This window comes from Zalophus californianus, chromosome 2 (assembly GCF_009762305.2).
Source record: "Zalophus californianus isolate mZalCal1 chromosome 2, mZalCal1.pri.v2, whole genome shotgun sequence".
NCBI classification, from domain to species: Eukaryota; Metazoa; Chordata; class Mammalia; order Carnivora; family Otariidae; genus Zalophus; species Zalophus californianus.
Window position 1 is genome coordinate 182167220 of NC_045596.1, and position 116016 is coordinate 182283235.

At 39.1% G+C, this 116016-nt stretch overlaps 1 protein-coding gene across 2 annotated transcripts; it reads left to right on the forward strand.

Moving 5' to 3' along the window:
• Nucleotides 1-44285: 44285 nt before the first annotated feature.
• On the forward strand, nt 44286-108168 carry SLC7A2 (solute carrier family 7 member 2). 2 transcript variants are annotated; one of them, XM_027598727.2, is made up of 12 exons: nt 44286-44441; nt 86880-87270; nt 87746-87901; nt 91568-91733; nt 92890-93023; nt 94061-94283; nt 96396-96535; nt 99391-99493; nt 101633-101838; nt 102868-103034; nt 103804-103912; nt 106470-108168. In XM_027598727.2, the coding sequence occupies exons 2-12, from the start codon at nt 86895-86897 to the stop codon at nt 106664-106666; spliced, it is 1977 nt and encodes a 658-aa protein (XP_027454528.1). In that variant the 5' UTR covers nt 44286-44441; nt 86880-86894; the 3' UTR covers nt 106667-108168. The 2 variants fall into 2 exon arrangements, with proteins under 2 accessions (XP_027454528.1, XP_027454529.1); XM_027598728.2 differs by lacking the exon at nt 96396-96535 and adding an exon at nt 96787-96923 and having other exon boundaries at nt 44287-44441.
• Nucleotides 108169-116016: the final 7848 nt, after the last annotated feature.

Sequence of the window (116016 nt, forward strand, 5' to 3'; positions counted from 1 at the left end):
AACAGGAAAGTGACAGCAGATACACATGACTGTGCCTGTCAGCTTTCATTCACATTTGCCCTGGTAACCGTTGTAGGGTTATTTGGTTTTCTAAGTGCCTATCAATACTACCCAAACCCTTTCATCCCTGCCCCATCACACCAATGGAGAGGGAGTTTGGTTTAAGAACTTTCTCATCATCCAATCAGAACCAACAAAGTGAAATGAGATTTTTTGTGGGCACCACAGGGGGAAAGATGGCTCTTGTCGCCAGGACGGCTGGGAAGCGAGCACCATGTGAACCGCGAGGTTCCGTGTGGAGCCTGGGGGAGTCACCAACAAAAAGGAAGGCAGAACCAAGAAATGGAGAAAAACTGATAATGATAAAAAATGATAATGTGTGAACCCCAACATCCAGTCACAGATGAAGGCTCCCACGGAGATTTCTTTTAGTAACAGTTTTAATGAAGTAGAATTCATACATCATACAATTCACCTATTTAAAGTAACAATTCAGTGGTTTTTAGTATATGCACAGAGTTGTATGACCAACACCACGACCAATTTTAGAATATTTTTGTCCCCTGCCTGCCCCAGAGACCCATACCATTAGCTGTTACTCCGCTTTCTCTTCTCTCCCCAGCCCCTGGCAACTGCTAATCTACTTTCTGATCTTTATGAATTTGTCTCTTCTGGGTATTTCAGACAAATGGAATCATGCATACATACATTCAGCCTTTTGTGACTGTTTTTTTTCACTTAACATAATGTTTACAAGGTTCATCCAGATTGTAGCATGCATCAGTACCTCATTCTTTTTTTTATTTACAAATAGGTTTTTAAAAAACAGCCTTATTTTGGCATAATTTTAGATTTACAGAAAATCTGCAAAGATTGTAGATAGATGTTACTTACCCTTCTCCCAGTGTCTCCTAATGTTAACATATTATGTAACCATATACATTTTAAGAAATAAACTGTTAGCTAAACTACAGACTCTATTTTGATTTCACTTTTTTAACAAAATGTTAAATTTTTTTTTTTTCTGTTTCAGGAAACCAAATTGCATTTAATTGTCATATCTCCTTAGTTTCTTCTCTGGTCTATAACAATTTTTCCTTATCACAACTTTGACACTTTTGAAGACTTTACTTTTGAAGTTAGATATTTTGTAGACTTTACCTCATTTTGAGCTAGTCCCATGTTTGGGTTTGTTTTTGGTTTTGTTTGTTTTGTTTTATTTTTTCATGGTCACACGCAGGTTATAGGTTTTTGGTAAGAATACCACAGAGGTGAGGCACTGTTCTCGTCACATGATATCAGGGGATGGGTGATATCCACATGGTGAGGTTAACCTTGATCACTTAGTTAAGATGTCTAACAAGTTTCTCCTCCATAAAGTTACTATTTTTCCCTTTCCATTCTCTATTTTTTGGTAATAAGTCACTAAATCCAGCCCTCACTCAAAAGTAGGAGAATTAAACTCTACCTTCTAGAGACAGGAACGGCTACATATATTTTTTGGCATTCTTATGTAAGGAAGATTTATCCTTTCTCATTCATTCATTCATTTAATCATTTTTACCAGTATGGACTCATCAATACATATTACAACCCAATACTGACATTGTTTGTTTGTTCAAATTGTTCCAGCTTTGTCCAGAGGGAGGGATCTCTTTCAGGTTTGTTCCTATGTCCTTTAATATGCCCTTTCTCTTCCTCCTCTTTCTTCTTTTCCTCTTCCTCTTCATCCTTCTTCCTTAGCATTTCCTTACTTCCTGGCACTACAAGATGCTTCAGCCCTAGAATAAGCCATTTCTCCAAGGAGCCTGTTTTGTTTTATTGAAGAATGATAGTTAGAAATCAAAATCTGGGCACTGAGTATGCTTATGCTATTGGGGTGTTACTGCTGCTGAGCCAATATATGTATGTGTATATACACACATATCTAAAATTACTTTTAGTTCTATTTGCATATATATTAAAATAACAGGAATTCCTATTATTATCTCTGACTCTAATCCAGAACCACAGGGTTCATTCTAACTTCTCTTCTTGCTTATTTTTAACTTCTTATCTGACAGTGAGAAACCTGGCTCCCACTATCTGCAATTTATTTACTTCTTTATTCAACCCTAGAATGCATGTAAAGTAGTTTCAGAATTTCTAATTTCCACTCTGGTGATAAATAAATTTACCAGCTTGAGCATAGTGCTTAGTCTCAGTTCTTTTTGTTTCCAGCCTTTTAATACCAAATAAATAAATTCTTTGTTTGTTTGTTTGTTTGTACAGATTGGAATTGGCTGGTCTGATACTACAATCTCTTATACCATAATTTATAGGCATTTAAAAACTCTTATTTTTTTAAATATAGTAAATGCCCTCTGTTTTATAATGAGTTTTTTGCAGTATATTTTATGCTGTTTGAAATCAATTATAAGGAATGTAAGTCCATGATTAAATACTCACTACCTTACTTAAAATATGAGGAAATGAAGAGACAGAGCTCCCCTATGCACAACTTTAAAAAAGCATTCATCTAAAAGGGAACAAAAAATGATGTGGCAGTGTTGTCATTTAATTGCCATGATTAGTTGAGTTTCAGAATCCTAATATGTGTAACAGGAAAATACCTAATTACTGGCTCATGATATGAATTAATATTTGTTGAATGAATTGTGGAGGGTTGATGGGTCAACATGACATCTATAATCATAACCAAAAGTACTTTCACCTACACTTATCTCCTTTATTTTTTTATACCAACCCTGTGAAGACAGACATTTTAATTATTATCATAATTATCTGCAGTTTTCTAAGAACTGAAGCTGAGTAACTTCATAAAGCAATATAGCTAGATTCAAAAGCAGGTGATCTAACTCAAATTCCCATGTTCTGTCCTTTCTACTAGGTTATTGATTAGGTCATCATGTTATTGGGGATATCAGCATATTGACATCACATAAATCACCAGACTTTTTCAGACAGAGGTTCACATTTGGTTCATGTGAGCTGTGGGGAGTCCCTGAGCCCTGAGTTCAGAGCAGTAATGTGTATCCCTTTTGTCATCACACCATTAGCCATAAATCTATGACCTACTAGTAATGCTGTTAAAGAGATGGAAAAGAATATAAATTTAGATTTTTTAAGCCCTCTAAAACTTTCAATTTCTCCTCCTTTTTTTCTATTTGCTAAATAAAAATTCTCAAATTACTAACTTATAAAAATGGAAACTTATCTATAGAAGATGAAGATTTTTACATTTAATTGACTTTGGGTTTACTGTCAGCCTTTACAACAAACCTAGAAAAAGACACAGAGTCTAAGTTAGTTCATTTCATGGTAACTGCCTGGTAAATGTTTGTTAAATTAATCAATTATTCAAATCACCAAATATTTACAGAACTAAACTCTGCAAAGGCACCAAGAAGAAAAGGTCTCTGTCTTCAAGGAGCAATGACCTTGTCGAGGAGACTAGGCACAAACACCTGCTCATACTGAAAGTTAACAGTACAGGAGTTCCAGGATAATAAAAGAACATGGGACTTATTGTCAGTTAAATTATGGGTAATAAATGCTGAAGAATTTCTGAGCAGAAAGCAATTATTCAAGCAGACATGATCAAGTGGACATTTTACAGAGGGATGCTTTGAATTCAGTCGTAAAGGGTGGCTAAAACTTTGGGTGGATGAAGGTGTGGAAGTCTGCTGTGGAGAGCCAGGAAACGGAAATGCAAAGATTTCTGATCTGAGAGCTTATTTTTCCACTAAAGTTAGAGTGCAAGGGTGTTGGAGTGAAGTTGCTTATGTCAGAAGAATCAGTCAGTGGTCTTTATCCATCTCAAAGAAGCAAAATGTGTCAAGTTACTATTTAGGAGTTTGAGATTAAAATAAAAGAAATTAGCTAAGATCCAAGTTTCAAAAAATCAGATAACTACTTTGTTCTGATTTTCTTTAAGTACTTGTATAACTAGACTCTAAAGAAATATCATTTGAAAAAGTAGTTGTCTGTTTTTAGAGTTTAAACTTAAAGTTTAGCTACAATCTCTGTGGTTTTGAGTTAAAGTTTAATTATTTAAGTAACCAACAGACTCCTTCATTCCCCCATGAATGTGACTCACAGTAGATATCAGTATGATGTGTTAAAAAAAACTCAAGTGTTTTTGTCTTTCATAAGCCACTTTATTTTTTATTTTTCCAACTTCTACATTTTTAATTAAAAGTATGTGCTACGTGGGGAATATTTTCTGTCTTCTCTTTATTTTTCCTTCATTCATTAGCAGGATATCAGTTTTACATGTCATTCCACTCATCCCAATAACTTGAGGTTCAGTTTGGTTTCTGAAAAGAATCTCATTATGGGGCAGCTTCACCCAGAAGTTGGACTCTAATTTTCCTGCATATGTACCTATCTATAAAAGACAATAAATTGGTTCTTAGAGGCAGACTGCCTGGTTTTAAAATACACACTTGCTGTCCAACAAGGAGACCAGGAAAAAAATTTTCCTTTTGCTTAAGGAGTTCTAATTAAAAAAAAAAAAAAAAACTGAAAAGAAACATATCTAGTACTGGAGGAAAAATTGTCATTTTCCTTCCAAATAGTGCTAGAGGCACATGTCAAAACATACTAATAATAGAAAAAAAAAGTTCTCTGTTTTTTTTTATTTTTAGTGTTAATGTAGCTTGTGTGAGGCAGCTGCAAATCTTCATTTTCATGGAAACAATCCCACAGCCTTGTTCACCCCAAAGAGCTCTTTCCTTCCAACTAAGAACAGATTTTTTTTCCTTTCATAGGATTTTAGAGTTCTGAAACTTGGAGATCACTGAGTCTAATTTTATAAACTGAATGAACAGACAAGGATAAGGCAAGAAAATAATGGGAGAATCTACCCACCTATCCCATCTCCCAGCCAGTATTCACCTATAAGCTAACTACACTCCAGCAACATTAAACCCTTTTAAAAGATCTGGTGACTTTAGTGTTCCAAACATTGGCACAGGCAGTTCCCTTGCTGGAGGAGGACAAGCTCATCCTCCAAGTCTTAATTCAAAGGTTGCCTCAACTATGGAGCCTTTCCCAGTTCTCAGAGTGAAGAGCTCTCTTCTGACCCCTGTCCTCCTTGAGTACCCAGTTGATACCACTCTCGTGGCTCTTGTCATGGTGTATTACAATAATCTGTTGCATATTCAGACACTCACTGGATCATGAGTGACTCAGTTTCAATTCTTCATCTTTATAGATCCATTGCCTAGCACAGCACTTGGCACATAAATAGATAATTCATAACTGATGATTGAGTGATTGCATGCAGTTCTCCTCATGCCTCTAGTAGATTGGTTACACATTCTCAGATCTGTTTCTCATCTAAATTGAAATCATTACTTGAATAATAACTCTGAGCCCCACACCTTTTGGATAATGCACTAAGTTAGCATGGTTGCTCATTTTCAAAATTCTTTGATATGTGTTTGAGTAAATTCGTAACCACAATCTACCATTCATTAAATTCAAGGAGTAGAGGGTCACTCAGACTTCACCTTGGAAAAAATTAATCACTGGACTCAGCAAATTTAGAACAAAATAAAATTAGAGTTTGATTAATTTTGCCTTTTTTTAAATAAGACATGTCTTTGTCCTTTATTAACTAGATATGATTAGGCTTCATAATCAGGTTTTTGTACTTCTTAAAGTACATGGTTAGCCCTGGGGAGTTTTCCCTCACTGGTAAGATCTCCTGCACCCAAGTATTTTAGGCACTAGGAAGGATACAGTTTAAGATATATGTATTTCTAAAATATTCCCAAATATAAGATGTCAAAATTTCAAAACAATTTTGAAAGTCAGCTCTCTCCCAATCTTCCCATCCAGTGGTGAAATGGAAATTATTTACTCTGGGAACTCTGACTGACTTACTGATGAATCATGTGGGGGCTGTGGCACAGGCCCCAGAGCTGTGCTCCTGGGTAATTTCTCCATTGCCATCATCGGTTTTATATGTTTACTTAAAATGAGCCAAACTGCTGCAAACATTTCAGTCTCTATGCAAAGGCCACTAACCTGTCCGAAAGCGGAGCTCGTTAGGAGCGCTGGACAAAACTTTTGGACAAAAATCAAAGGCTACATAAAGCTCGGTATAATCAAACTCTGTAAGCACACACGGAGCCAAAAATAAATGTTGTGCATTGGCAAAGGCTCAGGGCTCAGAAGTTAGGCTTTGAAACTTTTGGTATAAGTTTTTCAGACTTTCCCTGTACACTGAAAATGTTAATATTTGCCATTCTTCATAGTCCTAAGTAGTTGCTCCCTGGAGAAAAATACAGACATTCTAAATGTTATTCTTATCTGTTCTTCCCTCTGTTAAGCCAGTTACTGTATTCATTTTTCAGAAATACGGAAAAAAGTCTTTAAAACATGTCTTATCATTTCCTATAGGGAGTTTGGCGAAAAGTAAAATCAGGTCTCTTCAAATACGCTACCACACTTTTTCTCCCTGAAACACGAAAAGACCATGTCATTTTTATGTCCATATCTCTGGACACCAGAATGTTTTGCCCTCATCTTAATTTTTCATAAATAAGCACACACATAAATATAAATAAATATGGGGGGGAGAATGAACTCTATTAAAATTACACTGTAAATAAATTACCAGATAGCTCTTATTGACTACTAAAGGTTTACAATAGGAGCTATGGAAATAATCGTCTAATAATAATATGTGAAATATATTGTCTCATTCTACATCCTAATCATACCTACACATTCCATTTCACCTGAAAGTGTAAGTGAAGACACATTGGTAAAAGATATTTATACATATATATCCTGATTAGAGCAAGAAGTAACTGAAAAATCTCAAGAGAGTCTTTCTTATGACAACATGGGTTTGGGGGATTCCAGATGTTTATGAGCTTATTATAAACTTTGAATTGCTATCTGCACCCTGACACTAAACATTGACTAGCCATTATTTCATCCCTTCCCCAATCCCACCAAGATTTGAGGTGATGTGTCTTTATACCTGGGGCTTAAAAATGGGGGGATCCCAAACCACCTGTTATCTTGGCAAAAACCCTAACCACAACCCTCCTATCTCCTCACCCTCTCTTTAAACCAACAAATAAATGCACCAGACCACTTTCTAAAGCTTCCCAAATGTAAATCCTGGTATTCAAATATTATGTATGCTCTTTTGGGAATCCCTTTTAATATTAGAGCACTATTTACTTTCTTTCCAAAAAAGAACACCTGGGCTGAGTAAAAACACCAGGAGCCATTCTCTGTGAAAGCCCATCCACTCCCCAGCCTTCTGCTGCTCGCCCACCCCCCAACCCCAGGAATCCAAGTGTAGATTAGCAATAAAATATTTTCCAAATTATTCTGAGTAAGTTACGGGATTTTATATTTTTTCTTTTTCTGGTCTTGCAAATAAAAGAGAAATTCTTTTTCAATCCAGTGTTCTCTCGACAGCTTTAAATACAATGAAAGACAAACAGACAGGAAAACAATGCTAGGAGACAGAAAAGCCTTTGGCAGTTTACCTGAGTCTGACACCTTCCTCTTCGTCTGTGAGTCTGACACCTTCCTCTTCCTCTGTGACGTTACTCCTTGAGCTGGTGTGTCCTTCTGGTCACGTGAGTCAGTCACTGAAGCAGGTAGAACCTTGACTAGTTTCAGGTGGTTCTGTTCCCGGGGAGACTCACTTTAAATCTAAGAGCTTGTTTTCACTCACTGATATCTGTACTCAAGGCCACTGAATGTGCATCAGTTAGTGAAATTTTAGGACACCTGTGTCACAAGATGTTTGACATTATTGAGTAGCGGTCGGCAAGGATGACTCAAGCCCAGTTAAGTTAGGTGGGATCATCGGTCATCTACCCATAACAGTTTTCTCAGGGCAAATTCAAGGGGGATAAATTGCTTTATGAGACGAAAACCTCATTTGGTATTATCGAAGAAAACAGTGCACCTCATTAATGACAAAATGTGTATCCTTTCCCTTTTAGAAATGGTCATTTTCTACTGATGATAGACCAATAACAAATCATAGCTGGCTCCTTGGGGCACCTGGGTGGCTCAGTTGGTTAAGCGACTGCCTTTGGCTCAGGTCATGATCCTGGAGTCCTGGGATCAAGTCACGCATCGGGCTCCCTGCTCAGCAGGAGTCTGCTTCTCCCTCTGACCCTCTTCCCTCTCGTGCTCTCTATCTCTCATTCTCTCTCTCTCTCAAATAAATAAATAAAATCTTTAAAAAATTTTTTTAAAAATTAAAAAAAAATCATAGCTGGCTCCAATCTCATGACAAGATAATAGATTTTAGAAAGAACCAATTGATTGCAGCTGTGTTTTTTGTCTCCCAACAAATGATTTTCCAAAACTGAGGTTCTTTTATCCCTTGGAAAGCTAGTTAAGAATATTATAAAACAAAATAAACAAACAAAACAAAATAGAAGCAGACTTATAGGTACAGAGAACAATCTGGTAGAGATTCTGCCAGAGGGGAAGGGGGTTGGGGATGGGCGGAAGAAGGGAAAGGGGATGAAAAGGTACAATCTTCCAGTTATAGAATAAATAAGACAGAAGATGTACAGCCTACATGTAGTTAATAAGATTGAATGTAGTTAATAAGATTGAACGACTTCGGGACTTTGCATGGTGAAAGATGGTAGCTAGATTTCTTGTGGTGATCACCTTGTAGTAGATATAAACATTGAATCACTATGTTGTACAGCTGAAACTGATATAATATTGTAGGTCAACTATACATCAATAAAAAATTTAAATAAAAATAAATAAAAAGATTAAAGATTATTTTTGATCTCCAGTGATGTTATTTACAGCTCTTGTTATATGAAGCTTAGCAAAACCACATTAAAGACCAATTGCTTTTGTAAGGGAAGTGTCTCCCTTTTCAGACATGTCTAATAGAATCATCTGAACTCTGGAACAGGAGGAGCCTGGTTACAACCTGCAGGAGCAACAATAGTAATGGATACAGAGAAGCAATCTGAGAATAGGAAAGCCATCCCTTGCTATGTCTCAAAGTAGATAGACTTACTAGCACTTATGGACATTCTCTGCTTTGGAAGACAGGTGTTGGAAGAAAAATTTAGATAAAGATTCAAAAGGAAATTCTAAGATTAGAAAATATTCTAAAAAAGAAGGAAGCAGAACTTTTTATTTTGGTGTAGTTGCAATAGTTTAATTTTGCTTTTGTTTCTCTTGTCTGAGGAGACACATCTAGAAAAATATCGCTATGGCCAACATCAAAGAAATAACTGCCCATGTTTTCTTCTAGGAGTTTTATGGTTTCAGGTCTCACATTTAGGTCTTTAATCCATTTTGACTTTATTTTTGTGTATGGTGTAAGAAAAGTGGTCCAGTTTCATTCTTTTGCATATACCTGTCTAGTTTTCCCAGCATCATTTGTAGAAGAGATGGTCTTTTTGCCATTGCATATTCTTGCCTCCTTTGTCATAGATTAATTGACCATATAAGCATGGGCTTATTTCTGGGCTCTCTATTCTGTTCTATTGACCTATGTGTCTGATTTTGTGCCAGTACCATACTGTTTTGATTACTACAGTTTTATAGAATATCTTGAAATCTGGGATTGTGATACCTCCAACTGTGTTCTTTTTCAAGATTGCTTTGATCATTTGGAGTCCTTTGTGGTTCCATACAAATTTTAGGATTTCTTTTTCTAGTTCTGGGAAAAATGCTGTTGGTATTTTGGTAAGGATTGCCCTAAATCTGTAGATTGCTTTGGGTGGTATGGGCATTTTAATATTAATTCTTCCAATCCATGAGCATGGAATATCTTGCCATTTGTTTGTGTCATCTTCAGTTTCTTTCATCAGTGTTTTATAGTTTTCAGAGAATGGGTCTTTCACCTCCTTGGTTAAATTTATTCCTAAGTATTTTATTCTTCGTGATGCATTTGTAAATGGGATTGTTTTCTTAATTTCTCTTTCTGCTACTTCATTATTAGTGTATAGAAATGCAACAGATTCCTTCATATTTTGTATCCAGAGAGCTTACTGAACTCATTTATCAGTTCTAATAGTTTTTTGGTGGAGCCTTTAGGATTTTCTATATATAGTATCATGTCATCGGCAGTGTTTAAAACACAATGTGTAGTTCCCAGGCAAATATGAAGTGCATTTGCTTAAGTTTTTTCAGTTTTATTGAGATAAAATTGACATATAACACTTAAGTTTAAGATGGACAGCATAATGATATATATGTATCATGAAATGATTACTACAGTAAGTTTGGTCAGTACGACCCATCAGCTCACATAGTTACAAAACTTTTATTTTGTTCATTATGATCATTAGGATGTCTCTTAGCAACTGTCAAGTATCCCATATAGCAGTGTTAACTGTAGATATACCTTGAGAGCATTATGCTAAGTGACACAAGTTAGACTGAGAAAGACAAATACTCTATTATCTCACTTCTATGTGGTAGTCAAAAAAAAAAAACACAGAAAAAGAGATCATTTTTATGGTTAGCAGAAGTGGGGGTTTAGGAGGTCGGGGAATTGGGTGAATGCAGTTAAAAGGTACAAACTTCTCATTATAAGATAAGTAAGTCCTGGGGAAGTTGCCTGTTTTTTTAAGTGTTTATTTAAATTCTAGTTAGTTAACAAACACTGTAATATTGGTTTCAGGAGTAAAATTTAGTGATTCATTACTTACTGGGTATCATAGAATACCCAGTGCTCATCACAAGTGTTTCGTGGTGACTCTCAATTTTGCTCTTTCTCCTGTGTCTCATTTCACTAGGCTTTAAATCAGACTGTCTCGTGAAATGCTTTGGATTCACATTACTGCAACAAGAGCCAAGTCACAGAACTAAATGAGAAGGTAAGTAAAAATCAGTTCTATAACATCTGCTCCCAGATATCTGAGCCTGAGGGTCCCCTGCATGGCTTCGTAGGTTGTGAGTATCCAAAGAAGCTGTTTGTTCTATCCCACAAAACAGAAACCAGCATGTCCTGAGGTAGCATCCCTACTGCCAAGGTTACATGAGGCTGAGCCCTGTGGCTGGATCACAGATAGTTGGGTGGTGAGAAGGGGGCGGGGTGAGGAGAAGGGGCCACAGAGAGAATCAGTGATTGGGAGGCAACATGGCAGGAATGAGCTGAACTGTCAGAGAAGGTTGGGTTCGGGGACCTTGCAAGATGTATAGAAAATAGAGACAAACTTCGAAATGAGTTGCAGTACAACTGGCATATGAGGATTAGAGTCTAGTAAAGTGTGGAAACTGAGAGGAAAATGAGGGAGATAGAGGTGCTGGGTTGATGCAGTAATGCAGGTGAGAATGGTGTAGGTTGAGGTCCAATATGAGTCACAATTTAGGTATGCAGTGTTTATTGTAACTAGGCTCCATATCCAAAGATATTAGGAATTGATAAAGTGCCTTTGGACTCAAGGACCAGAGGATCTATGAACTCTGGTTTTTCAAGTTGTGCTGTTAGCACACTAGAGTCCCAGAAACCTTTCTAATTTCTGTTCAGTGCCACCTGCAACTTCTGATGTTAGTCCTCAAAAATGAGAGATGAAAAGGATACAGAGCCACATCTATCAAAGAGATTACATTTGAAAGGTTGGTAGTTCTCCAAATTTTATACGTCTTAGAGTCACAGTGGTGGAAAGTGGGGGAGCTTTTTAAACTATAACCCACGAAAGACCATGGACTCAGAGAAACAAACTGAAAGTTTTAAAGGGGAGGGGGTGGGGGGTGAGTTAGCCCAGTAATGGGTATAAAGGAGGGCACATTCTGCATGGAGCACTGGGTGTTTATGAAAACAATTAATCATGGATCACCACATCAAAAACTAATGATGTATTGTATGGTGACTAACATAACATAATAAAATTAAATTTAAAAAAAAGACAAGACAAAAAAAAATAAAATACAACCCAACCTGGAGATCCTTTTCCAATAGACTTGGGGTAACAATCCAGAAATCTGTATATAAAACCAGCATTCTAGGTCATTCTTATCTGGCCCAGCTGCTAGCACATGTGTAATATGGTATCAATTAGAAAAAATTGCCTCCTTTGAGTAGACCAATTTAAAAAGATCTCCTTCTTTAGGTCCTGCACATTCCTACCAGTGAGCACATCTTAACCAGCAGGGCTGGTGAACTTCAGCCCCAGCCCCTGCCTACTTGGCTGGGCACAATACAACCCTAACAATCTCTTTCTCTCTCCTTTTTTTTTTTTTTTTTTTTTAGAGACAGAGAGTTTGGGGGAGAGAGGGAGAGAGAGATTCTCAAGCAGGCTCCACACCCAGCATGGAGCCTGAGGCTGGGCTCTGTCTCACGACCCTGAGATCATGACCTAAGCCAAAATTAAGAGTAGTCAGAGGTTTAACTGATTGAGCCACCCAGGTGCCCCCAACCTTCACAATCTCTTTCAGTGGTTCTGATTCTTAAAGGTGTTCTTGAAATACAATGTGAGACAACCTACTTTAATTCTGTCCTGACGATAACCATATCCTAGTAACTTATTAAAATGAAAAATGCCTGGGTCCCATGCTAAGCCTATTGAATTAGATTCTTCAAAGGCACAGATTGGGAATTAGTGTTTTTAACACGAGCCTTGGTCATTCTTTCCTGAAGAAGTTTGGGAAACACTGACTTATGGGATGATAAAACCCTGGTGCAACCTTTGTCCTTGGTGTGTTCTCCCATCTGGTGAAATCTGAAGCATCTTTTCACTCCAGATCTTATGACCTCTCAGAATGGAACAGAAAGGCAAAATAATATGGACAGAAGAGCAGACTTGAAAAACATTCAGGAAGTACAAAATGCAGGGAAGAATGATAACTTCAAGCAAGCTACATGTTTTCATAGAAGAAATTGGGAACATCCCCTTGCAATTTTAAGCATGAGCAGTTGTCATTATGGAGTTTCTGTCTACAATGCCTCCTTCCAGTGGTCATACTCTGCAGGATGATATATGAAGTAAATTCAGTTTTTCATCTCATCACTCCTACATATTGTGAATGCTTTAAGATGTTGTTGCAAGCTTACATGAGAATAAAATTTGTTCATAAAGTTAGAGGACATATGTTTCACTGTTTTCACTTCCATTGTATAAAACAACACCAAATAATCTGTCCAGGAAAGAACAAAAGATTGTCTGAATAAAAATGTTAGAAGTGGATCTCTGATTTAAGTATTTTTATTTCTTAATTATCTTAAAATGCAACAGCAGAAACATGAATAAAACACATGTTTTAGGAGTCTGATAACTTTCATATGGTGACCAAATCCTTATAATGTGCAATGTTATAGGATCAAATCCTATAATGTGTGTAGTTGTGTAGTTTGAAGTTACAGTACCATCAGTGTCTTATTCTTCTAAAACTAAACAACACAAAAAAAATCCCCATTACAGTGATGTATGAAATTTAGATTCTATTCTTAAAGGCATTCTGGCCAAGAACTGGATTAGTAATGGGTATATAGTTTTAATATGTGTCAGGATAAATTTTATATGTTCCTGGCTGGTATTTGTGACCAGCTGGGTCTTTGATTATTTGATGGTCTAATGACCACTCATACCCAGGCCTGGAGATTTGGTTGACATCTTCAAGTCTTGTGTTCTTCCAGCAGGCTTAACAAAATTGATTCCTCATGATGTTCAGATCCATTTCTGAAGAGGGGGTAACCATGAAGTGAATATTTGCTAAAAAGTGATAAAGATGAAAGCCCAACACAAAAATGCCATTCTAAGTCAACAGGTGTGCTTTTCAAAAACCAGAATTTTTTGTGAGCAGCCAATAGCAACCTTGCCAACTATCTGATTAAACAGCCAAAGGTTTGAGTGACTAAGCTCTGTTTATAGAATATGGATCCCGTAGAGGCTGGAGACATTGGAACAGCCTCCAACCATGGTTCCAAGGGCGTGGTGCTAAGAAACTCTTGGCCACGATGCTCAGCCACTGCTAAGAGGAAGAAATGGACGGGAACTTGCTGCTCCTGATAATCAACAACAGTTTTATTAACACTGAGATCAATTTCTCTGAGAAATAAATTTTAGTCTTTTTCTTTCTTTTTGCAATCAATATTCTCAAACTGAAATTAAAGAGCATATTTCCCAGAGTTGGTTTTTAAGGCATTTATTTGTTTCTAAGGCATGTGGGGTTGCTCCCACTTAGTTCATTGTGTGGCAGTTGCTTGGGTCTTCTGTCACCACCCAATGTCTGCACCTGACTAAGTTTATATGTACCTTGAAGTGGGTACTGCTACAAAACTGGTATTGAGCCTGTATCACCACACATTATAACTCTGAAAATAGGTACTGACTTCTGAACCACACATATAGACTAATAGCTATGCCACAGTGACCCACTCTAGTCATATGTCCTCTTGAAAAAAAGAAAATACCAAAAGTAGATCCTTTAGAAAATTGGAGTATGGGATCTCTGTTAGCGAGAAAAGTAACAAGTGTATCTATTAGGAAGTTAGCTTGGGCTGACTTCCAGGTATAGTTTGCTTAATTTAACACTGTGGTAATATTGCTTTTACCCAAATGCTTTTTTCCTTCCACCCTTTCCTGCACTCCACAACCTACCAAAATTCAGACAAGATTAAATAAATAACTGAATAGTTTTGTAAGTATTCAAAAAGTTAAATTTGTAATTTTAAAGCTCCTGAGAAAGAAGTATCCAGGCCCAGATGTTTTCACTGGAAAATTTTACCAAACATTCAAGTAATTAATGCCAGTTTTATACAAGGTCTTTCAGAAAGAGGAGGGAATACTTCCCAATTTCTTTTACAAGGCTATAATAACCCTGATACTAAAACCAGAAAACAACAACACAGAAAAAACTATAGACCTTTAGTTCTCATAAACTTAGATGCAAGAATCCCCAACAAAATTTTAGTAATCCAATAACGTAGAAGAAGAATAATATACCATGACTAAGTAGAATTAACTCTAGGTATAGAGAGTTGGTTCGGTATTCAAAAATCAATCAATGTAACCCACCAATTATATCAACAAACTAAAGAAGAAAATCATATGATCATATCATTTGTGTGAAAAAAGCACATGACAAAATTCAACATTGATTCACAATATAAAAAAGAAACCCTCAGAACAGTGAGAATCAAAGCAAACTTCCTCAACCTCATAAAGATCATCTGCAAAAATCCTACAGCTAACATCGTACTTAATAATGAAAGAATGAATGATTGCTTTCCCTATAAGATGAGGAACAAGGCAAGGAAGTATAATCTCACCACTGTTATTCAAAGTTATACTGGAAGTTGTAGCCATGGTAGCAAGGAAAATAAGAGAAATAAAAGGCATGCAGTTTAAAAAGGAAGAAATAAAACTATCTCGATTTGCAGACAATGAGATTAGCTACATAAAAATAAGTAATCTACAAAAACAAAAACAAAAAACCCTCCTAGATCTTAAAAGTGAGTTTGGTAAGGTCATATGACACAAATCAACACAGAAATTAAGTATCTATATACTGACAATGAACAGTGGAAATCAAACTAAAAAAAATGCAATACCTTTTATAAAGAAAATGAAATACTTAGGTATAAATCTAACAAAACAGATACTAGATCTAGTTAATGAAAATTACCACATGCTGATTAAAGAAATCCAAGAAGACTTTAATCATTGGAAAGACAGACCAGGTTCATGGATTGGAAGACACCACATAATAAAGATGTCAATTCTCTCTACACTGATCTAAGGTTTAACTCAATTCCTTTCAAAATCTCAGCAAGTTTTCTCGTTGACATAGACAAGCTTATTCCAAAAACTGTATAGAAAAGGAAAAATCATAGAATAACCAAAACAATTTTGAGAAAGAATACATTGGGAGGAAACACCCTTCTCAAGATTAAGTCTTACTAAATAGCTACAATAAACCAAGATTGTGGTACTGGCAGAGAGATAGACACATAGAGAAGTGGAACAAAGTAGAGACCCAGATATAGATCCACACAAATATGGATTCAATTTATTTTTTACAAGGGAGCAAAAGCAATTCAGTGAAGGAGGTATATAGCCCCTTCAATAAATGGTGCTAGAGCAATTGGACAACCACAGGCCAAACCAAAACAAAAATCTATAACCTAAACCTCACACGTTATGCAAAGTTTAATCTAATATGGATCATGGAGTTAAATAATATGTAAAAGTATAAAACTTCTAGAAAAAAATAGGGGAGTCTTTGGGAATGAGGACTAGACAGAGTTCTGGACCTGACAATAAATGTGCATTCAGAAAAGGAAAATTGATAAATTGGATCTCATCACAATTAAAAACTTTTCCTCTGTGAAAGACCCTGTTAAAAAGATGAAAAATAAAAGTTACTAATTGGAGTAAATATTTGGAAATCATTTGTCCAATAAAGGTCTTATATACAGAACAGATAAAAAGCTCTCAAAACTGAACTTATACATAACTGTTTACAGTAGCTTTATTCCTAACAGTCAAAAGCTAGCAATTAAACAAACGTGCTTTAGTGAGTACATGACTGAACAAACTATGGTACATGCATACCATGGGATGCTGCTCAGCCATCAAAGGTACAAACTGCTGATGTCTGCAGCAACTTGGATGAACTTCAAGGAAATTATGAAAAGTGAAAAGAATCTCAAAAGGATACATATTGTAAGATTCCATTTATGCGACATTAGTGAAACAATACAGTTATAGAGATGAAGAACAGATTAGTAGTCACCAGAGGTTAAGGATGAGAGGTGGGTGTGGCTATAAAAGGGTAATGGGGGGAGTCTTGCCAGGGTAGTAAGGTATCATGATTGTGGTGGTGGCTGTATGAGGCTACACATGTGATAAAATTGCATAGTTACAGGCACCTGTGTGGCTCAGTAGGTTAAGCAACTTTTTGGAAAATAACTTGGCACACATTTTTTTCCAAGCCTTTATCTAGAAGTCTTCCTTTGAGGATGTCTAAAGAGAGCATCCTTAATAAGAGAAAACTATATGCAGGAAGAAATTTTTCATGGTGTTATTTGCAGTAACAAAAAATTTGGAAGCAATCCAGCTTTCCAGCACAAGTGGGGGGATTAATGACATAAGACATACATCTATCCAGTGAAATACCAGCTGTCATTAAATGTGATGGTTAAAAATACAAAGTAGCAAAAGGAAAAATGCATACAAGTTAATAAAAAGGATGAAATGAGGATGCCGAATAGTTAGCATTACATTTATGCAAAAGGGAAGGGACAGAAATATGTAAGAACAGGTGTTTTGGTGGGATGAAAATTTAGATTTCTTGCTTTTCTGCACTTTCTATGCTTTTTAAATATAATCTCACTTTTTCATACTCAAAACAAACAAATAAAATCTCCCACCTACCAATTTGTACATTTATCACTTTGAACAGGCTCAAGTACTTAGCTCTTGGATAACACCATGGCTCTGGGTGTTTGGTGTGAGGAGTAGGAAGGACAAGCTAGAAACAGATCACACTTGCATGTTTTTAAATTTGGCTTGGGATCAGCCTTATACCAGGAAGAAGATATTCTCTGCGTTCTATTTTCTATATCACACGGCCCAGAACTCAGTTGAGCACTATTAACAATAATGATTTAGCTCTGCTATGGGTATTCTGAGGCATGTGAGCTGGGCTGGGCCCCTATTCATCACTCATTAACATTATTTCTGAATTCTCAATCACTGTCAACAAAATTGAAAAGAACCATTGTATACTGTTGGTGGGAAGTAAATTGCTGTAGCTACTATGGAAAATAGTACAGAGGTTCCTCAAGAAGTTAAAATAGAAATACCATACGATCCAGCAATCCCATTTCTGGATATGTATCCAAAGGAGATGAAATAACTCTCTTAAAGAGGGATCTACATCCCCATATTCATTGCAGCATTATTTACAATAGCCAAAATATGAAAACAACCCGAATGTCCATTGACAAATGGATGGGTAAAGAAAGTGTGGTATATACATACAATGCAATATCATTCAGCATTAAAAAAAAAAGAAATCCTACCATTTCCAACAACATGGAGGACATTAAGTTAAGTGAAATAAGTTAGTCACAGCAGGACAAATACAGTATAATGCCACTTACATGAGGTATCTAAAGAGTCAAACTCATAGAAGCAGAGAACAGAAGGATAAAATGGCGGTTGCCAGATGATTGGGGTGGGCTGGGCTGGGGCAGGAAGTCGTTCAATTGGTATAAAGTTTCAGTTATGTAAGATGAATAAATTCTAGAGATCTGCTGTACAACATAATGCCTACAGTTAACAGGGCAGTGTTGTGCACTTAAAAATGTGTTAAGTAGATAGATCTTATGTTAAATGTTCTTATCACACACACAAAAAAGGAAAGGGACACAAGACATCTTTTGGAGCTCATGGCTATGGTTATTACCTTAATTTTGATGATAGTATCACAAGTGTAGGCATATGTCCAAACTCATCAACATGCATACAGTAAATACTTGCAGTTTTTTACATATAGAGAAATCTCAATGAAACTGAAAAAAAAACAAAACAAAACACCTCCTTTCCTGGGAAATATGATGGCTACTCTTTGTTCAATTGACAGCAAAGATCTTGCCTATAGGATATCCTTAGGGCAAGCAGATGCATCTAACAGTCTTCTAGGTGCAAATCTGTTAGCAATTTGGCAGTTTATAATAAATAAACATTAATGATAGTCTCTCTTTATATTAATGCTTTAATATGGATCCCACATTCTTCTGTATGTGTTTATATATGTTGATAAACACAAGTATCTATCCCTCCCTACTTCATAAAAATCTAATATGATTTACAAGTGTCACATGTGACTGTGGCTAGGATGATGAAAATGCACTGGATGTTAGGAATCCTGATATTTGCCTGGAAACCAGCCAGCTGACCAGGAGATGCATCTGCTAATAACAGTGCTTACAAATCTCTACTTTTCCTTCACAATGTGGTGTAACTTGTAAATACATATTCATTTGTGTAGTGTTTTTTTTAATTTATTTATTTGTTTAATTTTATTAGTTTCAGAGGTAGAATCTAGTGATTCATCAGTTGCATATAACACCCAGTGCTCATTATGTCCCGTGCCTTCCTCAGTGTCCATCACCCAATTACCTCATCCCCCCACCCACCACCCCTCCAGCAACTCTCAGTTTATCAGAGTTCAGCGTCTCTTATGGTTTGCCTCCCTCTCAATTTTCATCTTATTTTATTTTTCCATCCTTTCTCCTATGTTCATCTGTTTTGTTTCTTAAATTCCACATATGAGTGAATCATTATATATGTTTTTAATGCTTCTCTCCCACTCAGTTTGAAACCCCAAAAGAACATGGTCATGTCCGTTACATGCACTCCAGGGTCCAAGTCATCGACAGACTGCCTAGCTCATAATTGGTACATGACAAGTATGCACTGAAATAATAAATATGAGGGTATAGGTGGATATGATGTTCTTCAGGGTATCGGAATACAGAGGAAATAAACCTAATATTTTGAAAGTCAATTGTGTGCTAGGCACTGTGTACATTTTCTTATTTAATTTGCATTACAGTCCTCAAGCTAGCTATTATAATTTCATTTGAAATAACCAAGTTGAAGTTCGGAGAGGTTGAACCATTGAAACGGTTACACTGTTTCTTTGGAAACCCAGGTCTAACTGACTGCAAATACTTTGTTTTTGTCTACAACTCACTGCCGCCGTAAGCCCTACTGAGAGGAGAGAATTTCATGATAAAATCTTGATTGCAAAAAATCGGGATTGCAAAATAATGGTGGGGTCATCTGTGGAATAAGCTTAATGGGGAAAAGGGACCAAATTGGGGCTGAACTTCAGCCACGAGCCCGTGGTGAGGAAGTGACAGAGAAACCCCTCACCCTAGAAGCATTGTCTTTGGAGAAGAACTTCTCTCACGGGGTCGCGTGGAATGTTACTGAGCCAGAGTAGAGCTATCCTATGGATTTTTTTTATTTGGAACTTTCCTCAATCTCATTTTGGTTATAATACTTCAGGTGTGAAAGGCTGCCTGAGGAATTTTTGATGATATAATGACCCGAGCAGTTATTTTAAATCTTCTGCAAAACCCAGTATCAGAATTACTGTTGTGTCTTTCTGTTATCTCCAAAGCGTGTCTACTATAAAGAACAAAAAGCGGATGCCAGTCACCTTGACAAAACCAGGCATTCCTTCAACCAATAGTTGTGCCCAATGTAGGAATGCAAGCCTGAAGAACATGGTCGCTGGCTTCATGGCTTCATGGAGCTAACCACCTTTAAGTTTATTATAAATCATAATCAAATTCTGACCAAAATTCCCCGGATAAAAGTCCAATGAAGAACTAGAAAATGAGAATTACTTGATTTCACAGCTGACATGCATTGTTGTTTATATGAAGAATTAGAGAGAAAAGCAACTGAATATATTATGTTCCTTGAGGAGAGAACAGATTTCTCTTTGCAGGCCAAATTCCTTCTGTTTCCCTTGAAAAACAATGCAAACAAAAAGGCAGCAGGCAGAAGGGACGGTGAGGATTTATTTGGCTAAATATTTTGTACTGCTCGCCTATTTCCAAAAGATAGCATAATAATATGTATTAAGCCACATGAGTTCAGTGAAATTCCTCAGATAGTTTAAAAATAAGTATATAGTTAAATACAACCCAATTCTGTCTTTGAGTTCTATTTCACAAGGATAAGTGTGGTTTAGAAGCTGCTCAGACTTCAAGAAGCTCCTACAACTACATTTTGATGAGTTGAGTGTAAGTGAATCAGAAACATATGGATTTCATTTGCTTTGAGATACATATAAGCCTAAAAATCAAGCAGAACAGTGGTTGTCAAAACATGTTCTGGGAAAAGCGTGTTATAGTGTTTTCCTCAACCAAACTCAGCAAAATTCTTTTTGTTTCTATCCTTTAATGAATTCTAGTAAAAACTTGGCAAAGTGTTGAATTTTAGTTTTCCCCATTTTAATGTCTCATTTGAGGATATGCCTTATTTTAAATTTCAGACTCTATGGATCACCACTGCATGGCATATGATCTATTGAATACATGAAACTAAAAAAGAAAAGAAAGTTCTGGGTTCACATTTACTAATTTAAGTAGAAGTGAAGTTGACTATCTCTTTCCTTTAGGAGTTAATGAGCAGATAGGAGAAAATAATGTTTATATAAAATCAACTATTGTGTTTGAAAGAAGGAGGTTCAGAAATGAACCTTGCTGTATTATCTTGCTGTATTATCCCTATTTAGCTGTAATGTTTCATATTTGAATTTTTTCATGACACATTGATTGATTATTATTTTCAACTGAAAACTCTTGGAAAGTAGACTATGGAAGTTTTCTCTGCTTGTATGATATTTTTTTTAAAAGCCCCATATTTCTTTGAGAACCAGATAATGACTAGTACAGCTGCCTTAAAGAATTTTCAAAGCATCGTAAGACCTCATGCTTATTGACAAAGAAACTCAAAACCCTAGTAACTCTTTATTCCTTTATTACAAAGTTTAATTTTTAAATGCTCATCCATATATCAGCTGCACTTCAGAATTACACAGCATTACCTTTTTTTTTTATTAAGCAAAACTTTATTTGTACCCCAAAGGAAAAAAATGTCTAGGTATGTATTCTCTATAATTTTTTACAAAGGTCTATTTTTTTCAGAGAAGTCTAAAAACACAAGATCCTTGAAATGATTTTTTATAGCTAACACTGCAGTCACAGCAGATTAAGCATAATTTTTATATTCAAATCCCTGCAGTGGTGTTATAGTATTCCTATTTACATTCACAAAATCAGGTGACCACTGTTATGTATTTCCCTAAAAACATTATTTCATGTTAGCCAACGTTTATTTTCATGATCACATGAAACCAGAGTGAGTGGTAGAAAGCAGGGAACTTGTCATTGGTGGGTCTCTGAACAAGAAAGCATATATCGCCTTGCACCCCCCCATCCTGACCATCAGCTGAGATTGACTGTATATTATGCATGGAGCAAAACCTGTTTAGTCTCCGGGTCTTCCAGGTGGTGGATATTTACAGTCTGTTTTTCACTTAGGTGTTTGCCCAAGAGCAGAAACTTGAACTAAGTTATCACAAGAATTGCCCAACATCAAGCTTGTCAGCTGGTTTTTGACACCTACGTCAACACCAGATAGAAAACAGTGATTGCAGCTCTCCACACACCCCCTCCACACACCCCTCCACACACCCCCTGATATCACTAATCACAGGGCTGCCAGAAGGGACAATAAAAGAATTTAGCCTTACTTTATTTTTTCCCTAAATTTTGTTTAAGGCTTTGCCTTTTGTATAATATTCTCTTCTAACTTCATCTAACCATAGAGACGTAGCCTAAACTCTCCTGACCATTAAAAAGACATAGTTTCAATCCTTCAGGAGAAAAACCAAGCAGTATATTAGAGATGAATAAAGCAACATTAGAAAATTTGCACTTTCTAATAATTTACCCCAGGTACTTTATTTTTTGTATTTTTGTACAGGCTTGTGGCACATTTCAACCAGTTGACAAATGGTTTTGACAAATGCCTTGTCATTGTCTTGCTGTCTCTCCACCTACATTTCCACTCACATCTCTGTTTGAAATCACAAGGTTAAAGGACAAGTTGTCCTAAGTATTGAAATCCCATATTTGTCTAGTGGTGAAGCATGTTTGAGGCAGGTACTCCTCTTCTGCCAACTGCTTCAACCTTGACCCATAGGACACTTACCACCTTCATTACAAGATGTACTGGAGGTACATGTCTCCTGACATTTACATTCTTATCTGGAGTCAAGACATCCATTTGACTGGAGAAATTCCAGAGACTTGCTTTGAGGAGTAAAATGATACTTTGAGGAGCAAAATGATAGTGGAAATTACATTACATATAGGCAATGTCATGGGACTTGCTTTGAGAAGTAAAATGATACTTTGAGGAGCAAAATGATAGTGGAAAACTCATAACATCCAGTTTAGGGTTTTTTTCCCTCTAGCTTCCACCACTAAATAGGGGTATGGGAAAGACATTTTAAATTGGGAAAGACAATTTAAATTACTCTGGTTTCTATTTCCTTCTATGACAAATGAGATAGCTACACTGGGTCATGCCAGAGACCCACTGAAACTCTAGCTTTCAATGATTCTATGGCAACAGCATGGTTTACCAATGGACAGGAAGAACATTGAACAGCAAGAATACAAATCCCAAGAGTCTACGGCCCTAAGACACATTGGGTGGCAACTTGCCTCATTTTCTTGGAGGTAATAGTGAACCATAGCATAAAAAGTAATCTTAAGAAGTTATCTAATCCAATCTTGAAAATATCCACTGACCTGTTCACATAGGCACATACTTGTCAGAATGTTGAAAATGTTGCAGATTTCATTTTTCTATCACCAGTAAAGTTCAGTGAAGAGTATGGCCCTGAGAAAAATGTGTGGATGGGTTTTTTTCTTTGATGATGTGATTTCTTTTTATAATCAGTCACGGGTAGTGAAGACAAACAGAGACAACATAGGTAATTCCTGACTTTGCTCTGTCTCATAAGAAGAACAACTAACAATTATTCAAGAATGAGTCACCACAGAGAGAATCCTAGAATGTAGGGGTGAGGCCAAACATTCCCTGGACCACAGGACCAAGACAGACTGCATTAAGAGAGGAGGAGAAGCAGCTAAATGTTGACCACCTTATCCCTCCCCTGGGCCAGCACAGCACCACATGGGAAGGTCTCTCCTGAGCCTCTGGTTCCTATAGTAGGAAAAGGAAACCCAAGTGACACAACCAGCCCTCTCCAGCGTTGTGGGTCACTGTGTAGGAGCCCCTCCTCTGATCTCACACCACAGGGATTGCAGAGGAATCTGGGAGTTCAACCACTAGAAATCTGATAATGACAGAGGAGGGAGGTGCTTCCAACAACCAGCACAAGGATCTTGGCAGATGGAGTTCATACATGCAGGGCCCAATGAGTAATCCTAAGCAGCAGCTTTGCTCATCAGCACAACTAAGTCAGAGGTTCATTCTGACCAGGGAACTTGGCAGAGTGCACATCTGTCAGCTTCAGATTTTCAAATAAGGAATTTTGCTGTCCTTCGAGCCTGGTTTTCCCATGCCCAGGCAAGAAGTAGAGTTACAACCCCACCCACTGTGGACGGTGTCTTCTGGTCCTATCTGACCAGAAGGGCTGGTAATAACTCTTGGAAACTGTGCAGCTCAGCAATGCTCAAGGCTAGAGGAAGGAAGGCAGAGCCAATAGTTTGCAAAGCAAAGTCAGTGACCTTGTTTGACGAGGGAACTTGGGGTGCAGGATGACTTGAGAAAAGACAACAAAGAGCTTTACTAGGTTTAGTGCTGCTTCCCCACCGTGTTTGGGCAGGGAATCTAATCCATAGACCTGCTAACCACTGAATATAGCCTTCAGCTGGTCCAAGAAGGGAAAATAACCAAAGCACAGGGGCAGCTGTGTAGCCAATTCAGCCCTACATACAGTGGCATTTAAACAGAGAGCCAGCCCAGCTCATGGCTCCCCCACCATCTGCAGAACAAAACCAGTGGCCTCACCTGACTAGGGAATTCAGTGTTTGCTCTGGCCTGATTCAGGCTCCCAAACAAGGAGGTTTATAGGCTCTGGGTCCTTTCCCTCTGCCCTACCATGATAGGGAAGTTAATTCATAGTCTCATCTAATACTGAATATAGTACCCAGTCCTGGCCGTCTAGTAAGCCTAACCAGAGAATCCAGCCAACCATAGAGCCCATCTTTCAGCCTCATTTGTGTAGGGAACTAAGATAGCAGTCTTAGACAACTATTCTCAGCCAGTGACACCCCCCCCACCATCAACCCATTCCTGTCCTCAGAGCTCAAACAGTTGCCTTACCCCAAAATAGACCATAATAGTAGGTCATAGGTCCCACCTGCCTAAGGACATTAACAGCAGACACACCCAGAAACCCAAACGGAGCTGCTGACCGATGAAGAACAGTCTCTGCTAAACTAAATCCATAAAGTATGGAAGAGGAGCCCCATTACCCAATTATGTAGATACCAATGTAAGGAATTAAGGACCACAAAAAATCAGATAAATATGACACCGTCAAAGGAAACTAATGAAGCTCCAATTACTGACCCTAAAAAATGAAGATTTACGAATTGTCGAAGAGTTCAGAATAATGCTCTTAAAGAAGTTTAGTGAACTACAAGAAAACACAGACAGGGCGCCTGGGTGGCTCAGTTGGTTAAGCGACTGCCTTCGGCTCAGGTCATGATCCTGGAGTCCTTGGATCCAGTCCCGCATTGGCTCCCTGCTCAGCGGGGAGTCTGCTTCTCCTCTGACCCTCCCCCCTCTCATGTGCTTTCTCTCTCATTCTCTCTCTCTCTCTCAAATAAAGGAATAAAATCTTAAAAAAAAAAGAAAACAGATAACAAAACAAAATTAGGAAAACAAACTAAGCAAAAGAAGAAGTTTGAAAAGGAAATAGCCACCATTAAAAAAAAAAAGGCAAAACATGGGGCATCTGGGTGGCACAGTTGGATAAGCATCTGACTCTTGGTTTCAGCTTGGGTTGTGATCTTGGGGATCTGAGATCGAGCCCCATGTGGGGCTCCAAGCTCAGAGCAGAGTCTGCTTGGGATTCTCTCTCTCCCTCTGCCCTCCCCCCATGCTTCCTCTCTCTCTCTTTCTCTCTCTCAAATAAATAAATCTTAAAAAAAAAGAAAAATAAGAAAAACAGAAATCCTGTAGTTGAAAAATACAGTAACTGAACTGAAGAATTCAATAGAATGTTTCAAAAGTAGACTCAGCCGTGCAGAAGAAAGAACCAGCAACTTGGAGTTTAGGATGTTAGATATTATCCAACAGAGGAGCAAAAAGAAAAAATAATGAAGAGTGAAGAAAGCCTATGGGACTTATGGGACACAATGAAAAGAAATAGTATTCACATCACGGGAATTCCAGTAGAAGAGAAGGGTGGAACTATATTTAAAGCAATAATGGTTGAAAACTTCTAAAACATGGGGGGGAGAAGTAGACATCCAGATCCATGAGGCCTAAGGATTTCAAATAGGTTGAACCCAAATAGAGCTACACTGAGACACATTATAATTAAATTATCAAAAATCAAAGACCAAAAAAAAAAAAAAAAGAATTGTAAGAGCAGCAAGAGAAAAGATAATTTAGATACAAGGGAACCCCATAAGACTACTGGCAGATTTCTCAACAGAAACTTTTCAGGCCAGGAGAGAATGAGACATCATACTCAAAATATTAAAGGAAAATAACTATCAGCCAAGAATCCTATACCCCGTGAAGCTGTCCTTCAGAAACAAAGGAGGGATACAGTCTTTCCTCAGCAAACAAAAGCTGAGGAAGTTCATTATCACCAGACATGCCTTCCAAGAAATGCTAAAGGAGATCTTTGAGTGGAAGTAAAAGAACACTAATTCACATCATAAAAACATAAAAAGTTAGTATAAATCTCACTGGTAATGGTAAATAAGTAAATACATAGTCGTAGTTAGATTCTGCAAAATAGTAATGGTGGTGCATAATTCACTTACAACTCTAGTTTAAAAGGTAAAAAAAAAGGAATATAGCAAAAACAATCATAACTACAATATTCTGTTACTATTTACATGATATAAAAAACATGTAAATTGTGACAGCAATAACCTCAAATGTGAGGGGGAGAAGGGTAAAAGTGTAGTTATGAATTCTATTGAAGTTATGTTGTTATCAGTTTAATCAATCAAAAATATATCACCCAAGAATGAGTTATTAAAAATAAATAATATTTTAAACATCTAATTCCAAGTAAAGTCATAACTGTAAATAGAGAATACAGCACACCAGTATGAATATAGAATACTAGTTGAATGAATTGGGACAAATGAACATGAAAGATGATCTTGTATAAGCAGCTACAAAAGAGAAGTAAATAAGAAGGATATTGAAGAATATCTGAAGTCTTTTTTGTTAGACTAACAACCCTGCCCATCATCCCCAGGTCACTGTTTGTTTTCAAACTTTATCAAGGAGTGGCAAAAAGCCATGGAAGCTCTCATATCATTAAAACAAAAAGTGCAATGACCCCTCTGGTGAACCCACAAAGGAACAAGTACAAAATAACACCTTCTACTATAAAATTTTATTTGTTTTACTCCTAAATATGGAGAAGAGAACAAAATACAGAGATATTCAAAATTGTACCTTGTAGAGAAATAAAAATAGGTAAGCCTTAGATATAAGTCAGTAAGCTTGCAAACCAGCTACAAAGTTGAAGGCCAATATTATGCTCTGAGAGAAAATAGATTTATCTCCTCTCCAAATCTCTTTACTAAATAACATCGGTGAATGGCAAATATTACAGAGGCATTATATCTTATCTAGGGGTTCAGGTAAATAGGTAACACAAAACCCCAAGAAAAATCATTCTTCTTGAGAATCTCTTAGGATGGTGGCGTTGGGATGCCTACAGTCACCACACAAGAGACAAATGATCTCTTTCTAATTACAAGATCAGTTTTTTTCCTCCAACACTGGAACAGATCGCTACTACTTTGGTTGGCACTGGGTGAGCTAGATGGATTGCATTTAGGGACCATGTTATACGAAAATATACGTACCATTAAACCGCAGAGTCACACCTAGTGTAGTGGGATGTGAGACACAGGGAATCTGAGAGCAGCTAAGGAGTGCAGAGCAGACTCACAACCCCCATCACATGCTTGATTGAGGGAATGAAGACTGAGCAGGACAGTACGTGAACTATGCTATTTGAATTGTTCCCCTCTCTAACATGTTCTCTTTGTGATAGAGTTGAATGTACCTAGATTAAATGAACAAATGATGCAACACTTTTGCATCTGTGTGTTTCAAAATGAAAAGAGCAAATTCTGTGCATCATATTTCAGTTTATACTTAAACAACTGATGTGGAATTCTTGACCTATATGCGAACAAAATGTATTAGACAACTTTGCTATGGAAGGAGATCCATTTCAGCTAGGCTATTTTGTAAACTAGGTATCCGCTGGGGAAAAAAAGTTGTACTGAGATTAGTGTTGATACTAGCGATGTGTGCAGCAAATTGAAAAAAAAAACCCATAGCAAAAACATTTAAAAAATTAAAAACCTCATAGCACCTGAATGCCAATCCACTTATTTATTTACAGAGGACAGTACTTGGTCAGCTTGATGCTTGTAATGACATTTAACTCTTTCTATAACTCCAAACATTTTCTCAAGTAGCTCCTCCCAGTGCCATATTAGTACCTGAACAGACAGAATCTTCCTCTCTTTCTCTGCACCTGCTTCTTTATGTGAATCTACTACAATTGTCTCAGCCTTGGCTGTAGGGAGGCATGGGGAGAAGAGCAAGGAAGAAATTCAGCTGTCCAGGTGCTGGTAAAATAAATTCAAATCATGGGATGCCTGGATGGCTCAGTCGGTTAAACATCAGGCTCTTGATTTGGGCTCAGGTCATGATCTCAGGGTCATGAGATGGAGCCTGCATTGAGCCCCATGCTCAGTGGGGAGTCTGCTTGATGTTCTCTCTCTCCCTCTTCCTTTTTGCCTCCCCACCACCCCTCTCTGTTTCTTTCTCCCTGTCTCCGTCTCTCTCTCCAAAAATAAATAATTTAATTAATTAATTAACTAATTCAAATCATAAGTGAAGGTGTAGAACCTTAGGTCCAAGCTAATTCGCCAATCCACTTGTAATAAATCAAAGATAACATTTTGACCACAATTTCTGTGTCTATTTCCTGATTGTCTCAGAACCCAGAGGGAAGAGAAATGAGATTAATTTTCAAGCTTGAGCACATGACTCATTGGCCAAGAGACCCTGAAAATGCACTAGCAGAACAAACACTGTGTTATCAAGATGGCATAGGATAATGAGGCTCTTGGGTTGGCTGTAGCATTTGGTGACTGCAAGTGAATGGCTGGTTTTGTAACTAATACACTGCCAAATTTCAACAAACCTGAATATAGAGGATAGCAGTCCCCCCCCACCCCCCGCTGTGTGTGTTCACCTACTCCATTTCTGCCTCAGGAAGGACTCATAGTCTCTCTTAGTCTGATTCCATAACTTTTCAGTGCCTTTGATTATTAGATCAGTCTCATTTTAGTTCCTATAGCCACCTTACAGCTCTTTACTTTTTATCAGCTTTATTGAGGATTTATTGGCATAGAATGAGCTGAACATGTTTCAAGTGTACAATTCAGTACATTCTGACACATAGAAGCATCCATGAAACTGTCATCATGGTCAAGATGGTGAAAACAACCATCAATCCTACCAACAGTTCATGTCTTTTTCTTGCTGCATTGTATTCAATTATATGGTTATACCATAATTTGTATATCCATTCACCTGTTGATGGACATTTGAGTTGATTCCAGTTTGGGGTTATTACCAATAAAACTGCTATGAAAATTTGTGTACAAGCTTTTATATGGGCATCCGTGCTTTTAAAAGTTCAGATAAATATCTAATCAAGGAACAGCTGGGTCATATGATAGGCATATGCTTACTATTTTTAAAAACTGCCAAATTGTTTTCCAAAGTAGTAGTACAATCCTATCAAAAGTGGTCGAGAGTTCCAGTTTCTCCAAGTCCTTGCCAACATGTGAAATAGTCAATCTTTTTAATTTTAGTCATTCTGATCTCTCATTTGGGTTTTAATTTGCACTTTCATAATGGCCAGCAATGTTGAGCACCTTTTCATGTGCTTAATTGCATGTCTTAAAAAGCATTGTTTCCTATATTTTGTCTGGGGTGTGTGTGTGTGTGTGTGTGCGTGTGTGTGTGTGTGTGTGTGTGTGTTTCAGTTTCAGGAGTGAGGGTAAGTCTGATCCCACTGACTCCATCTTGGCCAGAAGTCCCTATCCAGTTCATTTCAAACTTTAATCTCCTATGTATTTCAAAGCTAGCCGCCTCCCTTCACCTCAACACAGTAGCCAATCTAAGAAACAGAGAGGGAGGCATGAGATGGACTTCTGATTTTGGAGAATCAGAGACAGACATCTCATTACTATATCCTACAAGGTTAGAGTCCTTTCCTCTCGACAACCTTCCTGCTGTTCTACCTCCCTGTATTGGTGTGAATGACTGAAGAGAGGTCACTCTGGAGCAGCTTCCTTAGTCATCGGGAGCCCTTTCGAGAGCTGATAACTTCCAGCCAGCTGGTAACCTCATATCAAGTTGCTGTAATGTGTCCACCTCCTTGTCCCCCAATGCTGCCGTGCATTGTCTCCAGTCTACGCTGTGAGGCCGTTCTCTGGGCCGTGGGCACAAGTAGGTCAAGTGCTGTACTCTTCTTAAACGAAGAACTCAGCCAGGTTCTTAAACGAAGAACCCTGAACCCTGGTTCAGGGTTCCCCCTGAGCATCTCAGTCCCACACCAGTCTGACCTCTGTTAGGTCACCCAGTCTGTTGATCCAATATATGTTAAATGGCAAACGTCAATGCTCATCTCTCTTTCCAATCTTTAGAAACGATTTTCCTGGGGCATCCCCATCCTCAGCTCTAGAGGGAAGGAATGTGTATGTGTGTTTCCTTCCCACGAGTAGCACATCCTCTCAAAGCCCACATCCCTTACCCAGGCTCCCTGGTAGAGAGGTACAGGCCCCAAATGCTGGTGTCTCTGAACTTAGAATGTAGAATACTCACTCAGTCCCTGTTTCCCTCAGGCTTGGATCTTAACAGCAATTCTGAGACAAGAAAAATCCCATTTATTATCTGTTACTCTGACACAGCTGTAGCACCTGGGAATTCCGCACATAGGGCTGTTTTTAATAGAAGTGAGTCCTTGTACGCTCTGACATGTGAACATCTGTGGCTGAATTTAACCTCAGGTGAACTGGGGGGAACTCGCTGTTGTAGCTGAGGCAGGTATTAGATTTCAAGTAAAATAGTATTTTAGTTGTAAGGACTTTCGAGGTTCTTGTCTCTTGCTGCCTACGTATCAGCAAGGAATGTTAAGTTAGGACATTAAATTTCAAACACACTTAATTGTCCATGGGATAGACAACATTCATGTCTGAGGTTTGAACTAATATTTACCCAAAAAATGCCTTTTTCCTTTATATGGTTTTGATTTTCAGCCAGTTCTATTTCAAGAACTATATGGGTGATTAACCATTCAGTTTCTTGTGGCTCCCACAGGATCACCCTGACACAGGGTCACGTTGGCTCAGGTTTGTTAATTCTATAAGCTCAAATTATAGCAATAGATTTCAGGGGCTCGAAACTATGGGTTCAGCCACAGAGGAGTGACAGATTTTAACCACAACCAGATAAAGAATAAAAAATCTTTTCCATTTCTTTGGGCTGAAGAGACTCATCTCAATTAATTAAAACCCAAAAGCTGAAAAGAACTGTTAAAAAATAAATATAATACTGTGCCTGGGCCACTTGGCCTCTAGAAAGCTGGTTGGTTTATAATTGGGATTGGTTTAAAAATATGTCTTATCTTTAGTACAGAAGCTATGCCATAATTAAAAAAATGGCTATCAAGCTTGATTACACTACTTTTTCCCAATACTTATTCTGATTTTATTTTGCAAAAATGTGTTAATTATAAAAATTCAAGAAAAATCTAAAGAAAATTAAAAGTCACCAAATTCTTATCACCCAGAAATAAAATACCCAAAATTAAATAATCAAAGTATATTTATTAAAATACCCAAAATATAATAATCAAAATATAATTCCAGCCATCTATCTCTGCTGAAAGAACAAAGGAAGGAAGAGAGGAAAGAAAATGGAAAAAAACAAACTAGGATCGTGGTGTACATGTTACTTTTAAATTAATGATATTCAGGATAATTTTACTTTAATTCAACCAAAGAAAAAGTTAACAATGAAAAACCGATAGACTTGATAAATTTGAGATTAATATTTCTGTACTGAAAAATGTGTTTCTTAAAGATCTCTCCAAAATTAAGAAAATAATAAAAAATCTTTAACAGTATGGAATAATATTCAACATCACTTTATTTTTTAACTTTTTAAAAGATTTTATTTATTTATTTGAGAGCGAGAGAGAGCGAGCACGAGCGGGGCGGGGGACAGAGGTAGAGGGAGAAGTAGACTCCCTGCTGAGCAGGAAGCTGGATACAGGGCTCCAGCCCAGGAACCTCAAGATCATGACCTGACCCGAAGGCAGATGTTTAACTGACTGAGCCACCCAGGTGTCCCTATTCTTGGTACGTTTAGATACCTTATTATTCATCTATTATTACTTATTTATTAATATTGAATTCCTTTAGAGACCTACAGATAACGTTAGGATGTTACTATGAAAAGTTATAAAATTAGCGCTTCCACTTAGACATTTGCATTTTCTCAGCCCCACATCCTGGTTTGGATTCGTTATATTTTTATATTCTCAAGGTTTATATCATTCATGTTCTATTCTGTAACCATAATTTCCACACTGACTAGTATTAGTTTGTACATTCTTAGAATGGATACAAGACTCTATCAATTCAACACAGCAATTTCTCCACTGGAGTCTCTGGGTTCTCCAATTTGAGAAACAATGCTGTGTCTTTCTATGTGATACAATGTTTTTATTATGTTCCCATATGTTCTCTATGAGCATACAATGTTTTTATTACATATCCCTCCCAGAGTTTACATTTACATTTACCTTATACTAACACCTTAGTTGGGACTTAAGAATAAAAGAAAATGGCACTCAAGCCAAGTGAAGATAAATGATTTTACATTCACTGTATAAATGAAAGTCCTTTAGTAATTTTTTAAAAAAGAAAAACATGGTGGAAGATTTTGAGTCCTCACGTGAAATAAAGGAAGACTGACTCAAAAATCTCGGCAGTTGGTATCATAGTCATAGTGCACATGACATTTTAGTTTTAGCAGAATATCATCTCCTATACGGAATTAATGTTAATTTAAATTTTATTGGTTTGCAAATTTTCTCTCCTCTTAATTTGTAACTTGGGTAGGTTTTATAGTTTTGTAAGAGACATAAGCAAAGGAGTTAACAATTAGCTTTATGTTTGTGAGGTATTTAAGAAATACAATAAAAAATAAAGTCAAATAAATAAAAATAAAAAATTAATTAAAAATAGAAGGTAATGTCAGTGTCTCATGCTTACCCCTTTGGGCTATTTCTCTTTCAGTGGTGCACATAATCCTGACCTCCAACTGCCAATGTCTGCAACTGAGGGCTTTTCCTTGCCTTCATAGCCTGCTATACCTGAGCACATGGCAGGCCAGATAGGCTTGAGAATTACCCCTCCTAGAGTAGCCCTCATCCTATGATGGAGATCTTTGCAAGGGAATTGGTATGTACATACCTCAGCTCTCTCTTGATGTGGGTGAGATAACTCTGAGGCACATGTTGAACTATTTCCTACATTTCCTCAGCAGATTTAAGTTCATTTGTTAGATGCACTTGTTAGATCACTCATGTCAGTGGGTCTAAACCTACACCATGGCCACCAGTAGGGGGGCGGAGGGGCCTCGGCCTCTAGATGGTAGATGGAATCGGAGTCCAGGCCCAAGTTCATTTCACAGTAGAACCAAGTAGAACCAAGTAGAAATTTCTGTTGCCCCAGGGCATCATGGAAACGACTATAATTAGAGCTGGTAAAACCTTACCTCACGCTGGTTCATTGGCCTACACAGAGTAAGTCATATGTGAAGAAAGGCCAAATGGAAGTCCCTGAAAATGCCCCCATCAACCCTGATAATAAACCAAGAGCAATATCATATCTCTGGCAAAATGGTGGGATGCAGGAGCTGTGATCCACATCACAGTCCATTTTAATCTAACAAGTTCTCCTGCCACAGTGTCTGCATTTAAAATGCATGGATCAGGGAATGACTTGAGGAATTTGGGCTTCTTACCACCACAACTTTTGCCTAGGGTGGGCCAGAGGTCCTGGTTCCTGGAAGGCAGAGGGATCCTTCTACAAGGGGACAGAGTAAGGGCTCCACTGAATCTTAAGTTGTATCTTCTCCCATGTCATTTTCAGCTTCTTATTCCAGATGACCAAGAAGCACAGAAGGAAGCCCTGGCTGACATGAAGATATAGGTCTGCTACTACATAATAAAGACAGGGAAGGCTATGTTCCACATGCCTTTGTAGGGGCTTTCTCTGGCCATCAGAGCATGTTTGCCCATGTTCGGGGAGAGTTAGCAGCCCCCAGGAGAAGCTCTGGACCAAAGATGGTAGAAGTGGTACATAAATATCCCATTTCCTTCTCCCTCAGTGAGCTAAATCTGAGATACACCATCTATACTGTCCCCCAAAGGCTTACACTCCACTTGTGGTACTTCTCTTGATAGCACACTTTCTGTTTGACTCCTTTTCTTTCCCTGTCTTAATTCCCTATTCCCTATTCTTCCCATATACATTTCTTGCAGTCAAATCCCTGTCTCAGTGTTTGTTTCTGAGAAATCCCAAAGGTAGGATCCTGAAAATTATCTTTCCTTTAAAGCCATGTCAATGACATTCTTTAAAATGCTGTTGAAGATGTCCATTAACCATGCACGGGGATAATACATGTGATAAAACAGTACTCTATTTGCATGCTCATAAGCCTGACCAAAAGTACAAGACAATTTCTTCTGTAGTCTCTTTAAGGTTACAGGAAATTGTACATTAATTATAGGGGTGCCTGGGTGGCTCAGTCAGTTAAGTGGCTGCCTTCAGCTCAGGTCGTGATCCCAGGGTCCTGGGATTGAGCCCCGCATCAGGCTCCCTGCTCAGTGGGGAATCTGCTTCTCCCTCTCCCTCTGCATCTCCCCCTGCTTGTGCTCTCTTTCTGTCAAATAAATAAATAAAAATCATTAATATAGTATATTATATATTAAATATATGATATTAAATATATATATCTATATTATATATCATATCTAATTGTGTATGATATTAAATATACATTAAATATGATATATATATATATATACACATACACACACACCAAGAGACACAAAGGCACTTTAAATTTAGGTACTTAAAAGGACAGATTTCTGTCCTTTGAGAATTGTACCATGCAGAACAGCTTACTTAACTCTTGAATGCTCAATGAGGCTACTTTTAGGGCTGAGTAAATTGTACTCTGCATAGGGGGATGCCTTTTACCTTGTTGTCCGCATGAATGGCACCTCCAGCGGTTATGTAGGCCACAACCAACCAAACCTTATGGGTCTACCACATATAATTGTAAAATGAATGCTTACTTTCTTCGTTATTACTGCCAAATTTCTCAAATATAAAATGATGTGAAAGTCTATCAAATTGAAACACCCCCCTCCTGCAAAGTTAATGTTAAATTATTGGTGTCAAATTTCCCCTTATTCAATGCAGTTTTCATTGTCCTGAGTTGCTTTTTCTAATGCTGGAATGTCCTCGTTGAGTCATATTTTAAACCAGGATTCTCTATGATTCTATATGTGCTTCAAAGTATAATCACATTGAAACTAGATAAAGGGGCTCTGTCAAGTTCAATTTAGCCAAGATTACTTCCTCAACAATACTTCAAAGATTTTATTTACATAATTCGTACAGGCGGATTAGAATATGCACTCAGTTAAAAAAGATCACTGCTATTCTGATGATCATGCACAATCTTACTGCTAATAAACTCCATTGTATAGCTTCCCACATGAACGAGTGAAGTTTCTCATGGGAAGTGTTATGTAACTTTTTGAAAGAAATTTACACTAAAGTTTGCTAAAATTCAACAAATAAATCCGTACCTTCAAGCGAATACCACTAGAATATTACAGAAAATTAAATGTCCGCTCAGCCTGTAGTGGATGGGGTTTAAAAAATAATTTTGATAAATGATTTCAATTGACTTCTTGATTATATAAGTAAGCCTTAGAGCAGATGTTGAAAATTTGCAGCCCTAAAGTACACTTCAGCCTGTATTTTTGTATTGCTAGCTGGTTCGGTGTTTTTAAACTTTTGTATTGGAGTACTCCCTTAGTGCCATAGCCTCCCTCCCCCCACCCCCCATTATGGTCTGATGTCCGTCCGCATTCACATTTTGGTGTTAGCTGCCTGGCCTCACCAGAAGGCTGAGATTGCAGTCTCTGCTGTATAACTGAGGGCCCAGTAGATTTTTCTGAGAGCCATACTTAGATGCATTTATTAACAAAATACAGACATATGTTTGTGTACTTTCAAAAATTATCACGTGCCCGCAGAGGCTGTGACAAACCCGAGAGCTTACAATTAAAATGTTGTCATTTCAGGATGTTTTTCTCCACCCCTATTTCTCTCCTGCTAGCTCCTTTTTGCACTAAGGCTCTCTAAACTGTAAGACTGGAAAGAAGGTCTACACGGGGCCAGGAGGAAGGGGACGCGGGAGGGGGGATCAAGAGGTACAAACGTCCAGCTATAAAATAAATCAGTCATGGGGACGTAACGTACAGACGGTGAGAACAATCAATAAAACTGTATTGCAGACTTGAAAGATGCTAAGAAGGTAAATCTTAAAAGTTCCCATCACAAGAGAAAAAATTTTGTGACTGTACGGTGATGGGTGGTATCTAGACTTATTGTGGTGATCATTTGCAATGTAGACAAATGTTGAATCGTTATGTCATACACCTTAAACTAACATAATGTTGTCTGTCAGTTATACTTCAATTAAAAAAAAGAAAAAAAAGGGGGGGGGGGGAGAAGCGTGACCAGCATGCTGAAGTCCTTTTGGCCAACCCATGGGGTCACAGGTCACATTGTGGCAGTTATTGCTGCTGACAATGGAAGATGGTGCCAAAGATAGAGCTATTGTTGAAGGACTTACTTGGACGGATTCATCTGGCTTAGAAGGGTCAGTTTCTAAAACCCAATTTACGTGTTTCAGTATAATGTTGAAGATAATGCTTCATTGCCTGATTTACATGGATAACCTGAGAATTAAGAGTAAGATTTTTAACTTTAAATCGTATCTGGATCCAAAGTTTAAACTAAGGGGGTGTGAACTGATGCAAGAGTAAAACCTTGGCACACCTGGGTGGCTCAGTCGGTTAAGCGTCTGCCTTCGGCTCAGGTCACGATCCCAGGGTCCTGGGATGGAGCCCAGCATCCCGGACAGGGATTCTGCTTCTCCCCTTTCCCCACTTGTGCGTGTGCACACTCTCTCTCTCAAATAAATAAACAAAATCTTTAAGAAAGAGTAAAACCTTAGTGATTTAACTTGTTCACAGTATTTTCACTCACCTGTGTGTCTCCTCATAATGTTTTGAAGAAGTTAAAGTATTATTATCCCCATCGCACAGAAAAAAAGAAACAAAAAAAATGCAATTGAGAACTTTTTGCTCAAAATCATGCATTTAGTTGAGTCAGCAACCAGCAGGATTAATTTGTGCTTTTTACTGTACCTTTGTATGCAACTGTAATTTTTTATTTCATGATCTTTGCCACAAAATGAAATCTGGGGAAGGATCAAAATTAATCTAAACGGAACTGGAGTGCCTTCCAGATTAGGCCAGGATCCTACTCAGTTTCAGCCTGGCTATAAGAGTTCTCCCTTCGGTTCCATGCAAAAGCATAAAGGGCAGGTTTCCCCTTAAGCCTCTGGAGAAAATGCACAGTTGCCCTGAACAGTGTGGTCTGATTTGATAGTGGAGATTAGGGTACAAGCCACATGAGAGCCAGGAGTTCCGACTCTTCCATATAATTAAGGAAGAATGCCAGGTGTTCTCCCCCTGCCTGAGTAAGCCAGCATTGACTTGTTATGAAGAAGTGTGGTGGACCAGACGCTCATCATTAAAACAGACTCCACCTGCCTGTACAGGACACAAAAGGGGGAAAAAAAGACTACTTAATTAGCCAAGAGGCATCAATTCATGCCAATCCAAATATAAAAGTAAAACAGGTGGAAACTTTTAAAATTTCCTCTCTCAGACCTCCCTGAGGTCTTAGGACACATTACCAAAGCATGGAGCTTTTTAAGGAATGGATCTTGTGAATCTAAACCAGACGGTTAAAGACATCAAATCCAAGCTTTGCAAGGAACCAACTGTCCATCTTCCTTCCTTCCCTCCACCACCAGAGGTTCATTTACTTCTCATTGTTTGATCTCAAAGAATTAAAATTTGACGAGGCTACCAGGAAGCCCTGGAAGGTGCTAGACAGTAACATTTTCCACATGAATATTTTGAGACCCACGTTTTGCAACTTGGAATTCACAGCCCTGCGCAAGAAGTTGTTGCTAAGTGGAAATTGGAATTTAGATATTTTTTCAGACTGATGCTAGAACTTTGGGGATGGCGATTTTAATAGAGATAATTTTATGAACCGGTGACATGGGTAGTATGATCAGAAAGGTTTCAGCTTGGTACCTTAAAAGTTCAAACCTGCTGCCTATCCTTTCATCACTAGGGCTTCACTCCTTTGGGACTTGGAGACTTCTTAACCATGTAACCCTTTTGCTGCCACAACCTGGAATTGAACCTACTTCTCTGAATTTCTTATCTAGGGATTTTCACTTCATTTTGATGCCGCCCCTTAGCTAACAGCCCTTGAAAACAAGAATAGGACTTACTAGAGAAGCATGGCTTCAAAGGCACCAAGAAGAGATCCCAGGAGGACAGGAAACTTAGAGAGATGAGTCAGTTCCAGTGATGAGATAAGTCTATTTGCACGTAGGACTTCTGTTCCCGTTTTTTGGAACTGAGGTATCCCTCCTGTGTTTGACTGAGTGCATAACACCTTTCTTCCTTACAGTATGCAGTGACATGTTTTTAAAATGGAAGGTGAATTTAATATGAAGAATTGTGACACCCCCCCCCCGCCACAACTGGAAATCACAAAACCAAGGCTAAGAAAAGTGTCAAGTCAGCACTGCTGTGGCCAGAGAAAGCATATTAGCCAGAAGCCAGTGACTAGAAATGAGAAACAAAGTCAGAGACTGGAATATGGCGAGTAAGTGAGGTGAACCAACCATCTCCATTTCCCTGGAAGTGAAGAGTTTCCTGAGAATTGGGCTTTAGTGCTGAAACTGGGACAGTCCCAGGCAAATCAGAATGGTTGGTCAACCTAGGTAGGTGGCAATTTAAATAAACACTGAGTTCTGTTCTTTACGTGAGTTGGACTCTCCACTCAAAGGATTACCTGGTTGAGGAGAATGTTTCTTCAGTGAAAACACAGTGTTGTGCCATTGTCCAGGAGCATAAATTTGGAAGCACGTTTTCTGGAAGCTTGGTCAGAAGCAGGGCAAAGCTCTGGCTGGCAACATGCAAGTACCTTTATTTTCTAGCTTCAGATCTTGAGTATGGTAAAGTCTGGAAGAAAGGACAGAAATTCATGAAAAGCAAGCAGGAAGCCATTCTGGAGGTGATTGAGTGCATCGACTTACAGGAGATTGTGTGGACTTGAGTCCCTTTCAGGATACAACACTCATTCACGACAAATTGGTCTACACATCTTACCCAAGGCCCACTCCGTTTTTTCCTCCTCTTCTATTCCAGAATGCCATTCTTTTACTTCTTCAGCTGCGGAAAAGAAATACTGTTTATCCTGCAATGATCTTCTGAAATTCCACTTCTTCAGAAAAGGTATCTCTGACCACTTCTCTCCTTTAAACTCCCATAGGAGGAAACTTCTTCAGTCGTTTGGTGTTGGCCTTCTGGTTGAGTCAATCCATGACTCTCAATGTCTTGTCTCCTCAGCTGGGTTGTGAAGAGTGGGCTGTCCAGATTATTCTTACCTTTTATATTTTTATTTTTTTTAAAGATTTTATTTATTTATTCGGCAGAGAGAGAGACATCAAGAGAGGGAACACAAGCAGGGGGAGTGGGAGAGGGAGAAGCAGGCTTCCAGCTGAGCAGGGAGCCCGATGTGGGGCTCGATCCCAGGACCCTGGGATCATGACCTGAGCCGAAGGCAGACACTTAACTGACTGAGCCACCCAGGTGCCCCATTCTTACCTTTTTAAAAATTGCTTCTGATTTCTTGCATAGTGTCTTGTCCAGAACTGGCTTGTTGATTGTCTAAAGCAGTACCATCCAACAGAAATATAAGGTGAGCCACATTTGTAATTTAAAATTTTCTAGAGTCAGGGGCACCTGGGTGGCTCAGTCATTAAGCATCTGCCTTCAACTTGGGTCATGATCTCGGGGTCCTGGGATCGAGCCCCACGTCGGGCTCCCTGCTCCGTGGGAAGCCTGCTTCTCCCTCTCCCACTACCCCTGCTTGTGTTCCCTCTCTTGCTGTGTCTCTCACTCTCAAATAAATAAATAAAATCTTTAAAAGAAAAAATAAAATTTTCTAGAGTCATAGTGAAAAGAAGTCAAAAGAAACAGGTGAAAATCATTTTAAGAATATATATTACTTAGCCCCCTGTATCCCAAACATTATTTCAACATGTAATCAACATGAAAAAACTATTAATGAGACATTTTTACATGATTTTCATTGTACTAAGACTTTAAAATTCAGTGTGTTCTTTTACTCTTCAGCACATCTCAATTTGGTCTAGTCACAAGTCAAGGGCTCAAAAGCCATGCGTGGCTAGTGGCTACCATATTAGACAGCACAGGGCTAAGTGATAATTTGAGGAAATTTACTGAAGCTGTTGATGGAGACTTACATGATAGAAGGAGTTTAGTTTGATTTTACCGCCAATAAGTTTTTTTAATAAGACCGCAATCGCACATCTTAACATGATGAGAATAGAGATTAAGGATACAAATTCATAGAAATCAAGAGAAAGGATTGTTCTTGTGATAAAGAATAAATGGAAGAAGAGTAGCAGAACTCTATGAACAATGGAACATAAAAACTGAAGGAGAGAAGTAATCAAGACCAAAATGTATTAAGCCTGGAGGACCAGGAGAATAGTAAGAAGGAAGAAAGAGAGAGAAAGAAAGAGACAGACCAGTCTAAGAAAGAGAGGGACTTGTTTTTAACCATGTAATTTCAGGTGCTGGCAAGGCAAGTTCATCTCAGCAGAGACGTAGTTTGGAGCAAGGATGAAAGATGAAGCCTGGCAAAGTAGCTTTTGGGATCAATGCCATTTAGTTGGTTGAGCCTGAGGATCTTAAGATTGTGAAGGCAGATAGAGATAAGAATGACTCAAAAATTTAATCTTAAGAGTTCCATAATTAGCAAGCAGGACAAAAAAAAGTGATAAGGATGGTAGGAATAAAATGAAGAGATCACAGAAGTCAAGGTCGGGGAGACCATTTCAAAACAAAAAGGGCCAGCAAGCGGGAGAGAATTTGAGGCAGATGAGAACAGAGCAAAGTCCATTGGATGGGCTTCAGAAGCCATCTCTAAAGCAATTAGAATCTTTGTCAAGCCTGAAGGAAAAAGAGGATTTACATTAGCCGAGCTCTCTTCCAAACCCCTGGTTTTCAGTCCGTAGACCAACAGGCTGACCAAAGATGTTTGGATTGAGAAAGCTGACTTTTTCCAGCAGATACTGTCCCAGCAGGAATCCTGGCAGAAGGAAACAGAGACCAGCACAGAGGGGTGGAGCTCTGGGTGATTCTTGATTAATGGCCAATGTAAAGAAACCCCAGAAACAAGCCAAGCGACAGGACACAGGGAAATTCATAGGGAGAGCAGTGCAGGATGGAGAAACCATTGCGAAAACATTATTTGGTCTTTGTTAAAAAAGACAAGCAAAAAAATATGAATTTAAAATCTAATTTGTCATTTTAAGGACTTATTTTTTTCCAACCATTTTTTTTCAAAATTTTATTGCTTATCTTTAGGGATGGGCAAATATGGAATGTGCCCAGTGGAAAGTTGCCTTTAATTTTTTACACGTTTTCGAAAGGGGAATGGAGAACAATGGTGGATGGAAAGCCCTCGAAACTCTAATGGGCTGAACTCAGATCTAGTCCTTTTTCTCTGTCAAGCCAATTTAACTGTAACACAGTTTCCAGTATCCAAAGATTTAGGGGGGAAAAAATGGGGGATTTTAGCTTTGTTTTCACTGAAATAGCTTTGGGATAATGGAGTCAAATTAGAACTAGTAAGAATAAACTCAGGTCTTGGTAGTTAAAATAACTCGCTTATTCATGGACACAAGATTTACTTTGGATTGTATTTGGCAAGTGTAGGAATAAGGGGTGTGGAATTTATTCAGCTACAAAAGTCCCTTGAAATTCCCTGCAATTTCATAAAACTTAACAGTTCAAATGCACAAATATTTCTGAAATCTTTGGAAGACAACCACCCAGATCACTCCTGCTGCTGAAAATGACTAAGTTGGATTTTCTGTTTCATCCCTAAAGAGGAAGCGGGACAGATGAAAGTGACAAGCGTAGTACACCAGACAGGGTGAGGTAGACCGAGGTGGGTGAAAACATGACTCAACTGGGAAGAGAATGCAAATTCCATTCCGAAGAGCTTGAACAGAACAGTGCAAATGGAAATGCAGAGGAAGATGAAGTCAATATAGCTTAATCCATTTCAAATATTTTGTTTCTATCTATTCTAATTTCCTTGGCTCTCAGAGTCCATCTTAAAGACTCAGATCCATGCATGTTCCATTCTTTCTACATGTAAACACATTTTAAAAGTTGAGAAATAACCAAAAATAAGACGTGGGATTCACAGTTAATAACTTCCAACAGGAAAAGGAATACATAAGTCAACGTCTCTAGTGCGTCAAGATAGCTTTCAAACATTGTGCTTATTAGAAAGGACTTGCTCATTTTTTCTTAGAGATGAAATAGCTTTTATTATTCACACACACGTACACAATGTGTTCTTGATTCAGGAAGCACCAACATCAGATAGTCAGATTACCAGATAAACTCAAAGACTGGTATTCTGACTAAATTGGCAGTTTCTAAATGTCAGATAGATTAGTTTATCTCAAATCAATGTGGTGCAACCTTATCACAGACTGTCCCTTGAGGGTATTTAGATACAAATATATGGGGAAATAATTTCTTAAATTTAAAATAGCAACATTTGGTTTCTTTAAAAAAAAAGGTGGAAAATTTTATATCAGATCCCTCACTCTTAGAAATTAAACAAAGTATCTGAAGTCTTGAGTTTCCTTTACCTGTTGGTGTAATGCCTCCTAACCCTTATGGGACTGAGTAAATTTGGTGTCAGAATCAACATGTGTCATATCCCTCTATATCATTAATGATTCGTTGCACAAGGACTCTATTTTATACTGTAAAACTAAGTTTATATTGATAAAAACTCTATTACATAAGACATTTACTAGAACAGATAATAAATATCCTTGCAGTCCGGTGCTATTTAGACTTCTAGTTCTTCAATGAGGTCCATTGACGGCTTCAAGGAGATAGCTGAACTCTGGAAATAGTCATTGAGATTTTGTGCATGTAACATATTTTGGAATGAAGTCCCAAATCTTTAATCAGATTCTGTTAAAGAAGTTAAGAATGATTTAGAACACCATATTAAAAGTGTATGTGTAATGCAATATGAATCTGGCACTTTGCCAAAGTTAATAGTATTACTAGTAGATGAATAAAAAGATATTTAGCATAATATTAAACAAAATAAGGTAGATCTTTCTATCAAACAAAAATAATAATATACACTCACTGTTCAATTCAGGCAGGCCAATGTTTTGCCTCCTTTCAGATTAAAATTAACAGAGTTTCACATTGTGACTTCAATCTTATCAGAGACTCCTAAAGCAAACAATAGCGCAGTATGAGAAACCTTGATTGTGTAACTTTTGCTCTGGTTTGTTTTTTTTTTTTTTTTTGGAAATAGCAAATGTCATCTTCTTATTGCCCACCTTCAAACAGTCATGACAACCTATTTACATTACTGGAATTTTCAGAATAGCAACTGCACATTTTTATAAACTTTCATGGTTTTTAGTGAAGTAGTACTATTTGACAAAGCTTCTATTGATCATTATCATTGGTATGTTGTTATTATTCTTATTTACAAATTCTTCTCAGAATAGACAGTAAACGGGAGACAAAAACCCCACTTGGAAGAACTCCACTTAGAAATTTGGCAACGCCCCTGAGGCTGGGTCCTCCAAGGAAAGCAGGAATTCAGTTTTCCCTCCTGGGCAACCACGCTTCACAGGCCCGATGCCCCAGGAGCCGGCCTCGCGCCCAGCGCCCGCCGGCTCGGGCCCGGGGGAGCGCACGCCCGCGAGCGCCCGAGCTCCAGGCCGCGGACCGACCCCGAGGCGCGGCGGCCGGACGCCGCCTACCCGAAGGGTTGGCCCGCGCTGCGGGGACTGTCCGGACGCGCGGCGGCCAGCGCGGGGGAGGGAGGAGGCGGCCCCGCCCTGCCCCGCGCCCCGCCCCCGGCGCGGCTACACAGAGGGGCGCCCACGTGCCCAAGGCCGCCTTCTGCAGCGCAGCGGCCCGGGCGCTCCTCTCCGCGCGGACCAGCGAGGCGGCGGCAGCTCCTGCAGCCTCCCGGAGACGCGGGCCCCCGACACGCTCCAGCCGCTCGCCCACCACCGCCCCCTCGGCGCGGCCTTAGCACTGCCCCAGTAAGTTGCCTAGTGTCCGGCCACGCGGAGGGGCAGCCGGCGAGGGGCGGCCTGGGCGCGGGGGCCGGAGGGGAAAGGGCTGGGTTGGGGCGCGGAGGGCCGCGTTCGGCCGCGCGGCCGCGACTCGGGCACGGACACCCCGGGGCGGCGGGAGGGGGCTGCCGCCGCGGACCCCTGTCCCGAGGGCTGCGCCTCGCTCTGGCCAGCCCCGTGCGGCCGCGTGTGCCCCAAGGCGTCGGGGTCCGCGGCAGCTCCGCGGGTCGCGGCGGCTGGGAGACGGCGGGCACTTCCGCGGGAGCCCTTGAGGCACTCTTGGCCCCGGGGGCCGTGGGCACCCATCTCCGGGAGCGCAAGCCAGCCCTCCCCCGCCCCCGTTCTGCACACTGAGGGGTTCCTGAAGTCGCCTTCCAGAGATTCTTGGGTTAAATATAGAACAGCGCTTGGAGCTCTGGAAGCCTTTCGCGTCCTGGACATAGGACAGGTAAAATGTCGTGGTGTGTGTTTGGGGGTAACTTGAAAGTAAATGGGTGCAGTTTGAAACCCGTTTGAGATGGGCTATACTCTTTTAAGCCTCTTTCATGCCATCTTCAGCTTCGAACTCGAAATGCCATTCTGGTGTTTAGGCAGTCACCAAGCCCATGGCCTCAGAATATCCGTTCCTCCGGAGAACTTTCTGACATGCATTTACGCGTATACCCAGTCCAGGGAGTAAACGTCTTCGGAGATGGTATCTTAAGGATACTTAAAAATACGCTCACGCGTCCTACGAAACAGTGCCTAGATTTCAGGAGTAAAAAGGTTCAGCCCGTTCGGACTTTCATGCATTTATGCAGAACTGCCTCCAAAAGCGGTTAGTTGACTGTTAGTACTGGTAATAAGGTTTATCTAGTCGCCCATGTGCAGAAACATTCATCCTTTTAATGAGGGAATATCGTCAGATTTTATTCAGATAGAGCTCTCAGAGTGCTGGCGGGGGGCTAGCATGTCGAGTTAGTGTGTTTGTGGCCTCCGACTTGATACTGTTGCACTCTTGCCCCAGCCAGTCCTTAAAACTTCAGTCACCTCTTTTCCCCGTAAGCATTTATAATAATCATCTCCCCAGGAAATTGCAAGCGGTTGTGTTTGTGCGCTTTTTCTAAGGGATGTACGGGTTAAGAATAGTTTAAGTGTATACTTTCTGATAGCTGCTTTTTCCCTTTGTAAATTAAATCCTTTTTTCTTTTAGTTGCACTAAAGCTTGATATGAAATGTTTTGGTGCAGAAGAATATATGCATTTTCAATTTTTTTCCTTTACTAAAAAGTTCCTAGTTGGCTACTCTGGGTTAACGCTGGGAAGCCACAGTATTTATTAGGATTTTTTTCAGTTTTCTCCCTTGCCCTCACTTGGTTTCCACATTGTGACTGACTGGGAAACGTCGTTTACCTTAGGGCATTTTAATCTTTAAGGGTGTGCCTTGGCCTTGGAGGCAGAGTAAAACTCTGCCTGGTATCTCCTGGGATTCAGTTTGCAGAATCCTTGGCCTCTTTAGCACGTCATTGGCAAAACCCTTTTGATTCCAAAGTCTCTCATCATTATCACTGGACTTAGAGTCTGTTAAAGAGAATTAGAGGCTGGGAGGGGAGATGAAGGTAGCTGTTGGAATTTGAAAAGACTTGAGAATACCCTGGAGTTTTTCATCTTATATTCTCATATATTTCTTTTTGAATATATGTGCCTAAAGAATTTTCAGGGTCTTGCTTTCCGCTACATACCTGCTCATCTTTGCAGAGTGGGAGTGCCTGGTCTCCATTCTGCATGGCCCACCTCTTGTTGTCTTCCCATGTCTCCTTGCTGAAGTTCTCATCGCTTCTCTTGGCTCTTCTGGCCAGACCTGAGTCCTCATCTGTGGCTGTTGCTGCTCTTTTCAGCCCACTTTTTCAAAAGGGCTTTCTCTCATAGTTTTCCTTTGGTGACTTCTCTGTTTAGCCTAGTTTCTGTCTTCTGTTTTATTTGCTTGCTACTCCATTTATCCCTAGCTGTATACCTATATAAGTATTTTTTTTTTAAGTGTTCAGGGCCATCTGCTGGTTTTATTTCGATGCCCTTCAGTGACCGACTTTTAGACCAGAATATTGAAAACAGCTTATGTTGCTATTTATTATTTCCCCAAACATAATATGAATACGTTGATTTTTAAGGACTGGCTTCTTGTAGACCACTTACTGGATGTCAGGACAAAAGTGAAATTTTCATTTGGATATATTTCTAAATATTCACATATTTAGTACTGTGTGCCTCATTTGAATGTTTTGTCATCCAACTAAATATTGAAAAACTCAGTTAACTGTAGGATTTCCCTTATGTGATAAAACTCATCTAAATGGTTTGGAAAATCTGTGTGGTCAACTCATTTCTATACCTTTGATCTGAGTATAGAAACCATACTGATAAAGCCTTGATTAAAAAAAAAACCTAATGAAATAATTCTTTTCATTGTCTTCTGTTTTAATAACTTTTCATTCTATTGCCTAACACAATGTCTGCACATAACACATGCTCAGTATGTCTTATTGTTGAGTGAATGCCAACTGATTTCAATAATTTGAGAAAGGGTGTTATGTATGTCTTTGAATATATATTCCTTCATTGAAAATTACTGTGTCCCTACTCTGTACCAGGCACCGGACAACCAAAAGTAATGTGTAGCTCTGATTCCGGAAGGATTCTTCAATTAGTTTTACATTTGGGAAACCCTTCACTATGGATTTATGAGTAGTTTTTTGTTGTTGTTGTAATTTTATATAAAAACAGTACCTATAAACAGATGACTTGAGTACCATCTACACCAGAAAGCAAGTAAGGAACACACTTTCTCATATATGGAGATCATGCTGCTTACTATTCCATCATCAAAAGCACTTATGCTTGGCATTTTCGTTTTACCGGTAAAACGTATTTACTAGTAATAAATTTGTCCTGATTCTTCTTATATATTCTTTTATTTGCCTTTTTGGCTGTTGTTTTAGAAGTGATGTTTGTGTCTGTGGAAATGTTGTAGTTGCCATTGACAAAACCAAACCAACAGTTGGGGGTTCATTTCCCCCGGGCTCTAAGTAGCCAACCAGGTTCTCAGTAGCTCAATTAAGATAATCAGAGCATGACTTATCCATTAATTTTTCTTGTCCAACTTAATAAACATATATTGATCTGTGGAAGCATGCAGTGCACTACTGTTTTTCTTGTGCTTATGGACTCTTAAACTTTAAATGTTTCTGGGAATAGCCTCTATTGCTATTGAGTTAACCTTCTCATTGGTAAGTACCATCAGTATTGACTTTAAGATTTGAGTTAAAGTGGTTTTTATTTAAAAGGCTGGGTTTAAATATGTGGGTTGCATCTCTTGGTTCCTATTTAGACTTTTACTTTGGTTCTCTGTTCAGGGAAATCTGTGGTTCCATTTTTCTGGGTGTGTATGGACATACGTTGTTGAGACTCTTGGGGTTTCTTACATCCAAGATGGAATGATCAGGCTACAGTGTCCTATGTGATGATTTCATTCTGCAGATGTTATAAATTTTATTTTATGCCTCTCTCCATCCCCCTTTAAAAAATAAAATAAATAAAAAACAAAATCCATACTCATTTCTGGTGCCTCATATTAGTACCTTTATTCAGAACGTGAGCCAATCTGGGATTCGGCAGTGAAGCAGATGATATAAGAACATTCCTTAACCTTTCTTTCAGGAGTTTAAAAAAAAAAAAAAAGCCCTATGTTGTATTCATTTTTGGAATATTTTTGAACAATACACAGCAAAGAATTTTTATGTCCCTTGTTGATTCTTGCTATTTTTTCCCACAGTTCTGGGGAAAATTCTTTTCTTTCCTTAACCCAGTCTGGCTTCAGGAAGCCTCCCTAGGTCTTTATACAATTATATGTAATACAATCCTGTTTATGCCATCAAAGCCTCCTTCCTAGTGAGCCTAGTGATCATGGTGGATGGAGCTTCATATCACAGGGGATGCTGAATGATACTGTAATTAAGAGGCTCTCATTTTATTCTACTTTTTCCCCTCCCTTACTTTTTTTTTTTAGTTCAGATTTTAAGATAAGTGGATCTGTTCTACTTAAAAATGAATGATTGTCTCTTCAAAAAAATCAAGAAAGAAAGTACACCTTAAAGCTTATTTTTTATTCATTTTACTTCTGTGTAGACCAAAAAATGTTACAGGAGTTGGTACTTTGATCATTAGAGATAAAGATTGGTTGGTTAGGGTCTTTTCTTGCCTTGGCTCTGGGTATCTAGCTGTCATTTTGGTAAACAATGATAATGATGATAGTCACTATTGGAATAAGAGAGAGTGGAGTTAAGTGATATAGTGGAATTATGCAACTGTATATTGAAACTTGAGGAAAATAATGGGGTCTCTTTGCATGTTCAGCCTTATTTTTTTACACTCAATATGAGCTGAAGGCAGATTTTCAGAATGCAAGTCAATTTCTACTTTCAAAAATCACACTACAGTCTCTAGAACTTGAAATATATCTGAGTGGTGGAGTGGGAAGGCTTCTCTGTACCATATGCAGAGTTTATTTTCCCAAAGCGTGTGGGTCATAATCCTTCCTTCTCCCCATTACTGCTGTCTGGTTTCCAAAAGAAGGTATGCATTTGGTGGAAACAACTGGATTTCATTTTTGTGAAACTAATATGCAAAATTTACCACTACTCAATGCAGAATTTATAGTATTCAGCAGTTGTGTGTGCATCCAAGTTACTGAATACTGTTTTGATACATTAGGACTGCCTTGGAATAGGAAATACAATTTTGTAATTTTGATTCTAAGAATATCTTATGAGATACTCTATTTGGAGTCTTCCATGAACAGTGGTTAGTTAATCCATTTTGGATGAGTATGTGTTGTATATATTTACTGCCCAGATCTGGAGTCCGTAGAGAAGCAAAGAATAAATAACTTGGTTCCTATTCTCTGGGCATTGACAACTTAGTGAAGGAGTTAACAACTAATCCTACAATGGAAAGAGAATGATAAAGCTGCCATTTGAGTGACACAAAGAGCTGAAGGTATCAGGACAAGAGATAACAATCTATTCCTAACTTTACTTTTTAAAAAAAGTTTGTGTTGTGTTTCTGACATAGACTAAATGCCCATTCAGTGTAGGTATTATCATCATTATGGTTACTGTTATTGCTGTTAAAGCCAATCTTCCTTCTCCTCTAGTTTTGGTAAAACTTGAGTCACTTGGACTTGAGTTTGGCTGAGCAGTTATTCACCAAAATATGCATTTGGGAGGGCAATAATACTTATTATTAGTTTGGCAAAATTGTTTACCATTTATTACCCTGGACCTCTAGAAAACTATATTTAACTGTAAATTCAAACTATTCTGAAAGGTCTTAGAAGAAAAGTTAAAACACATTAGGAGATTATATTTTAGACGGAAATCTTGAAGAATAAAGCCATTCCAAAAGTGCAGTCAAATTAAGAAGCTGAGATTATTTTAATTTCTCGCTCTAACAGTTGCATTCTTACATTAGGCAAGCATGGCACATTTATGCAAATTTAATGAGTTTAAAACCCATAAAGAACTTTGTCAAGAATGGAAAGATTGCAGGAGGTCTTCATCCATCCTCCCATTATTAGTTCTCGCTCAAGACCAGGAAAGCAGTCCCTATCTCCACTTGAGTGATAGTCACAATCCTTGCTTTCAGCTTGGAATGGACAAAGGATGGACAAAAATTGCTGGTAGCTAAAGAGATGCTTGTCTACCCCACATTAGAGAGGAAAGAGCTGTTTTGTTAGAAGAAAGCACATTTAGTTTAGTGTCCTACCGTTTACCTAGTAGAAGAAAAAAAAATGTTTTAAAGAGATGATAGAACCCAAACTATATTTCAGTTCCTGTCAGACATAGTTCTTGGGTGGTGCACGGAAGGTCTCCATGAAGACACGGAGCTGAGTGCCACACCTTCACCTTCCAGGTTTCAAGGTTCTTGTGAATATACCGTTAAAAACAAGAACAAAAACACCTGATGATTGTTCCTGAGAGGGGGTGGGAGTGGGAAGGACAGGTAATTAATTTGCATCTTTAGTTTAGTAGACAGATCTTTCCATTTCTACTGAGTAAAAATCACTTCACAGGTTTTTGTTTACTGGATCTTAGGTGCTCAGACTTCCATTAATCCTAATTATTCATTTGTAGCATACTGCTGTCATGCCATTACTGACTGGTTCATGTATGACCAATAAATATTATTTCTATGTTCTTGGGTTGGATGGTGAGTGGATATTCATTGTATTATTATTTTAAAATACTATATGAATAAAAAACTTTAAATTATTCTCCTAAATAAATTAGCAAATAAAAGTCTTTACAAATGTCTTGTGTTTTTCCTTCAAGTACAGAACATTTGTATTAAATGAAATTTTCCCCTTTCATTCAGAAAGGCAGCTTTCTTTAGAGAGTGACTTTTTTTTTCCTCTTGAAATTGACTTTATGTTCACTTCTGTAATGTTCCTGGTCTCTTGAAGCAGAGGATACTTACTATTTTTGCATGGGGCTCATAGTCTACAAAGATGTTTGCAACTTCATAAAAATCTAAATGAAAACTTACTGATAGTTTGTATCAACTTAGTGTGGCTTCCTCTGGGAAAATCCTATGTCCAATAAATTCAGGCTCGTCTGTGTTGACTTTTTATCTGCTTTTGATGACCATATTAAACAACACAATCTTACATTTGTGTTTGAATCCAACAGCAAGTTTTAAGGGGTTTCTTTAATTCTGTTGTTATTTGAGCAGTTGTTTAGGAGACATTTCTGTGAGACTTAGAAGGATCTAGAGGTAAGCTCTTGACACTCCATCCTGAGGGCTCATTAACACTCTGGAGTGTCTTGGCCACGTTAGGAATCTAACTCTTTTTCCAGGGCAGTGTATACAAGAAAATGAAGTCTAATTGGTTGTGTCTAGCAAGCAAAGTGGGATTGCTATTTCACTCCTCAGGTTTGACATGTTGCCTTGACCTAGACTTATCTGAAGGAGTTGACAGAAGAATAAGAAACGTCATCCAAGTCCAAAACCTACTGAGAGTTCACTTTGTTCATCACCAAAAACAAACAGCACTGCTGAGTTTTTTAGTGAGTTTTAGCTTAGAGTGAAGATTGAGCACCTACTCTGTGGCATGTGAGGATATGCCGTGTGAATGAGATGCTCCAATGGATAACAGTTTAATCACTATGGAACTTGATGGTATTCAAGAGTTACTTCCCTACCAAAGCCTCTCCTCTTTGGCTGCTCAATCTATATTATAAATTTACATGAACATTTTTGGAAGGGAAGGTAGCAGAATCATTTAATGTATTAATGTAATCATAGTAGAATCATCTTAACATTTACAACTTGAGGTCCATGCTGTTTGAGCAGTGTCTGAAATTTAACTGTCCAAATCTTAAAAGATTGGACAAGTGAATCAAATGGGAGAAGTAAAGAGATTCAGGTTGAAAAGGAAAGATTGCATTGACTTACTGTCTTTTTTTTTTTTTAAGATTTTATTTATTTATTTGAGAGAGAGAGAATGAGAGATAGAGAGTACGAGAGGGAAGAGGGTCAGAGGGAGAAGCAGACTCCCTGCTGAGCAGGGAGCCCGATGCGGGACTCGATCCCGGGACTCCAGGATCATGACCTGAGCCGAAGGCAGTCGCTTAACCAACTGAGCCACCCAGGCGCCCCGACTTACTGTCTTTTTAGTGAAAGGTTTCATGACAAGTTTAGTACAATTTGGATCAACTGTATTTGAACGAATGGTACTTAAAGTTATTTGATAGAGAAGGAGCCCCTCCTTCTTCTGTCCTTTCTGATTATGTTTTGTTTTCATGGAAGGAAGAAGAACCACACATATACGTGAACAATACAAATGCCCCTGTAATTTTCTGTAATGTGTCTGGCAGTTCAAGCTGCCCTGAATTCATACCTAGGGTTTTAGGAACCCACGGGATGAGAACCCTGTGATCCAGAAGCCATTTCAGCTCCTGGGAAAAGTATCTTAGGAGAGGATATTTTGGGGCAGAATGGGACCTTCTTGGGTCATACATCCTTTCTTCTTACTGAAAGAAGGCTGCTCATGGCATCCATGGGGGAGCTGAGAAAAGACTCAGAGGTAAGTGTTGCCGTGGGGAGCTCCACTTAAAAGCTATGACCGGAGCACAATGATGACCATTCTCATTTGTGCCATGTTGGAAGCAGTTGCCTGGCATCAAAGGAACACTTTGGACATCAGTTATCTCCAGCATCACCATCTTTCTTTCCTCCAAATTCTCAGAGCCACAGATTTCTATGTCCGCCTATGGGCCAGGAAATAGATTCAATTCTAAACTTAGCTGAGATCACTTTAATTGAATATTTGTAAATATATACATAAAAGGGAAGGGAAAAAATAATGGATAGCAATAGTCAGTGCCCTCTTATCTAAAATTGGAGCATCTTTAGAGAGACATTTGAAATCCAACCTTATGGCTCAGTGTCAGTCTGATATGGATCTTCTTATAGAAAGCTCTGGAAGTTAATAAAGGTACAGTTAAATGGAACTGAAGAGGTCATGCAGACCTAAAGAGTGACTAACGAAGAACAGAATTTTAAAGTGGATTTCTCTGCTGAAATTCTTGTCTTTTGCAAAACTTGCTTGATGAGTGGTTACAATTTGTAATGTTTTGTTGCAAAGAGCCCTCTTTAAATGCATTATGTTGGTGCCATCGTGGTTGTGTAGGTGGAGTAGGATTTGTGTATGCAGTATTCATCAAGAAAAGAGCACAAAGCACATTTGCATGCCATTGAGAAGCAGCAGTGGGTGTTGATAAAATTTGTAGTACTAGAGCTTTGAAAACATATCTTGGGCAGGTGCCTGTTTTAAACTTCTGAGAAACAATTTCACCTTTAAAACAAAAATCACTTTTTCGCTAGATGGTAAGACATGCATAAGGCTCAGTATCCCAGAAATTTGGTTCTGCCGCTGGAAAAATGGTGAGGCACTGTTGTGATAGCTGGTTTTGTATTCCAAATCCTAAACTCAGCAATACATTGAAAAACTGTCCTGTAGGCAATTTGTGAAACTTTGGAAGTGTTCGTCTCCAGCCTCCCTGGCCACGGACGGTTTCTGAGCTCCTGGCACTATGCATATGTCAGCCAGACACGGTGCTAGACAAGTTTGGAAGACAAAGAGGTAAGCTCTTGAGAAGGATATTTTAGACCTCTCTTTTTATAGGTTAAGAAATTGAGATCTTAACAGGTGTAACTTATCTGAGGTCGGAGAGCTAGGCCCAGAGTCAAGACTTGATTTCAAGATTTTGATGTAGCAAAAGCACTGATTTATATCAGACTGTTCTGCTTCTGTGAAAGCAAATCATAATCATAGTATACCACTTATGTGGTAGGAATTTTATAAACAGGAATCAAAGTACAATTTTAACTGTAACTTTTAGTTTTTAAAATTTCTTGAAAATTAACATTTGAATAAGATGTTTTCATGTAGTGGCATTCTTACAATGTGAACAATTTTTTTTAAATGGCTTGCTTTTCAAAAAAAGAAAAGTATAATCTTAACCTGAAAATAAAATGACTTTAAATGTGGGTTCTAAGCTATCTAAAGTCATTAGGATTTCAACCTCCTAAGTGGTGCTTTTAAGCGAGTAAGTTCTGTTTGGAGTGCTATTGTGCTATCTGAAAAAAAAAAGTTTGATTTTTTTTACTTTTTCTGATTATCATAGGTAACAGATGGTTTGCACTTAGTTCAGTGAACCAAACAAAGAGCAGACTTTGCATAAAATTTCTGTTGATATTGCATTTTATCTCACTGAAATGGGTTGTGTGAACCTTCTGAATAATGAATAGCATATTTACATTACTCTGATCTTTTTTTGCTATGGAGTTCAGAATAAATATGAAGGACAAACCTAGCATTGTCACTTTAAAAGTTACACAATATTTAAAGTATTTTTTTATTCTTACTACAATGCCAACTCTAAGCATGTTGCAGGCCCCCACTACTTCCAAAACTGATAAATTGCTCCAGTGACTTTGAAAACTGCAGGGACTTTGATCTCATTGAAGTACATTGGAATAATAGTAACTTAGTTTTTGTAAAGATTTGAAACAGTAAAGCCTCGAGGACCCCATTGTTTCTCTAATCCCCCAATTTTGAAATTATTTAGTACAGTTGCTAGTGTTTGACTTTTTGTTGATCGACCAGCCTGTTCATAGCTGTTGCTTAACTCTTGTGTGACGTCAAAAAGTGGAGGTGATGGGGCGCCTGGGTGGCTCAGATGGTTAAGCGTCTGCCTTCAGCTCAGGTCATGATCCCAGGGTCCTGGGATCGAGTCTCGCGTCGGGCTTCCTGCTCCTTGGGAGCCTGCTTCTCCCTCTGCCTCTCTCTCTCTTTCATGAATAAATAAATAAAATCTTTAAAAAAAAAAGGTGGAGGTGGTGGTGGGAGGCAGGCGGGGTGGTGTGGCTGCCGTGGGGGTGACTTGGTGAGTGGGGAGCACAGACAGCAGCTGCAACTGGTACCAATGGTAATTGAAAGCCCATTTGAAAACTTGACTTCATCACACACAATTTTAATGCATTACCTGTTAGACCAGGGGAACCGGTTAACTTAAACCATATAATTTCACTTCTAACTTCGTATGTGTGAATCAGAATTCAGGCTGTTTTCAAGAAGTGGAAGAAAAGTGCTCATCTTATTGAACCACGTGTAATTTCTATTGAGTGAAATAAAAGGTGAAAAAAGAATGCAAGAGTCCTTCTTTATTCTTTTTTGCCCCCAACAAAATGATGTATGTAGAATGGTGTTTTAAGGCAAAGAAAGCAATTTTTTTCAGTGTTCACTTTAACAGAACTTAGGCTGAAATTATTTCCTGAATTGAATTTTCCACATCTTTGAAAGCATCAAAGACAGCATTGCTAGTTCTAATAAATCATGAGATTTTAGGCTCAGGAGACACCTATCCATTTCATTCCAAGCAGAATCATGCCTAACTATTCCTCATAGGTGTGTGTATCATGGAAGAGTGAACTGGAGATTGTGTGCAGACATCTGCAGAGAAGTCAAAATTTCCTAACTGGTAACATAAATGATGATGTTTTCATATTTAAAAACAATAAAATGCTGAGAATAGCTATAGCTGTAGGAAAAAAAAATCTATTTTCTCTTTCTTAATTCCCAGGAAATGCTGATTTTTTTCCAACTCTATTTCAGTGCTTAGGAAAAGAGGAGCTTAGAGCATCAGAAGATCCCTTAAGCTCCTTTCCTGCTCTAGAAGAAAAATAGCAAGTAGACCGTTCCTATTTATTATCCCCTGGGTTTTCCCACCGAGAGTTTCTTGAGGTCTTTTCAAACCACATCAGGTACGATGCCACTCAGAGGTTAGAGACCCTGATATGTAGCTGGGATGTACTGGGGGGCGGGGGCCGCCTGCTGTAGCTGCTTAAGATAATTCAGCTTGTAATCAAGGAAGCATTTACAGCAGCCTCCAGGTTTTCTCCTCTCCCCCACTCCTTAGTCTCCTTGTCCTCTTTTCTTTCCCCTCCTGCCCCCTCCCCCTCCTCCCCCTCCCCCTCCCCCCCTCCCCCCCTCCCCCCCTCCTCCCTGCTCCCCTATCATTCTTCTTCTAGTTGGAAGTGAATGGGCAAACTATATAGTTAAACCTGAGCCTAGTGCTCACCAGAGCCTCCGCTGTCAAGGCTGAGCTCCTCTGTAGACCATGTTCTGGGAGTCATCCTTAACTGTCTCCTGTCCTTGGCACATGGGTTGTATTTTCTCCTTTGGATGAGATCAACCTTGAAGAACACTGTTACGTGCACTTGGCAGAGGCTTTGGGGAGTACGCTAGTGTGTGGGGAAACCATCGTCAGCATCTGCCTTCCCTCCTCTCCCTCATTCTCTTCCTCTACTCACTTTCCCTCAAGCCTGACTCTAAATGCTGACTTCAGGATAATGGGCAACCTTTTCAGAACATAAAAATGAACAGTGACTATAGGGAGGGCAATTCTGTAACTTTTTAAGAGAAATCCGCATCTTCATTTATAGCATCCCTTTAACTTTGTGTGGAAGAGCACCTTGTAGTTACTCTCAAAAAAAAAAAAAAAAAAAGCCGATCTGTTTTCTCAAGAAGTCTGCTTGTGAGTCATCACTTTTAGTTATTGCTTTTCCAAATAACTTAAATGGAGCTAGTTTACGACTTGAATTAGAGCAACATAGTTACTGCTTTTGGAAATCCTGTTATTACCAGTTACTACATTTGTTATTGTACAAATTATTCAGGAGATAGAATTCAGTGAATTAGCTTTGTATTCAAGTAATATCTGTCTCTCAAGCCTTAATCAGTATATGTTTTAAAAATTATTACATTTAAAAGACATCTCCTGGCAGAACACATTCTAGATCAGCTTTTTTAAGACTAATGACCATTTTATATGAACTTGCTGCTACAGGGTACTAATTGGGGATTTTACAAAGCCCAAACCGCAACCCGTCATTGAAAAAATTTCCCGTTTACAACTTAGACTGTGAAAACTAGAATTTAGAGAGTTGGAACCCCGACTAGGGCCACCTCTTGACAAACTGGGACATAAAGAACCAACAATTGTGCAGCATTATTTGGCATTCCTTAAGCAAATGAAATCTTTGGCTCAAAGAAAACTTTAAGCTTTATACTTTCATTTTTTTTTCCTCTTTAAAACATGGCCACTCAGTAGTTACAAATGCCCACCAAGTACAGAACTTTTCCATGTACTTAGACATAGACACAAATTTGAAAAGGGACATGTTCTTTGAGCTCTTAGAACTTACACTCTAGGTCAAACTTATTGGTATGTCTATACCCAAAACAGAGTAACAAATGACATGGCTTTTTTTCTAAGCCCTATAGACATACACTCCAATATCTTACCATTAAAAAAAATAGAACCCAAGGTGCCAGGGTGGCTCAGTTGGTTGAGCATCTGACTCTTGGTTTTGGCTCAGGTCATGATCCTCAGCGTCGTGAGATCAGCCTGCATCGGGCTCCACACTCAGCAAGAAGTCTGCTTGGGATTCTCTCTCCCTCCCTCTCTGCCCCCCCTCCACTTGCATTCGCTCTTCTCCCTCTCTGTCTCTCTTTCTCTCTCTCAAATAAAAAAAAAAAAATAGACCCCAAGTTCTGGAATAAGCTATATATAGCCTTTCTCAACACTCTTTTTTTTTTTTTTTTTTTTGAAGATTTAATTTATTTGAGAGAGCACAAGCAGGGGAAGTGGCAGGCGCAAGATGGAGAAGCAGGCTTCCTGCCGAGCGGGGAGCCCGATGCGGGGCTCCATCCCAGGACCCGGGGATCATGACCTGAGCCGAAGGCAGACGCTTAACCGACTGAGCCACCTAGACGCCCCTTTTCTCAACACTCAGTCTTTTTTTCTTCAAAAAATTTTTAATTATGTTGAAATACACATAGCATAATATTGACTGCCTTAACCATTTTTAAGTGTACATTTAAGTAGTGTTAATTCACATTGTTGTATAACCAATCTCTCTTTTTCATTTTTTTAAAAACTAAACTCTATACCCATTGAACAACTTATTTTTCCCTCTCCGCTCAATCCCAGATAATCATCATTCTGTGGGTTTGACCACTGTAGATACCTCATATAAGTGGAATCAAACAGTGTTTGTTTTTTTGTGACTGGCTTATTTTACTTTGCATAATGTCCTCAAGGTTCAGCCATGTTGTAATATGTGTTAGAACATCCTGTTTTTAAGGCTGAATAATATTCCGTTGCATATTTAGACCACATTTTTGTTTATTCATTTATTTGTCAAAGGGTACTTAGATTGCTTCCACCTTTTGGCTCTTGTGAATAATGTTGCAATGAACATGGGTGTGCAAATACCTTTTTCAGCCCCTGTTTTCAATTCTTTTGAGTATAGACTCAGAAATGGAATTGCTGGGTCATACGGTTATTTTATTTTTAATTTTTTTTGAAGAATCGCTATATGTTTTCCATATTGGCTGTACTATTTTACATTCCCACCAATAGTGCCCAAGGTTTACAATTTCTGCATATCTGGGCCAACACTTATTATTTTCTGGTTTTTCTTAGTGGCCATCCTAATAGGTGTTAAAGTACCTTCAAGAGTTATAAATTGTCTCTTAACTGAACAAAAATAAAATCAGGTGTTTTACCTTCATTCACACAAATAGAAGTTTAAAATATTGTCTGGACATTTCTCTAAGATTTAAAAAGTTTCCATTTGTTCTCAGGACCAGTTGCTTTTTGTATACATCTATGTAATAGCATCGGTCAATAAAGAAAGTCCTGAGCTTATCTCAACCCACAAGTAGCATATAAATATCAAGGATGTACATGCTTCACTCTGAGAGGATTGCTTGGGAGCAAAAGCCCCTCTGCACATTCATGAAGCTTCCTTGACATTAAAGAGGCTCCCACTGATTTGGTTCCAATTCCCTGGGTCCAGGCATGTAATGCAAATGAATGAAACCGGTTAGTGCAAAATAGTAAGGTATGTGGTGAGCCAGAGAGCAATCTTTTAAAAATACCATGTACACTAAAACATAGGTTGGGAGTTGGGAGGAGTGGCTGATAAGGAACCCAGCAGAGTCCCTGACATTATGAAAAGAGTCAATGTGGCATGAGAATGCAGCCCAGGAAAAAAAAAACCTTATTTTTATTCTAGCTCTCTTTAAATATGCCCGAACACACTGTGAATAAAGCAGTTCCAAATATCTTTTCCCCTCTTAAAAATGCACATAGAAAGGAAGAAGCTGGGAAATATGTAGCAGCAGCTTGATGGCAGTTGACTCTTTGCATCTAATTCTGGAAGAACTTAAACTTTTACGTTTTCCAGATTTCTCTCTCCTCTTAAAGCTATTCTGAGTGGGAACAAAACTCAGTCTTGCCTGGGGAGAATGTCTTTTCCCTGCTTCTATGTTCATCTCTTCGGCCAACTTCATTATCTTCTCATTCAGCCAAAAGTGCGGTCTTGTGAAGATGATCAGTTAAAGCCTCATCTTCCAGCAGATGCTACTTTTTCAAATTCATGAATCACAACTACCTTAAGTCTTGGAAGCATAACAGTAATGAGGATAAAGGCAGTGGAGACTGATAAATTTTGCTGAAAGGAGAATGATAAAATCTTTTGGTGTGTGATCTTTATGTTCCCGGTGTTTAGCATTGTCATTATCTGGGCCAAAAGGGTAAATGATAGAGCTTTTCTTTCCTGGTCTTGTAGGACACCGGTTTTTGCAGATACATGGTGGAGTTGCTATTAAAGACAGGATGTACTGTTGTGAATTAAATATTCTCTACAGGGAAACAGAGAAAGAAAGAGGAATCAGAGTTGCTAGCCCGAAAATAGACTTGTTGCATCAGGTGAACCTTTAAACTTGAGAAAGGTTTACCAAATCAATGTTTATTTGATCTGAATAGCAGATATGTAATGGTGTAATACCCCTTGACGCTTTTCCAAAGTCATCACTATTATGAGGACATACCTTAACGGTTTTGTTTTTTTGTTTTTGTTTTCTAGTCACTGTGCACTTACATGATTGCCACGTTTTTGAGGAGGGTGAAGACAAAGATGTTGATTGGGATGGCAGATTTTTTGGCAATATGGACTTTGGTGTAAATTGTCTACTTGTAATCTGACTGCTGGTTTATACATGTGCAGAGAATCATGAAAAATGTAGTTTTTCAGCCATAAAAAAGAAATCATATAATTAAATCAGAGAATCTGAGTTGGCAGATACCTTAGCTAAATACCCTTTTAATGAAACCTGGTTCTGCAGATTTCGGAATCATTCTGAATCACCTGTCCTCTGTTTAAAATAATGACAGAAAGCTGACACCTTTATTGGTAGGCAGCTTCTTATGGGTGGAAACACTATTAGGGAGGTCTGCATTTTATTGGGTCACTATTTTAGTCTTTTTTGTATTATATCCTTTACTTGGAGTTTTGTGTCCTAGTATAGTATGGATAGTGTTATTGTCTTCTTACACATTGCCATTCACATATCTGAAGAAAGTTATTGTTTCTAAGTCTTTTTCTTCCCCTAAGAGTGAAAAGAAGTGAAATGTAGAAATAGTACGAATTTATTTTTCGTAAGTTCTTTGCTTTTTGCCAGATACCTTTCTTGGTGTATTTAATCCTTGTAGCTTTTCATTTTCAAAGATGGAAAGATGGAGACTCCAGTGACTTGCCCAGACACATGGCTGGTAACTCTTAGGCTTATAGGCTGGGCTTAGATCAGGGTTCTCTGTGGGCCCCAGCTCTATCCCTGCTTTTTGTACCCAAGCCCCTGCTGCTGCTTTCATTGCTCAAGTAGTGACATGGTTTCCAGACCCCTCACCATATCCTAGTCACTCTTTACTGGATGTACTTGGTCAACATTTATGAAAAAGATGGTGGCAGTCATCTATTCAGGAATTACTTAAGTATCTATTATGTGCTAGGCAGTCCCTAGGTATTTGGAATACACCAGTGAACAAAGCAGTCAAGTGAAATCTCTGCCCTCGTGAAGTTTCTATGTTGTGAGGGTTTACACTGAGGCTGAGGCCCCTGGCCCCATAACCAGCACCCAAGAGGAGTCTGAAACAGGGGAACAGAGAGTTAGAGCAGACACTCTGTGCCACTAAGGAGTTAAGTGGGAATTCTATGTATAAAATGTCAAATGGTATATCAAATACGTATCTAACATCTCTGCTCATTTCCCCCTTTTCATCCCTTCAGACAGATTTCTTCTGTGGATTAAAAAAATAATGTTGACTCCTACTGAATTACATCAGTTAATTCCCAGGCGCAAAACGAGGCCACAGAAAAGCTTTTGGTAATAGAAGGGAAAGGTGCTTGATATTATCAGAGGCCATTTGGAATAAAATCTAAACAAAATGAAAACATGAAAGATGTGATTTGTAGAAACAAAAGACTTCATTTGTTTTGAAATAATGTTTTGAATTTAGAAATATGGGGAGAATGGAGAATATTAGCTATTTGAGAACCCAAGACACAGGTGAAGAATGAACTAGATAAATTATAAAATTAATATGGTGTTTCAGAAAATGTTGTATGCTTTAATGAAAGCAGTAAAAGTCCCCAGATTTTTATGGCAGGAAGCCTTCTTATATTAGATCACTGGAGGTTTTTGTAGCAAGAAGAAATGAGTTTTAATATATGTTAAAAATTTTAATGTAGACATAAGTTATGATGTTTATTTATTCTTCCTGTTTCTTAAAATTTTTCCTCCATTGCTGATATTTTAATAATTATTACACTTTCAGTCTTAAGGTGGTAGTGTTCATGAGCTCGAAGAGTGAAACTTTTTAATTTTTTAAATTTTATTTTATTGTTATGTTAGTCACCATACAATACATCATTAGCTTTTGATGTAGTGATCCACAATTCATTGTTTTTATATAACACCCAGTGCTCCATGCAGTACGTGCCCTCCTTAGTACCCATCACCAGGCTAACCCATCCCCCCACCTCCCTCCCCTCTAGAACCCTCAGTTTGTTTCTCAGAGTCCATCGTCTCTCATGGTTCATCTCCCCCTCCGATTACCCCCCCTTCATTTTCCCCTTCCTTCTCCTAATGTCCCTCATGCTCTTCCTTATGTTCCACAAATAAGTGAAACCATATATTAATTGACTTTCTCTGCTTGACTTATTTCACTTAGCATAATCTCCTCCAGTCCTCCAACATCCATGCCCCTTCCTCTAAGTCAAAGAAAAGTGCAGAAACTCGGTGAAACTCTTTTGGAGATAAGGTTTTAAAATCCCCAAGTGTTCCACGTATATTTTTGATAACATCTTAATGATGACCTTCAAGTTGTCTTCTTTCATCAGTTGGGTGTCAGATGGACTGCCGAGAGCCTGGGAACAGCTAGAATTCTGCACTTTTCTTTGACTTAGAGAAAAGGGCATGGATGTTGGAGCTATACAAACTTAGATTCAAATCTAGCTCTGAGAGATCTTAGGCAAGTCTCTGAACTTCTCTGAGCAGCAGTTGTCCCATCTGAATATGAGACAGTGCTTGCCCTGAGGTGGTTGTGAGGGATTAATAAAGGAACATACATCAGGCACCCAGAACCCAATAGGAGAGCCGTGCATGACCGCAACTATTCCTTTTTATTTTCATATCTCAAAGCCTGTGGTAAAATGGAACCCCTTTTGAATTTTTTTTCTTCCTAGTGGATAGTCTCAAATATTTATTCCTTTATCTTCCTTTTTGCTTGCCACAGAACCTCCAAAACTAAAAGGAAGAGTATCCTGCAACTCCATTGATTCTGAGTTCCTCCTGTTCATGCTATATTGAGCTCGATGATGTAACCATTAGCTAACATTGGCTTTTACCCAGGCTGTGGGGACAAGTTTCTTTCCTTAAGGCACACTCTGGATAGTGTTTCAGCTCAGTTTAGAATGTGTACTTCATAACTGGACTATTTATTGGCAGAGAACCACCTCTGCTTCACTTTCTGGGATGTGCTGGTTAACGCTTTGCTCCTCAGACCACTGTTTCCTCAACCCGGCCCTCATCCTGGGAAACTGTCAGTTCTGACAGAAATGTAAACTTTGTGCTTGTCTCTTTAGATGATGCAAACCAACCAAAAACTTCAGGGGCTGCAATGAAAGAGAAACATGAGCAAAAAAGAGGAAAAAAAGAAGTAGTGGTTCGTTTTTGTTGTTGTTTTTAAATTGTGAGACTTTATGACATTGCTTCTAAAAAGCTAATGTTCCTATTATATTTTGTTATGGAGAGTCAGGCAGACTTGATTTTGTGTCCTGACTTTGATAGGTACTGGCTAGTATTTACCTCTCTATGCTTTGGTTTTCTCATCTATAAAGTAAGGATAGTGATAGTACCTACCTCATAGGGGTTTTGGGCAATTTTGTTGGGCTAATATATGTAACGCACTTAGCCCAGTTCCTGAAACCTAGAATGCCTTTGATAAATGTGAGCATCAGTACTAGCAGCAAAAGTGAAAGTCATAGAGGTGATCTATTTGTATACACTTTATGAACGTGTCTCATTCCAGGAACTTATGAGGACCTTTCTTAAATTTTATTTTTGTAGTTGTTTTTTGTTTTTTAGAGAGAAAGAGAGAGTGCTAGAGTGGGGTGGGGGAGGGGCAGAGGGAGAGAGAGAACCTTAAGCAGGCTCCACACTCAGCACAGAGCCCACCGTAGAGTTCAGTCTCATAACCCTGAGATCATGACCTGAGCTGAAATCAGAGTCAGACGCTTAACTGACTGAGCCACTCAGGTGCCCCAAGACCCTTCTTAAATTTTAAATTGATGATTGAGTTCTCTTTGAGCAGTATCAATATTCTTGCTGCCATTTTCTTTTCCCATAGTAATTGCAAGTTGCTTGCTCTGCATCCTGTTCCTTCTCTGTGCCCCCAGGTCAGCCTCCACTATGCATGTGGAGTTACCGGGCTCTTCTTTTGCCTCCGACCCTGCCTTATACGTAGGTGCTTGTTGCCGATTGCTTTGTGGTTCCCTCATCTTTGCCTCAAACCCTTCAGACTCTCTCTTTTTCCCCTGCTACTGCATCTTGTCCCCCTCATTCACTTTAAGTTCACTCATATAGAGAGAATGAGAGTTTCTCCAGATCTTCTGAGTAAGAGTGGCCACGTTCCTTAAACAAATATTCACATTCAGCTTGCCAAACTGATTCTTTCCGATTGTTTAAAATATTCTCTACTTTGTCTTCTCCATAAAGCCTTCCAGACTGGCCCAAGAAGAGTACTCGCTTCTTCTTTTATGAACGCTGGTAATGGATCCAGTCTACCATGACTGTCTACCAGTAGCACATTTCATAGAATGAAACATCTTATTCCTCAACAATGAATTGGGGAAAACAAGAGTTTTCTATAAGAAGGAATTATTAGTGGTTACCATACTGAAACATATATTCAAGCTATATTTAGTTTTGAATACTATTTGGTGTTGATTTTAGAATTGAGGCCATTTTGAAACTTTGATAAGTGACAAATGAATTTTAAATCTTAAAACAGGTTATGAGTAACAAATAGCAAATGTGTTTTAGGGAAGAATCACCAAAGGTAGACAATTTCTTACTATGGCATACGTTTCAAAGCAGAGTCCTATCAAGTTCAGAGATAGATGGAAAATGTGTTTTTGGCTATCATAAATAATACATAAGTATATGTAAAATCTTTAATTCTTTCAATTAAAAAATGTTAGCACTTCAACACAGAAATTGTTAAAATTAAAAAAAAATTGTTAAACAATTAAAAATATTTCAGTATCTTTTTCAACTCAGGGGATGTGTGCTATGTTCCAAAGGGGTCATATGAAGATACATAGAACACAGTTTCTGCCCAGCAGGTTTATCAAATGTGTATGTGCTAGGGACAAGGGTGATAAGCCAAATACGTATGGCGCTCTAGTCTAGGTCACAGGGATGAATGCCATATCCAGAGAACTGTCAACAGGATATTAGGAACTTTTCAAAGAGAGATCACTTCCACTTGAGGGGATTAAGAGGAAGTTTCATGAAGAAGGTAGGATTTGAAAAAGACCTAGAAAGAGGATATCTGGAAGGGATATCCAGTAGCAGAGATGAGGTTAAGAAGACAATCTTATTCTTGGCAGGGAAACAGCATAAGCAAAGGACTCTGAAAAGTCTAGGACCTATGGGCAAAATAGCACATAATTCGCCTTGACTGAAATAAGGTGGGATGGAAGGGGGGAGAGGGAGGGGAAAGGAAGAAGGAAAGGAGGAATATTAATAACGTATAACATAAAAACGTAATAGCTCACGTTTACTGAGGACATACTATATGCTAGGCACTGTTTAAGCACTTCACTTGTATTCACTGATTTAATCATAAAGAGGATTAGGCTAGAAATATAGATTGGGTTCACAGTTTGGACTTTGGGGAGAAAAGGTGTATTTTGATGGGCAGTGAGGTGTCTGAATTGCAGCAAGGAGTAACCGCTCCTGGGATGTGAGGACCATGGGATGAGCTGAGGCTACAGCAATGAGAACCATGCTCACTGACACTTTAAATTGAGGTAATTGGGCATAATTGGGAAGTCCCATGAGCAGTAGTGTTAGTATTTTCATATTTACAAATTTCCAAGTCTTCAAAGAAACAGATCTTTTTAAATAGAGTAGCATGTTTATTTTATATTCCAGTATTGATGTGTGACCACAGAGCTGCTATATAAAACAAGTTTTTAAGTATCTTAAAAGCAAATACATTCTGTTACGGGCTTTAAAGTCACTTAAAATTTTAACCTCAAGCTAAAACATGTGTTCTGAAATGACCTTTGTGAACCTACTTCAGGCTTAGATACGACATGATTTTGAAGGAAAACATAGTACCATAATGATAATGTCACCCATTTGCTGATGTTATTATTTAGGCTAATATATATGTAAGGTAACTACTTTTTTTCCTGTTAGTCTTTTTTGGCATCCTTAAGCCTTTTTAGGGTACTTGCCCTTGAGGAAAAAATATATTTAAATATGATACTGTATATTTTGATAGAGGGAGGTCCAAAGACATGTTTATATTTCAGAAAAATGGAGGGAAAGCCTCATAGAATTTAGGCAATGTTTGGTATACTTCTAGATGTGTTTTTCCCACACGCGCGCACACACACACACACACACACACACAAGTACCTGTACATGGCCTGTGTTTGTTCTTCGTGACTGGGGTGGGGGGGGGGGACGGGACAGTGTAGAACTGGAAGAATTTACATCAGGTTCACTTGGCAGTGTTCTGATAGGTCCTTGATAGTTAATTCTAGGCACACTGTTTCTGTCCTGTTAGTGTGTGTGAACTTCTTGGCTAAGGAATGACACTGGGAGAATTCTGCTGTCTTATCCTTAGCAGATTGCCATCTCTTAAGGGCCTTGGGACTCCTGCTTCTGGGCCAGACCTGGCTGTGTGGACAGCCATGGCAGGACCCAGCCCAGAGGTGGTGCCAGGAGCCCCAGAGACGGGCTCTTCCCTGGAAGAAGTGGTGCTGGGCTGTGGCCTGTTTTTGGCTTTCTGGCAGCAAGTCCCTCATTAGCATGGGTGCCAGGATATGCTTGGCTAAGGAGGAAAACCCAAAGCAAAGCCTTGAAGAAAGCCCAACTCCTTTCTTGTGTCCATGCCCAGAATGATACATTGTTAGCCTGCAGCCGGTTGTAAAATGAAGAAATCAAACCCAAATGTGAAGGCAAGTTGCTTCATGCTTTCATTTCCCACTTTAAAGTTTTCTGTCAAGCAGCTTCCTTCTTAGGGAGATAGGACCCAGTGGTCTGTGCCCAGGAAATTGTATTTGGAATTTCTTTTAACTGAAGTTCTCTTAACGGAAGCTACAGAATATCAGGCTGTGCTTTAAAGGCAGGTGGCTTCAGCAACATAACCTCTTCAAGTCAAGAGGACAAGAATGATCCAGACTATACTTGAGGCCCTAGAGACTGAAAACCCTACTGGACCCAGCAAAGCAAGGCTGAGTATGCGTACAGGGACCTGAGCGTGCCACACACTCATTTGTACCACCTGGTAAACCACTCAGAAGAGAGACTGGACAGAATTCTTAACTATATTTTATCACATTTTCTCAGATGACCTAATAGAGTGCTGTTTTTCTCCACATCTTCCCAGTTTTCACTTGGAGATATATATATATATATATATATATATATATATATATATATATGAACACCCAAAATAGAGACTATGTTCTTAGCCTCCCTTGATGCATTGGATTAATCCTAGCTAATATCAAGTAAAGAAAAGTGTCTTTTGTGACTTTTGCAAAGTATCTTTTAAAAGAAGAGTGAGTTGGGGCGCCTGAGTGGCTCAATCAGTGAAGCGTCTGACTCTTGATTTTGGCTCAGGTCTTGATCTCAGGGTTGTGAGTCTGAACCCCATGTTGGGGCTCCACATTGGGTGTGGAGCCTACATTAAAGAAAGGGGGTCTTCTCCTCATCCCTTCTGTTATAGATTGAATGTGTCCCCTTTAATTCATATTTTGAAAACCTAACCCCCAGAGTGATGGCATTGGGAAGTGGGGTCTTTGGGAGGTGATTAGGTCATGAGGGTGGGTCCCTCATAAATGAGATTAGTGTCCTTATAAAAGAGACCCCTGAGAGCTCCATTGTCCCTTGTGCCACATGAAGACACGGCAAGAAGGCCATTTATGAACTAGGAAGCGGGCTCTCACCAGACACTGAGTCTGCTGGTGCCTTGATCTTGTACTTCCAAGTCTCCAGACTGTGGGAAATAAGTGTTTGTTGCTTATGTCTATGGTATTTTTGTTTTAGCAGCCCAAACTGAGACACCTTCCTGCTTCCTATTTCTCACTGATTGGAAGGCAAGAATGGGGCTGAAGTGTGAAGATCTTCTTTAGACATGAAGTGAATGCTGTATAGTGAGGATGGTAGGAGAACAAGCTAGAAGATGTCTTGATGTGCCCTTGATCCAGTGGAGCTTGGTCATATGGCCTCTAGACTTTATATGTCAGTGAAATAAGCCCCTGGTATAAACCACTGTTATTTGGGGTTTTCTGTCACTGGTAGCTGAACCTAAATCCTAATGAATACAGAGAATGTGGTAATGAAGTTGAAATGAAGATATGCAAAAGAGGTTTAAATTTTCATCATTTTTAAATGGTGAACAGTGTTTAAAAAAAACATTGGAAGGAACTGGTAGGTTCTGGGATAAACATATTAAAAAATTCAGCCCAACTCTACTAGAGTAGCTTATATGTAGTTCTTTTCATACAAGTGGGACATTTAAAACTTGGAAGACTTTTCTTTTTTTTCTTTTTCTTTTATTTTTTTACTTATTTATTTTTTATTATGTTAATCATCATACATTACATCATTAGTTTTTGATGTAGTGTTTGGAAGACTTTTCTAAACGTGCAGCTCTATGAAACCTATCAAGTTACTCTGAATTTCTTCAGTATATTCATAGATTTCCAAAACTTTGGGTTTTAAAATGGATTTGTGATTGATCTAACTGACCACCCTGCATTGTGGTCAGATTTGTAAGATTTGGTTTCCTTTGAAATTTGTTGAGATTTACTTTAAATGGTCTAAAGTTATATCAGTTTTTGTGTATGTTTCTCGTGGGCTTTCAGAGTATGGATTGTCTAATTGCTAGATGCAAGGTTCTGTGCATATCTGTGCTCTGCATTTATTTCCATAATGTTTATTGTCTCCTCATCTGGTATGTGATTTCCATGAGGGTAAGGACTGTGTTTTGTTCATTGCTTCATCTCCACTAGACTGACACATAGCATTTTCTAGTTACTGATTGTAAGTGAACTAAATCCAACCAACTGTGACCTTTAAATCACCTGCGGCATTGATAATTTTTTTCTTTAACATCAACAATTGATGGAGGGAAGTTGAAATCTCCCACTATGGACATGCATTTGTCAGTTTCTTTCTATAGTTCTCTCAATTTTTGCTTCATGTATTTTGATGTTATAATTTCCCAACAAGTTTAATCTATTTACATTATGTAGTGGCCCTAATAAGGTTTTTGTCTGTAATGCCTATTGTAGCTTATGTTAATATATCTACCTTGGGCTTTGTTTTTTATTAGTACTTATTTACTCATTTTTTCTGTCTCCGTTCATTTAGTACTCGCATTTGCCTGGTTGTTTTTTCTGTACTTCCAGCATTTCCAGGTTCTTTTGATTTGATATTTCTCTGTAATAACACATAGAACTATAATTTTTAAAAAATTCAATCTATACTCTTGACTTTTAACTAGAAAATGTGTCAATCATATTTAGTATAATTCTTGATCTTTTAGATATGTCTCAGGTCATTTTAATTTGTGTTTTATATGTGTTCTACATTTTTTCTCATGTTTTGCCCTTAACGCTACTTGGGTAGAATGGGGAGACCCGCATTCTGAGCCAGTCCCGTTAGCTGTCTATCCCTGGACTTAGTTTTCTCCTTGAAAACTTGAGTACTAGACTAGCAGTCTGTTTCATTCTAAATCTCAATATCTATCTACAAATCTTTTAAAATAAAAATTAGTGGCTTTTATAAATGGATTATATTGGGCGTTCCAAGATGTGAATGTCAAACACCTGTCCTTGGTTTGTATTATAATAAATAAATTAACAACAGCTACTACCTTCCCTTGAGTACCTGCTCTGTAGTAAGGACTTCACATGTCTTATCTCATTTGACCCTCAGAACTACCTTATGAGAATCATATCTTCATTTTACCAGGGAGAAGATAAGGACTGAGAGTTAAACACCCACTTGCCTGCCTCTAAAGTCCTCTACAGCTTTTCCTATACTGGGTTGCTTTTAGGAATCTGCTTAACTATAGGATCAAATGAGTGTGGATGGTAATATAACTACACCTGATTCTCTTTGAATTTTCTAGAGGTGTTTAACTTTGCATGAGGGCCCTCTTAAATTTCTGTTGGATGCCTGGAAGGATGGCAATAATGGCTGTTTTGTTGTTATTACCATTGCAAAGGGATGAGAAAAAGAAATTTGTACACCCCTTCCCCCTTCACTCTCAACCTCCAGAATAAATAAAATAATTGGCTGAAATGTGTATGCATTTATGCACATAGTTGTAACTTTCACATTTTTTTTCTATGCTGTTTGTATTAAGGGAAAATACAGAGTCACAATATGCTCTTAGGAACAAGTTCTTGGCATAGGTGACCAGTTTCTCTTCACTTACTTGCTATGTAGTGATAGCACTTTAACTATTGGAAGTGGAGAAATTACCAAAAATAATTGATTGGGGCAAGAATCAAGAATGTTTCAGAGCTAGACTCTCTATCACTGTGTCTAGATGAAGTTGTAATCTAACATGGAGCCATTTTCCACATATTTCCCTGTATTTTTGCCATATTTGTGTTAAAGTTAGCCTTTCAGCCCACCAGGGAGGTTGCCTTGACTTTTTAAGTTGAAAAATATCTTCATTGAGTATCTTAGATGTGCTAAGCTCTTTGTATGTATGCCCCATTAGAAAGGATATTTTGGGTATGAGTATTCAAAGAAAAAGGAAGTGTATAGAAGTCTTAAGGGAAAAAAAATAAGCTCTAGAGTATGAAACAAAAAAGTAGCCAACAATCATAGTTATAATTATTAGTATTGCATTTTTTTCTTACTCCTCAATAAATCATCTTTACACCAACAGAAAAATGTCCTATTTGAAGGACTTTACACAGATAGGGGTTTGGATGCATAAACAGTAGGACTGGCAAGACCTGAGGAAGGCATAAGTGATAATCTGGAAGGATTTGTTTGCCTGGGTTTAAATCTGACAATGAGCTGTTTACCTTCAGATTATCACAGTAGGATTCTGTGTGCTTCACTGGCGATGATTGCGTGCATGTGAGCTCATGCTCAGAGTACATTAAACAACGCGATGGTGCTAGAGCCATAGATGATGAAACTTTGTTTTGTTGCTTGCAAACAAGGACATTCCCGCAAGCAGGATTTGTTGAAAGCTTCCAGTGAAAGATTCTTAAACAAACCTGGTCTTTGTTGGCATAAGATAAACCAAATAGAGAGGGCGAGGAGTGAGAGTTTAGAAGGTTCAAAGAATTTGTACAAACTACACTTTTTGGTAATATTCATAAAATGTTTGTCTTTTGGTGACAAGGAAATCCATTTGCTTGTTACCTTAGAACATTCCCTAAATGACCAGCTATCCCTATTTTGCTTTTTTCTTTACCAGAAAGGTGGTTGTCTAAATAGAAAGATAGAACAAATAACTGAAAGGGAGCCCATAAACCAAATTGGTGAGAGAGATCCCAGCTGCTTTCAGCTAGTTCTCAATTGTAGGCCTGGATGAACTATACCGCATGATATTAAAATCATTGGTAGATATGAGTGTGGAATGACTGTCTTTATTTGAAGGTGCCCTGAAGGACAAGAAAGGGGGCAGAAGAAAGGAAAGAAGCCGTTACCCTTACTTTCAAAACAGATGCCAGTGTAGATCCTGGAAACCACAGATGAGGGTGCTGGACACAGTTCCCCAGCAAACTCTTTAGCAGCTTGTGGTTTGCAGGTGGAAAGTGACTGATTTCCAAAAGGCACGAATTCACCAAAGACAAGTTATGCCTTATAAACTCCATGCTCTGTTTTTACATGGTTATTAGGCTGGTGGATTTGGGAAGATTAAACATAATGCATTAGGATTTCCGAAAGCATTTCCCATTATGTGTTGTGATAACCTTTGGATGAGCTGGAGAGAAATGTGGATTTCTAGTTGGTTGCATGATATACCCATAGTGTTGATTAATGGGTCGATACCAGTTTGGATGTTCTTGGTGGCATGCCATGGTACTCTGCCCTTGGCCCTGTCAGGTTTAACAGTTTTAATCATTTATCATTGGATTAAGATAGAAGACATGCTTATTAAATTTGCAGATATGAAGATAGGTAGGGTGCTTAGTATGTTCATTGATGGATTTGTAATACAACATAATCCCAAATAATATAAAACTTAGAATTCTGAATTTGGGTTTTAAAGTTATCAGTGAAACAAAATGGACTCTAAATGACCCATCTTTGATATCTTTGAGAAGAGAAACCTAGGGTTTTAGTTGACTACAAACCAAGTCTGGTTCATTCGTTCACTGAACAAATATTTATTGTGCTCCTATCCATATCACTAAGTACACGGGGAATACACCAAGGGAACAAAATAGAGACCTTTCTTTCAAGAAGCTTCCAGTCTAAAGGAACATATTAGTTTCCCAGCTGCCATAAAAAAGTACCACATACTAGGCAACTTAAATTAACAGAAATTTATTGTCTCAAGAGTTCTAGAAACTAGGAGTCTAAAACCAAGGTGGCAGGAGGGCCATGCTCCTTCTGAAACCTGCAGGGAAGATTCCCTCCTTAGTGCTCTAGCTTCCGGTGGTGGCCATGAATCTTTGGTGCTCCTCAGCTGGCATCACTGTGATGTCTGCCTCTGTCATCACATGACATTCTCCCCGTGTGTGTCATCCACATGGCGTTGTCCTCTTCTTATAAGCACACCAATCATATTGGATTAGGGCTCACCCTATTGACCTCATCTTCACTTGGTAACACCTGCAAAGGCCCTGTTTCCAAATAAGGTCACCAAATAAGGTACCAGGGTTTAGGACTTCAGCATATCTTTTGGGGGAGCACTGTTCAACCCATAACAAGGATTAAAAGCTACTCATCCAAGTGGTTGACTATAATTATGGTAAAGAAAAAGTACCATAAAAATACAGTGCCATGAAAACGAGTAATAGGGTGACCGCAGTTAGCTTGGGGGAGGGCATCAAGGATGATTGGGAGCTGCCCAGGTAAAGAGAAGGAGTCACCTTCCAGGAAGAAGAAACACCTGTGCCAAAAGCCTGGCGGCAGGAAGAGGCTTGGAGCTCTGAGAAAGTTAAGAGGAAACCCAGTGTAGTTCAAGGGTATGAAGGAAAGGCAGAAGATGAGCTAGGAGATAGTGAGGAGCCAGATCCAGCAGAGCTTTGGACACAGTGTTGAGGTGGCATGGGGTGGCTATAAAAAACAAAACAAAACAAAGAATTAATAAAAGTTTATAGGATGGAATAAGATAATAAGCAAATGAGACTGTACCTGTTTGACCACATCTGGAATGCTTCGGTCTTGTTTGGAGTGTCATTTTTTAAGTCCGTGTTTTTCAAAAGTGTAGTAGTTGTACTTTGAATTCACGTATTTCCCTGAGAGGAGAGAAGTCTTGGGATGGTAGCCATTTGGAATTGAGTGAGAAGACTTTTCTGTGGTGGTTCTTGGGGCAGAATAAGACCGGTGGGCCGGAGTTACAGGAGGGCTCCATGAAAGAGATCTCCTAGCAGGGGGAGCTACTCAGGAGAGAACCGGATACCTGGAGAACAAGGCCTTTCTGTGCCTCGCCCTCCGTCAGGAATGAAAGGGGCCCTGCACTGAAGGTGAGGTGCGGAATGATTTCCTCCAAGGTCCCCTGTGAGAAATATCCGTTAGGATTTCAAATGTGATGTTAAGGTTTCTAAAATACATTTACCATACTTTATAATTAAAATTTAAGAGCATTAAAAAGGCTTTAAGATTAAATGTCACTGGGGATTATTAAACAACTGAATTCTTTAAAAAAATCTTTGTAATACCATGTGATAGGTCAATTAAATCTCAATTTAAAAAAAACACCTTTGGGGTGACTGGGTGGCTCAGTTGGTTAAGCGTCTGCCTTCGGCTCAGGTCATGATCCGGGGGTCCCGGGGTGGAGCCCCACATTGGGCTGCCTGCTCAGTGGGGAGTCTGCTTCTCCCTCTCCCTCTGCACCCCCGTCCCCCCCCCCCGCTCTTGCTCTCTCTTGCTCTCTCTCAAATAAATCAATAAAACCTTAAAAAAAATCTTTGCAGAGTTACTTAGATGCATTTGTCTTTCCCGACACTCTGCAGCGATCACAGGAGGTGTCCTTCACCTCACATCTTTGGTTCAACTACCTCTTTCCTTTTCCTGATGTTCTCTCAGTTGTCCTGACTCGGCTTGTTCTATCCGATTGGTTCCTAGAGATTGATTGCCAGTCATTCATGTTAAGCCAAAGAAATCCTATTTAGAAATGATGGTATGTAAATGAGTGCAATCTTTTTTACACCCAACAAGCAGTTTTACCTTCACTGGGGGAGGAGGGAGCGGGAGGGTGCATTGTATAAGTGAAAGTTAATAGCACTATCCAAGTGTCATAGGACCCAGTCCCATTGCTGGGGGGGGTGGTGGTCATATTCAAAGAAACACTTACCAGAGACACTGACCAGCTGCCAACAGTGTACCTAAACGGAATTTCAACTTTCCCTTGTGTCTCTTGAAGGACATCAGCTCTTCTCCACACCATCCCTTCTTTGTGCCAGTGGACCTGCTCTAGGCTGTAGTGTTCTCCTGCCTGCCCCCACCCCACTGCCAGCCCTTCATTAGATACATCAGCTTCTTGGCTTTAATTTCTCTAAGCGTGTGGTGTGTGTGTTACCTCTTTGAGTCAAAAGGAAACTCAGGAGCTGACAGAGAAGGCAAGAAAGAACCTTCCTGCTGTCTCTGCAGTGACTCAGAGGGCCTGAGAATGAACCCTCCATAGAGGACAAGGGGGTGACACGGGCCAATAAATCTGTCACCTGTATGTGGGCGAGAAGACAAACGTGCAAGGGGTCGTCGGTGGGCAAACTGGACTATAGCGTTCATGTGGAGAATAGCAAAATAGGCTAGGAAGAGCACAGGCTGAACCCCGGGGCAGATGGGGTGCTTGTGAAGCCCAGGCTCAGGTGTTGGGGGTTGCTGGAGAGATGGCAGGAAGCACATTAGATACAAGAGTACCTAAATAGATCCCTAGGATTAAAGTGCGGCTTGCTCCCAGTATTCATAATCCTCTGTTATTTTGGAGTACACTGATATTCATAAGCATTTCCAAACGTATTTTAAAGTGATAGACATTAAAGTCTCTTTGACCAAAATCATTCTTTTCAAATCTCTGCACAGCATGGTTTCAAAGTGTTGCTTCCTCTTGCAGGCATGATCCTGTAAAGTCAGGATTAGGACGTAATGGTGCTGGTTTCCTGGACGGAGCTGGAATTCCCAGCCCCACATGTGATATTTCTTTCTCTGCATGCTGGTGCCAAACTCTGAAGGTCAGATGGAACAGCTCTTCACAAAGCAGCAGGGGTATGAGGCTGAAGGGAGTTTATTTATCTTTTTGTTACATTCCAGGTGGACCGTTGCCACATTGTAATACAGAACCCTTCTAGAGGTTTTTAGAGGCGAAAAGGCAAACATAATAGTTTTTAATTGGGGCTAACAAAAAGATGAAAAATGAGTGTTTTTAAAAAGTTTGAGAAACTCTGTGAGTAGTGCGTACATGTGTACATATTTTTTAAATTTCTGCTTAATTGGCAGGTCTTCTAATGCTCTATACTTTTTGTTTTTATAAATCATATTCCTTATGGAGCCCACTCTTCACACATTATTTATTTTTTTTTAAAGATTTTATTTATTTATTTGAGAGAGAGAGAGAATGAGAGAGAAAGCACATGAGAGGGGGGAGGGTCAGAGGGAGAAGCAGACTCCCTGCTGAGCAGGGAGCCCGATGTGGGACTCGATCCCGGGACTCCAGGATCATGACCTGAGCCGAAGGCAGTTGCTTAACCAACTGAGCCACCCAGGCGCCCTCTTCACACATTATTTAAATAATTTACTTGTTTAGGGAACTCTCATTGATCAGCCATTACCAAGTAGAGTTTTTAGCAGATTATGAGATAATTTGAATTTTAAATTGTAGAGTAACTTAAGCCATTGCTATTAGAAATTAAAAATCAAAATAGATGTTTCCAGGAATTTCTGATTAAGAGTTTGCAGATTAATATTATTTTAAGGATTTGTTACTATTTATTAAGGAAAAGACTTGAGTAGTTATTAAGTCTTTATACAAAATTCAGGGTCCTCTTCCAAAAAAGGAAATTTTCAAATAAAGTAAAGGAAAGGTCAAACTTTGAAGTAATTGATTTTTAAAAATGGCTGATTATAAAAATTGTCAGAATTTCCAAAATTAGTTTTTAAAGATTATGGATGCTGTTTTGTTCTGAGGACTAGTTAAGCAGTGTTCAGCTTTTTTCTTTTTCTTTCTTTTTTTTTTTTGCAATGACTTCCAGAGTGGAAGAATGGATAAGAAATCAGATTAGTCATGGCTCCTGCCCAGAAGTCCCCAAGCCCAGCCTAAGTCCCAATAGGGCGCCCCCTCTTGTCTGTCCCCATAGGACCCTGGACTTCCCTTACCCACAAGCATACTATATGGTAATGGCCAGTTGTATTTGTCTTTCTCCCTCTGCCTGTATCCCCAGGTCCCTTGGAATTTTCTTTAGAAATTGCATTTATTTTTTAAGGTTTTATTTAAATTCCACTTAGCATACAATTTCAGGTGTACAATATAGTGATTCAACACTTCCGTACAACACCCAGTACTCATCACAACAAGTGTCCTCCCTAATCCCCATCACCTATTTAACCAACCCCCCCACCTCCCCTCTGGTAACCATCAGTTTGTTCTCTATAGTTAAGTGTCTGTTTCTTGATTTGTTTCTCTCTCTCTCTCTTTCTCTCCCCGTGCTCATTTGTTTTTTTTCTTAAATTCCACTTATGAGGGAAATCATATGGTATTTGTCTTTCTCTGACTGACTTATTTTGCTTAGCATAATACTCTCTAGCTCCATCCATGTTATTGCAAATGGCAAGAGTTCATTCTTTTTTATGGCTGAGTAGTATTTCATTGTAAGTGTCCATCAGTTGAAGAATGGATAAAGAAGATGTGGTATACTTATATATGTAAATTGCATTTAAACCATTTCCTTTTTCCTTTTTGGAATTGTAAGACTTAAACTTTTAGAGAAATTTGAAGTTCATTCAGCAATTGATAGGTCGAATTCAGTCTGTGCAATATTACAAGAGTTAAGAAAAAGTTTGGTGAAAACTTAAGTTGGGGAAATTGTTTGCAGTTATGGCATATTAATAAGTAGAACATAAATATGACAAGAATGTCAGACCTTAGTGGTAAAGACCTCAGTATTTCAAATTATTTTAGTTTTAAAAATTCTTCTTAGTTTTCATCTTCTAAACTTAAATCTTTGAGGTTCTGAATCATGGTGATGAACTGGCACTGTTTTAATTACTTTCTCTGAGCACAGAATAGAAATGTTTTATTCAGATTTGTCTGAAGCCAACATGAACTTCCAAACCCCTCTCAGCCAATAGCAGTATTTCAACAATCTGCCAAGATGCTAATGATACAAATCTCTGGTGACACACTGTTTCTGTATTTTAAGAAGTATCAAATCAGCACATGCTTTGCAAAGTTGAAAATATAGTTTCAAAAATGACAATTTTCAAGAAGTGACTTTCCAGCAAAACCATAAACCATGGGTATACTCAGCATAGTATCCATCTAAATTTTGTGAACTTGAACTAAAAACGAATCTGAATTCTGCTTGAATTCCTTTTCTGCCACAGTTTGATGGAAGGAATTTTGCTTAGCATTGAAACAAAAGTTGTTGAATTCTAACAATTAAATTGAAGTTGCTTTTGGGGGAGGGTGCAGGGTGGTGGGTGACTTGCGAGGGATGCTTTGACTCTGTTTGGAAAGAGAATGATTAGAGGAAATCCGAGTGTAAGAACACCAAGTGTTCTAAAGTACTTCTTCAGACAAAAAGAGCTTTCTTGTATTTTTAACACCCCTCCTAGTCCATGAACATACTGCTAGATTATTCAATCTGAAATTGAACTACTGATCTAGAAATAAGTAAAAATAACCTTCCTGAGCAATGGCTCTTAGTTAGTAGGAACCTGAGTTTGTCCAGTTCATCTGGATTTTTTGACATCCTTGAGCTGGCTCTAATTTGTGTGGATAGTGGAGTAAAATTAGAATTCGGGTAATAGTATTCATTTGTTTTTAAACAGTTCCTTGAGAAGGAGTACTGAATGCATCGCTGCTTGTGAAGATGAGCAGCTTCAGCACATGTTAGCCCAGCAGATAGCCACAATAGAATTCAGGAGCATTTAGGAGGATCACTGAATTGTGGCAAGTTTGGAGCAACACTAGTCAATGATTTTAGAGATTTAAACGTTAGTTAGCTAGAAAGCTCATTTATTTAGAATGCCTTGTTCCACGAAGTCACCATGACACATATTACTGTGTCTGTTTTTGGGTATGCAAAGAGCCAGACATGGAAGTTTTAATCTATATTCTAGAAGCATATATTTAAAGTTAATATGCATTTATTTTTTTCATGTTTAAAGCGGAGTACAAGTTTTCCAAGATCAAAACAAAACAAACAACCATCCAAAGGCAGTTTTGTTAAAATAATTCTGACATTAATTGTTTGTTACCTTTTATTGTCATCTATAAACTACAGTTGCCCCCAACATGGGGGTCGGGGCACCAATCTTCCTCATAGTCAGAAATCCAGAAATCCTTTGACTCCCCCAAAACTTAGCTATTAATAGCCCACTGTTGACCAGAAGCCTTACAGATAATATAAACACATATTTTGTATTTTATAATTATTCTATACAGTAGTCTTACATTAAAGTAAACTAGGGAAAGGAAAATGTTAGGAAGAAAATCTTATGGAAGAGAAAACACATTTATAAAGCTGTACTGTATTTGTTGACAAAATGTGTGCATAAGTGGGCCTGTGTAGTTCAAACCTGTGTTTGTTCAAGGGTCAACTGTATATGCCATATAAAATTAGAATTTTAGGAGTTCTCAATAAAATGAGAGCTCAGCAGTCTACCCCCTAGCCTACAAACTTGTCTGGCCCTGTCCTCCCCTGTCCTCCTTCTTGACTCTTAGGGCAGAGTTGCCATTTCTCCGTCTACCTGACTCTTCATCTCAGCTCTGGATCCCAGTCTTCCACATCTCAAGGACCTTCTTGATCCATTCTCACTTCTCTATGTTCTACCTCTCTGTCTCTCTCTACAGGCACTTTCCCTTCAGGGTCTAAACACAGTAAATTCCTTCTTTATACAAAGTTTCCCTTTGACTCCTTGGGCGCCTCATGTCATTCGCTTGAAAACAACCATCTGAGCTTTTCTTTGTTTCCCCACCTCTCATTTCTCAGCCAATGCACCTGGCTTACCCCCTCACAAAGCCACATAAATTTCTTCTGTCAAGGTCCCCAAAGACTTCCTTGTCACTAAATCCCCAGATCATACTTTGTTCCTTCTTTTCAAGCACTGCCTGGCCCCACTGACCACTCTTTCCTTCCTCAAAGGCTCTCTCCCCTTTTGGGTCAGAACTTCCGGTTCCTTCTACCACTCTTGGCTTCTCAGCCCCTCTATGGGTTCTTTTTCTTCTTCCCATTCCCTAAACATGTGGATCTTTGGTGTTTTGTTCCCTTCCCTTCTCATATACAACCTGTCACTGGGTGATATTGTCCATTTAATTTCCTCTCTGTGCTGGTAATTCTCCTATCTCCTGTCTTCTGTCTTGAGCTTTGTTGACCATGTGACAGTCCCATACAGATCTTAAAACCAGGGTGGTCAGAAAGAACCTTTCTCTCTTATTCCTTAAGTAAAGGACACACAAACCATCTAGAAGCCATGGGCCCAAATTCCACAGTCACTAACTTCTGTATCCTTCACCTCCTGAACAGCTCAGAGATCGTTCATTTCCCTTCACCCCACTGCCTTCACTCTAGAGCAGGTCAGAGTCCCTTGTGCCTTGATCATTTCAGGAGCCTGGTTTCCTTTCTTCCTGACTCTAGTCTGTCTTGATCTTTCTCATCCCTTCCCTATAATGCAATCAGAACGATCGTTGTCAAGTTGTATATCTGGCCTAAAGTCCTTCAGTGATCCCCCCACTGCCCTCAGGATAAAGTTCAAGCTCCTTGCATGGCCTAGGGACCCCTCTGCTTACCCCATTTTCCTCTAGCTTCTCCTCAAGCCCCTAAGCTCTATGGCATATTGAACCAAGATTTTTTTTCCGCCTTGTAAAAAGCTGTGTCTTTCAGGTAGGTGGGTATAAAGGGTAGGCCTAATGCATGTTCCACTCAATGAGTACGTTATTGGAAAAATACCTGAACAAATTAAGTTATTCCGTCAGACTACCTGCTCTTGGAAAGAAGTGGGATTATCAGGAAATTCACCAGAAATGGTAAGAAGTAGCAGAAGTCTTGAAGGGTTGAAATTGGGAGTAGAGCCCCATAGAGTAGGACCTACTGACACCTCCTAAATTTTCTTTAGTAGCTTCCGGTTTCAAGGAACAGAGACCACTCAAAATAGCTTATGTGAACAGCGAGTTTGTTGAAATGACTCCGGGGACTCTCACACACCCAACATCGGGAAGGAACAGCAAGGCCTCGGGGAAGAGAGAAGTTGACCAGCGCGTTCCCTTCTGTGTCTCCCTGCTGGGGTGGCGGGCCTCTCTGCTCTCGTAAATCGCTACCATCTGGCTTCTGCTCTCAGCTACTTGGTTTCCACACAGTGTCAGCCTGGCTCCCAGTCGGCACGACTTCAGCCTGAGCACTGGACCATCTGACCGTTTTAGTTGTGATATTCAGGTTTTCAAGAAGATTGACTGAGCGTACCCGGCCTTTGGATATTTAACCCTGAGTCAGGGGCCTGTCTCTGGTCTGGTTATCTGTGGTTTGGGGCGGGGGGCACGAGATGGACAGTGCTGTGGGAACAGATCCTCTTCCTTCTTTAAAGGAGGTGTGGGTAGATGGGTCATGACAGCTCCCTGGCAAGGCGGTGGGACAGCCTAGTTAGTGGCTGTGAATGAAAGCTTCAGAGTCACACCTGCTGGGTCATCCCTCGTTCCACCTGCTAACTGTAATATTGCCCAGCCTTTCTCGGTCTCTGTTTCCTCATCTATGCTATGAGATTCACAAGAGTCCTGATCTTATGTGGATACTGTGAAGATTCTTGAAGGAATAAACTAAAAGGACTTAGATCAATACCTGGCACATGGGAAATGCTGAATGAATGTTAGTTTTATTAGGATAGCACTTACAGACTTGTGATGGGTGTGAAATTGCTTTGGAAAGGACCTCTCCTGATGTTGGAAATGGTACGTAGAAGATGACAGGGCCCAGCAGAGGACAAGCTTCCTTCCTTAGCTGCCAGGGGAGAGGGAACAGGTGGTACCCTCTGGCATTCAGCATGATTTATTAGCCAGAGATTGCTAATACCTAACGGGGACGGGCGTCTGCCTGGTGCCAAAGCGTGCCACCAAGATCCTTGACGGTGGAAGTGGGATGCTGACTGGGCAGATACTCTGGTTACCAAGGTGCTGAGGGCTCTGGTTTCTTTTCTTTTCTTTTTCTTTTTTTTTCTTTTTTTTTTTACTTCCCCTCTTTTCCAACCCTAAAAACTGAAGCTGGAAAACTTAATGTTTTAGGTTTTTTTTAAAGATTGTCATTTATTTGAGAGAAAGAGAGTGAGTATGGGGGGAGGAGGGTGTAGGAAGAGGGGGAAGCAGGCTCCCCGATGAGCAGGAAGCCCAATGCCGAGCTGATCCCAGGACACTGAGATCATGACCTGAGCAGAAGGCAGACGTTTAACCAACTGAGCCACCCAGGCGCCCCTGGAAAACTTAATGTTTTTTTAGTTGCTCTGCATCTATCTCAGTGAAACAGCTCGGGATACCTTATTCCTGGATTTCTGCCTTTGCTAAATAAAGATAAATGAGTTCACATTGTAAAGTACCAGCTACCATTGCAAACGCTATCAGTTGTTCATTTATTTGTTGGATGTCCTTAGGAAAGATGCTTGTCTCTGTCTGGACTTTGTATCAGAAATTTTGAAACAGTTTAACTTCCTTATAGTACTGATTTGATATAAAAGGGAAGAAAATATAAATGTCATTTCTACGTTGATTATTGGCCTGAATTGGGTGATTAATTTTTACTTATTTCTACATTTGTGTTCACCTATCTGGAGAAAATTCTGGAAAAAGATATTGTTCAGAAAATTTGATTTGGAGAAAAGATAAGCTTTGGACCAAATATGAGTGAAATGTATATGAAAAAGTACTTTTGTTTCTCAAAAAAAGAAAGGTTTTATGTTTGAATGCAAAGGTTTGTTGTTGTTTGTTTTTGTTTTTATTAACCAAAGTGAACAGTTAACCATTTTCGATGATCTCTTATCCTGCATTATATTTTCAATATATTTTTTGAGAAATTAATCTCTTAAACGTCCATAAAAAGAATGAAAGTCAATAATTTCATGGTATTATGTCCGTATTCCTCTTCTGCTTTTCACTAAATAATTTCACCTACAATATAATTTGAAAATATGTTTTTGAGCTTTAAACTTGTAGAAATATAATTGATACTGAGCTCGGAGATTGCGAACCCCAAAGCTCTAGTTCAGAAGAGAGAAAATCACAAGGGGGCAGAGATCCCAGTTCTTTATAAGATTTAATTCCTTTCCCCCTGTCAGTCCAGAGGCTGAAAGTGCAGATTGTCTCATCATGAAACTAGCAACTCAAATGAGGCAAGAAAAATTGGTTAGGTTTCTGAGCAGCTAATTTGTTGAGGGTTTGTTGGAAAGCCCACCCCACTGTCTTGCTGCAGCTGTTTTTTCCTGTAAGATTTATTGTCAGGGCCTGTGATACTGATACAGAGGATTAAGTGTGAGATTTCACTTTACTTAGGGGAGGAGAGGAAAGATTCATGTCTATGAGACTAAATACTACATCAAACGTTTGAACACGAGTGAAAATCCAGGATTGACTTTTAACTGTATTTAGCAGATTCTAAAAGACTTCTGTGGTTAGTTGAAGGGAAGTCTGCTCTTGGGCATCATCATATCCTCAGAGCTAGGAATTTACTTGACCTAAAATTCTCTACTGTCAAGTTTGTAGCCTGGGTTGGAGAAGTTTGAGAAGGAGGTGATTTCAAATTGCTGAGGAAGTAATTTAGCTTTCTGGCAAGAATTAACAGGGCTCCATCAGGGAGGTAGGTGTCTTGAAACAATTATACTTAGGGTTAGGGGCGAGGGAGGGGCTGAGGAAGATCTAACTGTATCATCGAGTTCATTAAATTCATTCAGAGATTTTTCTGCTAGAAGGTATATCGAAGATCTCTCCTAACCCTCCCTTGGTTAATAGCATTTTAACTTTAAAAAGCTTTCTTTCAAAAGTCTTTTCCAAAAGCTTAGATGATTGTCCTTTACTATATATTTCTGTAGGAAATAATAATCCTTGGTCACAATAGCAATAGCTCACAGTGGATATGATGGTGCGGATCATTGTCTGCTCTTGGAAAAACTGTGCCCTCCAGACCAACGGAATTACCTTCAAAATTCCTGCATATTCTCCCTGCATCATTATTTGTTGATGAGACAACCCACCAAAGCCCAGGCAAAGACAGTGGATACAGACCTGGGTCAAAGGATATGTATGAGTGGATTTTTTTTGTCAGCAATGAAAATAACATGGAGAAGTGTGATAAAGTTATCATAACCATCTCCCATAAGGAGCCTATCTTTTTAAAACATTTTAAAGGAAAAGTTATAAATATTTGTAAATATCAAATTCTATCACTGATAGTAAGCACAAATATCTTTTGTTCCCTCATTCCCTTGTTGCCCATTCTACCTTCCTAAATCAGTGTCTCTACAAAAACGTATTTTACAAAAGCACAGGGTTCTTTTTCTTTATTGACTAAACGCTGCGTGATATACCTGCCAGGATTTAATATATGTTTCTTTAATAATGATTCATTAAGTGGACCCAGGATGTTTTTACGTTGCTTTTCTCTCATCCCATTATATTTCTGCAAAATTGGTTTTGTGTCATAGCTTTTGCAATCAGTATTTTATCAGATAGGTGTGTGTAGTTGAGGCTGTTTGCAAGGGACATTGTGTAACCTGTTCGTTCTGAGAAGAGTTTCTGACGTATGCATTTCTGTTACTCAAAGCAAATGAATGCCTGACAAATGGCAGCTTTGTTGTATTTCCTCAGGGCAATGGAGAAAAACTGAACATAGAATACTTTCCATTTTTAATACAAAAGAGGCAGTAGCTACCAGATCTCATCTGATTAAAGCTATACATTTCTGTAAACCATTCTGTTTCCTATGTAAACAGGAAGCAAATTCATTTTTCTGTTGACAAGATGAAGGTCACTCATGTATCGATTTTGGGTAATTGTTCATAAAATTTTCACTATTTTTCACATTTCAAAGAGGTATGTAGTATTGGTTGGCTGGCTTATTCCCTTTCATTTTTATGGCGGATTTTGTGTGCGTTTTGTTTTGTTTTGTTTTGTTTTTTGGAAATTTCACAAACAACATTGTGGCCATATTACCAGAAAAAAAGAATTAAAAAAAGTAAATAAAAGCTCCCCCACAATGCTGCCACTCACCTTTCTTCTTAGTTTTCCTTGCTTCCTTCCAGATTCTTTACCCTTCAGTATGTAGTAGCTGCAGAATTGGCATCTTTTATTCGTAAAATCTGGGGTTGATCAAGTACTTTATCAAGAGTGTTTCATTTAGGGCGCCTGGGTGGCTCAGTTGGTTAAACTACTGCCTTCAGCTCAGGTCATGATCCTGGAATCGCGGGATCGAGTCCCACATCGGGCTCCCTGCTCAGCAGGGAGTCTGCTTCTCCCTCTGACCCTCTCCCTTCTCATGTGCTCTCTCTCTCTCTCTCTCTCTCTCAAATAAATAAAATCTTTAAAAAAAAAAAAGTGTTTCATTTAGTTAAGTGACAAACAGGGATGCCTCATTTTGCCTATCACTTGTTTCCTGAAGTTGTAGATGACATGTCCCCATTCTCACGTGATCCTAAATCATTACTAAAATTTAGTGGTTCTTCATTTCTGAGCACTTTTCAGTTGGCAGGGTTCCTTACTTCATCTCTGCACACCTCTGTGTAAAAACACTTGAATGTTCCGGAAGGTCAGAATTTAGTAAACACCTTCACTTCCCCTGTCCCCATCTCTTCTGGTCTTTCTATAACTTCACCTTTTCACTTCCTGATTCGTTCTCAAGCAGATCACTTTCTCCCTTCTAGTTGTGTTATCTGAGATATAGCTCTTTAAGGGCTAGGTAGGGGTAGAAATTGACACACATTTGATTTAGAGAAGTATTAGGTTTTGACTTTGGAAGCTAGAATATTGGCAAAATTGGAGATGTCATGTGTATTTGCAAATTTTTCAGCAAGTATTTGTGAAGTGCCTGGCTCGGCACTCTGTCGGGTGGTGTGGACGACACCAATGTGCAAAACTTTTATTTGTACCGTCAAGGAACCTTTCACTTATTTTCCTATATCTGTGGGATTTTTCTCTACATTCTTTGAACTAGCTGCTTTTGAAGTCAAGGACTTGCATTTACATTGATATGTGAATCATGTTCAGGGAGCTAGCTTTCTCTACGAGGTTTAGTGTGAAACTGGATTATTCCTAGTCCAGAAATGTCTGTGTCTCGTATCAGCATCAAGTCATTTAGACTTAACATAGAAAATTCGTCTTATTTATTATTTTTCAAATACAATAATTTTAATGATAGTTGTCTTTTATAGATAGGAAGGATGAGAAATATTCAAGGGTTTATTTTATAGGATAAAAAGCTCTAAGTTCTTCAGAGAAAATGCAAAACTGTGACCTCCTGAGGTCAGGTTATTGATAATGACTGTAACATCTCTGTACATCATTGTGCAACAGAAGTGGCAAACATAACTCTGAACTTCTGAAAGTTAAATACATTTAATTTTATTGACTGATAAGCTGCATATACTATTATATTCCCTATTCTTCAGTTATTTCCCTGTCTCCTGAGTTATACATTTCTATAGACAGGGCCATGTTGGGTTTTTTTAATTTTTATAGGTCTTTTGCATGTAAGGTGTACATGTTTACTAGAGATAATTTAGAAATATATATTAGCAATACAATACATATTCTATGAAATACATAGAAGTAAAAATTAGCTCCCTACCCAAAGATCCCCATCATGGTTAATATTTCGGCATTTTTAATTCAGACTTTTTACTATAATACATGTATATATTTTTTCCTTACTAGGATCCATGCTTTGTTTTATAACCTGATAGTTTTTTTCAGTGTTAGGTGTTTGGGCCTGTAGGGTATGGGGAGAATGTCTTTCTATCTTATTCATTGCATTTAAAAAAGAACACATCATATTTTGCATGGACTTGGGGCTTATTTATCTATTTAGAAATCTCAAGTAAATGTAAATAAGCATGTGTGTTTTACCACAAATTCATACCCAAAGCATCGCCGACTAGCAGTTTTATTTAGAAAAATCCAAGTATGTTTTGGGGGGAATTTTTTTTTATTCTAAAATGTTCACATGGTTTCACATTAAAATGAAAGAGACTGAAATGAAAACAACATAATGATGGCGTCTTTTACCTGCTAGTAGACAATAGCTAGACTGCAAGCCCCTTAAGCTGGAGACCGTAAACACGCAGCACACCATTCTAGACATATTTCTTAGCACAATCCCTGGCACGTAATAAGGCGTAAAAAATAGGAGTCAGATGAATGATTGACGAAAAAATGAGGTAATTCATCCCCTTGTTTGTGGCGAGGACAAATGAGCCGTGTCCTGGAAGAGATTTCTATCAGCCAGTGTTTAAAAATTGTAGCAGCACAAATGAACCACAATGGCAAATCTTTTGAATCACCCAAAGCTTCCACTCCTTTGTTCCCCAAATAAGCCATTCTTTGCAGTCCCTTTTAAAAGGCCATGTATGATTAGTGAACTCTAAGAAATTCACAGCTTTGACTTTTTCCACCCTCTCTCGGATTGCTCTAGGCTGCCTTTCTAGGAACAAGTAGAACAAAAACAGAATGGTGCCGGTGCCGTACCTTTGTTGAGAAGCTGGGTCAATCCTTGGAGGGATGATGATTCCCGAAGTGCTTCTAACCTCCACCCTTCTCTTCCCCAGGCTACTCTCTCCAGAATGATTCCCTGCAGAGCTGCGCTCTCTTTTGCCCGATGTCTGATCCGGAGAAAAATCGTCACTCTGGATAGTCTAGAAGATTCCAAATTATGCCGCTGCTTATCCACCATGGACCTCATTGCTCTGGGGGTTGGAAGCACTCTTGGTGCTGGGGTCTATGTCCTTGCTGGAGAGGTGGCCAAAGCAGATTCTGGTCCCAGTATCGTGGTGTCCTTCCTCATTGCTGCCCTTGCTTCCGTGATGGCAGGCCTTTGCTATGCTGAATTTGGGGCCCGAGTTCCCAAGACTGGGTCTGCGTATTTGTACACTTATGTCACTGTTGGAGAGCTGTGGGCATTCATCACCGGCTGGAATCTCATTTTATCTTACGTGATAGGTATGTTGCAAAAAAAAAAAAAAAAATCAATCTGTGTGGAATGGTGGAGCTAGCGTGCTCCTGAGGCAGAGATCCTTGTAGGTCTGCATTAGTTAGTGATGGTGTGATCATGAGTGGATTACTCGATCCCTGTGTGTCCCATTTATCTCATCTCTAAAGTGTCTCCTAATTGCAAAATGCAGTGATTCTGCTTCATCTCTGAATATGCTTCTGAGTGAGTTTGGAAACCTGCTTCTAAAAAAAACAAAAACCATAGTTCTTTAATGCACATAAAATTAGCTGATTCCACACTTATGGACGTGATTGGTTACTAATGTAGAATTGGAAAATTATCAAGATAATTTTATATGTGATTCAAATTTTCAATTCTGTCTGAGCTAAACCTTGTTCATCCTGGAACAGAGTAGCAAAGGATGTTATGTTCATCTTCTCCCAATGACCTGTATATTCTCTGAATGCTCTGTGTTTTGGGAAGGTACATCAAGTGTTGCAAGAGCATGGAGTGGCACCTTTGATGAACTTCTTAGCAAACAGATTGGCCAGTTTTTCAGGACATACTTCAAAATGAATTATACCGGCCTTGCAGAGTATCCTGACTTTTTTGCTGTGTGCCTTATATTACTTCTAGCAGGTAAGGAAGCCAATTGCACTCCACCCTGAGATGAGCCAGACTAACTATCCCAGGAAAATAAGTTACCACTGGATTTGGGGACTGAGTTCCCAAGACAAGGTGGCATATTTATATGTTTAGGTTACTATTGGGTATCTGTGGGCCTCGTCACTGGCTGGAATCACATTTTTTGTTATGTGATTGACCTGTTTTAAAAATAAATCTAAATTTTATGGAACAGTAAAAATAACACTTTTAAGTAAATGGTACTTGGAATGCACTAAAGAATAAAATAAGGCACATCATTATAATACCAATTGGAGATTTGCAGGAATGGCAGTGAAGTTTCAATAAGGAAGAATGTATAATTTTTGGCCTTATTTTATCTTGTTAGCCTCAACTAAGGATATTTGCAAGCATACTAGTTCTAGAAGGATTTCTGTCTATTCATGCCTTCATCTATGTGATGTAGTTATTTAGCTGAAAAGGAAGCATATTCAAACCACCTGTCATTTTTTAATGTAGACATTATGTAGACAAACATACTTGTTGCTAGAATTTTCCCATATTTTATAGTCATATAGCATTGTAGTTTATTTTTTTTAATTTTTTTTAAAGATTTTATTTATTTATTTGACAGAGAGAGACACAGCGAGAGAAGGAACACAAGCAGGGGGGGGTGGGAGAGGGAGAAGCAGGCTTCCCGCCGAGCAGGGAGCCTGATGTGGGGCTCGATCCCAGGATCCTGGGATCATGACCTGAGCCGAAGGCAGACACTTAACGACTGAACCACCCAAGCACCCCAGCATAGTAGTTTAGAAAGAAAGGCACAGGAATTAGAATCAGAACAACCAGGTTTTCAGTCCTACTTTGCCACTCACTATTTTTGGAACATTGAGTGGCATAATCTTTCTGTGACTCGGTTTGCTCATCCATAAAATGGGGATATCAGTGTGTATCTTGTAAAGACTTCTTGCCCAGTATATAGGAAGCACTTAGATGGCAGACAGTTTTATTTTGTAGGCATAGTTAATCCTTGCTGCCACCTTATATTTATTTTAATTATGTAAACATTTTCTATTGTGATTGCCATTCTCACCTGCACTCCTGCTTCAACCAATCAAGGATTTCACTAAGAATTAATACTGTATTCTCACTTCCTATCTGATATCCCCTGGATAATCTGCCCCTTGTTTTCCTGTCCAGCCTTATCTCCAGCTACTTTCTCCCTTGCTTACAAAGGTGTGACAAAAATACCTTTCTATCATGAACTTTTTACTTGTAAAATTCTATGATTTAAAAAGTAGCTTTATCCTTTAAAAAGTTAGTCATTTATTGTAGGGTTAGGAACATGAACAAAATTTATAGCTCTGAAATATTTGGCATTATACCTGTAATGTCAAGGAAAATTACAACAATTGTTTCTCAACAGGTGATAGATTTCATTTGTTTTGCTTTCTAAACAGCCTAGCTAACATTGAATTAGTTACGTCATATTTTATTCAGGGATAGTTTCAATGATCTTAATATATTCAGCTTTAATCTCTAAGTGATGAGAAGCATGTAGCTGTGACACAGTTAGAATCATGAAAGCCTGTGGCAGGACTCAGGCCTTGGCCTACATCATTGCCCCATGTCATTGACCAGTGTGTTTTTAAGTGTAGGCTAAGCTCATGTGATAACTTTGTCCCTAGAATCTCTGAAGATCAAAACCTTTGATTATAAATTTTGATTCATATTGTAATACCAAATGTCTTGTCAGTTGAAGCTTTTGCTTTATGAAAGACACAGGGAAGTGGCTGCAATATTTAGTTGAGATATTCATTGGTCGTTAATCCCAGAATAGAGAGTGCACATGGGGTATTGGGAAATTCTCATAAAACATGACAATGGCTTTGTTATTTTCTAAGCAGATAGCGGTATAGTGTACAGAGTGTATTTCCAAAGTGTGTAGGTGTATAGTGGTTTCTAGTGCTACGGAACCAGTAATTATACCGTTGATGCAGTGTCCTTTCTCTCATTATAGTTACATTATTGTAAAATTCTACAAAAATTACATTATTGTAAAATTATACATGTAGAAGAATGAAATTCAGTTTTCCTCATCTCTACTTGGGTAATTTTGCTTATTTGATCCTGGGTGATAGGGATTTGTGGAAGAAGCAAGTAGAGATATATGGCATAATCTCTTCATCACAAGTAACAAGTAAACTTTCTTTGGTCCATAAATTCGTATCCTATATAAGATGGATTAAAGGTAAAAATGTGATAGGGGTGCCTGGGTGGCTCAGTCTGTTAAGTGACTGACTCTTGATTTCGGCTCAGGTCATGATCTCAGGGTCGTGAGATCGATCTTCACGTCAGGCTCTGTGCTGGGCATAGAGCCTGCTTAAGATTCTCTCTCTCCCTCTGCCCCTCCCCCACCACTTGCAACTGCTCTTTCCCTCTCTTCTCTCTCTCTAAAAAATACACACACACACACACACACACACACACACATGATAAATGCAGTCATGAAAGTACTAGAAGGAAACAAAGATAAACGTTTTGGAGTTAATATTGGGGAAAATCTTTCTAAAGGTAAAAACTAAAGAGGAAAAATTTATGTTCTAAAACTTTCATATATATATATATAGATATATATATATAGTCAATCCTAAGAGTAAAAGTAAATGATAAACTGGGAAAAACATACGCAATACATGACAGAGAGCTTATAGCATTATTATATAAATAAATCTTACAAATTGATATAAATAGAATAACCTAATAGAAAAAAATGTGCAGCTTCAATTGGGCCAAACTTTTTGGAGAATATTTCTGACAATGTGAACCAAAAACCTTGTATGAAAGGACATATCCTTGATATGGTATTACCTTATAGAACGTTATTTTAAAGCAATAATTAGAAAGTGTACAAAGCTATTTATATAAAGGATGATGATGTCAGTACTATTTATAGTTGTAAGAAACTAAGAGTTACCTGACAGTCTATAAATAAGGGATTATAGTGTTTTCATATTGTAGAAGAGTATGTGGTTGTTAAAAATGAGGTTATCTATTTGTCAGCATGAAAATATGTATGTATGTCTGCGTGTGTGTCCATGCCCGAAATTCTGGAGAAGAGATTATATTTGATCTTTATTCCCTTCATATTTTTGCTGTGTCTTCAAATAAGTTGAAAAGGAAATTGATTACTTTTACAATCAGAATATAAAATAAAGCTATTAAAATGGGAATCAATTAAAAAATATCTTTTTGGGTGAGACAGTTGAAGAATTATTTTATGTATTCTGTACATAGGAAGCAGACATATGATTGAGCTTTTATTTTCAAAATTTTGCAGCCACTAACCTTGGCTTTTTTAGAACAGCATTGCATTAAAATTCAGTTACTTTATCTCTACCTACGCATTGATAATAAGAGCCAAAGTTACTAGATTTATTGATCTCTTGGAGTGTGGTGTCTCCAGGCTATGAGCACCATCTGCCTTCGGCAACCAAGTTGGTTGTATTCAGGAGATCTTGTGACAGGTGAGTCAGAACTTGCAAGAGAAAGGGATAAATGTAAGTTAAATACATGGATGCTGGTAAAATAATATCCTAAAGCCTGTAACTGCCCCAAAATGCCATTGCTTTTACTAAAAGTTGGGTAAAAAAATTACAATACCCATTCTTTTTTCCATAGGTCTTTTATCTTTTGGAGTAAAAGAATCTGCTTGGGTGAATAAAATCTTCACAGCTATTAATATCCTGGTCCTTCTCTTTGTTATGGTTGCTGGGTTTGTGAAAGGAAATGTGGCAAACTGGAAGATTAGTGAAGAGTTTCTCAAAAATATATCAGCGAGTGCCAGGTATAATATTTGGGCTTTTCCCTTCTTATTTAAATGTGTTTTTGTCTTTGTTTTTAATTTGCCCGCTCTTGTCTTACATTTTCCTCTATAACAGTGGTTCTCAATTTTTTTTTTTTTTGCTGTGGAGACATTTCTGAGGGTCTGGTCTATTCCAAGACTCTTCTTCCAGTCTCCCCCCAAACATAAATACGTAAGTGTGCTCACTGTTGAGCAGCTATTTGAAGCCAAGCAGTGGCTTGTTCTTGGCTTCAAGCTGTGTAGGAGGTATAGGAGAAGAGCAAAGTGAGATCCTAACCATTGGAAGGATGCCTCTTCCCCCCCACCAAAGCTTTGCCACCTTTGTAAAACAATGGATCTCTTTGAGTCATGCATCCCTTAGTTCTTCCTTTGGGAGGACCCTTTGGTTTCATTGCATTCTTTCAGCCTTTTAGTAATTTTCAGGCCTTGATTTTTGGAGAACGTTATTGATTGCATAAGCAGAATTGTCCCTGCATTTTGCTTTTAACCTGGTAGTCTCAAAAATTAAATTAGTAATAATTATATATAAAAGGTTTTATCATAAGATTTATATTAATATTCTGATAGGCAAATAAAGTAAGGTTACAGAAATGTCTTTTACATGAAGCATAACTACATGTTCTTCTTTATATACGTTGTTTGAAGCCATTCTTTTGAAGCAAAGAATTAGGAACTTCTGGTTTTATACAATTTTTAACATGTAATAAAATATCCAACTTCAACATTATTAACCAAGCCTAGGGAATTCAATTTCATCTTTTCAAATGTCTTATTTGTAAAATTTTTAAATGTGCAGCCTGCCCAACTGTCCATGAGAAGAGGTTTTATGTCTTTATTTCAGAGCAGGGCCCATATATGGTGTCTCTGCTCTCACAATCCTGCCTGGCTGTGAGTTCTAGCCAGAGTGAAAATGGGCCTTGTGCTTATGCTATTATTGATCGACCTCTAGTTGTTGTTGACAACCCAGAGGGTGCCATTGTTGGGAACACCACTACATTCCCTAGGACAGGGTGAGAAAAATCAGGATTTACATTTAATTTTATATATGTTAGCTTCAAAGAGCTGGTGAACACAATAGCCTTCCAAGAAATGGTTTTCTATGAAAATGACTTTGCATTGTGCTTGCTCTCTTCCTTAGAGATCTGCCTTCTGAAAATGGAACGAGTATCTATGGGGCTGGTGGCTTTATGCCTTATGGCTTTGCGGGAACTTTGGCTGGGGCTGCCACCTGCTTTTATGCCTTTGTGGGATTTGACTGCATTGCAACAACTGGTAAGGGCAGAATCTTGGGTCTATGTGGAAGGAAAGGTGTTCCTTGTTCTACAGGAGTACCCACGGGTGGCAGTAGAGGGTCAAGGAAAGAGTGGGATTTGGGATAATATGGGCTGGTTCCAGCCCCAGCTGTGACACCTTCTGTATATGATAAAAAGAAACTTCATGAAACTCTCTGAGCCTTGGTTTCCATTAATTGGTAAAGTGGGGAGAACCAGGACCTACCCCTCATGCTCACGGTATGAAGGTTACTTAAGATACGATACACATAAAAGATTCTTTGCAAGCTGTCAAGTATTTTATAAATGTTAGTCGTAATTACTGTCCTTAACCTTTAGTCTGGAAGTAATCTCCAGTACTATCACAATGAGTAACAAATGATGATCACGCTTGTAAATTGTCTCTTCTTTAGTAGGACAAAATAGATTGTGGCATTTCTTTTCTCTTTATCCTGTACAACAAAGTAATCATACCAGAATCATTCTCTAAATGCTTCTTCTGGGTTCATATTACTGTATGGTCTTGTAATTGGCCATCTTGGGACACTTCAAATGCCAAATCTTATTAGAAAGATTCAAGGACTATTTTTGTGTTGAAACCAGAGTTTAATATAAATTCATGCATTGGGTAGAAAACGTCTTATTTTCATATTTATGGAAGCATTCCTATTTAAGGGCCCACAGAATGCTGTGATAGTCATTAATTTCTGTGGATGAATCATTTTCCAAATAGATTAAGACTGCCATACTATCCTGAAATATTTAATAGCACTGGTATATCATGTCTTTTCTTTCTAGAAGTGGGAAACCGACCTGCATGATGTCTTGCTTTCTCTTTTTGCCTCTAGAAATTGGAATTTTGTATAATAGCATAGTACTCTCAAGAAGAGAGAAAATTTCATGTAGAATACATGGAACAAGCTAAGAAAACAGAAGGCACAAAAGCAGAGTGAAATGACTATGAAGGAGAAGAAGAATCCATGTTGTATCTATTAATGTTTCATTAAGGATGCAAATCTTTTGTTTATATCTCCTTAGGTGAAGAAGTCCGGAATCCTCAGAAAGCTATTCCTATTGGAATCGTGACTTCTTTGCTTGTTTGCTTTATGGCCTACTTTGGGGTCTCTGCAGCTTTAACACTTATGATGCCATACTACCTCCTGGATGAGAAAAGCCCGCTTCCGGTAGCATTTGAATATGTTGGATGGGGTCCCGCCAAATATGTTGTTGCGGCGGGTTCTCTCTGTGCTTTGTCAACAAGGTACATCGATCACATTGCCTTTGATGCTGGGGCTGTTGGCAATACCGCCAAATAGTCTGTGTTTAAAGAATTGCTTTTATAGGTTTTAAAAGTAATCTTTATATAAGGAATATATTATGCAACTATGTCTTCTCTGAATAGTTTGACCAGAATTGCCACATACAAATCTTAAGTGATAAAAACTTTTTGACCCATCAGTTAAAAGTCAGTTTTTCGGGTGCCTGGGTGGCTCAGTTGGTTAAGCGACTGCCTTTGGCTCAGGTCATGATCCTGGAGTCTCTGGATCGAGTCCCGCATCGGGCTCCCTGCTCGGCGGGGAGTCTGCTTCTCCCTCTGACCCTCCCCCCCTCTCATGTGCTTTCTCTCTCATTCTCTCTCTCAAATAAAGGAATAAAATCTTAAAAAAAAAAAAAGTCAGTTTTTCAAGATAATGATGGTCCAAGCTTCAGTAGAAATGTATAAGGCATCGATACACATGAACACATACACATACATGTATGTCACGCATATTCATATATACATGTATTATAAAACGGTAGGATGCTTATACTAGCTTGTTTCTGGGCTGGCTGTGGAATTACTTATAGTGCTACAGACAACCAAGACCTTAGATGCAGACTTGACATTTTCTGCTGCCTTTTAAAATAATATCGTGTCTATGTGACTGCGGGCTATATGCTGTGACATTGTTAAGTATAATGTCTTTTTATTGTGAAATACTGAGACTTTTTCTCTTGGCACTCATCAGAGTGAATTTGGTCTAGAAATAGAAATTACTATTCTGAAATTAATAGTGGAAGTTCATATGATATCTGTGTGGAAAGCAAAGAGTAGTTGCATCTCAAGTACTCAGATTTGCAGTAGCGACTTGTTTTAATACTTGAGAATTCATTTCTCAGGTTCCCTGAGCTACTCACATTTCAAATTAACATGTGACCATAAGATAATTTCATTCTAGTTTATATCATGGTATCCCGTAGGACATTCTTACAAAGAGAAAATTAATCTCTTTGCCTAACTGCTAATTTTTTAAAGGGAAAATAATTTTTTGAAAGTCTAAAGTTGGAAAAAGCAGTCTTTTTATATAATTCATCAGCCTAGCTTTTATTCTCTCTCAAAGTCTTGTTTATTTTCCATTCAAGATAATATTTAGCAGCAATTAGAAATTTACCCCCATCGGTTTCTCAGCCATCTGCTATTCTGAGGTTTGAGGTTTATTCTGAATAATTTCAAGTACTTTCAAGGATCTGAACTATGAAGACATCATGCCATCATGGTCTTAAGAAGATAGAAGGGCAAAGATTTATCCAGGGCCAAGCTCAACCCAGCTTTATCAAAAGAGAAAGAAAATGAATTTTTAAAATAAAATATTTTACGTATTTTCTCTTAATGGTTATTTTTTATAACTAAGTCATGTATGGAATGGTGCAGCCAGTAAACACACAAGAAATTCGAAACATCTAAAGCAAAGAGCGTTTTCTTAAATTCACTGTTCCTGACTTTTAATCGTGGCTACTTCTATGTACTAAATTTACAGTGAGTTGTGTTTTTTTGTTTTTTTTTTTACCCTTTCTCTCCTGATTATCTTATGCTGCTGGGTATTATTACTGATTTGATGAAATATCGGGCTATATGAGGAAAAATAATGATAAAATAAATATAAGAAGTTTGTAATTATCCAATAAATGAAGTGACGATACCATGCAATTAAATAACCTAATCCCTTCTTTAATTTCATATCAGTTTAGGAATTTTAATTTCTGAGTTATGGCCACTAAAAATGCCTCAATGAGACGATTGGGTTTGGTTTTCTTAAGTCTTAATTACTTAGTTTTAATTCAGTAATAATTTGTGGGCATGCATAAATTGCTCGCAGTATTGCTTAGTCTGGTAAGTGTGCTGGGCAAAATGTCCGCAAGAGAATAATAAGTAGCACAATGGTAAATATTGGCAAATATTTTTAAATGCCCAATCATAACACGTTTTAAAAATAACAAGACTTTGTAATCAGAGCTGTGACGCTGAGTTTTATCCAAATACTTAATTTCTGTTCTGAGATGTAATCTTGCATGAATGTGTTTGCCATACTGCATGTGTTTGCTTTTTATTCAGTCTTCTTGGATCCATTTTCCCAATGCCTCGTGTAATCTATGCTATGGCGGAGGATGGGTTGCTTTTCAAATGTCTAGCTCAAATCAATTCCAAAACGAAGACACCAATAATTGCTACTTTATCATCGGGTGCAGTGGCAGGTGAGAGTTGACTTTTTTTAAGAAAAGGGGGATCTTTTCTCCATCAAGGATTCTGAAGAGTAATGTAAAGTTAGGCAGTTTTCTGTCTTTATTTACGTAAAGGTCAATAACTTGTTTGTGAATATTTTCCTATTCTGAATTATGTTGGCATAGGTTCTGCATTTTAGTGTGTCCGGTCTTTACCTGTGTATACCTGTCTAGAATAATGCTTGCAATAACTCACGTGTGGATTATGAATTTTTCTGTTCTAGTCTTCTGGGCTCTATGTTTCCTTTACCCCGAATTCTATTTGCCATGGCCCGGGACGGTTTACTGTTTAGATTTCTTGGCAGAGTGAGTAAGAGGCAGTCACCAGTTGCTGCCACGTTGACGGCAGGGGTCATTTCTGGTAAGCTTTACAAACACAGGAGTCTTCAACATTGGCCTTGAACATTTTATGCGCATGCATGGACTTATAAAGAGGGTCTGCTTGCTGTGCATGGAAGTTAAGAAAAAGAATCACTGATAAATGAGGTTATGAGCATTGGGATCTGGTAATTGTGGTGGTGGTGGTGGTCTACTGAAATTCATTCTTAACTGACCCGTGGGGACTTTTGTTACTATTTTGTTATTTTAACCTTTTGGGTTTCTAACAAATGTGCAGAGGGTTGTAATGGTTCTTCACTGTATTTTTACTCATTTTTAATTAAGCATAAGAAATGTCAGGGTAACTGATACTTGACTGTAGTAATCACTGTCCTTGGTGTGGGGTTATCTAGATGCACATCCGGGACCACCGCTGTTCTCTAAGACTTACTAACAACTATTTCCCGTTAGACCCCATTAGGAATCTATTTTTGCTTTCAACAGTTTTGATACTTAACTCATGTTAAAACAAACAAACAAACAAACAAAAAACTCCCAGATGCCCACCTTTGGGGATGTCAGAACGTCTTTGTAAAATGCCATTGGCCAGATTCTTATTCCATGCAGAAATTTTCAAAGAGATTCTACAGACTGAGAGAATGGCCTTAAAGGTCCTGTTAGAGAAAGCAAGAGAGAGACTTCATCAAGCTTTTTAAAGCTATTTTGGTAGTAGAAATTCAATCCAAAACTGATAACTTGGTTGAGACTCAATTTAGGGGAAATTACGAATGAGAATGCTTAATTATGTATGAAATGGTATTTTTTCAGAGTCGGAAAGTATTTGCCTCAGCACCTTCACTTTGTCAATGTTTTCTAATAAATCTGGCACTTTATTAGACATACATTAGAAGGTCAAGTCCCTTATTTTCTTACTGCTTAGATTTCTGCCCCCATGAAATGAAGGTTGCACTAGATGATCTAAAGCCCATTTTATTATTAAACAGTGGATTATGCTATTAAAAAGAGTTTATAAATCCTGACAAAGGATCACATACTTTATTTATTCCATAAAAATGTTTACTTTTTTCCCCAGTGAAATCTTGCCCAGTAATACTCTATTTTGTATTCAGAGCTTTAAAAAATGTATCCTTCTTTCTTCAGGAAGAATTTAATTTGGCAGCCTAATATATTGACATTAATAACTAACAGAAGATAATTGTAGCAGAAGGCTTTTTTTTTAACATTCTGAAATATTATATTTTTGTTATTTGTACTCCCTCGCCTTACTTTGCTTGTTTTTAGCTTAGATCAGAGAGCTTGTCTGGACAATTAATCATTTTCTTCTGTCTTGGCTACTTATTTTGCTACTTGTGGTTCTTACAAAATGTATTGTAATTTTAATCTAATGTATAACTATATTAGCAACAGAAGGTTTTCAAAGTAAGGCATGAGATGTATTTAAAGAAACCATGTGATACTGTAGAAGGAGCATGGGGAAGTAGGGTACAGCTAGACTTTACCTGGAACTCTACTGCCCCCTCATAGTTGTCACTATGCTAACTTAGCCTGTCTATAAAATGAGGAGCATAATCTTATCAGGTCAGACCATGTGAAATTGCTGGTCTCAGGGTCAAAACCAGTCAAATTCTGGCCACTGCATTTGGTTAAACCTATATCATTTCCTCTGTCTCAGAGGATTATTGGATCAAAGATAAATTGAGGTCACAGAGATATAAAGCTTGCTAAGAGATGTCTGGAACAGCATGTGAATGGAATGTGGTGTTTCTACTGAGGATGATAGGGGACAACTATGTGGGCAAGTCAAGTCATCACTATTTGATGTTTCAATGGAGAAAAAATTGCTCGGTGCAAGTTCACTCTTCAAATGGAAAAGTATATTTTGCGTCAGAACATTACTGAGATTTGAGTGTGAGACATCGATTCATCTCTCAAATCTAGTCAGTCTTCTCGGAGTGTGGAGTTTTACCCAACATAGAATTTTGCCTCTATGGGAAACATAATTCAACTGGAAATTACTTTGATTTGTATGTGGCATAATTCAAAATACGGATGGAAGTTGAAATGATTATGTAACATCTGTAATGAAAGATCTTCCATTTGAATTTTTTAATGGTTGTTTTAAAAAGAGTTAGCCAGTATTTCTGAGCCATGTTTTTCTTTTGAAACATCAAAGGAGAGTATTCTGTCATAGAATGTTTTCACTTTGTCAGGCCAATATTTTTTAAATAACCAAAGTAGAATGTGTTTTATACTTGATAGATGGCTGAGGGTTTTTGAAGTTTTACTAGCAGTTTATATGACCCTAGGATCATCTTTTTAGCTGTGAGAAATATATTTCCTATAGTTTGTTTGATTTATCATGGATACTGGAACCATAAAAATGCCGGTTGTCCCTGACTTGGAAATTATCAACTGTATGGAGTTTTGTCATAGGTCTTTTTTTTTTTTTTTTTTTTTTTTTTTTTACCATTCTGTTCTTTTCCCAATAGCTGTGATGGCATTTCTCTTTGACCTGAAGGCACTTGTGGACATGATGTCCATTGGCACCCTTCTGGCCTACTCTCTGGTTGCTGCGTGTGTTCTCATCCTCAGGTGAGCGTCCTCATTGGTTCTCAAGGGTGTGTGTCATGTGGGGCCCAGGGAATAAAGAAAATTAGGACTCACCATCCTTGTTTTCAAGGAGCGAGTGGTCTCACAGAGGTGAGAGGCCATGGACAGAAACATCAGTATAAAGTATAGTAAACGTACTTAGTCCTTAGCCAAGAATTAAATACAATTGATAATTAGTAATAAGTTGGCTTAATCTATATGAACAGCAAGTTCTTGTAACGTATGAAAACACTTAAAAATATTATAGTTTTTGTCCCAGTATCTCAGCTGCTAAGATTTTTTTCCTTTAAATTTTTTATTGTTACGTTAATCACCATACATTACATCATTGGTTTTTGATGTAGTGTTCCATGATGCATTGTTTCTGCATAACACCCAGTGCTCCATGCAGAACGTGCCCTCTTTAATACCCATCACCAGGCTAACCCATCCCCCCACCCCCTCCCCTCTAGAACCCTCAGTTTGTTTCTCAGAGTCCACAGTCTCTCATGGTTCGTCTCCCTCTCCGATTTACTCCCCTTCATTCTTCCCCTCCTGCTATCTTCTTTTTTTTTTCTTAACATATCTTGCATTATTTGTTTCAGAAGTACAGATCTGTAATTCAACAGTCTTGCACAATTCACAGCGCTCACCATAGCACATACCCTCCCCAATGTCTATCACCCAGCCACCCCATCCCTCCCACCCCCCACCACTCCAGCAACCCACAGTTTGTTTCCTGAGATTAAGAATGCCTCATATCAGTGAGGTCATATGATACATGTCTTTCTCTGATTGACTTATTTCATTTAGCATAACACCCTCCAGTTCCATCCACATCGTTGCAAATGGCAAGATCTCATTCCTTTTGATGGCTGCATAATATTCCGGGGTGTGTGTGTGTGTGTGTGTGTGTGTGTGTGTGTGTGTGTGTGTGTGTGTGTGTGTGTACATACCACATCTTCTTTATCCATTCATCTGTCGATGGACATCTTGGCTCTTTCCACAGTTTGGCTATTGTGGACATTTCAGCTGCTAAGATTTTATAATAAAGATTTTACTCGGTGAGGCACACACAGATCTATATAAAGGATGTTTATGAAAAAGTAATTTACCAGAGTGAAAAAATTGAACGGAACCTGAATATCAATAGCAGAGTAGTTAAACACAAAAGGGGACATTTATTCAGTGGACTCTTTTTCTTAGTTATACTTAATTATATGGAGAAATGTATCCGATTCAGCAAAGCTGTATGCAGTGTCTGCATTTATTTAAATTATAACATAACTTAACATGAAGAAGTCATTTTGCATCGATATACACATATATGCACTTACACCTGGTTGAAATTGTGCCAAAATGTTGGCAGTGATTAACGCTGGGTTTGTAGTATTGTGGGGGGGGGTTTGATTTTCTTCTGTATGTTTTGTGTATTTTTTTTTTTTTTCTCAGTGAGCCCTATTTCTTCTTTAGACCGAGGACAAATGTTACTTTTAAATTTAAGTAAAGGCTGCTCAGAGGGAGAGAGACCACAGTGAACGGGGACTGGGGCAGGTCCTCGGTGGGGCAGAGCCTAGGAGGTGAAGTGGGCCGATATCCTGACAGAGGCTGTAGAGGAAAAGGATTCGTCGAGAAAGGGGCATGGCAGGGGCGGAACGGAGTTCATCAGGGTTACACGGGAGGACTGAGAGAGGAAGTTGAGGGACGTGAGGCCAGAGAGGCAGACTGCCAGAGGCAGCAGATGCCAACCTGAAGACTAGGTGTCATTCTGAGGCTGCTGCTTAGCCAGACTTTCTTGTGCTGTTTTCTGGAACTGCATTTCCTTTGGGCACAGATATTTCCAGGCTAATCCCCCTGTAGTCCCAGTTGCCTCGGGTGAAAATGTCCCTCCCTTCTGCATCTAATATGTAACTCTGCCAGTAAATGACTGTGGAGGGAATTCAGGGGTGCTGCAGCTTTCCCATGGAGCAGGTTTGTGGCCTGGCTCAGCCCGCTCTGGGGCGCGAGTCACGAGAAGGGTCAATTCACTGCCCCAGCGGGGACCCTGTCAGGTGTCTCACCGCGAGCGTTCGGTGTTTGCTTCCTTTGGGCCAAGTGTCTGTCTGAGAATAAAGACACAGACTTTCGTTTATTTGGGGCCAGGTACCAGCCCGGCTTATCTTATGAGCAGCCCAAATGCTGTCCTGAGAAAGCAGCTCTGGGGTCATGCGGCAATGCTGCCTCGAAGAGCGAGTCGCAGGTCGCCGTGCTGCAGGGGCAGGGCCTCAGCCTGCGCATCCTCGTGAGTCCCTCGGCTCTGCCTACACAGCAGTCGTCTTCTCTCGTGAGCTTTCTGGTAGGATTTCTTGGTGAGTCCTCTGCGCGGTGTCCACTAGGAAGGGCCCCGGGTGTGCGTCGGTGGAGCAGGTATGATGTGAGAGAGGACAAAAGTTCTTACGTGGCCTTAGCCTATGCTTGCCACTTCCCCAAGCCCTGAAATCTCCACCTAACCGGTCGCTAGGAGCTGAGACCATATAGTAGCAGGAGACATGGGTCCTGTCATCGAAGAAGAAAGGAAGAAGTTCCCCGAGGTGTGAGTGGCCCCTGTACAGAGCTGGTCCCTCTCAGTGGCTCTTAGGGGGCTCCCTGTGTGCAAGCTTCCGGCCCGGAAGACCTGCCAGGAAGGAGACTGGGAGACAATACAGAACGTCTTGTTTGCTCCCTCACAGTTACATAATCAGTCATATTTTCAGCAACATTCATTGAGCACCATCAACGTGTCAAGAACTCTGCGGAGCCCTTGGGATAGCAAGAAAGATGGTCCTTGCTCTCACTGGGCTTTGAGGAACAGGATTATTGGTGGCAAGCGAAGGGAAGTAGAGGCTTCTCTAGAGCACAGAGGAGGGACCCCGAATGCAGACATGATGGTCAGGAATAGGGTGAACGGGTGGTGACATCACCTTCTGAAAGAGGGCGAAAAGACACAGATCATTGATTATTTGTTTGCGTGAACGGTGTTCACAAGAGCAGAACACGGACAGACTTGCCATTTCCCATTTGAAAAAAGGAAAATCTCCACCCCTGACAGTATCGCGTTCAATCCATGCGATATAGTGTGAGCATGTAGCAAAGGAGGAGCCTGATGACATGTAGAAAGGGAAAGCAGGCTGTGGTAGTGCCGAGGGGGGCGGAGGAGACAGTCATGAGTAAGCGAGCAGTGGTTCTGAAATTCGTGCAAACAGCCGTTTTCTCCCGTAATGAAAACGAAGAATCGTAGCATTTGACAAAGACGCTATGGGAAGACCTTGATATCTTATCCCAAGAGACTGCTCGAGCTGGGGGAAGCTGAGTGAAATGTGTGTGCTGATTTTGTGTCACCCTGCATATCACCTTTGCAGCATTTCTCGTTTTGGGCCTGAGTATCTTGACCACTTACGGAGTCCAAGCGATTGCCCGGCTAGAAGCATGGAGTGTTGCTCTTCTGGTCCTGTTTCTTGTCCTCTGCATTGCTGTTGTGCTCACCATTTGGAGGCAGCCCCAGAATCAGCAAAAAGTAGCCTTCATGGTATGAACACTGAACATTAGAGATCCTCAATATTATCTGGCGCGTTAGCCTTGTAAGTTGTTTTTAAAAAGAAAAAGAGAAAAAGACAACGTCTGATGACGTTAACCAGTAAAGAACAAGAGTGTCGCGGTTCTTTGAGATGTCCTTTTTGTCATAAGGATTCTCCCTACATGGCCTTTCAAAACCTCGAATATGCTCCTATCACGTTATTATCTATAATGGTAAACAAATTTCTTGTCAAGTAATCTATAGTATCAAAGAATAAGTAGAATATTTTATTTCAGAAATTCAGTCCTCTTGCAAGAAGATTATTCCCACCAAAAGCCCTTCTGCTCTAATTATCCTGTCAGATTTGAATGAGGAGCAGGTTTGGACTTGAAGAGAGCTTCCTGGAAGGGACCCCTCTCAGATGCCATGTGTATCCAGACTTCCAGAGGCATGCCCTATTGACATCCGAATGAAACCAGTGAACCCTAAACTAAACCGAACCCTACTGCCATTTGCATCTTGGTGACGATCCGGATGTTAGCGGGCCGGAGAAGTCCCCTGTTGCTTTGGGCCGCACTTAAGTACTGTAGACTGTGATGCTCCCTTTAGTGGACTCTACAAGAATGATTTTTTTCTTCAGGTTGTCCTTTGTGTAAGAATATAAACTTACTGACACAGTGTGAAAGAATATATGTCAAATTAGTTGTCACCATGTTGAAACAGTTTGAGGAATGTACTTTCCAAATTTGAGTACATTGAAGAAGATATTTTCCCCCCTTAGGTTCCTTTCTTACCATTCTTGCCAGCCTTCAGCATCCTGGTGAACATCTACCTGATGGTCCAGTTGAGCGCAGACACTTGGATAAGATTTAGCATTTGGATGGCACTCGGTAGGTTTTTCAGTGTTTTAGCTTTCTGAGCCGTGGTTCTGTCTTCCCAATTTCATGCTGATTAGAGAAATGCATCCCCTCCCCCTTCTTGGAAATAAAGGGTTTTTGTCAGTTTCTTCGTTTCCCAAATTTTAGATCATCTGAGTCCTTACCTCTCCAAATGTTTTCGGATACCTTTTTTTTTTTTTTTTTAAATTAAATTCTCCCAGGAACCCTGTAGAACCCTGTAGATTCTGTTTCTCCAACTTAATGGGTGAGGAAAAAAAGCCCCCACAAGTCAAGCGATTGAATTTGTGGATGGCAGTGCAAGACTCTGATTCCAAAGCCAGTTCTTTCCAGTGTCCCAGTGGATTTCTGAAGACATTTTGAATGAGCTCAGAGCAAAAAATTTCTTTTGTTATCCAAATTTCTTATTATTTGAACCTTGGGATTTAGCATTAAATAAGATGAGTGAGCTTATTTATATCTCTACCACATGGTTTTTTATTATGATTCCTTTCCCATGTGAAAATTGAGTTAGAAAATGAGAGTTTACATTTGGTGTAACTAAAGCACTAAGCAGTTGTCTTTTTTTTTTTTTAAGATTTTATTTTTTTATTTATTTGACAGAGAGAGACACAGCACATAGAGAGCGACACAGAGAGAGAGGGAACACAAGCAGGGGGGGTGGGAGAGGGAGAGGGAGAAGCAGGCTTCCCACCGAGCAGGGAGCCCGATGCGGGGCTCTATCCCAGGACCCCGGGATCATGACCTGAGCTGAAGGCAGACACTTAACAAGTGAGCCACCCAGGCCCTAAGCAGTTGTCTTAAAAATGTGAACAGACATGTCTGTAGGGTGAAGCACGGAGAAAGGAACACTAAGTCTGCCTTGGTTTGGGTCACCTGAAGAGCTGAAGAGCTGAAGAGTGTGCTTTTTGACAGTCTTCCCATTGGCTTAGCAAGAATGAACCTAAGTTCATGCTGGTGTATGTAATTGTTTGCTTTGGCTAGAAATTAATTCAATTTCAATTTAAGCCACCAATCCAGTTGAATTGATGAGAGATTTAACCGCTGTCAGTTTTGCTCATCTCCCCATACCCGCACTAGAGTTTGGCCATATTCTGGGGACCTTACCTTGTGCCAGGGAATTGAGGAGCTGGTGCCTTGGGTCACAGGCTGTTATTCCACACGGGTTACACTAGTTTGTTCTCTCTTTCGGTCACAGTGGCCACTTCTGGTTGGTGGCTCTGTTGCTTCTCTCTGCCGTTCAGCTTCACACTCCGGGATGTAACCATGTAGCTGTTCCTTTGGGGTCCGGCCCATGTGCTCGCAGGGAGCCGAGTCCAAACCCGTAGAACTCACTCCCCTCCTCTGAGCCCAGAAGAATCTCTTTTGAATCTGGCAGAGAACTTCAGCATGCTTCCTGCCTTTCCATGAGCCCTTGCTTCTCTCCTCAGACATAGACCACTGTGGTTTAATGTACTTGATCTTGGTTAAGAGCATGAACTTCGGAGCCAGACTCTCTGTGTTTGAATCCACCTGTGCCATTTATTCACCTTGAGGCCTTGGCCCGTTTTTGTGCCTGCTTCTTTGTAAAACGGTGATGGTAGTACCTTTATTTGAGGACGGGGAGGGCTGGGTCTTTAAACCTTTGAGGGCAGGAGAGGAAGTAGAATTATCCCTCATCACGGCACCTGCCAAAATGCTAATTGGCAGCCTACTTCTCGTTATTTTAGATGGGAAAATTATAAAGCATTTCTCATCAACCCAAAACTCGCAACCAATTTTTAAATCTATAACTAAAACAGAGCAAAATGCCTACATGTAAGTAATAAACTATCTGGTGGGGATACGTAACACCTTTCCTTCTAATTCCCAATGAGCATGGCTGTTAATAATCAGTTGCTTTGTATATAATTATTTGGCCTCTCCTGTTTTTCTTAAAGATTTTTATTTATTTTATTTGAGAGAGTTAGAGAGCACAAGCAGGGGCAGAGGCAGAGGGAGAAGCAGACTCCCCGCTGAGCGGGGAGCCCGATATGGGGCTTGATCCCAGGACCCTGGGATCATGACCGAGCTGAAGGCAGACGCTTAACCCACTGAGCCACCCAGGCGCCCCTATTTGGCCTCTCCTGGTGACAGTAACACGTGTAAAGCACGCCCATGTCCACTTTGTTTACACAGGGCGTGTATTCCAAAATACCTGATTGTGACTCCGACAACCCACCACTTGTGTTTGGGATGTAATTTGAGATTTTACCCCATATCCTTTTGTTTGAAGCATAGTATTGAGTTTTGAGAAAAATAAATATAATTTTTTTCAACATAAATGTCTGAAAAACACTTAATTGGGAGAAACACACATTCTACAAAGATTGGGTGTTAAAAATGCAGAAGCACATTCTACTGGGAAAGCGTCCACTGGGGATTCTGCAGGGGGATTCTGTACTTGCATTCTGTCCTAAAATAGCCCAGAAAGAGGAGGAAAAAAAGCCCACTAAGTTCTATATTACATTTTCTATATTCAGTCATTTTCTGACGTACTTAAAACATTGATTTTTTTTCTTCCCTGTAAAAGGTTTCCTGATCTACTTCGCTTATGGCATTAGACACAGCCTGGAGGGTAATCCGAGAGAAGAGGAAGACCATGAAGAGACTTCCCCAGACAACATCAGTGCCGCAACAAAAGAAAAATCTGCCTTTCAAGCAAACGACCAGCACCAAAGAAACCTCAGTTTACCTTTCATATTCCACGAAAAGATGAGTGAATGCTAACGCCTGCAGGAGCTGAGCTGGTCCAGTCTTACTGTACATATCCTACATGGAGTAAACCATGACCGAGTGTCATCATCCTGCTAGGTTGCCATGGGTTTGCTGCAGACATAGTTCACCCTAACTTATACTTACTCACCTGGACAGCACCTCCTCAGATGGTGAATTGTGTACCTGGGGAAACCTCCTAAGCTCTCTCCTCAGCGATGAATATCCCCCCAAAAGTGGGAGCATGTGTGTATGTGTGTATGTATATGCTGGGGTATATGAATGTTAGAAGTTGTTTGTGTTTCACTCTGACTGCATTCTGTTTTTCTGGTGTTGTCATTAATCGGTGGCTTATACTGCCGCAGTGGAAGTAATCACTGAATAGAAAAGTGCTTTGGACGTGCCTGGTGCATTTGGGGAAATAACCATGGCTTTTCCTTATTAGGTGTTGTTAATGTCGATTAGAACATGCTTTTTAAAAAAAATGCAATTACCCATCCCGGTGTCTGTCACTGGTCAGGAGTGAGAGGAGGGGAGAAGAAATGAGCCTTTTCTATAACTCATCAGTGCCAGCAGGGGGTTTAATCCAGATTTTTCTTCTATAAAGTATGGCAGTTTGCGACAACTTCAGCCACAGGCATGTTTGCGTCCCGCCGGGCTACCGAGGGCGGGAGCGGCGCTCTGGGTCACCCGATGGCGCCCCTTTCAGCTGCTGTCGTTTTTTGAGAGAAGTGGTCCTTCCTCAGTCCCGGCAGGGGCTTGAGAGCAGTATGTGTGATCTACTTGGGGACCCTTTCTGTTAGAAAATGAAGGTGGTCCCCTGGCAGGAAAGCTTGCGTAAGGAGCAGCGATGAGCGTATGTTTGAAAATCAGAGTCAGACAAATGCTTGTGTAAGTAGACACCAAGCATCTTTGTCTTTTAAAGTCACATACAGTAAGCCAGTAAAATCTTCCCGGATCACACGATTGGCAGAACGATTTACACTTTTCCCTTTTACTTAATAACTAATCACAGTTCAGTTTTTTTAAAAAAAAAAAAAAAAAAACCTCATCAGGTATAGAATTCACTCCTTTGTTCCTATTATTTTGTCTTGTCCGAGAATGGAGGGGCTACACTAGCAAATTATGTCTTTACTACATGCCAAAGAGGAAAGAAACAAAGGGATACAAGAAGAGGAAATGTCCCTGTTCTGAGGTTAAATTGCCTATTCAGATGTTAAATTGCATGTGCCCCAGTTTGAGGGTTTGGGATCGAATTTGCCTTTGATGTTTCTTTTGGAAACAGTTAGGGATGTTTTCCTTCCCCATCCCATAAATTGTTTAGCACTTTTTATCTCATTTATTTTTAATTGACCACACTAAATCTCTCAATACCCCATTCCCAGTGGTTGGGGAATAAAATATCTGGGCTAAATACACGATTATTTAAAGCCTCAAGCTAAAAAATTAACCTAATTGAATCAAAGCTGTATAAACACAGTAACCTTTAAGGAATAAATGATTTGTTTTATATGTAAGATTCTCTAATTACTGTGTCTTGCTTCATAGGGTTCTCTTATAGTGGACTGTTTACCTGCAGTGTGCTTTGCTTCTCATGAATTAGCTTTCTTACAAATAATTAAATGGTTTACTAGGTGAGGCTAGGGGCTAAATACTTACACATCAACGGGTTACATTCCCAGGATGAATGTTATCAAGCTCACCAGTTGACCGGCTTAATCCAAAGGCAAGGAAAACATTTGTTTCCCGATAGCTCTTCCAAGAGATTAATTATTTGCCCGATGCCATTAAAGAGCAAGTTGTGATTGTTTTGTCTAACCAAGAGTTTATTGTGATTAAATATCAGATAAACAGAAAGCCTGGGTTTTTGGCTGCTAGTGTTGGAGCCTCCCTGATCTAGAGCTCAGTACTGACATTCCACAATTTCCAGGGTGCATGGTAAAATCTGAAGCCCAGAATTCTCTTTCGAGCATGTTTTGCTAGGGAGGAAAAGTTGGATACGCAAGGAGTACAAGATTTTGGTAAGGGCTGTAGGCATGAGCCTAAATCCTTGTCGTTAAAGTGTTACACTGAGAGCCCCCCTTTTATTCTCTCATCGAGCTAGATTAGGCCCTTAACATGGGGAACATAAGGAATTTCATATATAAATATCTGAGTCTTTGACCGTAACAAAAGCAAGAAATTTATTTAGAATGTGACAGGCAGCTAAAACTCTTATGCCCACTGTGTTCGATGAGGAGCAGAATTTAGTTAAAAATTAATTTTCCACATTAAAAAACTTTGCAAACACAAATATCTATGAAGAGATGCTTTGTTGGTGATTGTGCTTTTTTTCTGTGAAGACTCAAACGTGTGCTCCTATCTCTGTATGAGTGTGTATATATGTATATGTCTGTGTATTTCAAACAGTGTATAAGTCGGTTGGGTTTATGATGGGCTTTGGAAACGATACAATTGTATGGATAAAAAAACCCAATTGATGTGGAGACAAAATAATATTTTATATTAGTAGATATGCTTATACAAAATTTTTAGGTTTTAAACTATTTTGCAATATACAGCAATTTTATATATATGATATTTTCTGTAGATTCTTTGAGAAAGATATATTTATAATGTATCTAATGTGGAATCACTAAACTCGAGTACATTGTAACAGGTGCTTTATAATCTGAAATGGAGTAGGGGTAGGAGGTGTTAGGGTTTTCTGTTTACTTATTTCTGAGGCACCTTTTCTGACATCTCTGTCTTGCTCTGTGTTTATTAGTAAACACCAGTTCTACCAGGTCTCTTACCACCTCCCTGTTGCTACATCTGAATTCATAACCTTTGGAACAAAATATTGCTTTTACTTTCTTAGGATTACCAAAATGTTTTTGTACAGATACGACTAGTAATCAATCACACTTCTATAAACTCCTCTCCAGAAATGAAAAAAATGCATACCACACATTCTCTTAATTGTGATTGAGTAAAAACAGTTTAAATTACTTTTCTTTCTTACACTAGGAAATATGCTTTCTTAATATTTTCAATGAGAAACTTCCTATCAGAGCACCTTTATATCATACTCTTCAAGAAAGGGAAAGGATGATTTGTGAATAACCATAGAAAGGCCCTGCCTACCCTACATTTAAAAAGGTAGCTATACAAATTCAAGTTCAAACCCTATTTATGAGAAAACTTAACAACTTTTGATAAATACTGAAATACAGATTTTTGCTTACTCACATTTTTCCCCCAGAGATAAACAGCAAGAAAACTTTGTAACCCCAAAAACATCATTTAGGATATACACGTTGAAGAAAAATTAGCATTGATATATTTAAAACTTTACTACCACCAACCATAATTAGAAGAAAATAGCTCTTGCAGAATTGTTTTGCTTTAAAATACAGAAGGCTCTCTTTTAATTTTCTGAATAAAAGATTTTTTAACTTTTTTTTTAATTTTAAAAATAAGCAAATTATTTGCTAAGTCGTGGGTATTTTCAGGTAGTTTTTCAACCTATTTTCAATCAGCCTCTATATTTACCTAGTTCCTTTCTAAACTAATTTGAATGCTTAGCAGGGAGAATAAGGAAAACTACTGTTCTCCAGTTCTGACAACGCCAGAGGAGCAGGTCAGTCCTCTTTGTTCGTAAATCAGGGCATATTCTGAGATTACAAACCACATGATAATGTTGTGCCACGACCCCAGCTCTCCCTCGTGATGTAGCTCATGATGTTCTCTGCCTGATTTTCTCCTGATGAGCTTCAAGCAACTGTAAATTAACACCCAAACTACCATTTCCACAGAATTTTAAAGGATTGGGTTCAGAGTGAACATCGTGGAGTATTAAAATTCACATGATGAGTGTGAACTTTGGGGAGAGGGGGATTAACTTTTTTTTTTTTTTTTTTTGCTAGTGCCTTCTCTGTACATTTTCTGCTTACATTCTCTCACATGTCCTAAAATATCAAGGGAAAAAGTACCAAAGTTCAGCACAGGTCATTTTTTAGCCATGTAGATTTGGAAATAAGGTTGCTTGACTTTGTTGTTTAGCTGAGATTTTTTTTTCCCTCTTTGTATAATTATATTTAAGCATTTTTAAATGAATTTCTGGTTTCTGGATTTTGAGAGCCCTGCTCTGTTTTTGTGGTTGTTGGTTTTTATAACATTCATTATTGCTTATATGTACACAGTTTAGTGTCAACTGATCTCAAGTGCATTTTCTTATGGCTCAACCCAACTGGCAGCCCTCTTGGCTGTGAGTAACATACTGAGGTTTTATTCACCATGGCTGAAGCCACTGCCATAATCTCTGGCCTTAAAGAACTTTCTGTGACTACTGGTGCCCCATGGGGATCGTGACCAAGAGCCCGGGCTGGTTCCAGGATCAGGCAGCCTGCAAAGTGTAAGCATCCATAACTACCCTTGTCAAGTGGGGTCTTAGGATGACAGTGGGGTATGAAGCGACTATGCAAGTTAGGAGTTTGGGGTCCTTAATTTCAGTCCTGAATATCCCAGAGACACATCAACGGTCAATGATAAGGAACCTCTAGGAAAGGATGGAAAGGATGGCTGCTTCCTGGAACTGGTACCATAGGGTCTGGCCCACTGCAATCCCCATATGGGCACGGACAGCCCTGCGGTAGAAAGTGCACGGGCCCAGGCTCAGCTGTTAGAGAGTTTGTATCGCCTATAGGGTGGGTTTCTCTGGCCCAGGCCTGGTTAATGGGCTCTTCATCTTTGGTGTCCACTAGGGCTGCCCCATTGTGTTATTGCTCTATTTTGTTGTCCTTGTACTCAATAGAAGCTGTTGATAGGGCCCCAAACCCTACAGAAATTCTATGTCTGTAAAACCCAACAGATACATTGGACTTGTCTATATGTAAAGATAGTCTGTTTAGTAGGTAATTTCAAATTTAAATGTTTCAAATGATAATCAGAGTTCCTTTTTACTTACAAAGTTGGATTATTTTTTAGAATTGTAATAAATAAAAACTCTTGCTGCTTTACCACTGTAAGACAGGCTTTCTACTGTGACCATGTACTTTTTTAAAAAAATTGCAATAGGACTTGTAATAATGGAATATGCCTATGTAACACACATACCCAAAGCATACATTTCACACTTATCTTTAAAAAAAGTGGGAGACCTTTCAAGCCCAGAAATATAGGTACAATCTAAACTGAAATGATTATAACATCAAGTATATTCACCTGGCAGCCTAGGGACTACATGGGGACCACCAAGTCCTGCAAGATAAAAGACATGTTTCCACATACCCTCAATCTGCATGGCACATCCTAAAAACTATCACTTGCTCCTGAAGAACGCCATCCCAGGACCACACATCTGAGATCCTACCACTTCAACTGTCAGTCTCATTGCTTTTATCTGCAAGAAGCTCCTTCCTCAATGTTCCCTTTACCAAATGATAGCCTCTAATAATTGGTGATCAGTTATGGACAACTGACACGTTTTTTACGGTATAATAAAGAAATCTTACCAACTTCAACCCTCTTGAATCTCTGACCAGGAGGAAGGAGTCAGAGCTTTCTGACATGGCTCAACGTTACATAAAATTTCAAATCTCTTGAATTAGTTTGTTATTTTGAAATGTCTTTGTGTATATACTTAATTCCCCTTGATTTTAGTAAGTTGGAAGGAACACCATGTTGAACTGTAGTATCAGTTAACCAGCATTGGAAACCAAGCTAAAATAGCAAAGTATTTACCAAGGGGAGCCTCAAACCTAATTTATGTAATTTTTGGCTATAAGAATCATTACTAGGTTTTGGTGCCCCACATCAGCCCTGCTACCACGTGGTCACATGAAGGCAATGATCCCCCAGGAACTGTGTCTGGGCTGTGGATCCAGCCAGGTACCCCAGCAATAAACACCATCTCCTAGTGTCCTTTAAAGAAGGCCACACAGATAGGCTTGCCTTTCGGGTGAAGGGCTCAAAGCCCATGGATTGCTAAGAGATTGTACTTAGAAGTCCCCATCTGTGTGGAAAAGGCAATTCATTTCATCCTATAAAATATCTCAGAAAAAAAAAATCTCAAAGACGTACAAAAATAACCCGTTATCACATTATCTCAGTTTGTCTTTGAGAGTAGGTCAAAGTAGGGCTGAAACTATCCAGAAAGAAACTCAGCTCAATACTGATTTACTTGAACTTTTCCAGTAAACGCTGGGTAAAGAATCCTTGTTCCCCTCTACTAAACCTGGAGCAGCCAGGGGCGCCTGGGTGGCCCAGTCGGGTAAGTGTCCGGCTCTTGGTTTCGACTCTGGTCATGATCTCAGGGCAGTGGGATGGAGCCCTGGTTGGACTCCGCACTCAGTGGGGACTCTGCTTGGGATTCTCTCCCCTTCTGCCCCTCCCTCTGCTCACACACATGTGTGCACACGTTTTCTCTCTCTCTCTCAGATAAATAAATCTTTAAAAATCAATTAAAACCGGAGCAGCCAACATGAAGAGGAAAACAAGACAGACTGTACTACCCAGGAGAACTCTACAGCTCAAAGTGGGCCCGTATCTCCCTGATGGGGAACAAGCTTGCTTCTGGGCTCTGGATCCCTTAACCCAATACTAATGGGGGACATATGTTTCCCAGTGGCTGAGTCTCCAGATCTCCAAAATCTTCCTCCACCTCTGCACTGATGTCTGATGTTTCTTCAAGCAAGGACCAAGGGATTCATTGCCCTGGTAGAAATCAGACTTAAGATGTCCATGCTCTTGGAACTGAAACATTGACTTAGCACCAAGTTGTAAATGACTGATAGAAGACACTTTCAGAAAATGAGCATGTAGAGCAAGTAAACAGGAGAAAACAAATGGGCACAGGACTGTTGATAGTTTACCATTAAACAAAGAAAAAGGAAGGAGAGGATGGAGGTTTTAAGTCACTTACATTTTAGCTTAGAATCACCTCTCTTCCCCTAGCCATTTAAAGGCTCTTGTTACCAACAGACAGGCGATACATCTTTACAGCTATATCCTGGAGCTAGGAAAATACTTCTGCTTGCTTCACCTATTTTAAGTAAACCAACTTTCTGGGATTTCTATGTGTCTCTTGATGAGTGGCTGTGGGAGCATCAACAAAGATTGGCATTCTATTGGGTTTTCAGAGCGGTATTTAAAACCACTCAAGTTAGCTTCTGCTAAAACCTTGAAACATTAATTAAAAAAAAATATTCATTGGGACGCCTGGGTGGCTCAGTCGTTAAGCATCTGCCTTCAGCTCAGGTCATGATCCCAGGGTCCTGGGATGGAGTCCCACATTGGGCTACTTGCTCCGCGGAGAGCCTGCTTCTCCGTCTGCCGGCAGCTTCCTCTGCTTGTACTTTCTCTCTCTCTCTGACAAATAATAAAATCTTTAAAAAAAATTTAAAAAGTTAAAAAAATTTTTTAAATTCATCTTGGTTGTATTTCTTTTTTTTTTCCTTTAAGATTGTATATATTTATTTGTCAGAGAGAGAGAGAGCACAAGCAGGGGAAGTGGCAGGCAGAGGGAGAAGCGGGCTCCCCGCTGAGCAGGGAGCCCGATGTGGGGCTCGATCCCAGGACCCCGGGATCATGACTGAGCCGAAGGCAGACGCTTCACCGACTGAGCCACCCAGGTGCCCCTGTTATATTTCTGTAGTTAGTGAAGACCAGTTCAAGAAATGAAATGTCCTGATTTTGGACTTTTTTTTTGTCTCACCTAACAAATTTCTGATGCTATTCACCACTTCGCAGGGGGGAGCAAGAATAGAGGGAGCAGAGGAGTAGGGAGATTTTTCAGGACAGAGTAGTCATAGACAACTATTACAAATTAAGATTTATAAGGAACATGCAACATACAAAATAACTCACCAACAAGGAAATCGTCATGGAAGTGCTGACCTCTCACTCTGGTAACCTGAAGGGAGTGCTGATTCTGTGTCCCTGAGATACATATTGTGTAACATCGTGCTTTTAAAGACAACTGGGAGGAATACGCTTCTCTAGACCTAAGTCTCCAGGGGCAGCCCACTCCCCGCCCCTGATCCCACTCACTTCTCTCTTCCATTTCCTGATTTTTGCTCGTCCCTTCCACCACTCCTCCTTTTTTCTCCAGCTTGTCATTTGTTAAGCCAGGGCTGGAGGCTGCTGTACCAGCTCTTCAGAGTCAGGCAGTTAACGCACAGTCCCTCAAGTAGTGCTGGTTCCTCCCAAGGGTGACACTGCTTCCCTGGACACCAGTTTTTAAAAAGCCATTGCTTTGTTTGCGACGTCTCCTCTGCCTCCATCAGGCAGTATCTGATGGTTCAGGGAAGGCTGGGACTCCCGAATTTGTCCCATCCCTGAGGCTCTCTGCGCTTCGTGAGGTTGGGGGTCCATGGATGACCAGCATTAGAGGCTGCTGTACAGTGAGGTGGAGGGAGCAGACGGGCGACAACTAATCAAGAACGAAAAATTGGGTGTTGCAGATACTATGATCATTTATCTAAAAAGCCCCCAAATCAGTGGAAAGCTATGTGGACTAATAAGAGGGTCACCATTAAGGTGATCAGATACAAACACACAAAAATTAATCATGCCTTAGGAAACCAGGCTTCAAGTTGTATTGGACTTGGAAAATGCTGTAAGAAAATGCTTATTTTGATTGGCCAATAGTCCAGCAATTGTTGGAGGAAGAATGGAAAAGACCAAGGCAAACAGAGATTCTAGTAATAAAATTCCTTCTCACCCTAGAGAAGAAGAAAATGGGTTTTTATAGTGAAATACAACCCATAAAGAATACAATTTTGGCAGTTTTATTTTTCAAGTTCAGTCATCCTGAGATTGTCTCATTCAAGGACAATAAGCTTGTGATTAAGCAGCTACATGTCTTGGAAAAGCCCCTATATTTCTTGTATATTTTGCTCTCATCCTAATAGAGTATTTGTTCCCTAGGGCTGTCATAATGAAGTAACGCAGACTCCTGGCTTAAGCAACAGAAATGTATTTTCCTCACAGCTCTGGAAGTTAGAAATCTGAGATTAAGGCGTTGGCAGGGTTGATTTCTTCTGAGCCTCTGTCCTGGGTTTGTGGGAGGTTGTCTTCTGCTATTTTCATATGTTCTTCCTTCTGTGCCTCTATCTATGTTTACTCTTAGCAGAGTACCAGTGATATTGGTTTAGGACTCACCCTAATGACCGCATTTTATTTTAAAGATTTTATTTATTTGAGAGAGAGAGAGAATGAGCATGAGGCGGGGAGGGGCTGAGGGGGAAGCAGGCTCCCTGCTGAGCAGGGAGCCCAATGCAGGACTCCATCCCAGGACTCCAGGATCATGACCTGAGCTGAAGGCAGTCCCTTAACCAACTGAGCCACCCAGGCACCCTAATGACCACATTTTAATTACCTCT

Bases quoted from the DNA above. Each gene is read 5' to 3' on its own strand.
- SLC7A2 (XM_027598727.2), top strand. From the start codon at position 86,895: ATGATTCCCTGCAGAGCTGCGCTCTCTTTTGCCCGATGTCTGATCCGG. The intron at 94,284-96,395 runs GTACATCGATCA...CTTTTTATTCAG, and splicing joins CTCTGTGCTTTGTCAACAAG to TCTTCTTGGATCCATTTTCC. The intron at 99,494-101,632 runs GTGAGCGTCCTC...ATTTGGGGCCAG, and splicing joins GCGTGTGTTCTCATCCTCAG to GTACCAGCCCGGCTTATCTT.